The sequence below is a fragment of the Propithecus coquereli genome, unplaced genomic scaffold (genome assembly GCF_000956105.1).
Source record: "Propithecus coquereli isolate 6110/MARCELLA unplaced genomic scaffold, Pcoq_1.0 Scaffold13, whole genome shotgun sequence".
NCBI classification, from domain to species: Eukaryota; Metazoa; Chordata; class Mammalia; order Primates; family Indriidae; genus Propithecus; species Propithecus coquereli.
The window spans coordinates 5,637,702-5,763,402 of NW_012137191.1; the positions used below are offsets into that span (position 1 = coordinate 5,637,702).

General features: G+C 39.9%; 1 protein-coding gene across 3 annotated transcripts; it reads left to right on the forward strand.

Annotated features, from left to right (window-relative positions):
• The first annotated feature begins 13,209 nt into the window (after positions 1-13,209).
• On the forward strand, positions 13,210-119,129 carry PRICKLE1 (prickle homolog 1 (Drosophila)). Of its 3 annotated transcripts, none has more exons than XM_012638459.1 (8): positions 13,210-13,501; positions 107,224-107,409; positions 109,020-109,133; positions 109,804-109,941; positions 110,569-110,772; positions 112,021-112,207; positions 113,150-114,013; positions 116,797-118,191. In XM_012638459.1, the coding sequence occupies exons 2-8, from the start codon at positions 107,278-107,280 to the stop codon at positions 117,651-117,653; spliced, it is 2,496 nt and encodes an 831-aa protein (XP_012493913.1). In that variant the 5' UTR covers positions 13,210-13,501; positions 107,224-107,277; the 3' UTR covers positions 117,654-118,191. The 3 variants fall into 3 exon arrangements, with proteins under 3 accessions (XP_012493913.1, XP_012493915.1, XP_012493914.1); XM_012638461.1 differs by lacking the exon at positions 13,210-13,501 and adding an exon at positions 97,350-97,572 and having other exon boundaries at positions 116,797-119,129; XM_012638460.1 differs by lacking the exon at positions 13,210-13,501 and adding an exon at positions 97,350-97,572 and having other exon boundaries at positions 107,227-107,409; positions 116,797-119,129.
• Positions 119,130-125,701: the final 6,572 nt, after the last annotated feature.

A 125,701-nucleotide genomic window follows, 5' to 3' on the forward strand; every position in this document is an offset into this window, starting at 1 on the left:
GGCTGTGTGTGGTGGCAGTGGGAGGAACTGCAAATCACAAATCTCTGTCAACGTTTGCTGCTGCAGCTTTGGGACACCAGCTCTTGTTTTTCAGACTCCAGGATACTCCCTAAGAGATGTCTTAAACCAGAGAAAGACCCCCAGGAAAACTTGTCATTGGGGCTCTTTAACCTTTACTGTAATTAGCAGGCCCTGATTTTTGTAGAAATCTGTACCCACATTAACTGGATGGGCCCAAAGACTATTACAAATAAAAATAAGATATACCCAGCCTAACTTCAGCTTTCTCCTCAACAAATTGGAAGCCTCGGTCCCTAAGTCTATGGTGACCCCTGAAGAGCTGGCCGGTTTTAGGTTTAACTGCTCAACCATTGCTTTTATGTTTCGCTTAATGAAAAATTTAATTTTTCTGACAATATTGATCTGCTGTCAGTTCTTCATTCTACAGGCAATGATTTATGGCCAGATCTCATGATGTGCATTGATCCAAAGCTTTTAATGTTGCTCTACAGAGTTTATTTTTCTACCAGTCTGAGAATCGGAGCCAGTGGGATTTACTTTCTGACCAACAATAGCATCACTTTGAGTGGCATGTAAGGGAGTCAACCATAACCTCCCTCTGGTTTCAACTTGAACCTGGGCTGTTTGATACCAGCTGCAAATCCAAGGTGCCCACTTAGACCAACAGAAGATAAGGATCCTTTCTGTGCTGATTACATGGCACTGCTTTCGCATTGCAGGAGTGGCCTCTAAAAGCAGTTGAACCTGTTGACCAATTACTGCTTAGAAGAACAGCTAAATAGTAATTATGTCAAACCAAACTCCTTTGTCAGATCCATTGTCACATGTAAATGGACAACACTAAACAATGTTACCCAAAAGGTTTCCCCATTCAGTTATACAGGCTTTCATTTTGGGGCTGAATTATCTTGGAAGACAAATCAGGTTGTGGTCCTATTCAACATTAAACATGATTCAGGAGTTAAATTAATATTCTTTTAAAGCAGAATAAGTGGGGATTTGGGTAATGTCTTTCCTCAAAATATTTCAGGCCAAAGTCTGTTCTTTTCTGCTTTTTTAATGGGGCAGAATTTGGAGAATTCAGCTATGTCTTTAAATTCTTAAACAGATAAAGAGCTCAGAAATGAGAAAATCCCCTACATTGTCCATAGATACTACTGTGTTTATTGTTCATTATTTTACTCAAGATCCTTTGTAAAAGTATCCTTTTGACAAATTTCTTAAGTGCTTAAGATTCCTCCCCCTAAAAAATTTTTGAAAAAAATTTTTAAAAGCCTTTCTTTCGTGACAAACCTTGATCCTTGAGAACTTTGCAACTTGTCATATTTCCTACCTGATCTTGGCAGCTGGAAAGTATAGCACCCGAGGAGAAAGACTGGGCGGCTAGAAGGGGTAAGAGGGAGACTTTTCATTGTATTAATATATACATTTCACCTCCTGAATTTTGAAATTCATGCATGTATAATATTTATTATCTCTCTAGAAAACTAATAAATTTAAGTAAAAATTTTATGGCATGATGACAACTTAGAAGACTGTTCTTAATTCTGCCATTATTCCCTTCTCATTTTTTGGTGAGAATCACTAGGTTGTTTGGCTTTGCTTTGTTTATTTTTACAATATCCTTATTTGGAAAAATTAAGAGTTAGTAACCCTATGTCATCCCTCTCCACTCCACCACTTGACCTTGTCTTTATTTCTAGGTCTAAGGGTTCAACTCTTACTGTAACAGTGCCTTTTATTAGAAATTGCTTCATACTCTTTCTGGAATTAGGCTAGTAATAAATATGCAAATACATGCCCACACGAACCCATACCATACACATACACAAACACCCAACCCTGGTGCTCAAAGATCCGTGGAAAGCTCCTGTTGCCGACCCCTCCCATGATGAATGAGGAAAATGAGGCTGGAGGGGACTTCTACCCTGCTCTCTTAATGCTGACCCTGTGCTTAGAACCCAGGTCTCCATAATTCCCAGGCCATTGGTCTTTCCATTAATGTTGAAAGTACATTTAAAATCAATCAGAAATATGATTTGATTTATGAAAGTACTACAGCATACCACTTGGAAAAACCTAACAATTGCAAAAGCAAAAGGTCTCTCTAAGAACTAATTTTCATCTTTTTAGGAAAATGAAATGAGCCCAGATACATTTTTTTCTGTAGCAGCACTATTTATATTTAGCAACTCGTCATACTTTGAGGAAAAGGGCCTTAGTTTAGTCACTTTCTTCTCTGCTGATTCCTTCCTCCCCATCACCATAAGCTAAAATATAAATACCTTAGCACAGCATCCATTGTTCTTTAAATTTCTCCTTTCCCCTACTCTCTACCACACCAAACTGCTTCTGGATTCCTAAACATGCCATTTCCTTTCATGTCTTCATGAGTGTACACAAGCTGCCCACACCACCGAGGACAACCTTTCCCATTGAAATCACCCCTCTGGGCCGGGCGTGGTGGCTCATGCCTATAATCCTAGCACTTTGGGAGGTCAAGGTAGGAAGATTGCTTGAGGCCAAGAGTTGGAGACCAGCCTGAGCAACACAGCGAGACCCTGTCTCTACAAAAAAAAATTAGCTGGATATGATTTTGTACATCTGTAGTCCCAGCTATTTGGGAGGCTGAGGCAAGAGGATCACTTGAGCCCAGGAGTTTGAGGTTGCTGTGAGCTGTGATAATGCCACTGCACTCTAGCACTAGCGACAAAGTGAGACCCTGTCTCCAAAAAATAACAAAAAATCCATCACTTCTTCCCCAATAACTCTTCCATAAAGACTCAATGTCACTTCCTCCAAAAGATTTACCTGGTCTCATAGATGTGGTTAGTTACTACTTCCTTTGTGCTGCCATTAACACTTTAGAAATGCCTCTTTCAGCACTTATCTCACCGTTCGTTGAATACTTATGACGTTTGTCTCGCTAATATGACCATAAGCTCAAGAACAGGACAGCTATCTTTTTTACAATTGTCTCCCCATTGTCTGCCTAGCATTGGGCTCAGCATATAGCAGGTGATCAATAAATGTTCTTAGAAGGGAGACAGGGAGGGAGAAAGGAAGACCATCATTTGAGATGCAAACAGAAAAAAGCCTTCCTGCACTTTCCCTTTTGGATTGTTGTCAAAGAAAAAAATGTTTCCCTCATGGCTAATGTCCCAGAAATAGCTACTTTAAAAGAACCTTTACAGAAAACCATGCAGCCTGGGCCTTGGGTAAGAAAGTGAGCAGGCACTCTCTTTGCTGCCTTGTTCTCTCCTTTATATTTAGGCACCCGCCTTGGAGCTCCTGCTTAGTGGAACATTCTCTTTGCCTGCATAAAGGCTGAGAAGCCTGCCTATGAAGGCTTCAGTATTAAGTGACACATGGAACGATTGGGCTATGCCTACCTAATGGTTACTATACACAAAACTGAGAACGGTGACTTACCAGCTTACAACATATGCCGCTGATTCATTCTATCATCCAGTCCCTAGTTCCTTAAACTATACTTAACAGACCACAGTTTCGCCAACTGGGAAGGAACAAAAGGAAAAAGTAGAAGTCTGACGGCTGAGTCCTAATCCCCACTGTGCCTTGTAACTGTAAGCACATTTTATCTCTTTCAGAATTCTGCTTCCACTTTTACACAACGAGATGTTTGGACTAATGGTCTCCCACGTCTCTTCTAGATCTAAAAACTGTGATTTGGTGTAAGGGCACGTCAAGGATATGAAATTACACACTGAATAAATATAGCAGTAATCAACCAATATTTATTACAGCTAGTTTATGTGCAGGCAAGTACATAGCTATCCATAAGGGACATTAAAAAGCCTGGGAAATGACCCCTGCCTCAAAGGACCAACAGTCTAATCCGAGCTTTAAAACACACTGAAAACATGCCAAATATTATGAGCAGATATGCAAAGTGCCAGATGAGTAGAGATAATAAAAACTCAGATATCAGATAGCTGCTGTGTTCGCAAAGCTCACTCAGAATAAGGAGAATGAACCACTGAAATACAATAATATGGCTAGCTTCCCCAGCATTTTGATGCTCATAAATCAGAGAGGAAAATAATCTATGGTTTTCTGTTTGACATTTTAAATCAATTTCAGCCTCTATTTTAAAAAGAGAGAAGGAAAGAAAATGCAGTCTTTTATTATTAACCCTCGAGACCCTAATAAAAATTATGCTAATAATAATAACAAAAAACTTGCCAAGTGCTGGTCACCGAATCCATTGATGGACAGCTGTACCATGAAAAATTGTATGACTTAAATCTGCTTTCAACAATTTTGCTCCAAAGGAGCACACTCCCTGAAAGCCGCCTTCACCTCAATTCCGGGGAAAAAATAGTATCAAGCCCCACCTGTTGTGGTTGTGACAAGAGCTTCCTATGGCTGTGTTTTAACACTCCCTCCTTTCTCTTCCTTTCCCCCTAACACGTGTCACCCACACAGCTCTCCTGATTCTTGCAAAGCGAATTGATGAGCAAAGACATAAACATCCTACTATTCTCACATTTCTCGCAGGCCCTGCTGACAGAATTGCCTGCCTATTTTAACCTATATAACCAGATAGTAAGAATAAGAAAACTATAGCTGCTTACAGGCAAATGCCAGTTTCGGATTAGACGAGATTTCATACAACTTGCAAATGTAGAAGTTCAAGTGCCAGGCAGAAGTATGGGCTGGGATCTCACACCCTGAGTCATTCATTCGGGGGAAATTTATTCCTGATTCTTTGACTTCATTTTAGCTCCTTAACTCCATGGGCTTTTTTTTTTCCTGCTCTCATATTGAATTATTCTACTTTGGTGGCTGAAATAGTACTTTTCAGCAAGAGTGGGTTGGAACTCTGAAACTCTATAAAAAGGATTAAGTGTGTCGATTTGTGTATTTCTCTCCAAGCCTCCTTAAACTTCATTATTTTATGCTATAGAAAGTAAATTAAAAGAGAAATTCCCTGTCAGATAACTAATCCTGAAAATTAAAATATTGCCATTTCGTTATTGTTTTAGTCTCCTAGTTGCCTTTTAACCTAATGGATTTAGTAAACTAATTTCCTTTATACATTTTGCTCAATCGCATCAGGAGTGACTCATTATTTCGCTAATGCTTTAGGACAGTAATGTAGAGGAGAATGTGTTCTGGTCACATGGTTAGCATACTAACATGAAAGGCTAATTTCTAGGCCCATCAATGGCTCTCACTCACCAGAAAGCCACATCCTGGTTGGGGAGTGGGGGGTGCCAGCCTGGGAGCCGGTTCCCAGAAGCTCCAGAATGACAGCTGCTTCAGGCTGCTTCCAGCCCCTTCCTACCATTTCACTGCTATATCAGGATTTTCAGAATTGGTAAGCAAAGCCAACAGATTCCTCTTCACCCGCCGCCCGCCAGCCTCTTCCCCCAACTTCATGAAATGGCAAGTAGCCACCAATCCAGTTTCCCTGATCCCATCCTAAACCTCTGGAATAAAATGGAGTATAACTCCAGCAATCTCTATTTGGCAGTTGTTTCTTTTTTATACTTACAGTTCATAACCACTATTGAGCATGTAATTTTTTTTCTTATGCTTGCTCGAGTTTTTTTTTTTTATTTTAATGCCCCACAAACCCGGGGCTCAGGGTGGTCATTCTGGTGGGTGGCAGGACGTGATTAGAAGTGGTGGCATTTTTTAAACTCAGACCTCTGGGAACTTCTGCCCAGCAACAGCCCTCACGAGGGGAAAAGCTAATGCAGACATTTGCAGGTCATACTTGAAGATATTTATGGAAAGTCATGTGCTATCTATAGAAGATCTTCAAGCCTGGGGTCAAAGTAGCAGAATAAGCAACATTCTGAGGCAGGAATGGCTACCTTTTATAGAAAGGAGAGAATGTGCATGAAAACCTAAGATCTGGAGTTTCAGAGGTAGAGAATTGATTTTAGTGTTCCTTCTGTGACTCAACTATAAGTTCCAGAGTTCCTTTTAGATAAAAAAAAGAAAAAGAAGAAAAAAATACCATTTAACTCAGGATATTTCCAGAAAGGACATTAGAAACCATTGTGTAACTCTCTTAAGTTTTTGTAAGCTCCCAAAGTGAATAAATTAACCTTGAGTGTCTACATGGCACCAAGAAGATCTGAAATAAAATAGGGTTAGTAGCTATTATCAAAATGGACATTTATTTTTCCTTTTTCTCTCTCTCAAACTCACAGGAATGTGAAGTCAATAGTGTGGGGTTTTGAAGTATAAATAAGGAAGGCAGAATCAGAGAACACAAATAAACAAGACACCAATCTATTCTCCAGTCTTAGCCCCTCCACTGTGCCAGTAGATGTCTGCAATTAGTCTTGTTCCCCAAAGTTGGCTATCTGCTATGGGGCTCCTCTGAATAGTAGCTGTGCCCCATTATGTGTGGACACCACTGGATTTCACCTTGCTTCCTAATTTGGCCACTGGCATTCTGGTCCACACTTGAACCTTAACTCCTTTGGTTGAACGCTAACAACCTGATATTCCCTCTTCCTGGGAGGTTAGACTCTGCCCCTAAAGCCGAGCTGCTGCTGCACCTAGCTCACTGCCTCCCCACCTAAGGCTGCCTCTACTGCCCAAATAAATGCCTGCCCCTGAGCTCCTCCAGCTTATGGACCACACAGCCTTGGCTGGGTCACCTTAGGGGGTGGCTGGGCTAGCCCTACCTGCCCCCGACACGCACCCTACTCCCCACCAGCCCTCCAGTATGCCCCAGTATCCATTTCTCATTCAATATATGTTGAGCACCTACTGTGTTCCATTTGCCGTGCAAGGCCCTGGAGTCACAATGTTGAATCAGACAGCATTCTGTCCTCGAGGGTCAGACTAGTGGGAAAGGCAGCTACACAAAGATTGCTGTGACAAAGGAATGGAGCCTGACCCAATGTCCTCCCTCCACTCACCCTTGAGCAGAGGGGAAATGGCCTTCAATCTTGCATATGTTCTGGGTAGACTCAGTTTTCATAAGAGATTATCACTTAGGCTCAGTTGACTATTAAAACATATAATTCCTTTTTTAATACCGACATGGAATCATTGAGTATTGCCCAAGGATTATAATTTTAAGATCGTGGCTGGCCAAACTCCCAAAAGCCTGGTGAAAATTTGCTTGTGGAGGACTGCCTGAAGGATAAGCAGATTTGCTTGGTCCACTTTGCAGAACTACTATAAACTGCTGAACCCTCCTGAGGTCCCCAAGGCCCACCCATCAGACCCCATGGGGACCTCCATCAAGCCTCTTAGTTTAGGGGTTTCATGAAGCTGTAGGGGTGTGAGGAATAGTTTGCTCTGGGCAGTCTAAAAAGTGTAGCAGAAGAGGGTAGGTACTGCTCCCTTCTTGAAATGGCCTCTACTTTTGTATTCATTCATACTACTTTCTCCCTGACTTCTTCTTACCTGTTTGGTGTCTTCTTAGTTGATTTTGAAGGTTACTTTCTTTGGTCATCCAAAATGGAACTGCCCAACTTCCCCCACCAAACTTGTCCCTGCTTTTAAGCTCACTCATGCCCCAGCCTCTGCCAACCTCTCCAGGCTCATCCAAGCCTCCACCACCACCAGTCTCCCCTGTGCCCCATACTGTGGCCAGGCTGGACACATGTCAATTCCTTGGATTCCTCATATTTGCATTCACCTCCTCACTTTTACACGATGTTCCCTCTGCCCAAAATGCTTGGATACATGTGTGTGCACACACATACATGCACACATCTTTCCCTAGGCTAGCTCATTTTTTAGGTGCCTCTTCTTACAGGAAATCTTCCCTAACTCTATCTTTGTCACCTCTGACTATGTGGTTTGGCTCTGCTATGCAATACCAGAGCACTCCGAACTATTCACGTTATTGTCATACACTTTGTAAAGAATCTGTCACAAAGCGAAGTGATTAAATTGCTCCTTCTGAAAAAGTGAATTTCATTGAATTGAGGGATGCTTTGAGAAACAGCCCGAAGAAACACATTGTGAGCGCTCTGTGAGGATATTGTTGAGGATGTTGTTCATCATGTTTCTAGAGCCTTCTTCATGAGAAGCACTCCTGGGGTGGGAGTGCTTCTTTCCGCTCTTCTATTTATTATTTTAATAATACCAACAGTTACATTTTTCCTAAAAACAGGACTGTTTTACTTTAGATATCTCTCCAGTTGTGTAAAAATTATGTAACCATTGTCACATTGGCTGCTAGAAACCTGAAAACTAAATCATGTCTCTGTATGGGATGAATTTTATGAATTTGTCTCATTTCTGTTTCTTATCTTTCTTACCTACTTTCAAATTATGCTAACTTACTATATGTTATTGTTGCATAACAGTATGGGGACTTAAATATTTTTCAGAATGAAGGCAGATATAACTAATCAAATAAATGAAGTGGTAGAGAAATGGAGAGTTAAACAGAGAAAATTCACATTTAAATGGCAGAAGGGTGTATAAACTAGTACTCTTTAATTTGCAAATCACTTAAACCCCAAACTGGCTTAAATGACAACAAAATATTAGTTTAACCTGAAAAATTTGGTGGTCGTTTGTTTTCAGGTAGGGTTTGATACAGGGGTTTAAACCATACCATCAGTCCTGGTCTCTCGCCTTTTCGCACTTCTGTCCGCTTTCATGCTTGCTTCATGTTCGGGCTTCATGTGGTGACAAGATGAGTACTAGAGTCTAGCCTTTTGTATTCTCAGCTGTATGTTTAAAAGAGAAAAGAACAAGAGAATGTCTCCTGTCTCTAAGTATAGAATCCACAGGGGTAGACACTTTGCCTGTTGAGTATACTGTTGAATTCCCAGCAAAGAGATGGCTGGTATATAAATGGTCACTAAATACTTGTTGAATTTGTTGTTGTGGAATTCCTAAAGCTCTTGCACAAATCTCAGGACCTGGCCTGGCTCACATGCCCATCCCTGAACTAATCTTTTGATCAGGGGGATCCAGTGCTCTAATTTTCCAGATCTTGGGCACCCGATCCTAATACCAAAACCAGAGATGAGTCTCCATCTAAACCTCGTGCACTGTCAGTGGGGGAAGGCGGTTCACCAAAGGAAATCTGGGGCATTAGAAAGAAGAAAAAACATTCTAGGCATTCTAGGAACTTTCAAAGCACAGAGGTGTAAAAAAAAAAAGCTTGATGCTTTTGAAGAATTATAAATAGTTTAATATGGTGACAGCAGACAAGGTTGGAGAGTAGTAAAAAAAAAAAATGATAAGCTAAAGAGATAGGCAGAGTGCAAATACGAAGGACTTTTTACACTAATCCAAAGAGTGTGCACTCTGTCTTGAAAGCCCTGGGAAGCCTCTGTGAGATTTTCAGCACAGTAGCATGCCTTACAGCTAAGCCCTTGCCGATCATCACAGGGTCAAGACTGATTCACCCTGCAAATACTGAGTGGGGCTGAGTCTGCAGGTCAGAAAAAGGAGTCCCAGATTTGGAGGAACCGGAGACACAGGGAGCAGGAACCAAGCAAATCCTGGGAATCAAACAGACCTGGGATTCAAACCACGACTGCCAACACTATCAGGTTGTGGCCTGTTTAAATTTCAAGCTTGTAGCCTAAACTGTTGTGAATCCTTCATCTACACGCAAGTACTCTTCTGTGAGCCAAGATGCAGGCATGGCATGACTCCCTTGGGCATTGCATTAGTTTGCTGGGGCCGCCCTAATAAAGTATCACAAGCTGGGTGGATTAAACAATAGAAATTTATTGTCTCACAGTTGTGCCAGTGAGAAGTTTGAGATTAAGGTGTGGGTAGGGTTGGTTCCTTCTGAGGACTGTGAGGAAGAATCTGTTCCATGTCTCTTGCCAGGCTCCTGGTAATTTGCTGGCAATCATTGGGGTTCCTTGGCTTGCAGAAGCATCACCCGATCTCTGCCTTCATCTTCACATAGTGTTCTCCCTGTGTGTGTGTTTGTCTCCAAAGTTCCCCTTTTTATAAGAACAAAAGTCATATTAGATTAGGACTTACCTTAGTGATGTCATTTTAACCTGATTATCTCTGTAAAGACCCTATCTCCGAATAAGGATACATTCTGAGGTACTGGGGGTAAGAATTTCAACACAGGAACTTTTGGAAGACATAATTCAACAAACAGGGGTGTCATTTAAAAAAAAAAAGGTAAGGCCGGGCGCGGTGGCTCACGCCTGTAATCCTAGCTCTTTGGGAGACCGAGGCGGGCGGATTGTTTGAGCTCAGGAGTTCGAAACCAGCCTGAGCAAGAGCGAGACCCCGTCTCTACTAAAATTAGAAAGAAATTAATTGGACAACTAAAAATATATAGAAAAAAAATTAGCCGGGCATGGTGGCGCATGCCTGTGGTCCCAGCTACTCGGGAGGCTGAGGCAGGAGGATTGCTTGAGCCCAGGAGTTTGAGGTTGCTGTGAGCTAGGCTGTCGCCACGGCACTCTAGCCAGGGCAAAAAAAAAAAAAAAAAAAAAAGGTAAATGGGTACCAAGGCTTGAAAAGAAAAGTAGACATCCCCTAAGTGGATTGATTTCTTTATAAAAGGTATGATAACATGTTTGTTTGTAAAGACAAAGAAAATAGCACCATTACTAAAAGAGACCCAGAAAAAGAAAAAAAGACCTATATGCTACCCAAGAGCCCACAATGAAGAATGCTTTTTCAAATCAAATAAAAAATAGTTCTTTTCTAACTTGTGGGATTTTGCATGGAGGCTAGTGTAGAGAAGGGTGGTGGTGGGGAAATGCCTTGTAAGATGGCATTATGTAAACTTTCCACCCATGGAGTCTGTTCTGCAGCCCTAGCATTCAATCCTCCCAACAGTCCTCTGAGGTGAATATCCTCATTTACAAATGAGAAACTAAGCCTCTGTGAGGTTAAATACATTAATTCCTCTAGGCTACATTTGGTAAATAGTGGGGCTGAAATTTGAAATCAAACTACTCTGACCTCAGACCATCACGTGGACTGCCCAGAGTCATTTTATGAGCGTCCCAGTTGAAGACCAAGTGTTCACATTTGCATTGGATCTGAAAAATACTGCCCAGCACATTGCCCTAAGGGGCTATAAGCCTCTTGAGGAAACAACCGTGTATCATCTACAGTGCTCACGCTTGCTAGACATAATAGATGCTCAATAAATAAAACCTCTCTGAAGTCACCATAGAGCTATGAGCCTTCTGATATCAGACACATTTCTTACCATAAGGTAACATTTTCCCCAATTAAAAGGGAGATCCAAGTGCAGGCTCTATAAATATCCTTTTCTTGGACTTCTCCTACCCAACTACAAATGCCTACTAGCCCACTGAAGAGGACTTTCTCATGAAGTTGTGGCTGTAGGAGTTAAACGATGTGGTCCTCCACTACATCCTCCGTTGATTCTGTTCCATTGAATCGTTCAGTTTGTGGGGAAACTGGTATCATTTGAAGGTTTTGATTGAGACAAAAGACAGATAGGCACCCAAAGATGCTATCAAAGAGTGGACTAGTGGAGTCTTTGCCCTTAAAAGTTGTAATTTTCACTACCTCCATGGGTGAAATAAATCATTTTGTCAATTTTTGTGAGCAGTTGTGGACGTTAGATAGAAGTTAAAAGTTGATATCTTAATAAAAAGCCCTCTGGGCAACATAAACAGACAAAACGCAAAAGGCCAATTCCAACAGAAAGCTGGGGAGCAAGACAGCCAGCCAGGTTTGTTCTTCCCCAGATCCTCATCAGTTACAAACACCACTAGCAAATGAAGTTATTTCAAAAGCAACAGCCTTGTTTTCTGATGCACTCAGAAACTCTGCCTGGTTAATCTAGAGAGGAGAGAGTTTCTACAATGCGGGGAGATCTGAGTCAGAATCACAGAGCACAGCACTGAGGCCAGACATTTCCCTGGATTTGGACCATTTCCTCCTCTATTTGCCTTTAGTTATTTTCTTGCATCTTCTTTTTTGTCAGCTCCATTTTGCTGAGTATTCCCTTGCTCTATTCCCAGTGAAAATCGATGAGACTTGGTGCTCTGAAAAATTCTGAAACTGGCAGTTTCAGGTATAAAAATTGCATCCATCAATACCTCCCTCCCTGCCCCCCAACACACCCATCTTCATCTTCCTGGAAGATGATGCAGTATCCTACAGGGTGGTGGAAGGGGTGAAGAGGTCAACAAAGTCCCAGCTTTGCAGAGACACCTGTCAAGTCGGGGTTACCAGCTGCCGTCGGTGTCTGCCCTCTGCAGCCCGGGGAAATAGTACCCACACAATGCGAGACTCCACTGATCCAGAACTGGAGAGGTTGGGGGTTTCTAAGGTTCAAGGTGACACAAATGTCAGGGCAGAACTTTCAAACAGGCCGGGTCCCAGTCCAACGTGGGTGAAACGTGCCTGAGAGCCCCAGCTCTGGGAACTGGGCAGACTGAAAACATGGAGACAGTTTGGCCAATGAAAAATGATCATCAGGATCGAATACGCGCTTTGGGCACGGCTTTAGGCTCACCACGCTAACTTGGGTGGGGCTCGGGACGGTGGGGTGGGCTGAGGTTCTGGGGTGCACCGCCCCCCCGAGTTTGGCATTGAGACGACCAGGGCCGTCGAGGCAGGGAAGGGAACGGACTAGAGGCCGAATCTTTGGCTTCTTGCTCTGAAATATCACTCCTTTAGTTTCGAAGCAGAGGCTCCGACGAACCTGTAGGATCACACAAGATAGGACCGAGTCCAAACGGGTCCCCAGCGAGGCGGGGCGCGCCGGGCAGAATCTAAGCGTTTAATTAACTATCCCTCTGCATACCCACACCAAAGGAAAAGGAACTCAAATAGGCAACCCCCAAACCGTTTGATCAGAGGAAATTGGGTTTGTCTTTTCTCCCCCTTCACCCTTCCTGTCTTTCAATTCATCAGGATTGTTGGTTTTAAAAGGGGGGCGGGGGGGGATAAAATTGGAGGCGGAGCAGAGGTGACGACCGAGCCGTATTTGAGAGCCTGGCCCGCGCCTGGGTGAACTTCTCCTAGCGCATAACCCGCCTGCAGCCCAGCCCCGCCGCCTGCGCGCGGAGCCAGACTCTGCCCGGCTCGCCGCCCCGCGCCCGGGCGCCGGCCGGATCCGCGCGCCGACCTCGCCTCTCGGGCTGCGCGGGGGTGCGCGGGGACGCGCGCCCAGCGGCCTCGATCCCGCGGCGGCGTCCGCGCTCCGTGTTTTCGCTCGCGCCGGACCGGGCAGCAGAGGGCGGGGTGCGCGGCGGCGCCGCGGCGCGGGGCTCGTGAGAAGGAGCGCACTCGCCTGCAGCCTGCTGCCTGCTGCCTGCTGCCAGCGCCGCCTCCCGCGGCCGCCGCCGCCCGACAGCGCGCCCCGAACATGCCAGCGCCGCGCCGCCTGCGCTGACTGCGCCGAGACGCGCGGCCGCCCGCACGGCGACTGTCCGGGCTCTGGATGGTTCGCGTGCTGCCCACCCTCGCCCACCCCTGACGCCGCGGACCGCAGCTCCGCAGACCCGCCGCGGCGCGAGGACCGTCCAGCCGAGTTCTCTCTCCGTCGCGCGGGGTGAGTGGCAGCCCGGCTCCTGGCGGGGTCTGCCGAGGGGGCTGCGGCGCGGCGGTGGGGGGCGATCGCCGCAGGGCCAAGGCGGGGCACCTTCGCTGTCACCGCGGGGCGTCTGTGACACCCAGACTGGGTCGGTGTGGCAGAAAATAAGGGAGAAGGGCATAACCGGTTCGTTGGGCTGTGTGGGCAGTGAAAGCAGACACCGGGCTGCAGCACCAAGAGGGCTTCAGATAGGCAGCCCGCACGGCTCCTGCCTGCGGCATCACAGCCAGCTCTTCCCTTGATTCTCTCCTGCGTGGGAGCGACCAGGGGCCCGAGAGTCGCGGCGATGCGGGGCGCTGGGAGGCGAGGGTGCGCTGGTGTGTCTCCGCCGCTTAGGATCGCCTGTCACCTACTGGCGTCCGGAGGGAGGGTCCTGATTCTGTCCTGACGGCGCTGGGGAAAGGGCCAGTTGCTTTCTGCCAGCGGTGCATCAACTCCCACCGCTGCCCCCCGCCCCCCCTGTGTTGTTTTCTGTATGTAGCACGTATATAGAAAAGAATGAGAGCGTCTTCCTCTCTTTAGGCAGAAAAAGTTGAAGAAACTAGGCATGTTAATAATTAACAGGACTAGGACTCAGGATGCAGCAGAAAGCTGTTAAATTTTCATTGCCCTCTAAGAAAAACAAACGGCATCGCCATTGACTTTTGGCAGCACTGTGTTATTTTGGGAGACTTTGGGAAAATTGTCCACAGATTGTCTTCAGGAGGCTGAAGAACGAGGTGGGTGGGGGCGGGAGGGAGGAAGGCTGGCATCACACTGAGTTCCAGCTTGCCTAAGGAGGATTCAGGATCACAAGCCAAACGCGTTTGGTTGCTGATTTTAAAAAGCATATCAGGGCAGAGCTGCGGCCATGAGCAAGGTGAAGAACACACCGTGGGAACCGGCCTAAAGGAAAGGAACATGTCAAAATCGTGCCTCTGCTGGGGAGTGCAGATGCATTTGTGCTATAAAAAGGATGCATACCTATGTGCTTTTAGGATAGATTTTTATGAAGGACAAATTATACTTAATGAAATTGTATCTTGTATCTGTTCGCGCATACAGTTTTATCTACCGCCTCACTTTAATCCGTACTTCGGAAGGCTGTGTCTGCCGCTGATGTTATGTAATTGATGTAGTTCACCATCAGATATTTTTTTAATGTACTTTTGGAGTAAAGGGAACTTCCATCTGTCTTTCCAGACAGGCCCAAGGTGTAGACGGGTGAGGGTTGCTAATGTTTGCCCTAGTCTGGCTCCAGATGTGTGAGCTCAGCTGTTGCCTGTCACTTAGGTGACAACTGGCCTTTTCCCACTAAGCCTTTGCTGTCTCCGTTATCCTCAGTGAAGTGTCAATGTTCAGCCGCCTTCTATTATCAGGAGTGGACTCTAGCCCCTTGGGAGGCGGCAGCCTTGTTTGACCATCCCCAACAGTATGAATGTTTTCAGATTCTAGGAAGGAAAAAAAAATCCAGTGATAGCAAGATAGATACATTTTGAATTGAGCATCAACTTAATCCAAAGATTCTGCTTTAATCAAGACAGCTCTATAAGGATGACGCAATATCTGTCAAACCTTTTCTCTGGAACAATATTTACTCCCACCAGGGGATTTTAAACTTAAATAGCAGCCATTTATCTTGCTGTCTGGTGGAGCCTGGTTTAGTTTGCCTTCAATGTGGTCCTAGCCTTGGTGGCTGGATTTGGCCTCGGACAGGAATCTGTCATTGTAGCCCAGCTGGAGCCTGAAGAAAGCAAAATACAGCACCTGCTGGTACCAGAGGGTTTCTAAATGCCATCAACTGACGAGTCAGGAAACACAGAAGGAGATATTTCACAAGCTCTTCCAGAAATGTTTATACAAAGGATTTAAAGGTTAAAAATGCATGTGCTCTACATATTAAAACTGAAAGGTGCTACAAATAAATGGATGTTACCCACAGTTAAGGGTTTGCACACTTGCTGATGAACTCAAAAATCTGTAATTTTAATAAGTCATGGCTGACATAGTGACTCATTCTTATGAATAAGCCTCAAAAAGGAAAAACGGAAGGAAGGAAGGGAGGGGGGAGGGAGGAAGCCAAACTGGATGGTTCATAGAGATAGACATATTGATGTGAGTTAATAGATTTAGTAAATTAATTTTTCCATCCTTAATTTGGTACTAATTGGTGATTTATCACTGAGTGAGCCTATTGGTTGATAGGTTTTTAAAAGAAAAGTGATATATTTTACTAAAGTGACAGATTCAATCAGTTCTGCTAGTAATACCAATGAAGCTTAAAAAGCTTATTATGTTTTTATAATCAAGGTCTGTGGAACCACTCTTTGTCCCTGGAAGGGGTATGATGAGTCATTTTGGGTCACCCAAATAAAATCTAATATCAGCTGGGGAGAAAAAAAGAACCATTATAGGGTTAATAGATGAACTGTTAAGTTTAGCATCAGATATGGGTAAAAGTCTGTTGTTCCTAATATTCTCTCATATGATAACTATAAAAAGAACAAAAAAGTTAAATTTTGTAGTTTCTTTGATTAAGGATTTTTAAAAGTAAGCTGAAATATAAGTTTAAAAAGTGGCATTGTAAGATAATTTCTCTAAAGTCTCATATAATTATTTGAAAGCAAAATACAAAGAGTTCATTGAGTGTTTATAATACTCATGAGGTGAAACACGAGTCTTTAAAAATATTTTCCAGTAATTAAGTAACTCTTTTCATAGCCTATACCTATATGTTAGCTTGTCTAATTTTAACTATCTTCAGTAAAGATTATCATTACTTGTATTCTAGTTACTACAGTTAATTTCCTGGTTAAAGTAATTTATAAAGAGTAAATTTTTCCTTTTAAAGAAGGAAAGAAAATCCAGGTACTATGGGGCACACCTGTAGTCCCAGCTACTCCAGAGGCCGAGGTGGGAAAATCACTTGAGCCCAGGAGTTTGAATGCAAACCTGGGCAACATAGTGAGATCCCATCTCTGAAAAAAAAAAAAGTAATTTAAAAAGTCAAAGGGATCCTCATCTGTGCATAAAAATGTTAAAGATGTCATTTGACTGGTATAGACTCCTCCCCCTTAGAAAAATAGCTGTCTCTTTTTTCTCCATGTTATATAAAATAATATCAATTATTTCATGCTTATTAGTGAAAGAATATTAAAATTGCTTAGATCCATGTATAATTATTTCACAATAAAGAGAAGGAGTTAGAGAGGTAAACGAATTGTGTTTCTTGGTTGGTTGGTGGTTGGTTGGTGTTTTAAGGAACTATTACTTCTTTTTCTTCTGGTCACAGAATAAAAGATTACTGAATTGTCTTGAGAAGGTTGGTGTGAGCAAACGAATTGAGAGAGGGAAGGAAAAATCTCGGTGCCAAGTCCTGCACTGTTGAGTTCCTCAAAACCTCAGGCAGCATATGGAGCCAGCACTCCAGCACAGAGTGCCAAGGACCAGGATGGCATCTGGGCAATTGTAGCAGCCCGAGCTTCTGACCTCCCCACCTCTGGACACAGAAGTGTAGTGTCTCAGCTCCCCCAGGAACCAGGAACCACACCTACCTACTTGTTTATGGTCCTCCTGAAACAAAGGACCAAAGGAGGTAGACTACATGGGTGTTGGTAAATGAACATTTTGGAACAGTGAAAAAAGCTGAGCCTGCGATTACATGGGATGTCCGGGTAAGCCTCTGTTTCCCCCCTTCCCCACTCTCTGAAGGAGTCACAATGGGAAGAGACACGCTTTACAAGTTGGAACATGCTAATGTCATGATATTTCTGGCTCAGAGATACAATAGAATAATCAGATCACTTTTCTGTATGCCAGAATGACACAGTTTTTCCAAGAACCATTTCGGAGCTGCTGGTCCACAGGCACTATTTTCAGTTATAGGGGAAAGGGTGGGGGAATCAAACTTCTCAAAAAGAATGTAATAATTCTTCCTGTGTCTCTGTTTTGTGTACTTGTTTAGACTAAACTTTAAATGCATTTTGGTCATTTTCAAAGAGACCTCTCCAGGAACAAGAATGATTGCCCAGCCTAAACTGATTAGACCTTTCTAGGTTCATTCTTCAATAAAGAGAGATTTTACCTTAAAATAAAAATGAAAGTATCAGCCAGGCAGAAGCCAAGGTAAACATTTTAAAACTTAGAGCTGTAAAGAAGCAAGTAGCTGTCATTTACCTTTACTTAACTTTCTACTCGCCTGTCTGTAAGTTTGGTCCTAAGTGATCCTAAAAATCAACTGACCAATTCAACTGCAGTTGTATTTTTCTCCCTGGTAGATTTGGGGTAAACTCTTGGGAGAGATGCCTTTCATTTCTAGTGGATTACACTTCAGAAAAAAAGTTAGAGCTGTGTTATTTCAGTTGTTCTAGTACTGAAGTCATGGACTCCTTTCTAGGAGTTTTGTCCCAGCTGCTTGATTTATAGCACCCAACAGCTTTTGCTTTGCGTATGTTTCTCTCCTTTTCTCATCCATCTCTGGAAAGAAAGATTTGTCAATAATGCAGTGAAAATACTGCAGTTAGATGCAGACCCCATAGGTAGACTCCTACGTGCTGTATGCTCTCGCTCAGCTGCCCTTCTTTTATCAGAGGCACAGATCCCAGGGCTTGCAATTATGGTCTTTGACTTTGGTAACAATTTTGTTTGAAATGTTTCCAATTACACACAATATTGGCGGCATGTAGCAGCTGCATGCCAAAAAGCATTTCAAAGTGTGTTCCAAGAATCAGGCTGTGATTGCTTTTAATTTAAATAAGGCTATTTGGTTTCCTGTGATGTTTTTTATAACTACCTTTCCCCCCATTTTTGTCGCCTTAAAAAAAAAGTCTAATGTAAAGTAGCCACCACTTCATGTGATAAAATATTGACTCTGGTTTTCTAGGATAGCTATTTGCTTTTAGCAGCCACAACAGACATTTTAATAAAGGAATTTTAAAGAACCATTGCACAGCAGTTTGGATTTCCCCAAAGAAAAAAAAGGGGGAAAGGTTATCTCATAGCATATTGTAAGTAGCTAATGTTTTCAAATTTTCCCCTCCTCCTCTTTAGGGACCTATCATTATAATTATCTTTTTAGGTCAGTGGAGACCATTTGGTATACTGTCTTTTTTTTTCAGATTCCTCTACTTTTTGGTGGGTCCATGAAAAGGTGTTAAAAAAAAAACTTAAAAGGGTAGAGAGAGATCAATAAGAATATTCTTAAAACAGGGATGTGGGGTGAGGTGGGCCAGCAAATCATTTCACCATTTTACAGGAAGTAAACCCTCCAAATTGGCCTCCTCTGTGGGCTTGAAATCTCTGAACACTGAAACCCTTTTAAATGGTGGTCGTTTAAATCTTTCAGTAGCTACCAGATATACTGGACTTATTAAATCTGAAAATAAGAAAATATACACTCTTAGGACTTGGAGTGAATGGATTGGGAAGAGGACTGAGGAGTTTTGTTTCCAAGACAGTTTGTTGGCCTACCTGAAACATAACACCTAGAGCTAGAGGGTATCCAATAGGCGAGGTGCTAAGATGGTCCTAATTAAGGTGTTTTCACATAGGCTCTTTCAATCCTGGCAAAAACATCCTATAGAATATAGTGCTTCTTTGGGTTGAACAGTAGTTGACTTGCGTAAATGCCAACATCTCTTCTGGCATTTTTGGAAATCTTCCATCATGTAATAAATAGTGCTGTATAATCCAAATTTGTAAATGCCATGTTTCATGTAGCCCCTGTAGAGACAGCTGAAATTAACCCAGGCTGCTAGGGATCATTGAAATCCTGGAGGTTAGGTTACTGCCTAAATCCAAAGTACTACCAGTAACTAACGCTATTGGAGGCCTTTGATCAAACCTAGGAGAGGTGTGAGGTTAATCTTAGTATAGCAGTGTACTGTGAAGAAGTGCCCACCAACCGATGCTTAGTGTTTTCCTTTTAATCCCCTTTATCCTTGGAAACTGTCTTTCAGTTAGGCAAACCTACTTGGAGGAAATTTGCTCAACTAGAGGTAAAATGAGGTTTATGTTACTTTATCAGCCGAGCACCCCAGCCTGCCAGACATACCCACCCCACCCAAGCCCATTGCTATAGTGACAAAACCTACAGTAATTATGGTTGAAATAGAAAGTCTATTAAAACCTTTTTCTATATTGGGCAGCTCCTCTGCCCTAGTTAAAATGCTGCCTTCTGTGTACACACGCGCACACACACCACTCTTTCGGTCTAATAATAGTAAACTGATTTAAGCTATGTTATCGGTTCACCAAGGGCACTTCTACTTCTTTTGTTTCTTTTATTTCGCTGATAAGCAAATAATATGGTAATCTGCTGAAGAAACTCATAACTTGTTAACTGGAATTGATTTTCCAACGATGCTATTTACATGCTTGAATAATCCAAGTTCCTAATTTAGGATCTGAAAAAGGGCTAGATAGTGTGATATTTTTGTTTTGCTTTAAAATATCTCTTCCAAACCATTTAGGGAACTGTTAGATTTTATATAAGAAGACTGTTCAGTGCTCTAGTGTCGAAATACTTGTTATAATATGTATCAAAAAGATGACATTTTAAATTTTTCTGTGACTATGTAATTAATAAGTATGTTCAGAGCTAGAAGTATATGCACGTTACATAATTTTTAGAAAGATAAAGTTAGATCTGAAATGCATTAGAGAATCACAGATGTTTCTTGTAAGAAAATACATATGCTTCGTAGGAATTTTGAACTGCTTTCTGATGCTAAGCTTTGTTCACTGCAAGGATCATATGAATAATTTCATTGAGTTGCCCCAGTTCTTATTTACACAAGCCTTGAGAGAGGAGCTGAAGTGATAAATAACTTGCCCCCGTCACCTAGTTCTGAAATGCTTTAGCCTTTTATGTTTTCATGACTGTGAAGGGGAGGGAATAAAATATACAGAGAAGATGTTTTTGTTTAACTAACTTAATCATATAAGTTCCCTTTGTGGGGCTTCTATAAGCTTAAACAGCTTGGCAGGCTAATAGCCAAAAACGTGTCCTCAAGTACTGCCAAACGTGTTAAAAGCAGACCAGGCCTTCTCCATATTGAGGTACTGGAAACATATTTTTTTAACCTTCTGCATTTTTAGGAATAAACCAGAAAAATCGCTCTCCGTCTCCCCCTCTTCACCCATGGAAACTGAAATTATTATTCATTGCCATGTTGAAATGAAAAACTGATAGGAATAATGATATTTGTGTGGGAATGTTTTAAACTAGCTTGATGTGGCTGTTTAGGCAGGAAGCAACCAGGTTACTACAGTGTATGATGGGTCTTTTCTGTTATTTTTGTGTTTGGGTTGCCTGTAGAAACTGACTTTTTTACATTGGTTTAGTAACTTTTGACAAAGTGCTTTGTCCATTTATCCTGTTTCTTACAGTAGTGGAACAGTAGTGATGTGCTATAACAGTGCTGAAAAAGTTGACTTTTCTAAAGTCTTTTTCTCAAATTCAGAAAACTCAGACAATAGCTGTGTGATTTCAGGTCAGTCTCTCGGCCTTCATGGGCCTCAGTTTCTTCATACATAAAATGAGGGAATTAGGCTAGATCAGTGCATATAAATCAAAAAGTTAAATCCTACATACCTATGAAGGCTTTTCAAAATACAAATATACAGAAATTTTAAGGCAGCAGGTTTGGGTGGGGTCTTGCACATTTAGCTTGAGAAGGCTTCTCGGGTGATTTTGAAGCACAACTGCTGTTGAGCCACTAAATTAGATGATGTCTAAGATTTCCTTCCAGTTGAAAAACTCTGTCTTCCTAATCCTACTAGACTGAACTGCTTGCCTTCCTTTCTTTTTCTCCCTCCGCTCTCCTTCTTTCTCTCTTCTTCCCTCCCTTCCTCTCTCCTTCCATCCTCTCTTCTCGCCTTCTTCCTTCTTTCCTTTCTTCCTTTCTTTCTCTTTTGTTCATTCACTCATTCTTAGTAGCTACTTTTATTCTTAATGTTACTTTCAAAATATTATAGATGTCATTTTTTTCATTTTCCATTAGTGATATTTGATCATCAGTATTATAATCATATAAATCCTTTTGTTTTGATATATGGAAGGATTTTAACTGTAATAAGTTTAATTCAATGATTCAAATCAATATCGTAGATGAATACTGATTTTTCCCCACTGAGCCATATTGTTGTTAGTATAATAATAAAGATGAGAAGTATTATTTTTTTATCAGTTAGATGTCATTTTAACCCAGTTCTGGGAAGATCTATGTTCTGCGCCTGTGAGTACATGGTAATCACAAGCAACCGTGTATGTTCACCATGGCATACCCAACGCCTAACACAGTGCCTAGTGCATGGTAGACGCTTGACAAATACGCAGAGCCCAAAAGATCAAGAAACTTTTTGAAAATATAATGTTAATTATGTTTTCAAATAATATGCTTAGTGTGTTTTTATCAACTGCCAGACACTCGTCAGGTAAAGCACCTCCAAATTTAAAACAATGAGTTTAATTGTTTATCTGAAAAACAGCATAATAAATACATTATTTTTCTTATGCTTCTAGACTTTGGGCATACTCCATAGTGCATATATTGTGTTTTTTCCCCCTAGATTAACAATTGGTCTCATTGCTTTAAATTTGGAGGTACTTTACCTGAAAAGGTATCTGAAGGTTGACAAAAAAGATATTGAGCATATTATTCAAAAATGTAATTAACAAACTGTTGAAAAATAAGTTTATCCTATGTTTCCTTACTTTTTGATCTCTTGTATTTGTTGAATGAATGAATTTCAATTTTCTGTGGCCATACATATGTGTCAATTTAAGAAATATCACGTGTACCCATCCATATCACCATGAAGGTTTTAAAACTTATATGACAAATGTATAAATTTATTACAATTTTAAGTCGTATTTTTAAAGATTTTGAATTATAAAGATCAAAAATTTTAAATCTTTATTAATACAAATTTCTTTAATAAAGTGTTATGTAGATCTATCTATTTATCTATCTATGCCTTTAAGCCCTTTGTCTTTTTCAACAATGGAAATACCAATTTTCACTTTTTTGGATTAGTGAAGTAATTTTTAAACTAGCTAATTATAATTACTTTTTATAGCCAGCAATTACTTTGATCCTTTTATAGACATGATTCCATGCCATATCATGATTTCATAACACATGAAGTATAATATTTCAAAAGTGTCTATATCCATACAGAAATTCATATCCCAATATATATGTATTTTTTGTTCTAGATAAGATAAATCAGAGAAGCTCAATAAAACATGATAAACACTCTCAGTTTTTCTCATAATAACTGTAACACATCTGAAAGTTTGATTATCAATCAGGGGAAAATTCTTGGTTACATAGTTATGTGGAAATTGATTAAAACAGTTTGTTGCCCATTTTGTTTCTTTGCTTCTTCTTCTGTCTTTGAAATTATGAGTATTTCTTATCATTATCAATTATTGCCATTACTGTAGAACATAAACAGACTAAATAAAAAGAAATTAAACCAGTCGATATTACTGATGGCTGTGTCTACATAGTACAAATAAAAGGTGACATTTGATACTTACCTAGTTTACTTGATTTTTTGTTGCTGTTGTATGTTCCATTCTTGTGGGGGGGGGGGTTGTTTTGTTTTTGATTAAAAGAACTGTAAAACTGGCCATTATAGGCCAGGCACGTGGCTCATGCTTGTAATCCTAGCACTTTGAGAGGCGGAGGTTGAGGCCAGGAGTTTGAGACCAACCTGAGCAAGAGCGAGACCCCACCTCTACAAAACATAGAAAAATTAGCAGGGCATGGTGGCTTGCTCCTGTAGTCCTGGCTACTTGGGAGGCTGAGGCCGGAGGATCGCTTGAGCCAAGGCGTTTGAGGTTGTGGTGAGCTATGATGATGCCACTACACTCTAGCCTGGGTGACAAAGTGAGACCCTGTCTCAAACAACAACAACAACAACAACAAAAAAGGTCATTCTAAAACTTGGATAACTCTCCAATCTCCTTTGGACTTTTTCACTGTACACGCATTGCCAGTAGCAAAATCGGCTAGCTTCAGCACATTTTTTCCTAGTGTATGCCCTTTGCCAAATCAAATAATCAGGGCCTCAGAGTAGAAATTTCTACCTGAATTATCTACTTGGGTTGTTTACACAATGTAACAGGAAGACTCTCTCTTTTAGTCATGATGTGAACTGCGAGGCATTTTAATCAGGAAAAAGATTAAGCTGTAACTAAACAGTTTAAGGATCATTTGAAATAAGTTGAGAGCTGGTTCAGAGGATTGTATAAAGCCTTAATATTTGTAGGCTTGACTTTTCTGAAGTTTCACAGCTAATCTTGTTTGTGCTGGACTTCAAGCTAAAGGACAAGGTGGGATCATGGCTCATCCATCCTTTCATGTCTCTGCTCAAAAGTCATCTGATGTCAGAGATGCTTCCCTGATCACACTCTATAAAGTAGCAGCATCCCTGCCTTCTCCCAGCCACCACCCAGCACTCCCCAAGCCCCTTAACCTGTGCTTTTTTTCCGTAGCACTTAGCTAGATAGATATTTACTTTTTATACCTGACTGTTCCATGAAAATGCCTCTGTACTATATAGTATTCTGTCTACTGCTTTATCCTCAGCTCTTAGAGTAGTGCCTGGCACATAGTAGGTGCTTAATAAATATCTGAAGAATAAATAACTGCTCCCAATCTAATAATATTTAGTGCTGAGAAAGTTAGACAGTTCTAAGCTTATAATCTCATTCTTAAAATAGGGCAATAAAGTTGGCAAACAGCCTTTCATTTTTATAGGTTAGACACTTGCGGACCATTTTAATGTTATATATAAAATAAAAACAAATAATAGCCAGTATTCATTTTTATCTGAACAAAAATGTTTTAGAAAGGAGATAGAGATTTTTTCTTTTGAGGTTTTGATTTTTGCAGCCGAAGTGGAGTTTCGGAGCTGTTTGCCCCCTTGTCTGAATAAAGCCAGAGAAATGTGATAGAGTATGGGGAAAGAGGCTGGTCAAACATCCCTCCTTCCTTTTCCCCACCCCACAGTGATCAATGAAATGTAATCATATAGCAAAGGGATGTGGTATTAATAGAAAATCTAATATTTGCAACAAGGAAGCTATGTGACCTCCTTCTTCGTAATGCACCTATGCTACTCTAACCTTAAAAAGCATATAGGTAGCATCTTCAGATAGGCTTGTGGTGTTGCCATGTCTGTTAAAACGTGGATGACAGACTGTCTTTCACTCAAGAAATCTCCTGATTTAAATTCCAGGGGTGAAAAGCTAATCCTCTAAGTGATTCAAACAGCTTGCTGGGAAACCTCATTACTTGAAATTATTATTTTAATGTCTCAGTTTCCAGGGCTAAATTGGCAGTGAGTCAGTTTTCCTATTAAGAAGCTGAGCCAACTTATTTGTCCAGAAATTATCATGTTTTAACTTGGGAGTTCTTTACTATAACAAGGCTAATACCTCCGAAGTACACAAAGCACTTTCAGATTCATCTCATTTGTCTTCACTGCAGCTTTGTGTGCAGGTCTAACCAAGGTTATCCCAATTTACTGATGAGGAAGCTGCCTGTTATAGTTCAAGACGCTTCCCAAGGAGCTTTGGCTTGGCAGTTCCTAAATAAATGAATGCTTGTAGTTAAAATTTTAGAAAGAAAGAAAGAACAAGAGAAAGAGAAAGTAAGCAAGCACTTGTAGCTTACCCAAAATTGTTTGATGATGTTTTCTTGTTTCATAAATGTTGCCATGCTTATATTTGTTTTATATTACATGCTTTTAGATAATTATTGCCTCTCCGACTACTTACCTTCATACGACCTTGGATGAGTCACTTGATTTTCTGGACTTCTTACCCACTTTGTGCCTCAGTTTCCTCAATTGTAAAATGAGGAAGCTAATGATTTTTTAAGCTGAAAATTCACTTGATTCTAAAATGCTGGATTTGGAGGGTTTAACTTCAGGGGAATAGATAATAAATAACAAATGTGAGCTGTTATTTTTCTTCTTCTCATCATTATCAGTACCTGAATCCCTGACTAGAATTATGTAATAATCCATTCATAAGTATTCATATTAGCCAGGTGCATCTTATAGCTTTATTTATTATTCAGTATGGCCAATTCAAAATTCAAACAGTAGCTATATTTGAAAGACCCAGGAGAATATACACTTCCCCTGACCAGAAGTCTGATTTAATAGCTTACATTACAATTCAATATGACAGCTAAAAAATTGCAGTGATATTAAAAAGCAAATTATTAATCTCACTTAGTTACAACAATGGCATACTTTCACACTAAAAATTCCAAATGTGAGTACTGTGCTTATTATGCATGGGAAATGTGGAAAATTTAAAAAGTAAAACTCAAAGTAGTATGTTGACTTGTGTCATCACATAGTGATTAGAACTATGTTTAAAATGTGTGTGTCCATTGACCAAATTATAATTAATTTGAGGAGGTTTAGAGAGGGTTTGCTGAAAAATAAAAATAACCCCACATCCATTTTAGTTGCATTCCTAACATTTTCAAAAACCCTGATAACTTTATCTCTCACGCTCCCCAGATAAAAGCTGGTATGAATACACATTAAGTAGTGAAACTATTAATATATATTAATCTTAGATAATATATGTTGGCATACATCACCATACCTGCTGGCCTGAGTGTTCCTTTTCGTAGCATTGTGATTAATTAATCACTAACTTTTCAGCAAATTTTCAGGACCTGGAATCTTACTCGCATTCTAATTAGTCTGAGCCCAAAGTTAGAAGCGGCCCACTGGGAAGTATTATACCATCTGCATTGTATCTAAGATCGAGTTTGTGGATTGTTCAGATGAGCACAGCAATGAGCCGTGGCGTGTCTCCCAACAGATTCATAAGTGAGTATGAAGTGCTGTACCAATAGGAAGGACTATATAAATGTGACATTAATAATAACCAGTTTGAATCTGGGTCACTTCAGCCATGACTCAAAGATCAAAGACTATCAGATGGTAATGACTGTGTGAAGACACTGCAGGAAGGCATTCCATTCCTTAATGACACCTTTTCGGGCCTTCTCAGCAGACCGTCAGAGAGTGGGATGGAAATAAAGTCACAGTGCCCCTTGGTCTGGAGGCTAGCCCTCCAGGGTACAGTCGGCACACTTCTGCAGAGATGCTCTAAGAACAGTTCACGGTGGTTTCTGCTGTTCTGGCTCCTTCATTGGATACACAGAACCTTTCATCTTTTGCCTCTTTTCTTAACCACTTATTCACTTCAAAGTGATGGTAGCTGTTTTGCATATTCTCTGCCTTTTCTCTGAAAAGTAAAGAGAAATTGCACTTACAAATGCATGTTAACTATTTCATGTTAAACTTTCACATTTTTATTTCAACTTGGGGGCATCATTTTCCTTTCAACACACCTTTATTGAGTGCCTGTGGTTTGCCAGGCTTTATGGCAGGCTCCGAGAACACAAACATTAAATAAGAGTGGTTCAGTCTTTAAAAAGCTCAGTGTTTTGCAAGGAAGGAAGGCATTTAAGCACTTACTGGCAATATATTTTGATAAAGGCAGGAATACAGAAATGTGCTAGATGTAGCAGTAGCACAAAGGAAAAGGCAGTAGTCGTTTGTTCTGTGTGGATTGTTAAGGAAGGCTTCAGAGAGGGAGAGATGCTTGAGCTGGGTCTTAACAACTAAATAGGAGTTGGCCAAGCCATTAGAATTGCAGAAGGAAAAGTATATACAAAGGCAGGAAACATGAGACAAGCATGATGCTCAGTGAATTGCAATTATGCTCTTGGTTAGGGATTTTATTAATATAAAACCCAGTTTAAATCAGCAGTAAGATGAATTTTTATAACTTTCATTGTGATCCAATCTTTTCTTCTCTGTGGCTAGCTTTAAGTTTCTGAATAAGAGCTCTATGTTTTTGTCCTTAGATATTACATTTACCTGGTCAACCTACTAGGTGTTTATACTTGTGTCTTTTCATTGTTATGTTGTTACAATCTAAACTTGTTTGCTCTTAAGTTTCACCGCCAGGTTTGAGTTTCAGCCTCAAGTGTTTAGACAACATTGTATAATGAATGTTCTACTTTTATGACATTTGCTTTAGTACTGTAGGAGCTTTCCATGAAAGCTAATGGTGGGGGGGGGGGAAGAAGCCCGCATGTCACCAACTGGGCTCTAGATGTGTTTTATTGTGTTGGTATCTCTATTTTGTTCTCAGAAAACCTTTTTTTAATCTTAAAAAAACCTTACCCAAACAGGAATAGCAGACAATAAACTCATAGGAGATGAACTATTTTCTTCATTTCCTGATTGTTACTTCTTGAACTACTGCTTAAAAAAAAAAAAAACAAAAAACAAAAAACTCGCTATGATTCAGCTGAAAAAATCCATAACAATGTAAAGTACTGTACTTTTAAAAGCAAATCATGTTTATTTGTTTTTCAAAGGTAAACTCGATTCCTAGGTTGGAAGGTTCTGCTGTGTTTTAAGATGTGATTCTTCAATGTGGTAATATTAAAATTGTGATTTAACATCTTTTAGAATTTCTCCCGTCTAGTTGTTCACTGAGCAATCAGTATGTTTTCAGGCAGTCTGGCATGTGATAAATATTTTGTAGCATATGTGGCTGAACATGCCAATTTCAAAGAGCTTTACAAGCTTTAATTAATTTTCACAACAACCAGATGCACTTTGCTTTATTGATAGGAGTCCACAGACAGTAGGGTTCAGAATGTTGGCCATATTCATCTAGCCAAGCAGTTTTCAAACTTCTTTTGCTAGTTTAAGACTTTGCTCAAAAACAAAATTATCTGGAACCCTAGCATGTAAAGTAGGGTTGCTTTTGTTGGGAGATGTAAAAGGAGTTTGTTATAGGGCTACCATATTTACAAACACACACACACACACACACACACACACACACACAACATGCCCAGTTAAATTTGAATTTCAGATAAACAATGAATCAATTTTTGGTATAAATGTGTCCCAAATATTGCTTGTCCCTAAGAAATTATTGGTTGTCTAACTGAAATTCAAGTTTAATTGGGCATCCTGTATTCTACCTAGCAACACTAAGCTTGTGATGGTAGCCCCATCTTCTCAATTCCCTTGTCTCCTTGCAGCCAGGTAAGGTTCCTGGTTCCTTGAACACAGTTTGAAAACCACAGATAGGAGAAATCTATACAAATATCGAGAAAGAAATAATAATACATTTTTCTCCTTGGTCCTAAATTTAGGAATATTATCACTTCCTTGGCTATGTTAGAGAACCTTCATGATTATGCATCCATCACTACACATAATAATTTTAAAGAATTATTGCCTGTGCTTCACCTTTCTTTTTTCTTAAGATAAAATACTTTAGGCTCCCAATTTTGGGGAACAATGTTGAAGTCACCTATTTGTAGAAGCTAACAACTTAACTCTTATGAGTTAAGGAAAACGGATGGTACAATCACAATTACAGTTGGCCAGATAGAGTCAATACAGAGAAAAGTGAAGAGGAACCTGTGGAATGTGATTCTAAAGAAACCCAGGGGAGAATTGTCTCCCCTGAACTTACGCTTGTCATTTGGGCTAGTTGGCAAGCACATCTTTTATTGGTCCTGGCTTGATGACAATGCCCATTGAGGTAATTCTGTTACTTTGCTCCAATATTTTAAAGCAGCCCTCAGATATTACTCTCATTTCTCCAGTCAGCTACTCCACAGAGTATTTTTATTTAATCAGCCATTACATTTCTCAGTGTGAGTACAGTCTGATTAGCAATCAGAAGCCACTAAGTTTATTTAGGGTGAAACAATCCTCCAATGCTCAAGGGAATCCCTGGATTAACTGATAAAAAAATCCTTTTTTAAACATGTAAGAAACTGACAACCCTAACCTGGATCTAAGGAAACTCAGGTGATTTGGGTTTGATGCTCTGCATGGGTGGCCTGCTAACTCTGTAAGATTTTGTATTTGGTAAATGTTAGTCGTGGTTTATTTCTTGGTGCTTAGAATAGGAATGGGGATGATTTTATTCTTTGTGCCCTTCTCAAATTTTTCCAAAATTTAGGCTATAAGCATGTTAATTTTAAAATAAGAAAAACAAGTATTAAAGATGTATTTTCTTAAACAACATTTCTTGTTAATTTATTTATGTATTTTCATTTATTTATTTATTTATTTATTTTTGAGACAGCGTCTCACTTTGTTGCCAGGGCTAGAGTGCTGTGGGGTCAGCCTAGCTCACAGCAACCTCAAACTCCTGGGCTCAAGCGATCCTTCTGCCTCAGCCTCCCGAGTAGCTGGGACTACAGGCATGCGCCACCATGCCCAGCTAATTTTTTTCTGTGTTTTTAGTAGAGACGGGGGTCTCGCTCTTGCTCAGGCTGGTCTCGAACTCCTGAGCTCAAACGATCTGCCCTCGGCCTCCCAGAGTGTTAGGATTACAGGCGTGAGCCACCGCACCTGGCCTTAAACAACGTTTCTATGTTTAAATGTTCCAAAGTGTAGATGAAGACCATCTGGGATATTAATAATAACTTTTTAAACTTGCAAATGTTTATGTATCTTTTAAGGTTAATTGTAATGTGAAATCTGCCCAAATTGTTTTCACTTAAAATTTCTCTCTCATGGCTTTATTCATTCAACAACTACTTATTGAAGAAACATGATGTAGACATAGTCCTTTATGTCATAGGAAAAAGAATGGCGGGGTGGAGGGAAAAGAAAAAGAGAGATCAATGATAAAACCTGTGATCTGCATCCTTCAGAACTTTACTGTGTAGTGGGCAGGGCTGGGAATGTGCTCCTACACGTACACCTGAAATGGGGAGGAAAGGTGATTGACCTCAATTAGCAAATAAGCCTTTGATGCGCAGTGATGGTAAATGACTTTCGTGAGGCTGTGTGTTACCATCAGTACCTGAACACCCAGGACACCTGAGTTCCTGTTAGGGGTTTATACTTTTGCACCATAAAACTAAGTGCAAGCTTCCATCTCACCAGGTGGATCTGAAAAGCCATCAGGATCCCTGCTTTTTTTTCCAAGCCCAAGGCCTGGGACCAGGGAGTTCATCTACTTCTTCAGACAAGGCCAGCCCCAGGACTGGCTGCAGGTTGCGGCCGGATCCCTACCAGCTTTAGATAAAGCCTGAGTTTGTGCTGGGTGGTTTCACCTGCCTGTAGGCTGGTTTGAAGGATTTTGTTTTAATCAACTCTACAATATAAGCTACGTGGGCATTTTCTTTTTTTCTATTAGTTTCTTTTTGTATTCTCTTGGTGGAGAAAATAGCCTGTAAGTAATTTTATTCCTGTAATATCTCTTCATAAAATCCCTTTTGCTGGTCTTTTTTTGACTCTGAAACTCATACCAGATCCATAATAGGGAGAAGCACAAATTATTTGCACTTTTTTCTTTTATAATATTAACACGTGAGAAAAATTACCTATTCATTATGTTTACCGCCTTTCACAGTTCAAACAGGCTACACTTTACTCTGTATTTCTCAGTGGCTAGATGAAGGTGGAATTTGACAGGCAATTTAAGCGGATTTCTGTAATAAAGCCTAGGAAATTAAAGGTTTTATATTTGCTAAGACAACCTTTGGAATCAAAGTTAAAGTCACACAAACTATTGCACATTCAATTAAACTGAATTATTGTTGACATTAATATGAATACTTGTGAAAATAATCTTCCAGATATACAAAATATGTGCTTTAAGCCTAAATATTTTCTCCTTTATTTTGATTAGATATGGTAAAGATTATATAATAATTTTTAAGAACTTACTGAATATGAAACTTTTTACTTAAGATGCACATTTGGATTTGGAAATCCACTGAAATAAATATGAAAGAAATTTCTTAAAGGATTTCTTTTACTTGTGAATAAGCTAGAAAATATGAGCACCATTCAAATTTGCCTAATCATAATTCTGTGAGCTGTTGAAATCAAATAAATGTCTTGATCAGTTGAGCTGCCAGATGGAATTTTATCTAAAACCAGTACAACTTCTTTCATACTTTAGGACTCCTGTGAATTTTATCAAAAAATCACTCCATACCCCATTTGGAAGGCAGTTACTTAAGCATGGAATATGAAAATTGTTTAATAGTGCATAGTAAAAATTTATGATTCAAGGCAGGGAGCTGTATCTCATTGAAACATCCAAGGTAGTTCAGGTAGGTGGACATAACCACTCAGGTGTCTGGGCACCATTCCAATTTGGACTGACTAATGTGCTTATAAGACTGAGGCCTCTCTGCTTTGCCTTCCTTGAATATTTACTTGTCTATTAGCACATTGCCACCTAACACCATACTGGGACATTGATTTTGCATTGATTCACAAAGGAATGCCCTGGGTCAGTCAATGACTAGTCAATAGCAGGTGTTGTCTGCGGATCTCTAATTTCAGAATCTGTGCTATTTAGCTGATGACATAATCTTTCAGCTATACCATTCCAAGCAGAATTTCCAAATGCCACATTGGTCATCTTAAACATGAAGCTTGCTGGAGTGATATGTTCCCATTATTGATCCATCTGTTCCAGCGATTATGTCACCACAAAGGAGTTAATTTGTCTTGTTTTGAGGGTCATGTTTAATTGCATAGGTCAGCAAAGGATGATAAATGACTGCTTCTTCCTTTAAGTCTGTGCCTCACTTTTTCTCTAAAACTGCTGAGCAGTACCATTGATTTCCTTAATTGGTGCAGCTGGTACCATAAGAATGACATACAAGCCGGAAAAGGTTACTGGTATCTAAAACCTGAGTTAATGAGTCCAGATAGTTAAATATAGAATATCCTTCTTAAACTGACTTGTTCACAGAAATCTTCCCACATCCAACAGGAAGAAAGGAGGCACTAGATGGCAGTCTTAACAAACTTGAAATGACCTTTCTTTTCTTAAAATAAATGCATTACCTCTGTTCCAAATAAAGTTAGATTTGAACTCTGCTTCATAAAAATTGCGAATCTAAAGACATTATGTAGTTTAATGTCACAGTATAGAATTTTGTCTTTGAAATTAAAAATGATTCCGTATATACTTTAAAGGTTTATTGCTGAACTGATTTAATTACTAAGTTGCCTGTTTTAACTTTACATTTTAAAATGCTGTCAGAGAGCTTTTTTTAGACTTTAAAAACCAGGGAAAAAATGATGGTATAACCATGAAGTGGAAAATTATGCAGCTGTTAAAAATAAAAAGATGTAGAAGTAAAGTAGTATGAAAAAATATTCAGGACATATTTGTGTGGAAAAGGCAGATTATAAAATAGTCTGTAGGGTGTGATCATTCTTTTATGGAGAAGAGTATGTACTCACTGTGTTTGGGTTTGTATGTCTATGTTGGTCTCTAAAAGATGGAATTATGGATTATGGATTTTTTTTCCCTTCTGTTTATTTTTTTTCAAAAAGTATATTTCTTCTGCATTATAATAGAGTTTTTTAAATGCACACAATAGAGTACAATTGCTTTGCTGATCTAAGATGAACTTCTTAAAAATACTACTTACTGTCATTTCATTTTTTTCCATCAAGTGTATTTGCCACCTTGCACCTTGCCTGTGTGCTTTCTCAATATTTATGCTGTGGGACTTTTGTCATTTAAAATAATGTAAAAAGTGTTCCCAATTTTTCAAAGCATATTGAAAATGATTCTATGCATATTAGTAAATTCTAGGTAGATCTCAAGGATGACTTATATGTTCAATTTATTTTCTTTAGTTTCATCTCCATGTAGGTGCTTATTGGACCAGATTCTATCCACAATGAACATTTATGAAACACCAAAGATGTGCAAATCACACATTATCAGGAATTATAAATATTGGATTGTAAAGTTGGAGATGAAGGTTTGCAAGGGTTATAATGTTTCTCAATGAGCTATTCATCTGTGTATGTGTGTTTAAAGAAGAATGCATATCCCGCCTAAAGATAATAACCTTGACACTTTTTACCTTCTGTCCTAGACATTGATGTCATTTGGGAATTAGTGTTCCTATACTATAAGTAGAGAAGAATGTGATTTGGGAAAAAAATGAAGTATTTTTAAAAATTAATAACACCACACCAAAAGTTTAATTCCATTTGAGAAATACTCCAGAAATAATCTTGCAATACTGCAAATCTCCATACCAGGCTGTACTCTAGTAGCTTTTATAAAGGAAGTTCACGAGTGCAGTTCCATTCAGAAGGAGTCAGTGTAGACTTTTGGGGGATTTTGGGGATTATTAAAGAGTGAATCTTGCCCTTAATAGAATGCCTGGCACAGAATGCATATTCAGTATTTGTTCAATAATCAATTATATCCATCAAGGAGCATTGACCCATCAACAGATCACTTGGATTGACAATCTCTGTATACTTGATATGAAAAGCTTTAAAGAAGGGTGCAAGGGCTAAATCTGCTGGACATTTTGTTAAGGTATGTTGATCTCCCATGAGGCCAGTTTAGTTCCAGTGGGAATAATTATTTAAAATAGAAGAAATGATTTATTTTCCCCTCATATACAAAAATCAGAATAGTAAGGAGATTAGCTAGCCCTTTTGTAAGGATAGCATGCACATCCATCCAATGCATTCAGACTCACACCTCCGTTACAGTGCTCAACACATATTATCGTTCATCTCTTTATATTTTATTTTCTGCACCCTGAACTTTGAGGACCTTGAAGAAACAATGATCTTATTTGAGTTTCTGCTTTAGAACCATGCATCTCATAGTGGTTCAAAAATGTTTTACTTAATGAGCAAATAAATGTTTCTGAAGTGAAGAGCCAAATTAGGGACACCGGACCTGGATGGCTGTATCAACCGCAGTGAGAGTCACTGTCTGCTTGTTTATCTTTGGTTCCTGGCTCAAATTAGCACAAAATGTTTGATGAATTGGGCGGGGGGGGCAGGGAGAGGTCCTTTCATTCAATTAAAGATTCAGAGTTGAAGAATACTTTTATGCACATTTAAGCCTGATAACAAACCTGTGGGTCAACTGTCTCATTTTGTAAATGGAGAAGCAGGTTCCAGATGGTTGAGAGAATCACTGTGGGTCACACAGCTACTAAATATTAGCAGCCAGACTAGAATCCAGGTCTCCTTATACAGGTCCAGTCCACTCTACCAGTGTGCTCTGGCCCAGCACCTAGAGTACTGCCTGTCACACAGCTCCCTTCACGGGCTGCTGCAGCCATCTCCAGCCTCAAACCTTCTCTACCGTCATATATCCTTCTAGGTTAGTAGCTTCAGAAGCCACCTAGTTATCCAAACTAGAATGCTGGATGCTATCCTCAGCCCCTCTTCTCTTTTTCACATTCATTCAACCACAAGTCCCATCTAAGTGACCTCCTGGACATTTCTGGAACCAGCCATCCCTTCTATCCATTCTGTCTTTTATCCCAGTTCACTAATCCACATGGATCCAGGTTTCTGGCCTCCAGTCTTGCCTCCTCCACAACACAGAGTGTTCTGTCTAGAATGGAGGTCTCACGATGCCCGCCTTTGTTCCAACTGTGCTTCCCCTATGGGCGCCCCCCGCCTGCTCTGCCCCTCTCTCCCCAGTTTCCCGCTAGTCTCTCCCTCGCCTTTGACCATCTCCCCACACAGGCCACATTTCGTTGTCCCACGTATCCTGCAGGATACAGCCACGTTTTTCCTGCCCCTTTCCTCCATCCCTGTTCTAGCTGAAAATAGTAGTCACTGAATCACACTTCACAGCCAGAGGCTGGGAGCAGCCGCTGCAGCCCCCGAGGGCAGCCTGGCTCTTCCTTCAGTCCATAGCCCTGTCCTCCCTCAGCAGCCTGCTCTCAGCAGCCTGTGGCATCCTGGCTGAGGTCAGCAGTGGTCTAAAAAGAGAAAAAGAAGGTAGGGAACCTGGGTATGGATGAAAAGCAATTAGCAAAAGAACAAAGCAGATGTAAACAAATACAGTAACAAATGGGTAAAACCACAGGACTGGCCAGGCTGTACCTCTGAGAAGGACTTGTAGCTTTGGTGTCGGGGGCATGAACCCATAAAAAGGCTCCCTTTTTGTTTACCTTTTCCCTGTCCCTGTGTCCCCTAAATTTCATGCTGCTTTATTTAATGCCAGCTCATCATCGTCTGTGTGACCTTTGAAAAAGTACCAATTTGGGACAAGGATGTCAGGGTGGGACAGTTGCTTCCCATGTCCCTGCTCTACTTCCCTTTTCCCCAAAACACATCCCTCTTGAGAGAGAAGTACTTCTTAAGTCTCTTGGTTCTTTATGTGACCCCGGACCTTTCCTTCCTTCTAGCCGCCGCTCTCCCCATCTCTCTAACGTGCCTGGGCTAGAGTTTGAAGAACCCCGTGTTTCAAAACTTCCAGAGCTGACGGCCCCCGCTTCCTCAGGCATCCCCACAGACTGGCTGTGCTGACCAGTTGTTCCCTGGGCCCAGGGAGAGCGGCTGCTCCCACAACACTGGGGATTTCCACAGGCAGCTTAGATTTCTGTGAATCTGGGAACCCAATTAAGTTATTAGTATTGGTATTCGTCTCTGACTATGCTGACTCAGATACTTATGAATGATATTTTTAAAAGCGTGGGTATCTAGGTTAACTGTTTTTAGGAATCTTTGTTTATTTGCAGTTTGCTAGTGCTAGGGTTCCTGCCCCAATATTTAAATAAATGCAGATTAAATGTAAGTTAATCCCCTTTGCAGTAATCGAATTATTGTTCTTTATGGCCAGTGGTGTTGAGCTCCACATCTGGATGCATGCCAGTAAACATATCCTTTTGCTTTTGTTTACATTCCACTAGGACTTCGGAATCCAAATAATTCTGAGATTGACTGGAAAAAAAAAAGTTAATTAAATCCTTTTAGAACTAAGTCTTCCAAAGATATTTCTTTGAATCCTTTAGTGAAATTTGGGAAATGGTGGTATTCCTAGATTTTAAAATGTGACCTCAAGAAAGATTTCGATAGTGTTTTTGGAAAGAGATGTTTTTCATAGTGGTAGAAGGAAGGCCTGATAAGTCAAATTGGCTTGATGTTATTTCACTTTAGAAATTGCTCCATACTTAGGGTGACTATACATCCTGGTTTATGCCCACAGTCCCAACATAATTATTAATTGCACCCATTGTACTCTAAAAGAATCTCGATTTGCAAATAGATTATATATTCTCCCTGTCTATAGTCTTTTTAAATGTCAAACAGTTGATCAGTTTTTTTCTTTGTCCATAATTAGATCTTGCAGATAAATGCAAAAAAAAAAAATGATTGGGCTTTTAAAAATATTCCAGTATTTATGTGGTTTGTGAAAAAAGAAGTCAAAATTCTTCTTCCTCATCCTGCTTGAACTTGGCTTGCCAGAGGCAAGGTTTTATTTGTGACAGTAAGTCAGCTCTTTATCTTCCAGAACCATGAAATTGTCCTGATCACAATTTTAATTTTTTAGTTAAATCTGCTAAAACTTAAATGTAAGCTGTGTCTTTGTTGGTGATCCAATGTTTCTGGACAGGAATCTACATCAAACTATCTTAGCAGTAAAGTTTCTTCCACCTTCATATAATTTATTCTTTCTCTTTTCCTTTTGTGATTTAGGGTTACTGAAACCACTGTTCAGATAACGAGAATGTTAACATCTCTTCTCCACATTACAAAGTTGATATTTACATTTTATCTTTGTATATCTACCTGCAGTTGTTCTGCCTTGCTTTGGTTCTTCCTTGTCTATTTGTAATTGAATCATCACATCTTTTTTTCTTATAGTCATTCATTCGTTTATTCGTCTCATTTCTGTCATTTGTTCTAATTTTTTCTTGCTTATTTTTAAGATATCTTCCAGGGATGCTTTATTTCAGAATTCATTGTAGTTAGTACTTTACTAGCTGCTTTGAAGTACCTTTGCAATTTTTCTTACCTTCCTTTAGTCTTGATATGTAAATAACATTTTGAGTCTTTTTAAACATGGCATTAATATCTTTTACATCATCAAATTGAATTTCAGTGTCTTTTACACAATTTCTAGTGAAGTTTCTCTCCCTGTCCCAATCTTTCCCTTTGTAATATTACCATGTTAGCATATATACTTTTAATATTCTACTATAAAAAATAAGGTATCTTTGCCTTTTGATTGATTTGAAAATGGGTGGGACATTATGCTTTACCTGTTTTCCTTAGAGTAGCCATAAGATGGTAGTTCAATGGCTATAACAAACTCTCAGTGCGACATTTAATTAGAAATATAGCTTGGCTAGCCTTAGACGTGACATTTCATAGTTACTGTACATAAGCATTGAGTCATTATCATTAAAAATGGGCATATAAAATGGAAAATAAGATAAATTTCATTTTACACTCGGACAGAGTCTCTAGGGAGGATTTGTGTTAATAACATGCATATTAGCTTGTTAAAAACTATTTTGGCCTTCTAAAAATATGACCTCTAAATTTAAGCCAAATTAGTTAATTAGTTCTTAGGCAGAATAGAGTTAACCTTCTACAGTAAATAGCACATTTGAAAACACATATCCACAGAAGATAAATTCCATCGGTGAACTATTCTATGACTATTACAAAAATTCATAAGTTAACTGGAGTAGAAATAAATAGCATTCGGAAGAAAACCTTGGGTGGAGTAACAGGAAAGTTTGGTGGAAGAATGAAGGTCAGAGAAGGGACTGGGAGTGGTTAGAAAGGTCCATTCTTAATGAAAAATGCCTTTGTCTACTTGCCACCTTCCTATTGTGTTATTTTTTCTCACAACACACACAACAAAGGAAAAGAGAATAAAGGTTATTACTAAATATATAGCCCATTGTTGGCTCAGTTTCCACCGTCTTGCTGCAGCAGATGACAATTTATTGTTAGTGGTAGGCATTTGAAGGATGTCGGTTTGATAATGTCTAACCTTCAAGCCACTTCCCTAACATGATGTTTCTAGTATCCTCAAAAATTTCTGAGGCTTATCTCATTCTAATCTTGTCTGGAATTGTGACAAATGCCTCAGGGAAGTGGGAAGAATATAACCTGTCCTCAGAGATTTATAGCATTTCAGGCATCACAAATCCTGTAAGACATTTTTGTTCTATTTAAGCATAGATAGGACTCTATTAATATTTTTTATATTATTAACCAAAGTTAGCAATATTCTTGATAGGTATCAGAACTCCCAATAGTGCATCTGTTTTTTGCATTAAGATGAGGATTTTGACCTGACAAGATTAAGGGGTGTTTTTTCTAGAATCAGACGCACATCCATTCTTGCCTAACCTTCTTTGTGAGTAGCGGTAGCCACATGTGAGGTGATGCCCAAGGTTTGGAGATACTGACTTCAGCCATGGCAAAGCACAGAAGTAACTAAATAACTGCATAGTCCAGAGTAAAATATAGAAATAATAAATGCTAGCCTTTTATGGAGAATTGGATCACATATCCTCTTTCTCTCTATCCACCCTATCCAACAAATAGTCACAGACAATAGAAATGGTATAAGTTTGCACACTGACTTCAAAGAATACAAATACCTAAATATTGAAAGGAGATTTCCCAGTTATCTGCAGTATCTAAAAATTTAATTCTCCACCTTGAGTTTTCCAGTGTGTGGAAAACTATTGGATGGCACGTTAATTTCATGAAATAACATTTAGGATGCATGGATAGAATTATTTTATTTGCCTACAGTTTATGTATCATATAAAACCCTTCAGCAGAGACCCCAAACTTCACACCTGTAATGTGACCTCTCCCTGCTGTAGAAACTTGATAAAGACCTATCTAATCAATCAAATCAGGTAGAATCAATACCAGAGACAAGGGATAGGTCAGTTGCCTATATTTAAGGAAAGAAAGACCAGGACACTCACCTTAGCATGGAAAGTCTTGGGTGGGTTTTATTTTGGTCCATGTTAGTTAGGAGGGTTCAGTTAAGCACCTTGACATCAAAATAACTCTTCTGAATTCAAGATATCTGACAGCTCAAATGGCTTATATAGGTTAATGCTATTTTCTAAAAGCCACAAGGAAACAGTTTGAAATGAGATATGATGGTAGTGACAAGGAAGAAAAAGTGACTTCTTTGTAGGAATTTTGATGTATGTCTAGCCCTTCACAGGGGTCTGAGCTCATTGTTCTTTGATTTTTTTGGAAGTAAAAGTACTCCTTTTTCAAACTTCTTAGTGCTCCAACCTCTTAATTTTCTATAAGAATCTACACTCTATATGGCAGACCTAAAAGCTAGGACTTCTTGCAAACGAAAACTTTATATAATCATGCAATTCGGTATTAAATGTCAGTTTGGATTTATGTTTTTTTTCCTGCCGGTTTGCTAGCTATTTGACTGACTAAGGAAATTAACTAATTCACTGTATTTGCCCTTTCAACAGTGTCCTTTGCTTTCTCAGTGTAGCGCCTTTTGGCCAAGGTTCATACTGTATCATCCACATTTATATCAGCTCTAGCTTCTCTATAGGAAAATGAAGTTCTTTAAAAGAAAATAAGTTCATACAAGCCAAGAAATAGCCCTGTATTACTTTCTGTAAGACTTTTAAAAGAGAGTGTTACTTTGTAGTTCAGTGACCCAAAGGCAGCAGCAAGGCTCGTCCCTGGGCTGGGGGTGCAGCGCACGCTCACAGCTGGCATCTGCTGGCCCAGGCTAAAGCTGGCTGGGGGACCCAGGCAAGCAGCGTCCTGTTGGAGACCTTCACTGCATTTTCCACAACAGCATCGGAATTTTCCTAAGGCAATTTCACATCTGGAATTTTAAAGAAAGTTTGCCCTTCAATAAAATGGTAGTAAATCTTAGGAAACATTGTGCCTTTTTTCTGTTGTTGTTTTAATTAACCTGGCATTTCTCTACTAAACCATTAACAAATTATTGGTTGTTCCCTCCCCTTTTCACCTTTAATGGTAATAATGGACAAAGAGAAGAATTATGAAGTGGTTTTTTTGTTTGTTAGTTTTGAATTAAGATGGCATAAATATTTCAAAGAATGTCATTTGCATTTCTTACATAAGAATATGTATTCATTAATCTAAGGTGCAAATATTACATTTAGTGCATGCAAAATAGCATCATCTTATTATGAAAATACATGGTTTGTGTGGTTAAACAATATTGAAACACATTTCTAATAGGTGGCTTGTGTGCGACATACATTTATCCAGTCTTAAGGACACTGGGTAAAGACCATCTTACTTGGAAGCCTTCAGAGGCTGTCATCACTCCAACGTGCCAGTTCCTAAGCATGTGAAGTGTCTCTGTAGAAGCCAATTTTAATGACTCTAGCCTGCTATTAGAATAGTCTAATCAAATTCTGAAAGCGACAGTTTCTTATTTTAAAATGTCAAAGCTGTTCACTTTTTGATTGAAAAAATTGGGATGATTTTGGAATGAGTATCTTAGCGTGTGTTTGAGGAGCCTTTTTTCATATATAGAAAAACTTTGTGTGGTTACATAAAACAGTCATGAAACCTAAAATTTCGATTTGCCAGTTTTATAAAAACAAGATGACTCCGACATAAACCTCAGAATTGTAATAACTCAAGGGTTCCATGAATTGTACATGACAGATAACATAAGGCTAGATCCAGTCCTTCTCACTGCTAAAGTAACTTTTAAATGGACAAACATGGACATCTGTAAAAACAGGCATTTTCACATTTTCGGAAAGGAAGAGAGAGAGGATGGTGTGTGAATGGGTGACATAAAATCTGGAGTTCTCTTTGCTATTTTGATTGTTAATTTCCCCCCAGTTTTTAAGGGGCACGTATATTGTAGGGAAGGATGCAAACTAGAGATGATCTGCTGCTCTAGTATATAGAGAGACCTGAACTACTTGATCCTGCAAGTTATTTAGAATTGGAAATACATTTTCCCAAACAATGTGACCAGTTGCAGTTAGCTGGCTTCCTTCATTCAGCCCTTCTTTCATCTGTTTAACAGGGACTTACTGAGTTGCTCCTCAGTCTAGTCACTGTCCCCAGGCCAGGCTCCAAAAAGTTTGAAGTATAATGCATATGTGTTGAATAAACTGACTTTATTTTATAAGTATTCAAACATTGTCTCGAATCCACCCACCCCGCAAGGCTTTGCTTGGTGCATGGCTTCCTGTGGCCGAGTAGCACCACCAGTCACCACCCTGGTAGAAATTTAAAAGCCTGTTCCTTGGTCTGGATCCTATACAAAACCATAAGGTCTCTGCAGGCAGGGCAGTGTCTCTTTCTAGCCTGGGTGCCTGGCACATTGTTAAGTGCTCAGAAATATTTGTTAAGCAAAGGTATTCGTAAAGTACATTCAAGTTTGCAAAACCCAAATTTCTGCATTAACTGTTTTAATCCTTCTTTGCAGGCTGTAATGCAGTTACATAGCTTAGCAAATTAAGAAGTTGGGGATTGACTGTATAGACGTCTTGACTAATTATAGAACTCATTTGTTCAATCGTTTAATAAAAACTTATTGAGGCCCAACTTTGTACTGAATCCTATTTCTGAATAAAGATAAAGACCAAGACCCAAGAGTACAGACCGGGAACCAGACAGCCTGTGTTTGAACCCTGGCCACGGCACCTAGACACTTACTGGCTAAGTGGATGATCTCCAGTGGATCACTGAACCTCCTTTGTAAAGTGAGGATAATAATAGTCCCACCCTTTACAGGGCAATTCTGAGGATTACATGAACTGCTTTATATAAAATGCTTAGGCTCTATGCAGGCATTAGTTATTATTGTTGTGGCTGTGGTGGTATTGTTATTAGAAAGAGCAAAGATGACAATGTATTGCCATGAAACAGGACAGATGGCAGGAGCCAGGTCTCCTAGGGTCTTATTGGCCTCATAAGCATTGAGGGCTTTATCCTGGGACCTGGGAAGCATTGAAACCCTTAAAGCGGGGGAGGGTTGTGATGAAGTCTGTAGCTTTTGGCCTCTGCCAAGCCCAGAGAAGCTCATTCAGTGAATTCAACAAGCAGTTGCTTAAGGCAACCTTATAAGTGGCCACTTGCCATAATCAATAGGGCTTTATGCCTGAATCACAGAAAGAATAGGGATTGTATTCAGCAACTGAACAAGGTGGTAAATGTTCACTTACCTTCAAAGTGGAATTAAGAGATACATAATATTACAGGCCTAACCTCAGGCTATTTGTAAAGAAAATCAAATTTGGTGATTAAATAGTGAAAGGTATAATTCTTTTTACTCCCAAGCCCTTAGAATAATGAAGGTTTCTATTCACTGGGGTTAGGAGTGAAGTTATTGTTAATTCTGAGCAACCAAGTAGCATTTAAAGAAAATGCTGTACTGGCTGGGCTCTGTGGCTCATGGCTATAATCCTAGCCAAGGCAGAAAGATTACTTGAGGCCAGGAGTTCAAGACCCTGTCTATACACAAAATGAAAAAATTAGCCAGGCCATGGTAGCATGCACCTGTAGTCCCAGCTACTCAGAAGGCTGAGGCAGGAGGATCACTTGAGCCCAGGAGTTTGAGGTTGCAGTGAGCTGTGATGATGCCACTATACTCTAGCCCAGGCAACAGAGTGAGACCCCGTCTCAAAAACAAAAACAAAAACAAAAAAAACAAAAAAACCACAAACAAAATAGAAAAAAAATGGTCATTCTAGAAGGATTCTTGGGATGATTTTTAAAAGCTGTTCTTTAATGTTACCTTATGGGGTCTTGCTCTGTCACCCAGGCTTGAGTGCAGTGGCATGATCATACCTCACTGTAGCCTGGAACTCCTGGGCTCAGGCAATCCTCCTGCTTCAGCCTCCCAAGTAGTTGGGACTACAGGTGTGCACCACCATGGCCCAGCTAACTTTTCTATTTTTTGTAGAGATAGGGTCTCACTGTGTTGCCCAGGCTGGTCTCCAACTCCTGGCCTCAAACAATTCTTCCACCTCGGCCTCCCAGAGTGCTGGGATTACAGGTGGTGAGCTTGCCTGACCCCTTTATCTCTTTTTGTTAAAATATTTAGAATGTATTATGCCTTACAAATGTCCACTTGTTATATTTCACAATTTTGTGTTAAGCTATAAAAAGCCATAATGAGAACGGTTTTCAACTCTGAGCTCTTGTGTCATTTGAAACTTGGCAAAACATTGGAATAATGATCTTTGTGTTCCCTTATGAGAAAAAAATTAATTATGTTTGTGTAGTACTCAGGTAAATATATGTTGTGAAAGGCTTTAAATTTTAAAGGTAGGAATGTGAAAAGCGATGAAAAAAACATTGCTGAACTGATTTTATATTCCCACATAAAGATTATTGTTTTTCACATATATAAACACAATAATACTATTTAATTTTAAACAATAGTTGGGCTAAGTCCATTCCATTTTTCTCTGTATTCTAACAGAATTTGTGTGCTCTAGAAGGGGTTTAAAGTTCTTTTTTTAGAGCTACTCACCCAAAGCAACACTTTAAAATGGACCATCCCATCCAAGTGTCTGTACCTAGTAAGGTATGCATATAAGATGAAAAGAAAAAAAGTTCTAGGTCCATTTTGTTTTATTTAAACTAAGGGAATGTTTACTTAATTGCCAAGTGCCTTAGGGGAAGAGTTGGTGGAGGGAACTGGAGCCCAAGTCTTAGTGGGAGAGTTCTGTGTCTTACAGCCTCCACCATGAATAGAACTTGGCTTTGTTGGCATTAACAAATTCTCCCACTTTATTCTCTTGGGTTTGGCTAAAAGTCTCCTTTAAACTTGAAACTTCCTTTTTTCTAATAGAAATTTGCCCTACCTCATGTGATGCTTTCCTTTCTCATAGGTTTCTAGTTCCTCCTTTGAATAACTTGTGAACTGCTAACGAGTCTAAAAGGGCAATACAGAAGTCTTCTCCCATCTTTGGAACACATCAGTGGCCCATTCTGGTCTTTTGAAAAAAAGATAATTAGGGAAATAAATTTCCATAGTTTTCTTGGAAATAGAATCTCTCTCCGACTACCATTTTGGTCATTTTTATAGTGCTTCACCTAATTTGAAAAGTTTTCACTTTGAAAGTCTGGGTTATTTTACTTTTTCCTTTTTTTGCTCATCTGTGTTTTCTAATTCCTTTACACTAGGAGTGATGGGTACTGTGTAATGAGCACTCAATACACTCAAGGCTTATGTGCATCATCTCTTTTAATCTTCACAACAGTAGGCAAAAGGAATTCAGTTCTAAGACCCTTTATAGTATCGGTTTACTTAACGCTCACCACAGCTTGATGGGTGTTTTTATTGTCTCCATTTTTCAAAGGAGGAAACTGAGGCAGAAGTTCAGTGATTTGTCCAGGTCACCTGGGGTAACTGGCAGAACCAGGCTTGACCCCAGGCAGTCTGACGCTGCAAGCCACGGTCTTAACTGCTGTGCTAGGGCACGCCTCACCCGTCACATTCAGATTGCTTGAGATAGCTGTATTTCACAGACGAGGAAACTGAGGCTGAGAGAGGTTAAGTAACTTGCCCAAGGTGGGATAGCTGGTAAATGATGGAGCTAGGGAGACCCCCAGATCCCTCTGATTCTAGAGCCCATCTGCCTTTCAGTAACACAACACAATGGACTTATTTTTTAAAAAAAGAACCTAGGAGTGACATCTAAATATTCATATTCTAATAGACCACTTCCCTGTTTACCAGAAATATTATTGCATTTACTCAAATTTAAAACAGGGTCTTTGTGTACATTCCTGATACAAGCGCTGCTTGCTATTCCTGCTCGTGGCTGCCTGTGACCAACTCTTCAGTTCCTCCCACGAGTTCCTTTCAAAAGAAGAGAGAAGATGCCTTCTTCCTGGTGGTAGGACCCTGTTGGTGGCTCCTGAGATTTTCTTGCTACTTTGTACTGTGACTTTGGCCATAATGATAATAAGAATAAAAATAACAAATGCAACCCCCCTCCGTGGAGCACTTCCTCTGTTCCAGGCTCCAGATGAAGCACTTTCCATATATTATCTTACTTAGTTCCCACGACCCTCTCTGGTACATAGTGTTATCTCCCCCATTTTACAGAAATAGAAAATAAGGTAGAGTGACAGTAAGTAACTTTCTTGAATGTGTACTGGTAGTGAATGGCTAATGAAGATTTCATTAATGTCGACCATACTTTACAAAATCCATCTTCTTAACCCCCATGCCATACCATAGGTTAAGGACTGTGGTGGTGACTAGTTAAACATGACAGAGATGCAGCGGGGCTTTTTGTTTTTTTGTTTTCTGTGGGCTGGGGTGGTGTGAGTCAGCTGCTTCTTACCAACTGGCTTTAAAAATTCAAAATCCTTCATTAAGTTGGTCAATGACTTTATGGTCTCTGTTTATGAAAGTAACTGGGCTCTAGCACTGGACAAATTCAAAAGCAGAGACAGTAGACCTTTTGGGAAGGGAGGATGTCCAAATAAACATCTCCTCCTCCCGTGGGCCACACGCAGAGAAGAAACCAGCTTCCAGCCCTAACGTGTGTATGTATTTCTCTTGCCTCTGCACGCCCCCTTCTTTATTCATTTGCCATCATACGGAGATGGCACCCTTATTCTTTACAGGTGGATCAATATTTACAGCCATTCAGAGGAGACTTGTTGGCTCTTCCTGTTCTGCAGGTTGCTGTGTCACAAAAGCTGCCTGTTTTTCTGGGAACGTCCACATCTGCTTGCAGAACTGCAGTTAGTATTACCAAGAGCTTTGAGAGATGACGGGTTCAAAGGCGGTTTGTTTGGAGGGCTTACAACCATCTTCCTGTTTGCTAGGAAAAGAAAATAACTCTGCAACACATAGGTATCAGACCCAGAAGTCAGACATGGGGTTCACAGTAGACATTTCTTTCTCCGTCTTTATTTTTTCTCATGATCATCTCAACATTCTGATGTGTGATCACAACCATCTGTACGATTATAGTTATTTAACCTACTGTAAGTTTAAAATTGAAGGTTGCATAGGTGCATATTAACAAGGGTGGTGTTGATAAATAAAAAGTAGAGGCAGCTGATCACAACAGCCTTTTTAAATTAATGAATGCGATTGGCTTTAATTATAACAAGAAACACTATGTCTAGCAGGCTTCCTCAATAAGGCTTTTTTATGCTGACTGTGGCACATTTTTCCTCAAATAATTGCAGAGCTCAGCTTTATCATTAAGCAGATGGTTTCTATTAATCCCCAAAGTAAGTAAATGATTGCAATTAACCCAACACTCAAAACTTGAGGATTTTAGAGTTCAGTCCTACTACTCCAGGCATGAATATGGGTGTCACCGTTCTAATCAAGGGTTGCCAGAAAAGAGAGGCCCTCTTGACAATTTCATCATGTCTCCCACTTTATAGACAGGGTTTGAAAGTCATCTGGAGAGTTCTCAAAGCTAAGTTAGTGGTAAATCCCTGTTGCCTTGGTGGTTCTAAGTTTTTGTGGTGTTTTTTTTGTTTGTTGTTTTGGTAGTGGAGAGGGGATTGGAAATATTCTAGATAAATCTGACTATCAGTTGAAAAAAGTTAAAAATCATCTTTAAATTCAGGTATTAACAGTACTACTATAGGGGTTATTTCTTTTAAACAAATACCGCTTTGCTTCTTTGCTCTGTGCTACAATATTTGTAAGACTGAATATTTCGTTGGCAGTTTCAAAGAAAGGATAAATTGACAGAGAATATCCCTATGCAAGTCATTCCTTTTCCCCCATTAAATAATGCTTCCAGTGGATTTTTTCAAAGTTGTTGGTTCTAAACAAATGATACTGCTTCCTCATTTTAAAGTTTAGTTATTTACTCAACACATTTTTGTTTGAGAGGGCTACTGTGTGCCAGGCTGGAAGGCAAGAGAAGAAAGGATTTTGTCCCTGGTCCCTGGTTTCAAGGAGCTTACAAAGTGGGTGCAAAGTCAAACATTGTCAATAGTCATGATACTGTGAGTTCCATGGACAGGGAGCATCTTAGCACATGTGACGGTGTCAAGAAAGAATCAGAGCAGAGCTACTACTCGAGCTTAGGCTAGAGGATGAGGTGAAGCTTTCCAAGTTGTCGGCATGGCGAGAAGGGAAGAGTGTGTGCAAGGCAGAGAGGCCCCAGAGCAGGTTAGGTTCAAGGGCCTCTCAGGTAATTACATGTTGCTGGAATGCAAGTTTCAAGGGAAGAATGTAGGAAGCTCGGGTCAGACTGGTAGGCTGGGGCCAGATAATGATGGCCCTGTGAAGCTGTGTTAAGGAGTTCAGATTTTATCCTGTTGGTGATACTCTTTGTGGCAGCAGTCTGGAGAATGGATCGATTAGAGGAGGTGGGACCAGACTAGGGAGATAAGTGAGCAGTCTATTATTACAGAGCTGGGGAAGAAAGGGAAGAGTCTATGGGGACTTGCAGGTTTGGGGTTGAGGCAACTGCTGGGAGGATGCTCATGCATGCTAGAGAGAGGGAATGTGGAGGGAGGAGCAAAGTAGGGCCTTTGAGTCATCCAGGTGGAGATGTCAATGCGCATTTGGGTTAAAGGTGGTTACTTGGTCCTGCAGCCTAAAGGACAGATTTGGTTTTGGGTCACAATAAGCCCAAACCTGCAAGCTCAGCATATGATTCATGAAACTATGTCAAGATAAGCTTAACTACAGCAAATATTTTAACCTTTGTTTCCACCTTGTGTTTCTTTAACTTTTTATTTTGTGTTCCCACAAACCCCTATGGGTGTGGATTCTGCTGTAGCTGGTTTGATGCCTGTTCTGACCACTGACCAAGCCTCAGCAGCTTGATACATGCCTGGGAAATGAGGAACGCTGGGATGGGTGCAAATTGTTCATTAATATTACCCCTAATGTTCTTATTCTAGCTGTCTAGGGGAAGAGATGACCTTTATCTAGAAAGCTAAAAGCCACACAAGTTCTCACCCTTCTTCTAAAACTAAATCATAGGATCTTCTTTGTCGTAAGTTTCAATTGGAAGCGGAGGTTGGACAGAGCGGCACATTCTTTCCACTGGAAATAATGACCCCTGTGTGGCTCACCTCCTCTCCGAATCCTGACACTTACGGCCCAACTCAAATCCCACCTCCTGCCTCTGTGACCACACCTGAAAGTGAGCCAGTCCTGCTCCTCAGAACTCCCGTAGCCTTTATTATTTTGTACCCTGTATTTGCCACTTAGTGTTTCGTACCTTGTATAGTTATTCTGGTGTGTGTGGATGTCTTGTACTCCTTCTAGATGAATATCTTCTCATGGGACTACCTTGTATTATCCTTTTTGGGTCCCCTAAGCTTTGTCTTCTATACTGCTCTAGGCTTAGGAAGTTGATAATAAATATTTTTGTGTTTAATATATTAGAGGTATTTAAAGATATAGGATATCCTACACTGTATACAGAGCCTTGCTAAATAATTTTTTTAAATAAGGATATAGGATATTTTTTTCTATTACATATGTAGGTTGAGCATCCCTAATTTAAAAATCCAAAATCTGAAACTTTTTGAGCATCAATGTGACACCGTAAGTGGAAAATTTCACACCTGAGCTAATGTGACTGGTCACAGTCAAAATGCAGCCAAAACTTTGATTCATGCACAAAATTATTGAAAATATTATATAAAATTACCTACCTTCAGGCTATGTGTATAAGGTGTATATGAAACATAAGTTAATTCCATGTTTAGACTTATGTCCCATCTTCAAGATATCTCATTATATATATGCAAATATTCCACAATTGGTAAATATTTGAAATCCAAAACATTTCTGGACCCAATACTTTGGATAAGGGATACTGAACATGTACTGTGAATGCATAACCTTGATTTTCCTCTTTTATAAATTAACATTATCAGTTATAATCATAGCTGCCTTTATTAGGTATATAATATTGTTAATCTCAGAACCTTGGAAATGAGTTTATCCAGTTCCTAGCTTTTAGTCTGAATTGGCCTAATGATTATAGCTCATATTATCTGAGTACAATGTATGTTATCCCATTCAGTCTTTAAAAATAACGTCATGAATTAGGTGTATTATTTTCTGCATCTTACAGATAGTAAAACTGAGCCTTAGAGAAGATAAGTAACCTGTTCAGAGACACATAGCCGTTAAGAGACAGAGCTGGGACACAGCCTAGCTGGGTTCAGCTCCAACTCCACATCCTGGGGGTTTATCCATTGCATTGTGCTGCTGGCTCTTGTACATCTGTTATATCATATAATCGTCCAAGGACCTTATGGATATCTGTTGTTCGCCTTGTTTACAGATGAATCGACTGAAATTCAGAATCTTTCGGTAACATACCAAGGTTATTAGATTTATCTGGTTCCCAAATGTTTGCTGTTGCCATCATACACCACTTCCTCTTACTAGCAATTGTTAGAAAGACGCCTCAGGTGAAGATTAGAAATAGCTCATCTCCAAGAGCCCTCCCATTATAAGATTCTACGTTATAGGAGTTAGATTTACCAGGGAAATAATATTACAGGAATAGAAGTTATTGTAGCTACAGAGAGTAGCTTTGCCTCTCCTCCAGATTGTTCCTATATTAGTGAGAATGCATGAATACTTGGAACTTGAAACTAATTCAGAACAAAAAAACCAAATAAAACCTTTCTATATTTTGTACAAACTAGTAAGTAATCAAAATGGCTGGTTCAAATTTCTTTCTTTTCCTTTCTTGCAAAATAGTTGAAATGCAATGAAAATGAAAGGTGCAAAAACAGACAACAAAACAGAAATAAAGTTCCCAAAAAATCCACCTAACTACAGAATTCAGCCAGTAAATTTAAGAGTTTTTTGGCCATTGAAGTCAGCTTGAGAAGTTCTTGAGTACTAAAGGGAAGATTCACCACTTTAAAAGATTCCAAATAAAGAAGAATACTTAATTCTTTCATCAATTTGCCTCAAATACCCCCTAAAACCAGATAGTATAGAGAGTCAACATCAAGTCAGGTGGAAACTTCCTTCCATTGTATGAATCTTTTTTCATTTAACTTTTATTTATATCCACTACTCTCATTTTGTCTCTATATAACATGATTTTGGCTGTGATTGATTCCCAGTTCATTTCAAATTTCTGTATACTGTGATTTAATTAACTTTACCCTTAAGCAATGTCTTTTGAGCCATATTAATGAGGTGGGAGTCTTTTCAGAGTATTCATAATTTATACATCCTTTTTTTCTTTTTTTTTTTTTTGGCTTGGCATCAAACTTTGAGATCCTACATGGCAAAGGGCTGAATTCTGAGCTTATGTGGCTCCAGGAAAGGTCTCCAGGCATGTTTGCTCATCAGTGTTTATAAAAGATTACTTTTTTTTACATCTATATTCTTCTTTTGTCTATTGCTGATTAAGAAATTACCTGGGGAAAACAATCTTTTGCTGCAGAAAGTTTTTTTTTTTCTTTTACTAAGTCATTTAAATTAGTTTCAAGACAGTCTTCCTTTAAAAAAATCTTAATGAGTTTTAATGTTTTCCAAGAACATACTAAAACAAGATACAAATAGCCAATTTAATGCATGTGACTTAGGGAGATTATGTATTTCTCCTACATTCCACTCAGTGCTTACTAACTGTGAGAAACTGCAGAACGCAGCCTGGCGTTGTGCATTTGGATATCTGTGTCATTCATCCAATGACATTCAACAAGTACTTTTTAAGGGCCTGCTAACTATGTGCTGGTTGCTGTCAGAATGCAGTATTGTAGCCAGGGGAGCTCTTTTCCACTTTTCCTCCAAAGCGAGAAAAAAGGAAAAGGGGCGAATCTTTATCTTAAATATCAGGAAGTCAGACATAATAACTCAAATTTTAAAATCAAGTGTAGTAGTCTTTATATAATATTTAGAAATATGGAGGTAAATATAAGAAGAAATAGCTACAAGATATAAAAATGGTTGCCTCTCAGCCAGATGACTACTGTTTCTGTTGCAAGCCTTTTAGCACTCACTGTTTTGCTCTTAAAAATATATACATATGTGTTATTTGATAAAATAAAAATAAAATTTTTTGCCTTGGGCTGCCATGGTGCATTAACCTTAAACCTGAACATATCCACTGTTCTATCTTCAGAGAAAGATCAGCCTCCTGTAGGGAAAACGGGCACGTCTGAGCCTTTCCCACCTGACTGTGCAGACACACAGGCCCCTGGGCTGATGACGGGCACCCAGCCAGCCTTTGAGGTTGTTACTGGGACCACTGTCTCTTGACCCCATGAGGAAAACGATTCTTGCTCTATACAGATCTGTGCTCAATAAGAGAAGGGTGGATTTGGTGGATTCTTGCATAGGCAACAACCAAACTGGATAATTCAGGACAAAAACAGTCCTCTTTGTGACCTGAATAATTTTTTCTTTGTACAATATAAATTATACATATCATCGCCAACTTCTGTTTTGTTCTGAGCTATCTGGGCCTCACTTCAGCAACCAATGCCTGAAAGTTTTCTTCTAGAAGAGTGCATCTTGCGTTACTAACTGTATTTGTAGATTAATATATTTCTTGAAATTGTACTTCAGTTCTTTGAATTATTTTATCTCTGAATGGGGGCTATAGAGCAATCCCAGATGAGCAGCTAACATACTTATTTAAAAAAAAAACCCTAAAAACCAAATACCTCTCTTACTCCTCTCTTAAATAGATATTTTATATATCTTAAAGGAAAATTTCTAAAGACAGACACAAAGTAGGGGATCTTAAGTGGACTTGATGGGGGTGGAGGAAAATATTTCATGGCCACAGAGCTGTGATATATTAATATTTCTTCCAGATGTAATAAAAATAATTAGCATTCATTTAAAGCCTACTGTACTAAATGTTTGCTTAATGTGTTAAGTGCCATACAGTCAGTATTGCATTTAAAGCTCCCAACATGCCTACTCTTACTCCCATTGCACAGATGGAGAAACTGAGTCTTAAAGAGATAGTGAATTTTCCTAAGGCCAATATGATGAGGAGACCAAGTGGAGAATTTGTATTCAGGTAGCAATGCCAGACCCAAGCTCTTAACTATTATACTGCTGCCATCTATCTGTCACAGTAGCTTTCTCTCCTCTGGGGGAAAAATGCTATCATTTAGTTACCCTCCCCAAAGTGAAGTGGGAGTTTGAGAAATCTTAGCACAAACTTTTATTGGCTTAGGTTATGCGGCATGAATAAAACTATTGATTTAACTCCCGAAACATCTCCCTCTTTTAATGTGTCACAGTCTTCAAACCAGAGAGGTTCATGATGTACACACAGTATAATCCCTGATTAACTTGACCAGGTGGACTGATTTTATGTTGTACTAATCACGGTTAATTTTCTTCTCACAGTGACTGGAATGCCCACTGGGAGAGATACCAAGTGTTCTCCGGGACATTGGATTATAATTAAAGGGCTCTGTTCCACTGCTTCTTTAACTTTCTCTGAAGTCCAAAATCAAAACCAGAACTCTAACATACTTGACATTTCTTTCAGTCTTGTGCATTAATAAAATGTTGTTTCTTGTTACTTTGTAAGGAATACATTTAAGAAGGCACAAAGGACTCTTTTTTAAAAAAAAAAAAACTTAATGCATAAATATGTGACTTTTTAAAATGCAAAAATGACTGACCTTTTAAACTTAACTGCAAAGTTCCAAAATAACTGATTACAAATAGTAATCACTGAGATTTCTAGAAAAATGGGAAATTACTGATGGAAGTCTATGTTAAGAATTGCAGAAGTGGCTGCTCCTACCAAGACAGCTGCCAGTTGTCCCATTCCAAAAAGTTGCTGTCTATTTTCAGGGTAGGATGTAAGCTCTCAGTAGTACAGGGACACAGATGAAGTTTCTAATTGCATTATTTTTATAAATATTTTAATCATATTCTAACTTCAAGACAGAATTTTAATGTTCAGTCATTTGACTTTCAGGAAACTATTTAGCATTCCTTCAGCTGTCAATTATATATTATGTATTTTTTTCTCAGCTATTTGTTAAATTAACTGAAGTATCTGTACTATAGTAAAATTTATAATTCATTTTAAAGCCATCAAGTAGAATTGTTTCCCATGTTTTTTTCTTGAAGTTGAGATATGTAGCTACCAGTATCTCACTTTGGGAATATCTAAGGCGATAAAGGGTTGGGTTAAAGACCTAGTGTCTTTAAAAAAGGAAAAGAAACTGTATTTATGTGTAACACTGCAGCAAGCTGCAGCAAATTGTACCACATATAATGAACTTAAGGACAGGAAAACGTGTTCCCGTGTGTCCCACACTGTGCAGTCCAGGGCACAGCGAAGGGCAATAAGATGTACTGCTCTGTCTTAAGGAGCGTAAAATCTAATTGGGAAGGCAAAAAAATACATATTAAACTATTAGGGCACTAAACCTTGCAATATTAACTCTGGTGAGAGTTCAGAGAAGGGAAAAAGAAGGATGAGCTAGAAGCTTGATACTCATACTCCAGAAGTGGTCCTCAGACCAGGCGCAGTTCTATTGACTGGCGCTGATTAGGGTCCTATTGTAGAATCTCAGACCCCTGTCCCTGCCCTGCTATATCAGAGTCAGCATTTTAACGGCATCCCCAGGTGAATACTATGCATGTTAAAGTGTGAGAAACTCTGAGTCAGAACAATGTAAGCACTGTGTCTTCGACCCCATACCACTGTCCAACAGAACTTTCTGCAGCTTCTCAATATGACAGCCACGAGTTTATGTGGCTATTGAGCACTTGACATGTGTGTAGTGCAGCTGAGGAAATGAATTTTTATTTTAAATCTAAATCTCAATCTAAATGGCTGCATGGGTCTAGTGGCTATCATGTTAAGACAGTGCAAGAGAAGAGCAAGCACTGGATTAAGAGTCAAGAGATTTAACACTTGTCCCAACACAGGCACTGTTTGGATGACCTTGAGAAAGTGTTTTTAACTTCCCTTTGCCTCAGTTTTATCATCTGTAGATGAAGGGTTGAATTAGATTATCTTGTAGCTTTATTTCAGTATTAATGTTACATGATTGGCTCTTTGAGATGGACATGCCATTTGAAGAGTATACCCTGGGCAGAGTCATCAGAGCAGGAAGGGATAACAGTTGAGTTTACGAAGTGGAGGTTCCACAAAGGAGGTCAGCATAGTTTGCTAATCAGCACATAGGAGATATTCAGAAAATGCCTTGTTTCCTCCTGTATTTCCAAGGCCTCAATCACTATCTGGTACACAATAAACACTCATTAAATATTTGTTGAATGAATGAATCAAAGTGATGTTTAAATGCATACTCAATCAAACAGAGTTCACATTCAAGTCCATTTGATTTGGTCAGCATTACTGGATTTTGTTTCTGTTTGGTTTGGTTTTTTTGCTTGAATAGATTTGTTTAAGAATAGTTTCAGCATTGGCCCCAGGTAGGGTAAAACTGAGATAATTGATTAGGCATATTTGTGTTGACTGAAGTGTTTTAATTTAGCACCACCTAAATAGGATCTTTATGTTGACATTTTTGCAAATGTAAGAATTGACAAGAACCAAAACAACTCTATAGGTGAATTACATACAGTTTTGCCAAACAGTTAATTTAAGAGCATTGCTAATTATAATATGTATATTTACCAGTAGCCATTCCCCCCCAAAGATGGATAAAGTTTTTCATCATATGGACAAGATACTTAATGAGTCATCAAGGTAAATAGGGCAAAACCCCACACATCTGCACACCATGTAAGGAAAAGTCCTTTGAGATGAAAGGGTGGGCAAGAGAGGTGGAAAGAGGTAGAAGAGAGTGATAAGTAGGGTTGCTTCAGGCAAACTCAACATCAAGAGGCCCAAAGAAGGTGGCAGCATCTCAGCCAGACGAGCAGAGTTTAGGAATCAGAAATGAGAACCTCCTGCACACACGTCCAGGGATTCAGGTGAGAGAAGCTGTGAGAACTAAGCTGTGTAGCAGCAGCCAAAGAAAAATTCCCAGTTCTGAAGACTGGGACACATAAGAATGTAGGAAACCATAGCCCAGGAGCCCCTGGTTAGTTTCAGGGCGCTGGATCCTGAGTTTGGGAAGGCAGGTAACTCCACTGAGGAGGGAGCTGGATTGGAGGACTGATCTGAGGAAACAGGAACTGGTCAGGGGGAGAGATCCACTGGAGGACCTAGGTGTGGTAAAGACCGGGCAAAGTTCCCAGGGCTGACGTTATTTTGTAGCAGCTAGAGGTATTTTTAATTTGGGCCCTCTTTGTTCTTCTTTGCATTCTATCCCCAGCTTTCTGGATTGATTTCTTTATTTAGCAACTTCATTTCTGGAAATAGACAAAAGTCCACTTCGATTCCCTCAGTTCCAGTTTCTAAGTCTTTCTGCCCATAATTACTGCTGCTACTAAAGCTGATCTTTCATTTTTCAGTTCTCTTTATCCTGTGGCCTCTGCACCTGTGGCCTTTTCATTACATTGTTGAGAGGAAGATATTTCTGTCTAGACCAGAGAAGGAAGACTTTTTTTTTAATCAGGTGCTGCTTTTAATGTACTGTGTTCAGTGTGTAGGTAAATCATGACGTAGGTATAAACCGTGCTTCCCTCCTTTGCCCTGTGGAGTAGCTGATGAACTCCAAGGGGGAAAGGGACTCTGCCTTGTTCATCATCAGACTGCCGCACCTAGCAGGGTCTGGCGCACGTTAAGTGGCCAATAACTCTTTATTGACTCCTGGCTGTTTGCGCCTGTGTTTCAAAGCTGTGCTTTCCACTTGGTTGGAAGCATTCTCACTCTAACCACGTGAATTCTCAGTTTTCTCAATGGTCATAAAATTTAGGATCTTTCTGACCACCTTTCTGCTATTTTGGCTAATACTGGCCTTACTTTGACCCTTATGTCTCTCCAGGTTGCTCACTCTAATCCATACCAGGTCTTTTCTGGTTGAAAAATCCAACTCAGAATAGCTTCTTTGAGAAAAGGAAATTTGTTAGTTCATTCAACTGAAAAGTCCAGGAGTAAATCTTGCTTCTAGCATGGTTGAGTCCATGTGTTCAGTGATTCATAAGGACTCCATGTCTTCATCTTCCGGCATGTCTTTCTCCTGGACTGGCCTCATTCTCAGGCAGTACAGTCCATCGTGGAGGAAAGCGCACACCAGCAGCTCTAAGTTTACATCTTCCTCAACAGGTCAGGAAAGCTCCAGAATTGAGCTCGTATGCAATCACTCATACAAGCTCTAAACCAGTTCCTGGCAGAGTGTATGGAATGTTCCAGTTGCCTAGGTAGAAAGGATTATGTGCCCAGCGCTAAAGCCAGGGGTGGGGTCCGCCTCACCAAAACTGCCATGGACTGAGAGTAGATGAGGGATAGCATCCCAAAGAAAAATTGTTTTTATCAGAAAAAAGGAAAATAAATGTTGGGAAGACAAAAACCGTAGCTATCTATTGCAGCATGCTATATATATTTCTTTGTCCTTACGCTATGATTTTAGACATGAGTGGTTTCGTGTTTAGTGTTCATAAGGTTGGTTTATCTTTCTAGGAACATAAATGTCAGTTTCTTTGGTTTTTCCCAGTATCCCCTTTCAAAAAACGGTTCCTTTCTGAACTCTGAGGGGCAATGAACATCTTGGTGTAAGATATGGAAGGAGAGGCAGTCTACCAAGGAGGGTAAGAGTTCTGATTCCAGGGTCAGCAGAAAGCTGCTCCACCCTTTTCCTAGACAAGCTATTAACCTTTCAGGTGGTTAATATCAAAAGGGATTCTTTAGGCAATTAATCCATTCTTATGTGTAGAGCTCTTAGCGTGCATTTTATCTGTTGCCATTGTTAATAATAATAATAATAACAGCCATGGCTCACGCACTGTTGCTGGCCCCTCTGCTGGACTCCGGTAGGCTGAAATGGCTCTGGCCTTCTTCCCTCCCTTACCACAGTCCAGCCAACACTGGCCTGCCCCTCCTGAATTCACCCAAGCCCCCATCCACCTATACCAGTACATGCACCTCTGCGGGAAGGTACTTCTTCCCACTCTAACTACTTCTCATCTGTCAACTGAAGAATCATGAGGTTCATAAGTTTGGAAAGGAGAGCTTTATTTCTCATAAACGGTTGCATCCTGCAGGCTGGCCATCTTGCAGGCTGGGGAGCACAGCCTTGGGCAGAAGCTGAGAGCACTTCCAGGGAGGGGTGAAGGGAAAAAGAATTTATGCTAAATAGGGTGACTAAATATACACATTTAATAAACTATAGGAGGACTCATGAATATTTATGAAAAAAGAAACACATGCACACACAATTGAGCTTCTTGCCTTTTTGCGGGTCACATGTTAAAAAATGGCAGCTGTTAGCATGATCTGAGGGTGGAGTTTTTAGCCCTCTGACCTCAAAAGGTGAAGCAGCGGATGTGAAGACCCACTGTGCACAGCCTCTGTACACTGGCCAGAACCACTCCATGGTCAGTGTTCTCTTATCAGAAAGGAATGAGGTCAGTTGTGTCGAAACCTCAAAAAGAAGGGGCAGCTTCAGGTGGTTGGTTGAAATCAGTGGTGGAAAGAGTCTTTTGAATTGCTGGTTTCTGGCCAGGCATGGTGGCTTATATATGTAATCCCAGCACTTTGGGAGGCTGAGGCAGGAGGATTGCTTGAAGCCAGGAGTTCGAGACCAGCCTGGGCAATGTAGTGAGACCCTGTCTCTAACCCCCCCCACCTCCAAAAAAATAATTAAAAAATATCCAGGTGTGATGGTGTGCAGCTGTAGTCCTAGCCTCTTGGGACTAAAGGAGGATTTCTGGAGCCCAAGAGTTCAAGGTTACAGTGAGTTATGATGATGCCACTGCACTCCAGCCTAGGTGACAGAGGGAGATCCTGTCTCAAAAAAAAAAGAAGGAAAAGAAAAGAAAAAGAAAAGGGAGAAAAGAAAAGTAATGCTGGCTTCTGCTTAACCCTTAAGAAAGTCTAATGGGGGTTAGTGAGGGAGACAGTATAATGAGGTGTGTCCAACTTTCCATCCTGTCATGGCTAGGAGCTCAGTTTTCAAGGTTTCTCTGGTGTCCCCTTGGCCAAAATGGGGTCCGTTCAGTCAGTTGGGGGACTTAGGATTTTATTTTTATTCTCACATTCATCAGTTCTCATTGTCTATGGAGAAGACTTCCTTGACCCCCACCCTGGATGTGTTGTTTTCTTTCCTTGCACCCTCTTCTTTTCCTTTATTGTCTTTACTACCATCTGTAATTATCTGTTTGTCTTTGTGTGCTTCTCTTACTGAGTGTAAGCCCCACTTTATGCGGTAAGAAGGAGTTCGGTAAATATTTCTCAATAAAATAAATCAATGTCATATACTTTCGGACCTACTTAAGGGTGGTGTGGGAACTTTGCTGAGGATACAATGAGGAATGTCAGAATAGCTAGACAGTGCGGAGCTGGTGATAGAGGAACATCGAGAGAGAATATTGAAGAGGAAAGGTGGCCTCGTTTTGTCCTAAGGGCCTTTTTGTGGGTAGGGGGTTATGTGGGCACAACAAGATGAAGAGAGCAGAATAAGACCTCTGTTATGTGAGGCAGATGCTATGCATGTGACATCCATTTCAGTTTAGTCTCACTTTTTCAAAGTGGATTTTGCCTATATTTAGCATCTTTGCTAATTTTATGTATTTTCTCTCTTTCTCTCTCTCTTTTTTTTTTTGTGGGGCATGGGAGTACAAGGAGGTGTTGGTCACATTGCCTATTTATTATACAATTCCCCCAAGTACTTTGAATGGCAACTTTATAAATAATGGCTATTTATGATTGTTGTCTAGACTTAACAAATGGTTATTTAACAAGCAACGAAATAATTTACCCACAGTTCTTATACTATAATTACACACACCACTTTTAAGGGGCAAATGTTAGGGCTTATGCTCAAAATATAAGTCTTGTTCACAGTGGTGAATTATTCTCTGTGGACAATGAAATTAGTTATTCACCAGTATGAAATACAGAACAAAGACAAGTACAGTCATTTTTCAGGGATCGGGTTCTTAGAAAGAGTTGAATGTCTAAGTCATCATAAATCTAATCAATGCTGATTAGAAAATATTAAATAACATAGCCATTCATTACCTTCAGAGTAGTACAGGCTTATTTGCAAACACTTAGAAAATACAGAAAAGAAAATAGAAAAGAAGAAAAGCAATCCGCAGAGTAGCACAGTAAACATTTTGGTATATTCCCTTCTAGGTTTTTTTCTCCTATTCATGAATTTTTAAAGCATACAGTTAGAATCATACTGTACATATGTCATATCTGTTTTTAAATTTTAATATATCATTAATGATTTTCTAGGTCTGAACATTGTCTGTAGTTACATTGTTTAATACTGTAACCACTAGCAACTGGACTATTGAGTACTAGAATTGGGGCTATTCCGAACTGAGATATGCTCAATTATAAAAAACATACCAGATTCCAAGACAATACAAAAATGTAAATATCTCATTATTAATTTTTATGTTGATTACATGTTGAACTATTTCAAATATGTTGGGTTAAATATAATGATAATTTCACTTGTTTCTTTTTACTTTTAAAAATACACCTGCTAGAAAACTTAAAGTTACAAATGTCAGTCACATTCTTTTTCTGTTGGATATGCTGATCTATAGTGTCCTTTTATAGCTGCATAATTTTTATTATATGAATAAAATTATTTAGCCAACTGTTAACCAATTCCATCTTGTTGAATCTTCAAAGTACTTATTTTTCAGTATCAAAAATTACTCTCTGAACACCTGTACATATCTCTGTTCCCTTAAGATTTACTGTTAGAAGTAAAATTTCTAGGGGAATAGAATATTTATATAAGCAATAATGTTATAAATAAATGAATAAATAAAAAATAATGTTTTTGCTTTTCATTATTCATTTATCTTTCTCCTTCCAGAGAAAGATATCATTCCGATCATTAGCAATTGCTCATTTTGCGTTGAATCAAAAATGCCATGTCAACTATCTTCAAATAAATTAAAATTAGCTGCCACTAAATTGTTTTGAAGTCAGGTCTGAGGTTTCATGTTTTATGTGAATTGCAAAGTGTTGAGTTGGATCTCAGCGTTGTCATTCTTTTTGAATTGAAATGCATACACTTTAGGCTGTTGATTGTAGATAATCATGAAATGGAAAAGATTAACAACGTATAAATTTTCAAACCTTTCTGGTTTATCTTTGTAATACTACGTGATAAGGGGGAAAGGGACCAAGGAGTTGTGAGCTTAAAAGATCATTTATTAGAGGTCCAGAGTATTTGACCTATTATTTGTATGAAGGCATAATCTAACACTATTTTAACACTATTATTGTACAATAAAAACAAACCTTCAGGATATTTAGCAATAGTATGTATACCAGATAAACAAAATTGTATTTTTCTTGTAATATTAATTAGATAAAATATACTGAATTTTGCATCAAATGGCGAATAGAGCCTCTGTAATACCTTCCTTCCTGGCTTACTTAGAAGTTTTGTGTTTTGTGTTTTTCTCTAATATCTCCAGGATTCTTTGGGAAAATGTCAGGAACCTTTAGGAGCTGCTGAACTCTCTTCCCTATCCCCGAGGTAGTATTAAAGAAAATGTTGATTCAAGAAACAGAGCTTGTGTTTGACTAGGCAATATAGTACTATCGAGGACTTATTGGACTAAACAGTGACTTGAATATAATGTAGGGGAAATGACTTATGGCATTTCTAAAGTATTAATACAAAATAAAGAGTTTCTGGTTTGCCATCAGTGTTTCATTTGAAATAACGAATTACATTGTCTACCAGTGGAAAAAGAAGGAATAAAGATCCATAATTTAAACCAACTTGGCAAATGCTTCCTTTTTCCTAACTTTCCATCTAAAGAATTTAAAGAATCAACACTGCCCCGACTAAGCAGAAACACCAAGCTAGATTTTTGTCCTTATACATAAAGGTTGAAGAGATTGAATAATTTTCAGTAGAATAGTATTCAGAACTTCAAAAAATAATTTTTTTGCTTGAGCCCAGGAGTTTAAGATTACAGTGAGCTATGATGGTACTACTGTACTCCAGCCTAGGTGACAGAGAAAGATCCTGTCTCTTTAAAAAAAAAAAAAAAAAAAATTTTTAGGCTGGGCGCAATGGCTCATGCTTGTAATCCTAGCACTTTGGGAGGCTGAGGTGGAAGGATCACTTGAGGCCAGGAGTTGAAGACCAACCTGGGCAACATAGTGAGACCTCATCTCCACAGAAAAAAAAATTAGCCAGGCATGGTGGTACATGCCTGTAGTCCCAGCTACTCAAGAGGCTAAGGCAAGAGGATCACATGAACCCAGGAGTTTGAGGTTGGAGTGAGCTATGATCACGCCACTGCACTCTAGCCCAGGCAACAGACCAAGAGCCTGTCTCAAAAAACAAACAAACAAAAAAAAAGTAGAATTTTTACTTGGCTTGATCCTAAGATAATGTTACGTAAGACTGCCATTTGTATGTTTGGATTATTATTTCGTTGGTTTCCTTTATCTTCCTTCCATCATAGCTAATCATCCAAAATAAAGATATTTACACAGATCTTTTGTTTCTAATTTGCTGCAAATTTTCCCCATCTTTGCCATCTGATTACAAAAGAGATTTTCTTCATTGATTAATTTCAAAAAGTGTATCTTCAATAAACGCCATCTTTTATACACTGCATAGTCTACCTTTTAGATAATGTACATGAAAGTGTAACATGTCATGCTCGTTTGATATTTTTTAATTTTAGATCAGATATAATAGCAGTAGAGCTGAAATAAACTAACTTTTTTTTTTTTTTTTTTGAGACAGAATCTCACTCTGTTGCCCAGGCTGGAGTACAGTGGTGCAGTCATAGCTCACTACAGCCTCAAACTCCTGGGCTCAAGTGATCCTCCTGCTTCAGTCTCCCAAGTAGCTGAGACTACAGGTACACACCACCATGCCCTGAGAATCCTACTTTTTGTTGAGTTAGAGTCTTGCTATATTGCTGAGGCTGGTTTGAACTCCTGGCCTCAAGCGATCCTCCTGCCTCAGTCTCCCTAAGTGCTAGGATTACAGGGCATGAGCCACCACACCTAGCTGAACTAACTTCTGTAAGAATCACATTTCTGTCTTTTGGTGGCATTTTAAACAAGGGAACATTAGTTTGCTAATATTTTATTTTGTGTAAACATGTAGCAAAGTACAAGCAGTTCATCCCTACTGTTGATCTAGCTTGACTCTTGTATCTCCCAAGTAGATAAGTAGCAGCCACTTTGCCAGTTGAAAGTATGAAAAAATATTTTAAAGGTATTCATTTTATTTCTTTTAACTTGTCTATATAATTAATAGGTTAGTTTAATTCCATATTAAACCTTCACCATCTACAGAATTGCCATACAGTGGGGACATAAAGTCCCATAGGAACATGTTTAAACTGAGTAATTAAGACTACAGAAAAGGCTTCCAGAATAACATTTTGATTATAAATAAAATTCAAAGTAAAATATCTAGTTTTGAAGGACTAGATATTTTTCCTAATTAAAAAAAAAAACACAACTAAAATCATGCCATTTATTTCAGTATAGCTTTCAAAGTGTTTGCATGTGTAATGCTACAGAGCAAGATAGGTCTGATACATCCATTCATAAAAAAAATAAAAAAAGTTGCAGAGAGGGGAAGTTTTCAAGGGAGACTTCCCTTAGGGGTGGTACTCTAGAAGCCAAGAGTCATCTCAAGAAAAATAATTAATTGAGGTGGCTCCAAGGATTGTTTTTAACTATTACAATAGACAAGAAGCTGTGCAGTTCTTTTTAAGTAGCACAGCTAATTCACGCGTTCATTGGATAGCTTACACATCGAGGTAGGTATGTGATCATTTTTCCTCAATTTCATTGTCATGTTCTATGGATGTTTTCTGAGCATTGTCTATGAGGATTTCAACTGGAGTCTCACTGACTGGCATATTCCAAACATTTCCAATTATATCAAATTCTGCCTGATTGACAGAATATGAAAATTTCTAATGGTTCAAATGTTGAATACAAACATTTGACTTTTTTATAACTTATTTAACTTAGCTATTTAATCAGCTAAGATTTTTTGAACAAGAATGTTGTATTATGAACTGACATTTAAAGGCAGATGTAAAACCAGGCTTTAAATATTTTGTTCTTTTTTTTCCTAATATGGAACGCTTCACAAATTTGCATGTCATCCTTTCACAAGGGCCATGCTAACCTCTACATGGTTCCAATTTTAGTATATGTGCTGCTGAAGCCAGCGCTTTTTTTTTGAGAAGACTTCTTGCAAATGTTCAGTTTTTCTCAAAATTGAGAGCCCTCCCTACATAGATTTTTTTTCCCACAGTAAGACTTCCATACAAATTTAGCGTTCCCATGTAAATTTCAGAATGCTTTCATTTCATTTGTTTAATTGCTTTATGGCAAAAAAAAAAAAAGGTAGAAGATAAAACCTTAGTTAGATATAAAATAATATAAAGAATATATATTAATATAAAATCTATTAATAGTTGGCAGCTTCTGTTTAATAGATTACTTGTCAGTAGATACAGATCTCAGCTGCTCAATCTTCCTAGTATCAATACTTCTTGGTCATGTCTTACTTATTTTAAGGACTTTTTCCCTTTAATTCCTAACATCTTCACCTCTATTTTCTAAATGAAGAAATCAAGGCACAGAGGGGTTTAGAAGATTCATGTAATTCTAAGACCCAGCCCACTGCTTTATGTGCTTTCTGCTTAACAAATTCCATGGGCAAAGCGTTTGCTAAGTGCCCTCCGCATGCCAGGCCTATGTGGGTCTTTTTGGGCTCCCTGTAAAGTTGTCCTTGTCATGAGATGGGGCTCTAGCAGTGCTTCATTCTTTGGCCTGCTCGGTGGCTCTTGAGTTGCATCTTGGCTTCCACTGTGGGAGGAGCAGAGGAGGAAGCAGTTTTCCTGTGGGAAATACACCCTTAGGTTCTACCCTTTCCCACTGGCCCCATCTGACTGCTTCACTTCTCCTTTATTACCAGTTGTGGTCATCTGACTGTGTAGAGATGGTGCTGGTCCACAGCATGGCATTGGGCACATCATCTTTGACAAGGCCCTCTCACTGTGGCCACTGTGTCATTCAAGCACCATAGACTATTGATTCTACCTCAAAACTCTCCCTCCGATCTAAGCCCTGTCTCATCTTATTGCCCTGCTTAAGGCACCTTGTCATTATTTAACAGCTTCCTAACTGATCTTTCTGCCTCAGCCTCTCTCCACATGCCTCTAAACCATTGTTTACACTGTGGCCATGGTTGGTCACTATTCTAAAAGGCAATTCTGATCATGGCCTGACCCTACTAAAACATGTACCACTTCTCACCAGAGTTCACTTGCAAGGCCCTCTGCAAACTGGGCCCAGGGGTTTCTTCCAGGCCTCTCTAGCCACAGTGTCCCGCTTGCACTCTGCTTCTCAGCTACAGGGAAGCTCCTGGGTATGTCCTTCCCACTCCTAAATGACATTTCCATCACTTCTTAGCATATATATTACACATTTTCCAGTCCCAGTTCAAATGTCCTCTGTGAAGCTTCTGCTAATTCACCTGAACACAGTCAGTCTTGCCCCGCTTCCAGCCCAGCCACCCCTGCTCCTCAGCACTTTCCTCAGACTTCATTCATACCTCCACTGTAGAACTGACTGCATCAGCACATAATTGTGCCTCTCCCTTCCCAGACTGTAAAGCTGTTCAAATACAGAATGTTTTAAAAATTATTTCTGTTGGTCCAAGGTCTAGACAAATGCGAAGAAATATGCACGAATGCATTGCTGGCCTAAGTTTTTGCCTACGTACTCCACTGGCTGAGCTCAATCCCAGTCAGAGGTTTCGTTGAGGTATGGCCATCTGAGCTTCACAATGAATACATTGGCATCTTGTATTCCTAGAGAACTCTGCTCTATGTTTCCACTTAACATCCCATAATTCTGTTTTGAACAGAGGACAGCTCAAGATGCCCTGTGTTACCCTCTTGGGAAGAGGCATGCACCCCATCCTTGGCTTTTGTAAAGGATATTGATGATAATGGCATTTGACATCTGTTAAACACTTACTATGTGGCAAGTGTGGGGCTTTGTATGTATTAATATCACCATTTTCACTGCTCACATCAATCACATTATGATACAGATGCTATTATTGCTTCCATTTTAGAGAACAGGAAACGGAAGTACAGGGAGGTGACATAACTAGTCTGAGGATATAGGGAAAAAACTAAACCAAGGTGCTTTTCCTATTCTTTCACTCATAGCAATCAACACAGAAAACTTCTGTGACCTCTGGTCACCAGGAATGATGCAGTGAGTGCAGAGCAAACAAAAGTGTGGCACAAACGCTTCAAAGATGGTCGAGGATCCGTTGAAAGTGATCCACATTCTGGAAGGCTGCAATAAACAGAGCACCTGAGAATGTTGAATATATACAGGTTAGGTTAAGAGAAACTGGGAGAACTGTGTGAGGTCCCAAGGTGCCCACTTTAAAGGGGACTGAGACATCATTGTCCTGTGTACAATGTTCCTTGTATCTTCTGTAGTCTTCAATAAATGTCTCTATTTTTCCTATTACATGGCTGGATACTTTCCAGACAGACCCCATAAACTGGGGTTCCCACAACCTACTCCTGGGTTTGATTAATTTGATAAACCCAGGGAGACAGTACATTTGCTGGATTATTATAAAGGAAGTTATAAAGGATACAGACAAAGAGATGCCTAGGCTAAGGCATGTAGGAAGGGGCGCAGAGCTTCCATGCCCTGTCTGGGGGCACACCACCTGCTAAGAACCTCCACGTGTTCAGCTATCCAGAAGCTCATCCAAACTCTGTCCTTTGGGGCTTTTATGGAGACTTCATTACATAGTCATGATCGATTAAGTCACTGGCTGTTGGTGATCAGCTTAACCTTCAGCCCCTCTCCTCCCTGGAGGTTGGGGTGTGGGTCTGAAATGTCCCAGCCCTGTAATCACAGCTTGGTCTTCCCTGTGAGTACTGCCCATCCTGAAGCTACCTAGGGGCTGCCTGCCACCAGCCATCTCATTAGCATTCAAAAAGACACATCACTTTGGAGATTCCAAAAATTTTAGGAGTTGTCTATTAGGACACCCAGGACTAAGACCAAATACAGATTTCACAACATCACAACTAGTGACTGCCAAAGTTGGCACGTGAACCAAGGCTGAATGACTCCAGAACTCATGTCATTAACCACTCTGCCTCACTATCTTCCAAAAAAACCATCTATTCTAAAAACTACCATAACTGATATAGGATTTTAAGATAAATATAAAAATTTAAACAATGATTATTACCAATAATTTTTACTCTATAGTTTAATTTTGGTCCTTTTATTATTTCAGGAAAATTATGAATCTATTGGATTAGTAGGAAAAAATTCTAAAAAAACAAGTCAAGATTACATAGCTGAAATTCAGGTGCTTGGACTTACTGTCCTTCTGTTTTTCCATAATATGTACTTCAAAATAACCTTGATTTTTATAATCAAATATTCTATACAAAACGACATTTTGTAGATCTGTTGTATTATACATGTCCTTGCTATTTCAAATTACCAGTGTTGTACAGGCCATTTTAGTGGAAATAAAATTAGTTTAAAGATAGGAAGTGCCTTGATTAGCTCAATGAAGCCATGGTCAATTCAATTACAGTGTTAAAATGTATTTCAGAGGAAAGAATGTTTAGGGTCATAAATTAATTCAACACAGTTGTTCCTGAGCACTTATACTATTTACCTGGGAATGTGTACTGTGCTTGGTGCTTTGAAGATAAATGTTATTTACAAAATGGCTAGTTAATAAAAACTTGCTTCAGAATGCTGTGTTTGACACCAAAGATCTTTATCCTGAACTTTGTGATTAACAGGGTTTCATTTCATTTAAGTATGGCATAGGAGAGTCTTACTGGGTAAGTTTACATATAGATAAAAGTCGCAGGTATCCAAATCACCTGTTCTGACTGTGTTTATAAATGTGTTTCCACCTGTACTACATAATGTGACCCCAGATTTTTACCCTTTACTACATCATAGGGCTCCTATTTGTAACTGGACATCTGTTGAGCCACCCGAAACACTGAGTGCACCTACGTGTGAAAATTCATTGCCTCCACCAGCCTCCCTTCTCTCCCTTCTTGGTTGTTTGAAGACTCAAGGGAAGTAGTTAATATCAACCTATTGTTTCAAATGACAAGGTTGGGGAAAGATGTATTAATGTGAAAAAGAGTTTGTTGAAATATTTACCAGATGGCTTCTTTGTAAAGTAGCCAGAAAAGATCTAGTTCCCCATGTCTTTTTTAATTTTTTTTTTTCTGAGACAGGGTCTTGTTCTCTTGCCAGGCTAAACTGCAGTGGTGTCATCATAGCTCACTGCAACCTCAAAATCCTGGGCTCAAGCAATCCTCCTGCCTCAGCCTCCCAAGTAGCAGTGACTATAGGCTTGTACCACCTCGCCTGACTATTTTTTCTATTTTTTGTAGAGACAAGATCTCATGTTGCTCAGGCTGGTCTTGGACTCCTGGCCTCAAGTAATCCTCCTGCCTCAGCCTCCCAAAGTGCTAGGATTATAGGCATGAGCCACCATGCCTGGCCTTTTTAAAATTTTTATAAATTATTTTTAGACACAGGGTTTTGCTCTGTTGTCCAGGCTGGCCTTAAACTCCTGGGCTCAAGTGATCCTCCTGCCTCAGCCTCCCCAGTAGCTGAGACTACAGGAATGCACCATAGTGCCTGGCTAGTTCCCTATGTCTTGTACAAAATAAATGAGTTGCCCCTGTTTAAACTGGGCTACAGGGAAATTCAGAAATTGAGCATCTTGGTTAACCTTTAAATGCTATTCAAAGTATAAAGGGGATTAAAAAAACTCTTAGACTCACCTTTCAACTAACATGAACTGCTTTGGGATATGGGTAGTCTTTATAATTAAAATGACTAAGGATAAAATGGGGTAGCACATGCTTTCTTCATAAAAGTTTACTAAAAGTTCCTAGATCCCCTAAGCTCAAATTTATGTAACATACCCATTTGAAAAATAACTGTCAATTTCTTGATTTAAAGAAAGATTCTATTTGCCAATGGAAAAAGCAAAATTTTGTCCAGCTACTAAAGTAATAAAACTTATTTGATGCAGTGGTGCATTTCCAATAGCAAAATGCAACATGGGATGCTAAGGAAAGGAGCATTAGTATAACCAAGGGCCACTCATAGCTAAGGTACATAGATCTCATTTTCCGATTTTTAGAGTATTTTTGGAATGTGTTATATTTATTAAAATAAGATGCGTTTCAGATAAATACATCTTCTCTTGGTACATTAGGTGATAATTCTGTTGGCTGTGTTTTGATATAATTTAGAAACCAGATTTACAATACCAAACTTGCAAAGTTTGAGGCTAAGATGTAGCCTGAATTATCAGAGGGAAAAAAAAAATCAATAAAACATGCTTGATCTGCTTCTATTGCAAATGGACTATAGTCGTTTACTTCTGCATTATTCAAGTTGTACAAGCAAAGTAAAAACTGGCATCCCTAAAAACCCTGATTTCACTTGAAATATTTAGGTAACTAAAACCGAATTTAGTTGTTCTGAGTGCAATGGTCTCACTCTTCGTTGCTGGTTTATATTGGCATGGTCTTCGCATGAGACATTCTTTTTTTTTTTTTTTGAGACAGAGTCTCACTCTGTTGCCCGGGCTAGAGTGCCGTGACATCATCCTAGCTCACAGCAACCTCAAACTCCTGGGCTCAAGCAATCCTACTACCTTAGCCTCCTGAGTAGCTAGGACTACAGGCATGTGCCACCATGCCCGGCTAATTTTTTTTATATACATATGTTTAGTTTTCCAGCTAATTTCTTTCTATTTTTTTTTTTAGTAGAGACGGGGTCTCGCTCTCGCTCTGGCTGGTCTTGAACTCCTGAGCTCAAACGATCCACCCGCCTCGGCCTCCCAAAGTGCTAGGATTATAGGCATGAGCCACCATGCCCGGCCGTGACATTCTTAATGCTGGAAGAACTGGGACAGTTTAGAAGATGGCTTGTTCTAGGTTTTCACTGATTGGTTAATTTCTACTGATATGGCTTTCAGCTGTATTCTGTTCATAACCATTTTGAATTTGAGTTAAATTTAATTTTAAAGATATTTCCCTTTATAATTAGTAAAGAAATGTAATGTTTCTCAAAGTAATGGCTTAAAGATTTTGCCATCATTCTTTGGATTTTCAATTATGTAGTCAATATTTGTATTAGTATGATATAAATTGCCTAGAGTCACTTTAAGGTTTGTCTTTGACTCATTTATCCCTATGTTAATAGAAGTGAACATACAGTACCACATCGTGATCTTCTATCTGATTCAAATTGTACACATCTTGAAATTTCTTCAAAGCTTGCATTCAGATTGTAGCTTTTCTAATACCTCACTGTACTGTTAACCAACCAAATTCAATCAACAGTTTGATGCTCTGCCTAAATTAGAGAACTTTTTGAAAGTTAAAACCTTTCGAAGTGAAAGTGTATTTTGAGTTTAATGTAGATAACACACAAATTAAAATGAAGCTTCAGCAAATTATAACAATATAATTATTTGGCATTGACCTTGCTTACAGTAGCCCCCTACTATGCAAAGCACTTTCCATGTATCATCTCATTTAATCCCCATCACAGCTCGGGGCAGTAAATTTTATATTTCCTTTACATAATTGAGGAAAATAAGGCTAAGGACGAGTGAGATAACTTGCCCCAAATCACAAAGTTAGTAATGGGAGAGTCATGTTCTAATTCAGGGCTGTCTCACTCCAGTCCACTACCTGTTAATATTCTTCTCTTATGTATTGACCACCAAGGTCCTACAGTTTTCTTTTTCACATTTTAGGTTATGTTGGAAAAGAACAGAGAGAAATTCAGTTGCAGTGTGTATTGGAGAACTAATCTGCTCTCCAGTGGGTATCACATATAACTCTCTGACTACAGATCCACCGTGGATCTGATGACCCAAGGACACAGGGTGACTTTATAATTTATCATCCAGACCCAGACACTAGGGAGGGTGAAAGAGGTTACTGTCAATAACTTTACCTGGAAAAGAGGTACAAACTAGGGTTTTCCATACTAGAATGTAACATAAATTACTCCAAATAAAGCCGTGGTCTCAGGGAAGGCACGTCATATCAGACTTAGGTGGAGGGGATTGTATGTTGAGATATACTGGGCTGCTGTTAAAACACTCAAAGCCATAGGTCAGAGCTCTGCTTTGTTTTCAAACTGCCCAACTTCATCCCACCCCTTTTAGCCACTCCTTCTACAGGTGTTTCCTTACCCCATCACTGGTCTAGAATTATGGAGCGCAGTCTTGCATGAAGTTTAAGCCAGCTGCAGATTAATCAAAAGAACAGGCCATTTTACTAACTGTTGATTAATATTCACTCTCCAAGATCAGAGGAGGGGTCGGAGTTGATCAAATATATTGAGCCACAAAGGTCTGAAGTATCTCCTATATTTGGTAAAAGCCTAAAGCTGGTGCTGAAAATTCAGTAAATGTCTATTAGCAGCACTGGGGTGAAGGCAACAGTTAGTTCCCTGAATAATGCTAAGAATTCTTCATGTTGAAGACATTTTTCAATATTAAAGATGGTAATGGTTACTGCTTGAGGGTTATATACCAAACGAGAGAAGTAATGTAACCCTTTTTTGCAACATTTCAGGTCTGACTTTGCTACATGAAGTAGAGAATTATCAATTCTCAAGCCATGGTGCATTTCATTTTTACTTCCTCCAATACATTGGAAAACTTACCTGATACTGGCAGTATAACTATGTTACAATATTTATACTTTTAAATTATTTAGTAAGTGCAATTTACAGTTTATCAGAAGGCTATAGGGATATTATTGCTAGTATTTCAAGAAATATAAGGTACATTACTCCTGCATCAATCGATCAGTAGATAGTGTCACATTTCAAGGTCATATACTGAATGTTAATATTGAATATGGATTAGTTCTAAATACAAATGGGATTAAAATTCATCTTATAACTTCTATATAGGTAAATTCAACAATGTTTTAGTTTAAGATGAAAAGACAGATGCACGGGACAAATAAAGGAAAATTCAGGACCACTGAGCTATTTTTAACACTTTCAAATTAACTTGGCAGCTGTTGTTCATGTCAGGACTTAAATAACTTTGCTTTGTTAAAAAATAAATCCACAACATATGGGTTTCAGTATGTTGTATATTTTTTATTTGTACTTATTAGAGAAAGGAACTTCAGTTGAAAAAAATAAGAAATTCTCCAGGGTATAAAAATTCATTCTTGTTAGCAGGCAAGTGATCGTAGTGTCATAAAGATATCTGTCCTCAAAAAGTTCTGATCCTTTTAATTTAGGCAATTTTTGCAGTAAAACCAGTCGTCTTGCTAATGGAATGAAGGCATTGCATTAGACCAGGTCTTAAATTCTGTTATTTTTGGAATTAAAAACCCAGGCCTAGAAGAGACATTCTGAGACCTTGTAATTCCTCCTTCAAACTCCAGAAATGTGTGCTTATCTGGAGTACAGAAAGAAACCCACCTATTATATAGGAAAAAACATCCTTTAGACTACCCAAGAAAATACCTCACTCTTCTTGTTAAGTACCTAGTTAAGTGTTTAATAACACATTTGCCTTTTACCAACTGAGATTCTTCTCTTCTCCCTTCAAACCAGGACCTCAAGGGCTACAGAGTGTCCTTAAGCCAGGAAGAGGCAGTAAGGCTGGTACAGTGTATGAGGATAGCCTTAAAAACCAGCCTCTAGAAAAAATGAAATAGGGACCTCTGATTAAAGATGGCAGATCACACATTTAGTTCTGACCTCTTTCAAAATGTCATTAAAATGACAGCAAATAAAGTATTTTCTAAAAAAGTGATAACCCACAAATATGAAAAGAATAGAAAAGAAGAAAATAACAAAGTTTGGAGTCTGGAAACAGGATAATTAGTAACTTATTTTAGAAAACCCAAGGAGGCAGATCCTAATCTGCAAGTAGTAGAGAAAGTTGAAAAACAATCTGAGTTATACCATACAATTCCCAAAAGGCTCAAAAAGGTTTACCCTTTGGCGAGGGTGGAACAGAGGTTCTCTAAACTATGAGACACAGACACAGTTGACCATGGGGTACCTTACCCAAACCAGAAAAATCAAAATCAGGTAACACACCTCAACTTGGCTTCTACATCATTCAACCAGTATCATCCTCTAGGCAGAAGATGGGAAGAGTATTCTCTGGAGAATGTGTCTAGCCAAAGGCTGGGGTGTGGGGTGTGGGGTGGGGGAGTGTGGAGTGGGAACAAAACTAAAGAGACTGACACTTGGGGTTTCCCAAGAAAACAGCCCAACCTAGATCATCTTAGGTCTAAAGTGAAGACAGAGTCAACAAGTTCCCCTTCCCTGCCCCCATCTTCCCAAACATAGATAGCTTCCCATCAATCACTTTTTTAGTATGTCACTCTTAAATGGGAACAGATCACCAAGGATCACCAGAGATTGGAGGAAATAGCTAATATGAAAAGAACATCTCATAAGATGATAATGGAGAGAAAAAAAAATAGCAGAGAGACACAGTAAGAGCAGATAGAACAGATACTATCCAGGGAGAACACTTAAAAAAATATGTGTATCATTAATATTGCCTGAGAAAGAAGATATACCCAGTAAGCAAGAACAGGATGCTACAAAAAAGGAACCTTCATGGACAAACAGAGGAGCTCTTGGAAATTAAAAATATTTGAGAAGAAATGGAAAACCATTCACTAGAAGGTTTAGAAACTACAATATAGGGAATCTCCTAGGAAGTAAATTAAAAACACAAAGAAATGCAAAATAGGAGAGAAAAGATGAGAAAATAGGAAGTTCAGTTCAGGGATCCAACATCTAAATAGTAGGAGAAAATGGATGGAAGAGCTCATTATCAAATAAATAATTCTAGAAAATTTCCTGAATGGAAGGACATAAATTCTGGGATTGAAATACTTACCGAACAACCTGTATGGTATTTGAAAATAGACTCATACCAACATACATCATCAGGTAATTTTAGAATACTCGGAACATAAAAGGTCCTACAACCTTTCAGAGATGAGAAAAACAGATTTCATGGGAAGGATGAAAAATCACTATGGCAACACTGGAAGCTAGAAGACAACAGAGTAGCACTCTCAATGTTATAAGGAGAAATCAGTCTAGGGTTAGAATTCAGTACTCCACCAAAGTATCATTTGAGATTAAGGGTAGATAAAGGTATTTTCAGACATGTAAGGTTTCAACAATTTTACATTCCATGAAAGAGTACATGGGATGGAATGAAAGTAGAAGTTAACAGATAATGCCTTTAAAAAAAAGGTAAAGAAAAAAGTAGTAACATCAGTATGTTGTCTTGAGAAATGGAGGTCAATAATAAAAGAATCAGCTAAAAATGGTGAATATGGTTGCATTTGGGAAGCAGAAAAGGGGAGAAACTGAAAACTGCTGTTTTCCAAAACAAACCTTTTAGAACTGTTTAATTTTTAAACTATGTGGTTGTATAATTTTAATACATTTTAAAAAGAAATAAAAAAATGGAATAGGCCAGAAGGGCAAACAAACTTTCTTTTCATTTTTGTTTGGTAATGTGGGTTTTCAATTTGACAAGTCCTTTGACAGCATATTGTAGATAAATTGTTCAGATTTAATTTTAGCTCATCAGCCCTTGAGTTTCCCAAGGTGTTTCTGTTGGTCTGCGTGCATTAGTGAAATCATTCTTTTGTAACAATAATTGAGTTATATTTAGATAAATGTTTCCTATGGGAACACTAACAAGAGATTCATGAAAAAAAAAAAAGATGATGATCTTTCTTCTACCAAAGAATCATGAGATAAGATAACTAACTGGTGGGGGATTTTAATAGTTTTTCAACACACAAGCACACACAGGGGAAAATATGAAATGCAGAAAACAAAAGGTTTTTAAATCCCAGAATAGAAGACATGGCTCCAGTTGCTGCAACCTGAAACTAATTGTTTTTATTAGATCATTAATGTTTCATGCTGTGGGATATATTTGTATACCATACTATTGGACTGTTTTATTGCAGTGACAATGCCTCAAAGGATTTTGAAAAGCACCAAATGAATTTTGGAATGGCTATCGTCTTGGGGCTACTGCATATACTAAACTGAACAGCTTCCTAATATACAATGAGATTGTATCCATGTTTTATTGTATAATAATTTTTACAAGGAGACACTAAAGCTTTAAAAAGGGAGAGACATAAAAAAGAGGACAGCATTGAAGATATGTAATAGAGGGCATAGATAGAGAATTACTTAAGGGCAAAGAGCAGCTCTTATTCATTTTTTTTTTTTTTAACAGACAGAGTTCTGCTGTGTTGCCCAGGCTGGAGTGCAATGGCCATGCACAGATGCAATCATGGGTTCGAGGGATCTCCCGAGTAGCTGGGACTGCAGGCCCATGCCAACCATGCTCAGCTCTATTCATTTAACAAATATTAATTGAATACCTACTATGCACCAAGTACTGGAGCTACATCAGTGAACAAAAAATGGGTAGAAATCCTTGCCTTCATGGAGCTTACAGTCTAGTGGGGTGGGGGGTGAGGGCAGGGGCCAAATGTATTTGTGATTGCATAAAATACATAGTATGTCAGATGGGAACAGGTGCTATGACGGTAACTTAGGGATGAAGAGTGTGGGGAGGGAGAGAGCAGGGAGGCAATTTTGAATAGGGTATAACACACACACCAGAATGCTTGCTAAAATTATTTTTTGACAAAGAAACAAATCTGTCCATCTCTGGGAACTTTGAACTCTTTCTTTATTTGGTTTAGTAATAGGAGCAATATTTTGGGCATTCAGGCACATCATTGGAACTAAAGCAAAGATAGGAACCTGGAAAGAACTAGGGCAAGGTTGATGGAATATTGAATAGCACAACCCCAGTGGGGGTGGAGTGAGGGTCTAAGGAGAATCAGATAAAGATCTCACCTCAAAGACCTTGCAGTCTTATTGGTCTTTAGCAAGGCCAAGCACTTTGCAAAGTACAAAGGATTCCCTACAATAATGAGAGAGGAGATCATTTGCTTGTTTTTAAAACATTCTTTGCATCCTAGGATGTATAAAGCACAATCTCTAACTTTGAGAAATAAAGAAGACATTTTAAGTAAACCTTTGATCCAGAAGACATCAAGCCGTTCCCTATTCACCTGCCCTGCTTCTAGCAGCTAGGCGCCTGCATGTCTTTGAAATAATACTATTTATATGTGTCTCTAATACACATCTCCAAGAACCACTAGGGTAAGCCTTCAGTCATTTTCACAGACATTGGATTTCCATATCCCTTCTCCTGTGGAACCTGATTTGGGAAAACAGGTTTTTGTTTTTGATTTTCAGGGAAGTTAAACAAGGCCAACAGATCAGAGCTCCCACCACCACTACAAGGCCAGAGACCTTCTGAGGAAATTCAATAAATCCTGCTTTCTGTTCATCTCATACCTGTAGGCTCTCTCTTTGCACTCTGCAAACCAGTATAGTCTTTTATTCTTACTTTTATCCACATCTCCAAAATTCATGTGGACACCTGCAGATTATATCTGCAGACATACTTCTTCCTCTCTTCCTCTCTCCCTCTTTCTCTCTCTCTGTAATTATGTGCCAAGGATGCAGCCCCTGAAGCTCAACTTCCGTTCCTGCAGCAGCTTCCTCACCCTAGTAGAATAATGAGACCCTGTTTTTTGAGAATACAGTGTTTAGAGTAAATGGTGTTTAAAGTGAAGTTTCCCCCTGGCTTTATTGGTAAAGACAGCAAGTCCTTGACTACTCTGCAGGCGCAATGCCCTTGACTGTCCTGCCTGGCCTTTGTTGTGGGATGAGCTGTTGGAACTTGTGTGTAAACATCACAGTGAGGGGCAAACTCACTGCATCTTCTTTGCTGTGCCTGCTTCTTTTGAAGTGTTTGGTGATTGTACTATTGTCATGCCAGTTGGAGGAATCCTTTGTTTTACAATGGCAAGACTCAGAAGAGCCAGCTGATAAGACTTGGGACCCTGGTGTGAAACTGACCCTTTGAACTAGGAAGAATCTTTTCAGATAAGCAAGCCTTGGCATTTTTATCACACAACTTTTTATTAGTGCTCTTAACAGAGCAGGTTAGTGTCTTCACAAGGCATGTAAATAAAAGTTTTTCAAGCTCTTCTATAATAACACAGACATAGGACATGGGCTCCTCTTTTTACAAAGATGCAAACTTTCCAGTTGCCCATCTCAGTAAAGATCTTTGGGAAAACAGCATCAACTTGGGGATATTTATAGTTACTCATAAAAAAAGATTAATTATATCAGGAATAAAACACAAACGAAACCCAACTAAAGACCTTTTCAAGAAAATGTTATGCTTCCTGCCTTAAAAATGATCTCCATTATCTTTCAGACCAAATGGCATGAGTTATTTCTTAGTAAAGGTCATCGGTAGAACAGGAAGTAGAAAAACAGAATAAGCAGTAGTCTTTTTCTAATTGTCATTTTATGTTAAAGTCCTGAGTGTTTCATATCTTGGATATGCTCAGAAAGTTGTACCTTCATCATGCAGCCATTGGGTCACTCAAGAAACATTTGTCCAGTTCCTGCTATGTGATGGCCTAGAGCCCAGCACTGAGTGTGGTGCTCTAATTTTCCCTCCTCCCAAGTCTTCCAGCCCAACAGAGACCACAGATACCCAACAAACAACGAAAACAAAGGGTAAGCAGAATACTATAGGGAAGTGACTGGTGCTGTTGGAACATTCTTTTTGATACTGAAAGTCTTCTGAAACTTTATTCTGGAGCAGCCTTTTAAATGAAGAATTTCATTTTCATTTTTCAATGGTTCTTTGAGAGTTTCCATGTTTTATGTTCAAGTTTTCTTTTTAACTTTTTCTTCATATTAGCCTAAATGCATCTCTAGACAGTTCCCCAAAATAGAATTTTCCATTTCAGACTAAGGGGCTGCAGGGGAGGTGGAGAATTTAGGATACATGCCTTAGAATTTTCATTTGAAGTTTAATACTGTCTAAACCCCAAAGGGACAAAAAGGCCTTGTTGTGGCTGCTCAGACTTTAAGGCTCTTCGCTGGCTGTGGTCTTGGTGACAGCAGGGCTGGGCAGACTGTGTGGGCTGTCATTCTTAAAGGGAAGACACGCTATTGTTTCTACTTCACTCTGCGTATAGCAGCGGGTTCTAAAACAGCATTTGACTTAAACTGGTCTCTGTTCCTAGATTTTCTAGACTGAAGAAATCGGAAATTATAGGATTTCACAGCCAAAAGGCCTTAGAGGTCATCTGGCATTTAGTGGATGAGAAACTGAGCTATGTATGGTATAGAACGTCCAGCCAGTTGTTGGTGGAAGGAGAACTCCAATGACACGCCCTGCTCTCCCTCTCCATCCCAGAATCAGAGTAGAGCACCACACCCTGCAAGGACCCCAAAAGTGCACCCCCCTCTGTATCAGTCCTCCTCTTCCTTTCCACTGCTTCTCGTACCTCTCTGCCCATCTATATTTGAAGCCAGGTGATTTTGAGATGTTTTCTATGTGTTCAAACTAAAACAAATTTGTCTCCATATTTTTTTTTAACCTCTAAAGCATAAAGCTATTTATGAACCAGCTCCTTTTCAATGAGTTCTGTTGGTGAATTTTACATTTCTAATTTGGTGTATGTTATATACCAATATATAAAATGGTTGAGCCCAGATCCATAAAGGTTGAGAACTGCAGTAGGGATTTACAGATTTATGACCACTTGCCTTTTCTTTTTCCCCCAAACAGTAGCTGATTTGTGGGAATTACGTTAAACATAATGTTCAGGCATACTTGAATTTTAAGCCAAAAAAGTTCGAGGTAATGGTACAGGATATTCTAATAGGAAAGTATGTTGCGCTCAGATTATTCCCATATAATAAAGTTCATAGTGCCCTTAAGCAGTATGAGCATGGAGGATCCTTTATAAAAAAGTATTTAGTCTAGGGCCAACATTGCACCCCCTTCTTCTTTTCCTGTTCCCTCCCTCCTTCTCAGAGCCACATTCTCCAAACTTTTCATTTTCTATTAAGACCATTATAAAAGAAGGATTATTATCTTTTCATGAGGTTTTTAAAAATGTAAAAGCTATATCTCAATCACGATTAAAATATATTTTCACTGTGGCTTGTTTTGGTTGTAAAACCCCAAAATGACAAATTGATGGATTCCTTCAAATGAGATTGACATCCTTGCATTTTATATCCTGATAAAATCACACAGGAACAGGAGTTGTAATCTTACCCAACTTTGTATCCTCAGCCAGGTATTTACCTTGTTCTCTGGCTAATGAGGAAAAATTAATACTGTCCATACTACGATGGAAGCTGGTGATAAGCTCATGTCTAGTCTGTCACATGACTGGCCATAGTCATCTTCTGTTTCTCTGCTTTAAATCAACACAGATGCTTTGGCTTCTGTGTACGTGTCAGTTAACGTCTTAGGCTCTGCAGCCTGCTCAGCGCAACGTAACCGTCGTTGTTGGTGTGATGGGGACTGGAGATTGGTTCCTCTGGAAGAATTCTTCCTCACCGTAATATGATAATAATAGCTCAAGAAAAATTGTTCCATGCAATAAAACAAATCCAAAGACTGAGCAAGAGAAAAGCTATAGAACCGGTGCAAGAAGACAGGAAAAATACTATAACAGAAAAAGAAAAAGAGATACAATTGTAAACAGAGCGAATCGTTTGTCAGTGGCCACTTTGGGGCAAATAGCAAGTTGTGGGACAGCAGAAACCTTTTCTGTCCTCTGTCAAGTCAGTAGTGTCCCAGTGAATTAGAGTATGTTTAGTTCAAAAGGGTTCAAACCCCTTCCCAGCTTTTGTCTGTAAGGGTCCTGTGTTTTCTTGTGTTTCTGCTTTGTCGACACAACTTGATCTGCTTAGTATTTTCAGTAAATATCCCCTATCCTCTGAATGACGTGATCTGCCTGCTATGTGTCCATGTGCTGGGACACTAATGAACACTCAGAACTCAGGGTGACAGCAGCTGCCCAGCAGCCTTCAAGTTTCAACAGCCCTACCCAGCAGGAAGGCAGTTAATTTACATCCATGGGAGCAGTATTCATCTCCAAAGCTTCGTGAAAGTGGAGCTTATGCATAAGAAATGTGTTGAAATTGCAGAAACTATGCATAATTAAAATTAAGCATTGCATGTCCCCAAAATAATGGATTTAGATATTACATAATGAAATGGCTTTGATTTTTTAATCCCACCCTGCAAACATTTTTGAGAAACTATAGTTCTCAAAGGTTTTGTGGATAAAAACCAGTACCACACGCCATGCCAAAAGAACAGTTTTGGCTCAAATGATTAGAGAAGTTAACTTTCACTTGAAAAAGATATCTTAACTAAGTAAGGTGGGTCAAATCCCTAAAATCACACTTATCCTTTCAGAACTTTTCATGGAAGAGTTCTGAGATTCACTTATCAACGTGGATGTTTCATAAGCAATATTAAAGACCTTGCAGTGTTCAGATAAAATTTTGCATTAACCAACTACTGAATGAAAACTTAAAGTAACTCTTTGTTCTTATTCCACAAATTTACCACTTTTTTAGGAAAGCTGATAACTAAAGTGAATGGTGTCTGAAGAACAGTGGTTCCTAAACCCAGTTACAGATTGCAGTTATCTATGGAGACTATGTGAAAGACAAATTTCTGAGTCCTAACTCAGACTTACTGAATCAAAATCTATAAGGATATGGTCAAGCCTTCTGCATATTTTAAGAGGCTTTCCAAGTGATTCTTACATTGCCAGCCAGCCCAGCATCCATTGGTGTTTGAGCACCACTAATAGATACAACCTAACTCCCATGCAAATATAAGCACTTTTCCCCCATTCTACAAATAGAATTTTTTAATCCATTTAATAGATATTTTTGGAATATCTGTGCAGGACAAAACAATTCCACCTTCGCTGAATTACTGGCCTCCAGCCCATAAAACACACACACAAATCCAAACCCATCTATCCACATGGCTATATCATCAAGGGGTGGGCCCTTTGCAGTCATACTGGATTCTAACCCCTGAAACTGTGAAGTGGCCATTTTTTAACCTCACAGACTGAGGAGCTATAATGTCCTGTCTGCAAGAAGAGAAAAATGAAGTGTTAACCAGAAATAAGCAGAGGCAGGAATGGAGAGAGAATGCTGTCTTGATTTCCAAGGGTTTTCCATTTCTGAGTTGCAGTCATTTTCTGAAGCTCAGCTGCGGTCCTGCCCTTGCGTGAGTCTGAGACACTTCTGTATCCTTCCATTAAATTATTGCTCCTCACCCTTTTCCTGCTTAAATTAGTTTGGTTTCTGTTACTTACAACCACAGAGTCCTAACTAATACAAATCTCATTCAGCATTTTCAGCGAAGCTCAATTTACATCAACAGTCGCTCTGTAATGTACCTGCCACGCTTGGGTGCCACAGCGGGGGAAGCAACCCCATCACTAGAGCGAACTCCGGAACAACCCAGTTCCATGCAGATTTTCAGTCTACTTAAATGTGTTTTTTTGGAGGCAGGTACCCTTTGATTCCCAGTTGGAATATTTCTCCTTAAAGTCACTTGAATTACAACGAAGCACTTTCCCTGTTTTCTGCCCACCAAATTTCCCTGAACAAGAAGTTTCCTTTCCTGGCACCATGCCCAGGACTCTTGTCCAGCAGTGGCGCCTCTGAGCTTTCTGTGGCTCTGTTTTCAGAAATGTGCACTCAACTTTTAACATCTCCTGCTTGCTAAGTGTCCTCATGTTTTATCATATAGACTTCTCTTCAGAACCCGCTTTTCTTCACATCTCATTTCCCCACTTTTTTAAAAACCATCCACACAGTTGATATTCCGGGGTCATTCATTATTTATTATTTAGAACTTCTAAAATTCACCTATGATTTTTGTGAGGAAGTGGGGTTTTTATTCTGTTGTTTGCCACAGACCTAGAATTTAAACTAGAAATTTGTCTCAAACCTCTTTTCCCCAAGAATTCCCTTTGTTACATAATTAAATAACCAGAACCCCCCTTTTGAATTATAGGAGGATTCACCATGGGAGGACCACTGGGAGGAATTTCTGGAGGTTGTAGGATCCATCCCTTTATTCAGGGAACTGAAAGGGCGTAAAGAAGGTGGAGGTTCATTGGGGATTCCCACAGCCGAGAACTACCCCAGTGTCTAGGAATACTCTCATGTGAATTGAATGTGGAGAACTACCCCAGTGGCTGGGAATACTCTCATGTGAATTGATTTCACACTTCACATTTCTATGACTAGAAGATCCCAGAAGAAAAATCAACTTTTGTAATCTCTGTTACTTTAGTGCTTTCCTTGGAGCAGATAGTGAAGTCAATGGCTTTCACTTAATTGTTTGTTTTGTGTGCCTGCGTGACCCGAAGAACTCAAACAGACCATCTCTCGTGTGATGGTTCTGTAAGGTCTGTGCTCTTTTCTCAGTGGTTACTTTAGTTAAGATCTGTATTGTGATAGTCTATTTGGGGAAAATTCCAGGGATTTTAGTGTGTCTTAATTTCTTTATTACCCGGCCCTCCAAAGAATCTATCCCCTTGTGTAAAATGAGTGTGAGGGAAGTCTGGACATGCTCATCCCAGGTGGAAGTAACTAAGCCCAGGACTTTACTAGATAAGTAACAGGTGTGAAGTGTTGTCAAAAGGCTCTTCTCTTTGACAGCTGAATTGAGCCATAAAATTTTTGAATAATTTATGCAAGTCTGTGGGAGCTCAGATATAGATTGTTAATCCAGGGCTCAGAATGTACTAGTGTTGATTTCACCATGAAATGCTTAAAGTTAATTTCTTGTTGTGTCTCTTAGCTTTGGCCTAGGTGAAAATATTCAGATTGCCCCACAAGTCAAAATTAATTTAGTAAACTATTATCCATGGGTTTAAACATCTTCTGTTTGCTTTTATGTAGAATCAGAGTTTATCATAATCATATGTTCCCATTTATATTTTAAAATATTACAAGATGGCCAAGACTGGGGTTAAGAAACCTTTAAAACATCTTTAATTTCAGTTTAACTGCTAAGTTTGCATACTCTTCTTATAAACTAGATTTTTCCTCCTCAAAAAAAGAAAAGCAAAGCAACATGTGGTTTGTTACATTCATTGCTCTTCTTAGCCTGTTTTGCATTAGGAGGTTATGGAAACCTAAAACTGAAAGCTCTATAAAGAAAAACCTTACAGGGAAGGAAAGAAATAGAGAAAAAAGACATCTGAGACTCAGCTCTTTTTCCCCATTTGCCCTAAAAATACATTCCAGGGTAAAATGTGGGTCCTTGGTAGTTGGAAGTAGAAAGGAGCAGAGAAGCAAATAATTTTTTAAAAATCACATCTACCAAGTACCCCAATGAAGTAGACCCCTATATTTCTCCTTTAAGAACTATCTAAAACATAAAACCATCTAAAAAAAAAAAAAAACAAAACAGAAAACTGTAAATGTCCATTCATCCCCAGGCCATTTTGCAAATTAACTGTCAGTCTCTTCCTATTCCAAACAAAAACTGCTACCAGGAATTCAGCCAATGAGGGTCATAGCTGCCATACCTGTTAGCAGGCTTCGAGGGGTATCATGGCAGAGGCCCCAGCTCACTTTCTTCTAATTGCTTCTAGCAATGTTAATGGTGACAGTGAATATTTTCCTCATAATGCACAGAAAATTCGCAGTCCAGATAATGCATTAGTAGTCATCTCGAATTCTTTTCTCACTTGTAATTCCACTATAAATTAAATTTGTTATCATACAGCATCTGCATCATAATTTCTAGATGTTCCTATTATAGGCTTTCAAGTATCCCAGATATTTATGTATGTGATCATCATATTTATTCTCCTGAAGAACTCTCTTAATTAGGCACAAAAGACAGAATGACAAGCGTTTTTCTGTAGTAGATTTTAATTTGCCTGACTCTGTTGAAAGAAAAAAACTACACTTCGTGAAAGATATTCTTAGGAATCAGTTGCATGTTGGAGGAAGTCATTTTAAAGGTATTTGGAAATGCAAGAAGATGATCATAAGTGTTGCTTGTGTAGGAATTTGCCATGCTCTTTTATTTTTTCAGTGGTGGCTCCATTTGAAGAGCTTGTCTAACCGTATCATCGGATTCTTTCAAACAATCTTTTGACTCTTCGGATCTGAAAAATATGATGTCATATTATTACTTCCTATACAATACTTTTAGTCTTCACTAAATTGCTCCCACTTCCCAAACATACTTTTTTTTTTTGAGACAGAGTCTCACTATGTTGCCCAGGCTAGACTGCCGTGGCATCAGCCTAGCTCACAGCAACCTCAAACTCCTGGGCTCAAGTGATCCTTCTGCCTCAGCCTCCTGAGTAGTTGGAACTACAGGCATGCGCCACCATGCCCAGCTAATTTTTTCTATATATTTTTAGTTGTCCGATTAATTTCTTTCTATTTTTAGTAGAGACGAGGTCTCACTCTTGCTCAGGCTGGTTTCGAACTCCTGAGCTCAAACAGTCCGCCCGCCTCGGCCTCCCAGAGAGCTAGGATTACAGGCGTGAGCCACCGCGCCCGGCCCCCAAACATACTTTTCCAATAGGTAGAAAGCAGCATTTCAGAGACTCCTGGAATCTTGTTAGAATTTATCGAAAGAGAAGCTAAAAACTTCAGAAGTGGTTGATAATGGAAACATGGTGCGGTCTATCATGTAAGCAGCAATGTAGCCAGCAATCTTAAAACTGGAATTAGAGGTTGTGTTAAGTAAAAATGCTTGGACTTCAGTAGGAAGTAGATTGTCTTTGTAAGCCCAGATATGATTTCTAATAGTCTTCTATTATTTGAGCTCTTCTGCAATAAATTTTTGTTTGGGACACCTCAGTAGAGTTGCCGAGAAATGCTGCCAGACAGATTATTAATTCTATTGCCTTTTTTTTCCATTTGTTGCAACTGAAATGAAAGACCTTAGTAAAAATAAATAAACAAAAAGTGTATTATGGTCCTGTGAGTTGAGCTGTAATCAGTTTAGTCTGACACGTGTATTAATGGCTGCATGATGTCACATGAGATATATTCAGTAGAATGGGTTACACACAAACTCACAAATTATAAGCTGAACCATTCTTATGGTCTGCCCTTTGTTCAGCATAATCCGCCTTAAATTGAAGAGGTGATGGCTGAGCTGCTGAACCCATCCGAGAGTAATATCCTTTGAGTAGGAGCTTAGTACGTACTGATACTGGTTATGACTAACAGGCAACAGAGCAGCTATTATAGGAAGATCTTCAAATACAGGCCAGTTCTGTTGTATTTGGACAATAAAATGATTTTGTATCTATAGAAATTAAAACAGTACAATGAACTGCTTCAAAAAGCTCAGGGTCTCCTTTGTCCAAGGATCCCCAGGGTTGTTGGTGTGGTTCCCCTATGTTTCTGCCTTTGAGCTGCACAACTCTTTGGTCCTAAAGGCCAGCAAAGCAAAAATACTGTTATTGAGGTCACGTGAGACTGACAATCATTGCTTCATTTCTGGCTGAAATAGTATGGTATTAAAAAGTTTTAGACTTATTCTTCCTACACACTGGTGATGCTGCTAAGGGAAAAGTTGGGGAGAGCAAAGCATTGTATTTTGCCATTTATAAGAAGCTCTCCTTTAAAAACAAATAATACAGTAGTTTAAGAGCATAGGCTTTAGTGTCACACTGGTGTTTGAATCCAGGTTCCCCCACTAATTAGCTGGTGGCTTTGAACAATTTATCTTACTTTTTTCGTTTATAAAATGAGGACAGTAAGATCCACATTATCATGTTGTTATAAGGATTTTTTAAAATATGTACAGGATTTAGCACAATGCCCAGCATACAAGTACTCCATAAATCATAGCTGCTGTAATAATAAGGGAGGTTCATTTGGCACTATTGTGTTCTTACTCCATCTATCAGCAAAGATAAAATAGTGACATTCCACTATATGTCAAAAATGATTCACAGTTCTATTGCATACTTGATTCCACATTCTACACTGACTCCACCACAGAGTCGCTAAATATTCATTGAAAGGAAGGCCCCATACCAGGTACTCAAAGGAATGCTGTAAGGAAATGCTCCTTTTCCCTAAAGGGTGTTAATGATGTTCATGACCTTCAGATCCACTTAGACCCCCTTTTATCCCCAAAAAGCAGCTTCTTCACTGTGGTCATCTGCAGAGAAAGCATACCCAGCTTTTCCTTTGAAAGTCCTGACTCCCTGCTTTTTCTACACCAGCCACTTCCACCCTTAGCCTGGGGACTGTGTTTTGTCTCAGACTAGCCTAACTTTTTTTTCTTGTTTTTTTTTTGAGACAGGGTCTCATTCTGTTATCCAGGATAAAGCGCAGTGACGTCATCATAGCTCACTGCAACCTCAAACTCCCGGACTCAAGCCATCCTCCTGCCTCAGCCTCCTGAGTAGCTGGGAGGACAGGCATGCACCACCACGCCCATCTAATTTTTCTATTTTTGTAGAGACAAGGTCTCACTCTTGCTCAAGACTAGCCTAATTTTCAATTTCAGTATTTCACACACTCTAAGGCTGATCTTACCAATCTCCTGTCACATTGAGTTTTATTTCTGTGTCTTAAAAATTATCCTTTAGTATGGTCTACAACTGGTTGTTAATGGCCTGGTTGTGTTGGATTTGGAGCAGAGGAAGTAGGTGTTGGATAAGACAGTTTAGCATATGGAATCATATAACATGCCACGTCAGGATTTGGTGCTTGTGCAACTGACTGGAGAAAAGTCCACTCCTGTAGTTCTGGCTTCTGCACCTTATCTAAATTAACCAGAGTCTACTCTGTCAGGCCGTCTGCATTATGCTCAGCACTGTGAAATAACAGACAGGGGCAGGTATTGCTCTCAAGAAGCATCTAGTCTAGATTGAAACAAGATTAACATACCCCAAATTATGAGCTGATAGCTCTGGAGGGGGTGTCACGTGTGTTGTGGTCTGTGTTAATCCAGCAATTTAACATGACCATTTTCACCGGGAACGGCTGGATACTGAACTATTTGGCGTGGGGTTGCGGAGCGAGAAGGGAAGCATTTGGGAAAGTTCTCTCTAAAGGAACTGGAAACACTAGAAGGTCTATTTCTCAAAAACGTATCTCTTCCATACATTAATATTAATCAAAATAATGGTCATAGTCCAACCTGATTGGTAAAGATGCTGAGGGGAAGGTTGAGCCTCTGGGTTATCCCACAGGTGTGCGCACACAGGAAGAGAATCACACCACTGCAGCTAATAGAACGTCTGATAGAAAAAAGAAAATAAGCAGTAATTTTGGTGGCGTGTCTGGCCTGAATGGAACGGCAGTCTTGGGACTAATGAGAGTCCTGGAGCAGCGGGAGTGCAGCATAGAAGCCCTTGGTCTCCTGGGGCCTCAGGGAACGTTTCCTGGGCCCATCCTGAACTAAGTCTTGAAGTAAGAGTTAGCCAGGCTAAGAAAAGTGAGTGGTTGGATGGCTCCAAGTAGAAGAAATAGCAGGAACAGGCAAAGGGCCATGAAACAGCATGGTGTGGTTGGAAACTACCACTTCTAGCACCAAAAGTGAGCTCTAACCAGTGATGGAGACACCAGAGACATCAGTGGGGGCTGGAAATGGAGGACTTGTATCTCATGGAGGTGTTGGGAAAACTTTGAAGAGGAAATTTTAAGAAAGCGAATGACATGGTCAGATTTCTCCAGTGAAGGAGAATGAATATAGGGATGGGAAAACCTCCCTGGAAATGAGCCAGGTTGTGGATGCAAAGGACAAGTTCTTGAAGGAAATTAAAAGTGCTACTCCAGTGAACACATGAGTGATAACAAAGCAAAACAGCCTTATTGCTCACATGGGGAAAGTTTTAGTGATCTGAAGAGAAGATCAAACCAGCCACAACATTACTTTAAGCCAAAGCCTAATCCAGAGAAAGGCCCTAACTCTCTTCAATTCTGTGAAGGCCAAGAGAGGTGAGGATGCTGCAGAAGAAAAGTTTGAAAGCTAGCAGAGGTTGGTTCATGAGGTTTAAGGAAAGAAGCCATAACATAACATAAAAGTGCAAGGTGAAGCACCAGGTGCTGATGTAGAAGCTGCAGCAAGTTATCCAGAGGATCAAGCTAAGATCATTGATGAAGGTGGCTACACTAAACAGTAGATGTTCCATGTAGATGAAACAGCCCTCTGTTGGAAGAAGATGCCATCTAGGACTTTCATATCTACAGAGGAGAAGTCAATGCCCCTGTAGACAGGGTGACACTCTCATTAGGAGTTAATGCAGCTGGTGACTTAAGTTGAAGCCAGTGCTCATTTACCATTCTTAAAATTCTAAGGCCCTTAAGCATTATGCTCAATTTACTCTGCCTGTGCTCTATAAACGGAACAACAAAGCCTGGATGACAGCACATCTGTTTACAGAATGGTTTACTGACTATTTTTAGCCCACCATTGAGACCTCCTGCTCAGAAAAAAAGATTTCTTTCAAAATACTACTGCTCATTGACAATGTACCTGGTCACCCAAGAGCTCTGATGGAGATGTACAAGGAGATGAATGTTGTGCCTGCTAACACAACATCTATTCTGCAGCCCATGGATCAAATAGTAATTTCTACTTTCAAGTCTTATTTAAGAAATACTTTTTGGGGTGGGAGCGGGGTAAGGGATAAAAAATTACCTGCTGAGTACAATGTACACTATAGGTGATGGGAACACTAAAAGCCTAGACTTCACTACTACCCAAAATACCTATGTAACAAAACTGCACTTGCACCCCCTACATTGATAAAAATTTTAAAAATTTTTAAAAAGAAATATATTTTGTAAGGCTATCGCTGCCATAGATAGTGATTCCTCTGATGGATCTGGGCAAAGTCAATTGAAAATCTTCTAGAAAGGATTCACCATTCTAGATGCCATTAAGAACATTTATGATTCATGGGAAGAGGTCAAAATATCAACATTTTGAAGAAGTCGATTCCAACCCTCATGAATGACTTTGAGGGGTTCAAGACATCAGTAGAGGAAGTAATTACAGATGTGGAGGAAATAGCAAGAGAACTAGAATTAGAGGTGGAGCCCGAAGATGTGACTGAATTGCTGCAATCTCATGATCAAACTTGAACAGATGAGGAGTTGCTTCTTATGGATAAGCTACGAAAGTGGTTCTTGAGGTACAGTCTACTCCTGGTGAGGATGCTGTGATCGTTCTTGAAATGACAGCAGAGGATTTAGAAGATTACATAAATTTAGTTAATAAAGCAGCGTCAATCTTGAGAAGATTGACTTCAATTTTGAAAGAAGTTCTACTGCAGGTAAAATGCTATCAAACAGCGTCTCAGGCTACAGAGAAATCTTTCATGAAAAGAAAAAAATCAGTGAAATTGCCACAGCCACCCCAACCTTCAGCAACCACCACCCTGATCAGTCAGCAGCCCCCAACATTGAGTCGGGACCCTCCACCAGCAAAAAGATTACGACTTGTCAAAGGCTCAGATGATCATTAGCATTTTTTAGCAATAAAATATTTTTAAATTAAGGTATGTACAAAGTTTTTTGACATCTTGCTATTGTGCAATTAATAGACTACAGTATAGTATAAAAATAACTTCTGTATGCACTGGAAAACCAAAAACTTCATGTGACTCACTTCGTTGTGGTTGTCTGGAACTGCACCTGCGCCATCTCTGAGGTATGCCTGTACAGAGTCAACAGAGACAGCTTAAAAGACACAGAGGTCTGATAAGTAACTGAATGGGGGTAGGCAAGAAGGAGGGATTCTAGAGTAAAGGAGGCATCTGTGATGACCGGGTTTCTAGCTTACTCAGAGTATTCATGGGCCGATAAACAGAACAGGAATAGAAGAGGAAGAGGATATTGGTTTGGAGGTAGTTGGAGTATATGATTTAGAAATTCAAGCTTTCTAAAGAGATTTCAAGTTAATCTATTAATTAGTAAGAGTTCATAGAAGATTTTTTCTTTTTCTTTTTCTAGTTAACTGTTGTCCTGTCAGATCTTATAAGCCAAAACTAACAAATGACCTAAACAATAAATTTGAGGAGACCTCTTTAAATATTAAAACCGGGCTGGGCACAGTGGCTCACACCTATAATCCCAACTACTCGGGAGGATCGCTTGATGCCAGGAGTTCAAGACCAGCCTGGGCAACACAGTGAGACCCTATCTGTAAAAATTTTTTTTAATTAAAAAAATAAATATTAAAACTAGAATATTGAACCTCAAATTAGTCGACTTTTTTAAAATCCAAATAAAAAAATTTAAAAACCAGAATTAGTGGACTGATAATTAAGACATAAATAAGACCACTTAGTATGTACAAGGTCCTAAGTCAGGTTCTGTGGAAGATCAAATATGAAGAAGACAGTCATCCACCACTTAACAAATATTTATTGAGAACCCACTATGTACAAGGCAAAGTGTCTAATATATCTAATGTACCAGACCAGGGTATTTAAGCACTTGGGACATATCACTAAACAAAACAGACAAGATCCCTGTCCATAGGCCCTCTATAATTCAGTATAAACTCAATGTTGAAGAGGTTATAAGCTCAAAACATAAAGGAGAAAAGAAATATTTAGGCATGGCGAGGTGGCTTACGCCTGTAATCCTAGCACTCTGGAAGGCTAAGGCAGAAGGATCACTTGAGGTCAGGAGTTCAAGACCAGCCTGAGCAAGAGTGAGACCCTGTCTCTACAAAAAATAGAAAAATTAGCTGGGCGTGGTGGCACATGCCTGTAATCCCAGCTACTCGGGAGGCTGAGGCAGGAGGATTGCTTGAGCCCAAGAGTTTGAGGTTTCAATGAGTTATGATCACGCTACTACACTTCAGCCTAGACGATGTAGCAAAACCTTGACTCAAAAATATATATATATGTGTGTATATATATATGTATATGTGTATATATATATATTTAAATGGATTAAAAGACAGTAACTTATCTAGAACTATGTGTGATTCAAGACCCATAGAGCAATTTGAATTCCAAGTCCTGGCCGTGGTACAATCTAATTAAAGCTTGTAAACCAGACTCCACTACAGAATCACCTCCTTTAAACTCCCACATTGCAGAAAGGGTCTGGGATCTCAGATAAGATAAAGAAATGTCATGGAAAGCTTTGCTGACCTTTTCCTTTTTCACAAGAGGCATCTGGCTTTCTGAAATCATTCTTCGCTGACACCTCTATAAGAGCACCTTGGTTAGTTATAGCACATGGTAACGGTGTTAAAAAGCTAGCATGCCCACATTTTCCCTTGAGGAAAACCAACCATCCTAGTTGGTAGAGAGTTTAAATATCAAAGGAAAATACATAGCAAGCAAAGGAGTTTTGAGCATGTAGCTCGTAAAGTAAAGCAGCAAACATTCTATAATTTGAAAATTTAAGATGGAGCAATACAGGTTGCCTAAGGATAGGTGAACCAGCCCCAGTCAGAAACAGAGCAGGTCAAAGCTGATCAGTAATGAGGTCGCGCCTGTGAACGGCCACTGCACTGCACAGGAAGATCCTGTCTCTATTTTAAAAAAAATTTTAAGCAAAAAAAAAAAAAGATGGAGCTATATCTATTATTTAGATGTTTTAAATAAAACACTAACTACAAGATTGCAGACCCCTGCTTAATGCACGCTAACTTTCCAATGCCATTTTGATCTCTGCAGTAGGAGTTAGTTGGGTAGTTTTTCTGCATAGATTATATTCCAACCTGAAAATCATGTATCTATTTCTTTCATAATGATGGACCCCGAGCTCCTTAACACTGGAGTATGTAAACACTATTTTAAAGGTGAATATCAACAGGAAGATAAAGTTTGAGCTTAGAAATGTAAATCCTTCAGGTTACCTTGAGTTCATCTCCCATGGGCAGTGAAAACAATTCGCAGTTCCAAGTTACAGCTCACGTCAGCGCTAAACTGTAGGTTACCTTTCAAGCAAACCATGGGAATGCTGACTCATTTAGAAATGTCTGGGCCCCATCTGCCACCCCTCCTTCCCCACCCCCACCATACACACTAGGCAGCCACAAGTCTAGCTTATCCGCCCTTGGAAATCACACCCTCAGACACACTGTCTTAGTCTCTCTGCCCTTGACCACTGGGGCAGCTTCTAATCTAGGCTCTTCCCATCTGGTCTCCCTGCACTGCTCTCTACACCCTCCCTCTAATTAGGGCATAAATATGATCATGTCACTCTTCTCTCCTTAAGCTTCTGTGGCTCCCCACTGCCTCCAGAACAACTTGGTGTCCTTATGATGGCTCATGCAGCCATTCACAGCCTGGGCCTGCCTGTCTTGGGGCACAGGCTTCAGCCCCTCCCTCCTGTGTGCCAGCCTTTTTGGCCCTCAAACTTTGATGGTCTCAGCATGTTCCCTACCTCAGCCCCACTCCATTCATTACCCTGATCAACTACTTTTAATCTTCACAAACCCAGGTCAGATGTCACCTCACCTTCACAATTCCTTGATCCTCACCTTCTAACCAGAGCTGATTTATCAACATTTCCTCTTATTCCCGTATTAGAATTTAACCACACCTCAACTATAGTGTAGTCACCATGTATCATGGTTCATTATGTAGTTCAGAACAATAGACCAATCGTTTCTTTTCCTCACTTATTTTGTGTATTTTTCTCTGCCTTCTTTTTGGACTAAATCAAGATATAAATAGAATACAAAGTTTAGAATGTGAAGTCCTTAAGTCAAGGGGAAGGTCTAGGTCGAACAGTGGTGCCCTGCAACAGATCATGCCCTTGAACTCAACCGAAGAATCTGGCAGTGAGTCTGCTGACGGACACATGAGGCATCAGTTGGGCCAGCCCCTGCCCCAGTATGTCTGGCTCCATGGAAATGTGGGACTGTTGACACCCTCCTTCTCAAAGTATTGTAAATAAAGGCAGCAGAGATTCCACTCTTCAAGTCTGTGGCTGGAAGGAAGAGAGCAGGGAGAGGAATTATTTATTCATGCATCTTCTCATACCAATTAATATTTAAATTGGGAATGTTAATTTCTGCTTTCAAACTTTTCTTCCTTATATTAATATTGTAATATCTTTTCTTTATTTCTTAAACTGTTTACAAAAGTTTTGTATGAGTATTATTATAAAGAGAAAAGTTTTATAAATGATGTGAAGATATGAAAATGCATTTATAAGTATAATTTTTAAATGATAGTTTCCTATAATCTGTTCTCTTTTAGAAATATAATGGTTTGTTATTTATAGTCTCTAAATAATTTGGCAATGTATATACTAGTTTATAAATTATTAGTTATAACCATGTGATCATACTATATATAGGATTTTGCAACTTAATATATCTTGGATATCTTTCCATGGTACAACTCTTTCAATATTTATTGCAAGATTTAATTTTCTTTTTTTGAAGACAGGGTCTCACTCTGTTGCCCAGGCTGGAGTGTAGTGGCATCATCATAGCTCACAACAACCTCAAACTCCTGTGCTCAAGCGATCCTTCTGCCTCAGCCTCCTGAGTAGCTGGAACTACAGACACACCACCAAACCCAGCTAATTTTTCTATTTTTTGTAGAGATGGGGTCTTACTCTTGTGTAGGCTGGAAGATTTCATCTTAATTACTTACCATTTTTGGCAGTTTTTCAGTAGTGAAATTTAAGAATGTTTGTATTAAACCATAGATCTACAGGAGTTGAAAGGGTTGCAGTACCTAAGGTAACTTATTCAATTAAGCTGAATACTAGTTTAATTATCTGTTCATGAAAAGTAACAAACATTTCCAGGGGTGGGGAAAGGGGTATTTCACTTGGGAGTAACGAGTAAGGTAGGCAAAGATGGCTGCAGGTTTACAACCCTAAACAGGGTCAAATGAATGAAACTGATCCTATATTCTCCCACTCAACTTGGACTGTAGCCTTAAGACAGCACAGCTGTAAACAACTATGTGGTATTAGCATCATAACCAGCTGTGGAGTTTCTAGAGACTCAGAAAATCTTTAATACTAAAACTGGTGGAGCTTCTGGGAGCATCTAGTTTGAGATGGAGGCTGCCTTGGGAGGAACAGGAGTCAGGGGAGTTGTGGGAAGGGGTTGGGAGGAAGCCAATCCAGAGCTTCAACATAGCAGCATCACTTTGATCTGTTTCTATATGGAGATTTTTTTTCTTGGTTGATAAATGGATTGTGTTCCCTCTTCAAAAGTTCAAAACATTGACCCAACCCAAACTCTAGCAAATTTAGAGATGAAAAGAAACTAACCTTAGAGCAGTGATTTATCCCAATGTCACAGAGATAGTAATTGACAGAGAATAGACATTTAAGTCTCCTAACTCCAAACCCAGTGCATCAGGGTACTTTGAAGGGAGGATTTACCTCACTCACAAAGGAGGTAGGGTGGGGGGAGGGGATGGATAGCTGGGAGGATTGGTGTAGTAAATTTAAAGAAAGATTCAGTGTAGAAAACGTTAAAGAACCAGTGCTCTCTAATCACATTGCTTTAAATATACTCAAAGGGGAAAGAAAGTAATTGGAGACCTAGGGAAACTGCAACCTATTATAAAACTCTATAATGCCCATTAACCCTAGGAAGAGCTTGGTATCTGCCTTGAGGCCCTTCCCTTGAAGATGCTACAGACCCAGCTAATAGTAACTAGAATGTGCAAATGTTCAGTGACCCAATAGGGTATATTGATTAATCAGAGCTACAACAGAAATGTTTGAAATTGACAAGAAAGTAGGACATTTTGCATAAACTTTCAGTGGTAATAAATTTGGAAACAAACATGAGGAATGATTACAATTATTCCTCTGGCTATCAGTTTCTTCATCTGGACAAGATGTAGGATCCCAAAGGTTTGTTATCAACTCTACAACTGTGTGATTTTTTTTAAGTTACCTATCTCTCCATAGTCAGAACAACCCACTGTCAGAACGATCAAACTGCTGTGCTGGAATATGCTCTCACTGAAGACTAAAACTGTCACTCTACTTAATATTACATTTGCCAACCGCCCTTCCAATTTAGCTGAGATGTCATTTTATAACAAAGTTCGATCTTTCAGATAACAAATCGTGAATATTAGAGCCCTTGATCTCTCTTTTCTATTAAGTAACTTAAAGACATCTAATCACTCAAATATGCTCTTCCCAGATTGCTGGCGTTTACAGTAGTTACAAATCCTTCCAAATGTCTTGAGACCAAGAACAACTCTTACCCTTAAAACTAAGAAGGAGGTCTGTTTTACAAGTGAAAAAATGGAGGCAAGGAGCAAAAAAAACCTCAAGGTCACTATATACAAACTCGGAAGAACCGAAGATTGGCATCAAAGTTGGTTTTATATTATGTACTTTATCTCTTTCTACCAGACCCAATATAGCTGGCTGGCATTTGACAAACAAAATGCTACCTCTGTATTTCTCTGCCCTTGGCATATTTCTGATTTTCTATTATAGACGCTTTCATTAGGATGTTGTAGTTCAGCCTGGCTTTAGATTAGAAATGGAATTAACTTGTACAGGTATGGTATACTTGTGAAGGCCTGAGAAGAATAATAGCTGAGAATCATTTATTCACTTAACCTCTGTTTATGGAACTTGTCTGCTACATGCCAGGCATCATTCTAGGTGCAAACCCCCAAAATCCCCAACTTCTACAGGAGAAGAAAGACCACAAACTGTTCAACAAATAGGCATACATGTCAGGTAACGCTAAGTGCTATGCAGATGAATATTACAAGTGGAGGGAGGGGTGATATTTTAGGTTAGAGGGGTTGAAGGCCTCTCTGTGGAGGTGACAGTAGAGCAGAGACCAGGATAGAGCCAGGGAACCAAGCCCTGTGAAATTTTGGGCTTCCTTTCTCAGCTGCCCTGCTAGTGTGATATTCAAGCATTGAATATTCCACCTGGCTGAAACAAAAGGATGCTGGTTGGGGGCCTCGCACTCCATACTGCATAAATTCACCCTTGACAATAACAATGCCTTTCAGACCAGACTAAAGTCTGTTTCATTCAGGTTGAACTTTAGTAGGAAGCTTTTAACTGTCTCCAAACTGCTTCATCACTTAAAACAGTTACAGTAGGCAATAAAGCTGACAGTACCTGTCGAAAATGTTAAAAAACTGTATTTACAAGGTAACTGCCTTAGAGGAAGCACACTTACAATGGCTGACATTTAATAATGATAGTGTTGCTATGGTTTTGTAGTTGGGAATATTTGGTGGCCTTAACTAATGTGTAGCTCTCACATAAAAGCTACTCTAAAAAGGGTCTTCCTGGTTTAATGCATTCACCTGCTGATGCTTCCTTTAGCATAATGATATGATAGTTTAGGGTTTGATTTAAATCAATAATTGATTGCACATGTCTCCTGTAGATACTGTTAGTTGAAGTCTTCCCTAAGGAAGCCCAACAGAATGAAGTAGGAAATGTGACCTAGGTATTCATGCTTAATTTTACAGATCCACAGAGGAAAGTGGTAACCTTTGAAGTCTTCCCACAAATTCCTAAGTCCTAAGGCCAGAAGAGTTTTATATTAGAACTTTTTGGGAATCATCTTCAAAACTGGAATCCATTTGGCCAATAGAAAGTCTATTTGAATTACAAATCGTGTTGTCTGAATCACTGTTGCCAAACTAGTCTACCAGCAGAGCCACAGCTTTTTTGTCTCTGCCACTTTAAAAAAGTAACTTAAAAAACCCACTTTTTCTCAGCTGCCTTGTCTTGCAGCAGAGACAACAGAATCTGGCCAGAGTTATTTACTTGACTGATCTATTTATGGCAACTTGTTTGTATATTTTAAAGCCACAGTTACAATGAATGAGCTATTGTTCAGTTGTAAACTGTAGAAACATATAGGTTGCAAATCGCTCCCAAGGAATCCTGATGGCACAGGATTATTTTCTAGCTTGAAAAAAAGGGGGGGTAGGACGCCAAAGGAACTGAAAAACACCTAAAATTGCTTTTACTGACATTTTATAGACTGAGGAAGCTCTTAAATATTGTATTTTTCCTCCCTTGGCATTCTATTAATATCACCTTGTGATAAGGAAGCTACTGTAGAAACTAAAATCTGTAGTTCAGACCTCTACTGATTATTACTAATCTATCGTTTCTTTGTGGGCTTGTTTTGAGGTCCTGTTTTTGCTTGTCTTGGTCCTTTCTGTAGACAACTGAAACCAAGCTGCACTTTCTCTCAGTGTACCTACAAATAGCTTAGAAACAAGATTAGCCTTCAGTATAGGGCACCTTCTTGTGTTTGAATAATGCTATTCACTTAACCTATTTGTAAAAAAAAAAAAAAAAAAAAAACTCTTCCTAGTGTACTTGAGTTAAGTACATCGCGTGACCTGGCTCCTTTTCTTTTGCTGTTATTTGCTGATAAAAATAAATCTCCTGCTCTATGCTGTAGGAATCACTCCGAAAAGCAAGGAAAGTCCTAAGAGAAGAATTCATATGTTAATGAGCCCTTCCAAGTGAGAACTCGGTTAAATGTGCCATTTGCTGACATCATTGTTATGGGCAGAGTACAGATGATTTCTGTAAGAGGTGGGCTTTCAAATTCTCCCAGCGCTTTGTGGCCCGCGCGTGCACCTGCTGGAGGGGAAGTTTACATAAGCGTCCTAGGGCACTTGCATCTTAGCGGCCTCACACGCTGGGCTCCTGGGAATGCAACGGGCGGACGCAGGTGGGTGCTCCATCCGCGAGGCCGGCCAAGTGGGTGGGTAACTTTTCGAGGAACAGTGCTCGCGGGACCTCGTGGAGCCCTGCCAGCGCCACGGTCAGCAGTGACAGTTCCTGGAAAGCGGGCGGCGGCGGGATCCGGCTGGGCAGGCGCCTCCGGCGGACGCGAGCGGAGATCGGAGCCGGGCTGGGATCACGGTCCGGGCGGCCGGCCCGCCGCGCTCGGCGGAGGGTGGGCTCGACAGGAAGCGAAATGGTTGCTTTTTTTACTGCGGGCTCTGATTACTTTTGAAGATCGCCGGCCCCAGGCGGGCTCCGAGCGCGGAGCAGAGACGGGTTTTTCTCGCCGCAGAGGAGGATCCTGGAGAGACGCAGAGCAGGGGCGTGGGGAATGCGGCGGCCTGGACGAGGCGCCTCAAACCCGGGGGAGCGGAGTCGCCACGCCGGCGAGGACAGGGGGTCTCTGCGGAGCTGGGCCCCCCACGGCGGGTTAGGGAGCTGCCGCGGGTGAGAATCGCGGCGTTGCCCCGAAAGGGGGCAGACCCGGCCCGGCCCTGGGGAAAGTGCGTCACGGCGGGGCGGGGCGGGGGCGACTCGGGGGCACGGCGCGCCGCGATTTAGAGGGGGCTCCGCGCCCGCTGCCTCGCCCCTCGGCCCCCACCCTGCCGAGGTCTCGCCAGGAAATGGGTGGGCGAGGGTGACCCGGAGGGCACCAGCCCCGTCTTCCTTGGGGAACCAGCCTACGCCCGCGCGGGCCGCCAGCCTCGGGCAGCCGCAGAGCGGGGGCGGCGAGCGCGTGCCCTGGGCTCCGCGGCGGGAGGACTGCAGGCCGCGCTCGGCCCCGCAACCCGCGGCCGCGGGTGCAGAGCCGCCGTCTGGGTCCCGGGGCTTGACGGCAGCCGGCGGCAGGGACGGAACCCTGGAGGGCTGCGGGCGTCCGCGTCGGTGCGCGTCTGCGGGAGGAACTTCTCGGAAGCCGTGGGATAGACGTGGGGACCCGCGGGCACTCGGTGCCGCCGGCCAGCGCAGGGCTAGCGCTCTGCCGTGCAGGGGACGCTGCGCTGAGAGGCTTTCTTCTGGAGGTGGGTAAGGGGAATTTGAAGGCGGCTTTCCTGTTCTCGGGGACAAGGGGGACTGCTCTCCGGAGGCTTCGCGGCGGCGCCGAGGAGGGGTTCGTTCTCTGCAGCTGGGTCTTGAGTTGGCCTCTGGCTCCCCGAAGCCGGGAGGCGGACGAGGGGCAGGGACCGAGTGCGGCCTGGGGCGCCCCCTCGCGGCCCTAGCCGCCGCCGCACGGAGGCAGGGCTTGCGGGCGCAGGGGGCGCTGACGCCCTCTCTGGGGCGTCCCTCCAGCTGCTGCGGGACGGGCTGACCCAGAGGAGCCCCAACAGCCTTGAGTCGCGGCCCTATCGAGAATGCGCCCGCTGAACGTCCCCGAAGTAGGGTGACATTCTTTCCCTCCTGCTGTCCTCCGGCCCCATTGTTAAAAGCTCGGGCTTTCACATTAATCTGTATAAACCAGGCTATGTGTGGAATTTGTTTTTACATCTCGAGTCTTGTGACTTCTCAAACACTTTCTTGAAGTGTTTTCTCTGGAAACTTGTTTCAAATGAGTGCTGTAAGTTTCACAAAGAGGAGTGTTGTTCAGGAGCCAACAGGTGACGGGGTGAAACCTGAGTCTGTGTGTACATTGGAGTCAAGTCTGGCTGCCGTTTCCTTGGGCCACCGTTGAAAATAGAAATTCAAAAAATCAATAGGAGACTGACGGGAACACGATTTTGAGAAAATATCTGCCCCCCCCCCCGCCCCCGTTGTTGAAAATAATGACCTCATTAGAACAGCGCCCTGTGTGGCGCACCTCATACCAAAAGTGTGCATCGTCGCCCTGGTAAAGGACCGTGCTTTGTCATCATGTTTCCTCCTTTTGTTAAACAGTCTGCCTTACTGCCGTGGACTGTATTTGTGCATGAAATTAGAATGCTTTGAAAGAGTTCCACGTTTCCTCTTGGAAAAGTGTATAGTTTCTTGGCCATTGGGTGGTACATGGTAGCCCACTCAGCTGTCTGAAAACGTACAAGTGGGATGGAGGTTTACCTGGAAAATGCCAAAGGGCATATGGCGCAATGCCACTGATTGCTGGTACGAAGTACCTTTAGTAAAGGAATGTTTCATAAGCAATGTCTTCTGATAGATAACTTCATTATACTCTTATTTTTCAAATAAGTGAAATTGAATTGGGCTCTGTTGGCAATGAGTTTATCTTTAGCAGACAATAGGCACATTGAATGCTCTTTAGGTATGTGAAAACCTTAATGAGATCACAGTTCAGTGTCTGTTTACTATGAAATTCAGATCTTGATTGTAATAGTTTTGATACCTCTGGTTTTATTTAAGGACATCATAAATTAGGAAATGTGTATATCCATAGGGTTGTATCTTTTTCTTTTGAAAAGAATGGAGGTGTTGCATGTTTCTGTGCTCCAAATTAGCCTGTAGTTAAATTCACCTGGGTATTTAGCCTGGAAGACATGGAGTAGCTTCTGAATGGGGAACCTGTGATCTGCATCTTCTATGCACTAAGTAAGGCCTTATTAACAAGCAGCTTAACAAAGAAGTTGTTAAACAGATTGTGGCCAACAGGATGGCACTTAACAGCAGGGGACACCTAGGAAATGTTAATCCAGCTGACTTCGCAAATCAGTATCTGTTCTGGTTTTTGGTGATCAAAGGATTTCTTTTTTTTTTTTTTATTTCAGCAAATTATGGGTGTACATACGTTTAGGTACGTGTGATCAAAGGATTTCTAACTGCCCTGGGCATGTTCACACAAGAAATACTTTTTCATAGGGAGGATCCTACAATGCCATGGTAGTCTTCGCATAGGAACTAGAGTAGAATTTCATTGGGAAAAGTATTTGTAATTAGGGATATGACCTTAGACTTCATACTCATTGGCAGACACTGAAAATTATTCTGTTTTCTATTTGCACAATTTTGATTCGATTTGGTGACTTGGTCTGAGAAAATTATGAATAATAGAAATCATACCAGAACTGATATACGGTTATAACCTCAATATGTGTCGGATTGAACTCATTCTCCTGAACTCCTTCAAATTCTCACTCCCTTCTGAGTTGCCTGATGGTATGTATGTATTGGTATGTCATCTTTCAATCACCTTTGACAGTTTCCCCCTTTCCTATTAGTTCCTTTTACTTTCCTCCCCAAGCCACCATGTTTAGGCTTTCATAGGGACTAATTGGCCCCTCCCAGGCTCCTGTTCTCTTTCCTGAACATCACTGTCATATTAATCATCTTTAAGACCAGAACTATCTCGTGGTATTCTCCACTCACGTGCCTTTTGTGGTTTCCCATTGCCTATAGTGTTAAGTCCAAAGTCTTCTGCCTGCCATGTATAATTCTTGAAAATATGATTCGGATACCATTGCCATCTACTCTTGCTTCTTTGGAAGAATGTGTCTTCTAGCAAAAATGTCCACTCTTCACTGTCTCTGGACCTTCATATACTGTGCTGACTCATTAAGCTCTTTAAATAGTAATGGCCCATTTATGTATATGTCAAGATCAACCAAAATAATAATCCCTAGCTATCCTGGATGTGGCATACAGCCCAGTAGGAAATAAAATTATCTCAAATAATCAAAATAGCATAACAAAATAATAAAGCTGCTTTTTAGTTTAAATAACACCTCCACATACTGTATGCTATGTTATTTTACCAGCGATTACTGTGCTTATAGGAGGAATGCTTAAACCCTCATCTATGGTGTAATTATTCTATATACTTTTAGACTAATTTTTTCAAAGGGTAGTTGCCTAATTTACAGAATATTGGAAGCAACAAATTTAAAAAGGTTTGGAGGTTGGTGGTTGTGGGCACAAAGGAAAGATAATAAGAGAAGTAGCAGGAATCAAACATCATGAGAGCAGGGAGAAAAAACCTACAAAAAGTTTGCCAGTTATCATAAATGTATAGGTCAGGGGCCATCCAGTTCAGCAGTGGTATCCGAATCATATTTTCAAGAAATTATACATGGCAGGCAGAAGGCTTTGGACGTAACGCTATAGGCAAGCAGAAACCACAAAAGACACATGAGTGGGGGGTGCCACGAGATACAAGGTGGCCCTAAACCACCCTCATATTCCAGTTGAGGAACTAGGTTCCCAACTCTCACACAGCTGGATGGCAGGATTAAAACTTCTGTTTCTGGAATCCTGAAGCCAGTGTTTGTTCTACTGTGCTCCAAATGAAAACAAACGATCAGCCAAAGGTTAAATCACATATAACTTAAACACATACCACCATTAAAGAAAGCAAGGAGATATATGGTGGAATTTGAAAACATTCTTATCAAAGTGACTACATTTTTTTTTTTAAAGTTCTGGCTTTTAATGGAATAAATGTCAGTTGTCTTCTTTTCGATATGCTCCAGAATCATTCAGTAATGACCTTTAAATACAAGAATGAATCAATGAATGAATGAATCTAGGAAGTGAATTTCATGAGGAACCCCTCATTATATCACTGTGTTGGATGAATGAAGCTGTACTGTAATTTGGGGAACAAAGCATATACTAAGTGTTCATAACTGTCGCTCTACCTAAGGCAACTGGAAAGACCCTGCCATGGACCATTACACGTGCTGTGTGTGTGCCATGTGTGCAGTGTTGGAGGTTTTATGTGGGGACTGGTTAGAAGATGCCTCCAAGGCAGCTGTAAATGATGGTCAATAATTTGGCAAAATTGTTTGCCCTTCAGGAAGCTAGAGCCCTCCTGAATTCAAAATGATGATGAAATCCAGGTATCAACATCCAGTCTTCATTTGTTATTAACATGTTGTTCTGATTCCATATATCTCTGGTCAGCTTGAAGCGAATTTGTCTAGTCAGAGTGGAAGTAACAATGCCAATTGGTATATTGCAATCGTAACTTTGTATTTTTATAATTCTTCTCTGATTTAAAACTCTTTTGCATCCTTAGACCATCATTGGAAGGAAAATAGTTGCTGTTTTTAAAGAATCAGATCCCAGGATGTTTTGTGAGGTGTCAAAAGTATGAAGTCAGCACTGAGTTTACTGAATGCTGGGAGCACCAGATTCCATTCCCTAAGTATTGCTCCTATCGCTGGGGTCAGATGTCCTCTTGACAATTATACGATGATTGAGAAGTCATACATCTGCTAGCTGTTTGTCTTTGAGTCTTTTTAAATGATGTAGCTATTTAGCTATTTTAAAGGAAGAGGGGAGAGAAGGACAAAGGAAGGAAATGGAACTGTTCCATTTTCTAATGCATGGAATGCCCCCATGACAATGCTTCTAAGAAAAAGGTCGCCCAGCTCTCTCTACCCAACCTTGGGCTTCTTTCTCACCTCCCTTGTGTCTATGCCCTTTTTTTCTGTTTGTCATTTATTTCTCTACTTGACTCTGATAGTTGGCTTTTAGTCTTCAAAATAGTGTCTGCAAAGAACTCATAGCCTGCTTGAATTAAATTCAAATACTTGTTCTCTGTACTTGACCTCAGTGCCATCTTTGAAGATGTTGTTAGCTATAAAAAGATTTTGCTTCCTCTGCACATTTCCTTAATGCTCAGACTCTACTTCGAACCTGAACAAACCCATCCCTGAAAACTATTTTACTTTCTTTTCTTCTGCATTATTAGACTTATTTACCTTGAGAATTGTAAAGAGACATTGGAGAAGTGGGACTCCTACTGATTCATTTCCAGACCTAGTCCAGGATTGGTTAATACATAATTGTCATTCATTATTATTAAGTTTATGACAGCATTTCAAGACCAAGACAATAAACCTGCCTTAGAATAATCACAGAATACTGATGATTTGAACTATTTTGACTTTTTATTCTATTTATCTCCAGCATCTAACATAATGCCTTGCATGTTGTTTTTAAATAAATGGTTTTTTTTTAAAAGGATACCAAGTTTAATTTAACTATGGTTAGGTAAGAGAATGTAAAAAATACACACTGTCAAGATGGATCCCACAAAAGAGAACAAATATGTATGTGTGTGTGTGTGAGAGAGAGAAGGATGATGACGATAGAGCAAATGGAGCAAAATGTAAACAATTGATGAATCTGGGTAAAGGATATATGAGTTCCTTTTACTATTCTTGCAACTTTTCTAAAGCTTAAAATTACATCGAAATAAAAAATATACCAAAAAAAAAATGTGCAGGGCACAGGACAGAGCAACTGTTCATCTAAGGGTGGTTCTGTAAAAGGAAAAAAGGCATAACAAAATCTTAGTCTCTATCACAACCCCAGCTTTGAATAATACTTCTATTTCCATTATAATTCAGCCTATTTTGTAAACCTGATTTCTGCCCCGTTTCACATGATCAACCTTAAAAAGAAAACACCTGAAAATGAAGCTTTAATAGCATTTTTCTATTAAATCTGATTCATCTATGCTCATATGCTTGGCCTAAAAGATGGTATTTTAGCAGACCACATACAACCACATTTAGATGTCATCAGGAAGATCCTCCATCATGACTCCGCATAAGCAATGCCCAGCCTCCCTCTCGGTTTTGGGCTGTCAAAGTAAATACCATATAGTAATGCAAATGCCTAAGGAAGGGTATTTGTGAGATTGCACTTTTACTTACAATTTTCATTGTAATGTTTTACAAGCACAAGAACCATGTTCAGCAGCCACTGCTTTCATCTGACTGATGACTTAAGAACAGACTCTCAGGATCTGCTGGCAGATCTTAAAACACACACAAAAAAAATCCAAATTCAAGTTTTCCTGTTAACAGGTAACGAAAAAGCATTAATAGCTAGTGGTGATGTAATGACTCTTACCACAGCCTGGTCCAAGTGGAAGTCATGATATATTACTTGTTTCTTGGATATGTGTTTTTTTGGTCAGCTCTGAGAACTTGCTAATAAATGTAATGTTTTGTCTTTTTTTTTTTTTTTAATCTCCTAGATGTTCTCCAGGATCTCCTAAATGTTCTCCAGGAGTGTTTTGTCATTTTTTTTTTTTTTTTTTTTGAGACAGAGGCTCACTTTGTTGCCAGGGTGAGACTGCAGTGGTTTTGAAATCCTTGTCTGTTAGCTCCAGCGTCTGGTCCTGCCTCAGCCTCCCAAGTAGCTGGGACTACAGGCATGCACCACCATGCCCGGCTAATTTTTTTTCTATATATTTTTTAGTTGTCCGATTAATTTCTTTCCATTTTTAGTAGCGACGGGGTCTCGCTCTTGCTCAGGCTGGTTTCGAACTCCTGAGCTCAAACAATCTGCCAGCCTTGGCCTCCCAGAGTGCTAGGATTACAGGCGTGAGCCACCGCGCCCGCCCTGTGTTTTGTCATTTTTAAGTAATTATTCTGTGCTATAAAGGAAAAAGAAAGGCTTTCTGCAGCAAATAAACTGTGAACCCGCAGCTCATGGGGCCAGTGAATTTTTGCAATCCTTTCTGACTGTACGTTCTCCCTAAAATCCCTTCTGTGGGTAAAGTGTCTGTCTTCTATCCAGTTGTGTCATTTTGTGTGTCTGTAGTGCTGCATGGCTGGTTCACCAAAGACAAGGGAATACGCTCAGTTAGTTCCCACCCCCACAAGGCAGTGGGGGTTGTAAGTTTATGATCACAGATAGTCTTGAGGCCACTGCTTGTTAACTTATTGACCTTGGACAACTGACCTGGAGGCAAATGGCTCAGAGGCTCAGTTGCCTTATCTGTTAAGTCAGGTACCACCTACACTGGGTTGCTGCATATGGTGATTAAATGCCATTGAGTAATGGTACCAGGCTAGGCACAAAGGAGTTAGCTGTCTGCTGACAAATGAAACAGAAAGCCATGCCTGTGATGAAAATGATTTTGTCACGTTCCTTCAGTTGCCCTCTTTACATCATCCACGAATGACAGTGAGTCCTCAGTGTAGGTTGTTGAAAAGCCGGAATGAAAACTGTGAGAGCCGTAGATTTGAAGTGTGGCCAGCACCTCCAGCTGATTGGGAGGGATGGTGGCATTTAGTGCTAACGTTGATTTACCTTGATTAGGATAGTCATTTACTGTACATTTTTCACAACAGTTAATCAAGGAGTATGGCTGTAAAAGTAATTCATATCTTTGGCAATCAATCTTTGTGCAAACTTGGAAAATCCATGTGTTGTCTTAATTTGTAGTGTTTTCTCTTGTTTGATAATACAGTGACATTTAATTTTTAGGTTCTGTTTATTAAATAATATTTACATTCTCTGTAAGTCTGCAGAGCAGATACCTTAAGTGTCTCTCTCCTCAGACAGATGTGGCCAGGGACAAATGCTCATGTTTCATGATTCAGGTGGAATTGCATTGAAGGCAGCTGTTCTCCTGGTGGGGTTTTTTTGAGTTACTTATTAAATTCTTAGCCTCTAGTTCTCTTCCTTTGACATGTGGGAGTTGCTTCTTCAAAACAAAAGGGAAAGACTAGATCCAAGAAATTTTCCGACTTTCATTAACACATCCTTTTTATTGAGGAGTAAGAGGAATTCGCCTCTGTTTAGAAGGCCTTTCCTAAGACATGAATGAATTGCACCTGTGTGAAATGATGACTTGTTTAAAAGGTCATAACCTCCCAATGGTAGTGTAGGAAATGAGGTCATCTTTACTTTTTGTTCAGGGTGAACGAAAGTTAAATTTATTAGTTGGAATAATATCTACTGTGTGGCATTGCTCCTACTGCTAGTAAAGACTGCAGCCATGGGGTGCTTGGCCTTCATTTGTGAGCTGTCACAACTTTAATTTTTTTAATGTCCTTTGATTTAGAAAAGAAAAACCATATGTTTTAATAGGTAACATTTTCTAACGCTGTAAGTACTGAGAGTTGCATTGAAATAGTTGCTGAAAAATAACTTAGTTTCAGGCTGAAAGTGTTTAGGTTTTCACTGCCTTTCTCACTTGTTTATGCAAATGAGAACTTTTTTTTTTTTTTTTTTTGGCGCATCCTTCCTGAGATGGAAGAACATGTATTAAGGCAGAAGAATTTTTGGAAGCCTGACGCATCAGTGTGTAACTAGACTCTGGCTTTTAGACCTTGGGCAAGTCACTTAACTTCCCTGAGCCTTGTTTTCTCAAAAATGATTGGGTTACGATAATTCCAATTTTAGAAAGAGGCAGAAAAAACTCCATCTGGTTTTGAAGTTCTGTTATCTTCCCCCCCTCCCCTTAGTTTCTTGATAAGGGATGATTTTTAAGAACAGTAAGATACTTACCAAGTACATAGATGGTGATAACAAAGTTCCTGGGTTGTAGGGCAAGGTATGCTGTCCTTACACCTTTGTAGTCCTTCATTCGAGGAGGCTTTTCTTTCAGAGAAGGATGTATTTACATCTTACTTTGCATTTCACACATGGTAGGTACTGCATAACTTTTCAGTGAATGCCAGTTTATAACACAATTAAACATCAGTAGTCAGCAAGCTGAATTTTATTTTAACCTAGTGCTGTGTTCAGTTATGGTTTGTTGAAGGAACTTATTGATGAATGTCTGGCTGACTTTAGCCCTCAGTAAGGGCTTGAGGATTTAAAGTGCTGTATAAGGATTTAACTGTGTTATTTCTATTCACCGTGTGAACTAAGTTTAGTGTCTTACAAAGCGTGATTAGAAACCTGAAACCTAAGCAGTTCGGCTCAGTGGGCCTACTCTCAGCAGGGAGCACTGCCTCCGTTGGAAAAATTGCTTAGGAAATGTGGGGACCCGAGTGGGGTCTCCAGCCATTTTTCATGGGGCATAGTAGTGAGCAAGGCAGGTGGCCCACTCCCTAACACTTCTTTCTGCAACTCACAGGACTTCACAGGAATTTCATTTGTGGGCAAGTCAGAAAGTCAACAAAGCAACTTTCTTGAGAACTTTTCTAATGAATTGTGTGTAAAGAGGCACCTTTTAAAGGTGACTAGAAATAAATTAGCTTTGGTGGCATTTTCTGAACTACTGAGCCGGTCTATTTCTGAATTGTATCGCCCTAGATTTTAGGTTTCAGTGGCTTGTGGGGCAGGGGGTGCGACACTGGTAATTTGATTGCTTTCTCTGGGCCCAGCTATGTGTAAACAGTATTCAGTAAACGTTCTTGGGGGGGGTAACAGAAATGCATTCAGGTTTTTAATTTCTTCATTTTTTTTGTACAGTGTCCACAGCAGCCATTGTTTGATGCCCTGTGACTGAAAAGCAAAGCTTTCAACTTTATTATTATGCCTTTGGAGATGGAGCCCAAAATGAGCAAATTGGCCTTTGGGTGTCAGAGAAGTTCCACGTCAGACGACGACTCTGGCTGTGCCTTGGAGGAGTACGCCTGGGTGCCCCCAGGCCTCAGGCCGGAGCAGGTGGGAGCCTGATCCTCCTAGGTTTTCTATTTGTGTGTTTTAAATGTGTGAAACGTCGCTGCGGTGCTGGCACACTGCCCTCCTTAGTCCTCACTTCCCTTTGTATAGCTCTGAATATTTGCTCTTCAAGGGCATATTTAGTTTCTCAATGAACATTTCCAATCTCTTAGTACTCATAGATGAAGAAGCCCCATAATGATGGCATTTTTGCTCTAATGAATGAAACCCAGAGTACTACATACACGTGCACTGCCTGTGCGGATTTCCGATGAGTCCCCCTAGAGTGAGAGGAATTACCTTTTAAAAACTTCATTGACAACAGAAAGGTAATGAAAGGAAAGAGGAAAGCTTCCATTCTAGTTCTCAACAATGCTTTTGCTTTGAAAGAGAGACACAGAACTCTCAGAAACCATTTGAAGTGTTATTGCTTTGATAAGTTTGTATGTAAGAGTCTGTCACCACACAGTGAGGATTGGAAAAAAAGAGTTAATTTTGTGTTTTGTTTATGTTGTTATTTTAAGGAAGATGAGAACATTCTGTGTGCCTATTTTTATTTTTCCAATATCCTTATAATGATGAACTTGTTGAAGATATTATTATAAGGGCAAAGGCTTCATTTGAAATAAAAGATGACTGCTGGGTGTATGGTTGCTTCTCAGTTACGGCTCTGTCTCCTGTAGGGTGGGAACTCCTTTGAGAACAGGGTACCTTTATTCATCCACAGCCTAGCACCGTACTTAGCGCACGGACAGCTGGTATTCAGTAAGCGTTTCTGAACTGTAAAATGCTTCTAGAATTGATACAATAGAGAGAGGGTGGAGTGCCATCCAGAGCTAGGAAAGCAATATTTTGACAAACTACTTACTAGATAGAACCCCTTCCTACATCTTAGGGCAGTTAGGTTTTGTAATTTACTAAGCTATTGAAGTAGGCCCCAAATTCCTAATGCCTGTCTTTTTTTCTTGAATCACTTTCATTCCTTCTTAGCACTGCATTATCCTTTCCAGTACTCGTTAAGGAATGTTCCTTTAAATACAACATAGAAACAAAAATTAAGTTCTAACAAGGTGAATAAAATACAGCTCAATATGGCTCCTCTGTTTTCCTTGGGGAAACAGGCTCCAGGTATTCTGAAAATTGTACCCAGAGAAGCAAAGAAAGCTGATGTTTGAGAGGAACTGATAAGGGAGAGCTTACAAAGTTTAATGACAAAACTTGTGTCTTTGTAATATGTAAAATTCAGAGAGCAAATGAAATGTATTTGTGGAGTAGCTGGTTCTTGGACAGTGTCACCCAGCCCGTGTGGTCATTTGCAGGACTCTGATCTCTTGGCTGACCCTCGGAAGATTGGTGAAGAATAGTAACGTTAAATGTGCATATTTTATGGTGCATAATTTATGATGCCCCTAATGGTCACTGCAAATTACATTCCTGAAGAGCATTTTAGCAGCTGGATGCTAGTTGTCTGAAGGTGCTGCAGTTCTGCAAGTTGGCTCAGCTGGTCTTCTCATTAGCTACAAGAAGCCAAACCCTGTACCTAGGGAAAAGTAACTGTTAAAGATCGAGTAAGCTAAGATGCTCTGTGTGCTGATGCCATTCTCTCTCTTCAGATCCAGCTCTATTTTGCTTGCTTACCGGAGGAAAAGGTTCCTTATGTTAACAGCCCTGGAGAGAAACATCGGATTAAACAGCTTTTGTACCAGTTGCCACCGCATGATAATGAGGTAAAATATCAGGAAAAAGGCTTAATTAGAAAAAAGAAAATATACAGGATAAGCATGGAGATGCCTCTCATAAACCCCAGCTCCTCACTAGCTAGGGCTCTCTTTTGCCTTTCTTCAGTTAAAATTTGGCCAGAGAATACAGCTTTCCATTCTTTAGGAGAAAAGAGAAAAGGGTGTCAGTGCAATAAACTTAACACAAGTTGGTTTTTATAGTGTTTGCAGCCACCCACCAATTTCCAGCAGCCCATAGATTCCTGAGATTTCCCTGCCCCTGCACCCAGAGTGAGTGCTTTATGGTAGTCGAGGCCTGGAGTTGAGTTGAGTTGAGTGCCTCTAGAATGGAGAGTGAAAGTGGCCATTAACAAGTTTAAACCTTTTGTAGAAAGGTTAATGGCATACTTGTTTTAAATGTCTCTGCTGATAAGGGTTTACATTAAACATTTCATGTTAAAGAAATAAAATAGAATAAGGCTATTTTTTCAAACTGCATTTCTGTTTTTCTAGAGAGGCCGCAAGATTTAGGTATGGTACCATTTTAAAATTGGGGATGCATGAGGCAGGCTAGCTAAACTTGCTGTTTTGTTTCCTGAAACTCTAACTCTGGAAGTAAAAAATTGGTGAGGAATATTGTGCACTCAAGTGTAGAGCTTCTGTTGTCTCTTCTGTGAAGGTGCGGTATTGCCAGTCTTTGAGTGAAGAGGAGAAAAAAGAATTACAAGTGTTCAGTGCTCAACGGAAGAAAGAAGCACTTGGAAGAGGAACAATTAAACTTTTGTCCAGAGCAGTAATGCATGCCGTGTGTGAGCAGGTAGCCCTGTCTAGGATGTGGAGCTTGCGGGTGTGATACAGGTCGAGTGGGGAGGAGGGACAGGTGACAGGGATAGCACAGGTGTAGGCCCTGAAAGCCTCCAAAGAATAAGAGAAAGAAAGACAGCCTAGCTTTTTCTTAAACAGCAATTCATATCTATAACTGGCTACACTGCCGTGTATGGCAGCAGGAGTCAGTCTGCCCCTGTGCAAACTCCGGGTGAAATCCTGCCTTTCATAGGATCCTGGCATTGGAGGAAGTTGCCAGGATATACCTCACATTCAAAAGATGCAGAAACATAATGAGGACATTCAGCTCCTTACCGGCTTTTCTCAGAGTAGGAAATGTATCCAGCAGGAGGCTGGCTCAGGAAAACCAGTCTTCCTGTGAATGCGATCACACTGTCCTTAGAAGGAGGCTAAGGCAGGCTAGTGTCACAGTATATTTGAGGCATGTGCGTTTACAGTGGCGAGTCACCGGTAATACAGTATTAAGGAGCTGTTTAATCAGAGGAGACAAAAATAAAAGCTTTCCTGATTAAATCTGGGGTTTATCTTAAGGTGGGAAAAGCCGAGAATCCTATCATCAAGAAAGGACCCTTTCCCATTCAAACTCGTTTCTCTGTAGTGCGGGCTGAAGATAAACGGAGGTGAAGTTGCGGTGTTCGCCTCCCGCGCGGGCCCTGGCGTGTGCTGGCACCCATCCTGTTTTGTCTGCTTCACGTGCAACGAGCTGCTGGTCGACCTCATCTATTTTTATCAGGATGGAAAAATTCACTGTGGCAGGCACCATGCGGAACTGCTCAAACCACGGTGCTCGGCATGTGACGAGGTAAAAAAAAAATTCATTCCTGCACACTGGAAAAAATAAGCGTAGAGTAAGCCAATGTTCCACTGTCCACATCTAAGCAAAATATAAATATCTCCTGGATTTTGTTCTGTATGCATATTTTTACATTGATTCAATAGAATAATATGTAGCTAAGAAAGAGAGGGCAACAGATATCTGTGATGGGTTGTGAGAAAAAAACATTGCAGAAGAGTATGTACCAGATGATCTTATTTTTGTTAAATAAAGGGGGAAAAACCCAATATAACTTACTTATTTGTTTATCCTCAGAAAAGTGTGCAAAGACAAATACTAAGTTAATAGTGGTTGCCCTGGGGACATGGGGAGAGGGATGGTGGTGTGAAAGGAAATTTTTTTCCTTAAGCTTTTTATTTTAAAGTAATTTTAGATTTACAAGGCGTTGCAGTGCTATTATAGAGAGATCCTCTATATCCTTCTCTCAGCTTCCCCTGATGCTAACATCTTACATTACCGTGGTATATGTACCAAAACTAAGAAATTAACATTGGTATAATACCATTAATTTAACTATAGATTTTATTTAGATTTTCCCAGTTCTACTAAATTCCAAGACCTAATCCAAGGTACCTTTTGTATTTACTTGTTGTATCTTCTTAGTCTCCTTCAGTCTGTGACACTAAACTTTTAGTTTTTACTTTTATACATTTACTTATTTTATAAGTTTTTTCAATGATTTGTTATTTGAACATTATTTTGAAACCAAAAAAATAAAAATTTTAAAAGTCCTTCATATGGAGATGGCCATCAGGTCAAACGAAGCATTATCTATCACAAGTGCTATTCACACTATTTCAGCATCTGTATAGCTGTCACTATGTTGACCCCACAGACCTAAATTTTTGAGTTTTCTATTAAAACACTAAATTATTTCAGTGTTAATATGTTCTTTGCCAGATTATGCCAACAAAGTGTTATTGGGGAGCAAAAATAAGACCAAATGAATTACCTCCAATGTAGAAGTTTGTTTTGTTCTTTAAAGTTTAAGCAAGTGTTGTCTCATTTCTCTTTTTCAACACTGTCAATTTATGCTCTTGTTTTATGGCTAAATTGACTTAGATTTAAGCTTGTGGCTATAAGAAACAAGGTAGCTATCTGAATTTTTAAGGAGCCAGTGTGTGTGCATTGCCCAGAAAACATGCAGTTACTTGGCCTTTAAAGTAGTTTGCAGTGATCTTCGTTCCTTCTATGGTTTCGTGTTTCTTTTTAAAGATAATTTTTGCTGATGAGTGCACAGAAGCCGAGGGTCGCCACTGGCACATGAAACACTTCTGCTGCCTTGAGTGTGAAACGGTCCTAGGAGGACAGAGGTATATCATGAAGGATGGTCGCCCATTCTGCTGTGGCTGTTTTGAGTCTCTCTATGCAGAGTACTGTGAAACCTGTGGGGAACACATTGGTAAGTCCACAGACAGCCTGTCTGCCCTGTCACATAGCCGTTAGTCAGGCTGTGATTATCCAGTCTTCTTTTTTCTTATTTTTTTAAATTGAGGTATAATTTACATACAGTGAAATGTACAGATCTTAAATGTTTCAGTTGATGAGTTTTAACAAGCGAATTATGTCTATTCTTGTTATTTGCAGTAGCTGTGTTCTGTAAAGTTGCTGTGAACACTGAATACTGGATTAGCGAATACTGAACATTGCTCCTAGGGGACATACAGGGTTAGGTTCCTGTGAGCCGCTGGTCACAACATTTTCATCAACCCATTGATACATAACCTTGTCTTGTGTGTTTCGGTTTAAAGCCACCTTATTGCATATATATTGTAGATGTATTAACATTGAAGTCATGGCCAAATCATAACTCAAGATTAGGAGCTTATGTGATACATGTATTTTCTCCATAAGGTATATCACAACCTACTTCAGGAACACTAGATAGCACTTTGGCATTACATTTGGGGGCCATTTTAAGCAGCAAAATCACCTACAAAAAGCACAAAAATGCAAAAAACATGGCACTGAACATACTAGGAATAGGACACTTGTTTGCAGTCTGAGAACTGAAACAAAAGGCAGAGCATTGCTCTGACCTCAGCTGGGAAGGTACAAGTTGGTCAATTCAAATTTTCACCACTCTGCATATCTGCAAAAGTGAAAGTGTTGCAAGTATCGCTTTTGACATTACAAATTTTAGTGAGTAGCAAATTCACAAATACAGAATCCACGAATAAGGAGAATTAAATGTACCTGCATAACCCATACCCCTCTCAAGATACAGACATTTCCGTCACCCCTGAGAGTTCCCTCATGCCCACAGACTTTATTTTTTTCCCCATTTCTTCCTTCGTTTTAGACATTAAGCTATAAGCTGTTATTCTGTCCTTTTTCAAAACAGGTGTTGACCATGCACAGATGACCTATGATGGGCAGCACTGGCATGCCACGGAGGCATGCTTTTCTTGTGCCCAGTGTAAAGCCTCTTTGTTGGGATGCCCATTCCTTCCCAAACAAGGTCAGATTTATTGCTCAAAAACGTGCAGCCTCGGTGAAGATGTCCATGCCTCTGATTCTTCCGACTCTGCATTTCAGTCAGCTCGATCAAGAGACTCCAGGAGGAGTGTCCGAATGGGCAAAAGCAGTCGGTCAGCGGATCAGTGTAGACAGTCTCTCCTCTTGTCCCCTGCTCTGAACTACAAGTTTCCTGGCCTTTCAGGCAATGCTGATGACACCCTTTCTCGAAAATTGGATGATCTGAGTCTCACCAGGCAAGGAGCAGGTTTTGTCAATGAAGAATTTTGGAAAGGCAGAGTAGAGCATGAAACCCCAGAAGACCCTGAAGAATGGGCCGAGCATGAAGATTATATGACACAGCTCCTCCTCAAGTTTGGTGATAAAAGCCTCTTTCAGCAGCAGCCCAGCGAGATGGATATCCGAGCCAATGAGCATTGGATATCCAATAACATGGTTAAAAATAAGACCGAGTTAAAGCAAAATAACCAGAGCCTTGCAAGTAAAAAATACCAATCTGATATGTATTGGGCACAGTCGCAAGATGGACTGGGCGATTCTGCTTATGGCAGCCACCCAGGCCCTGCAAGCAGTAGAAGGCTCCAGGAATTGGATCTGGACCATGGGGCTTCGGGATATAATCATGATCAGACACAGTGGTATGAAGATTCCCTGGAGTGTTTGTCAGACTTGAAACCAGAGCAAAGTGTTCGGGATTCTATGGATTCTTTGGCTTTGTCTAATATCACAGGTACGTAATTTAGGGATTATGGGGTATTTGAAAAAGGAGCCACTGAAAAATTCATTCAAAATATTACAATTCACCAATAGGGTTTATGTTAATTAAAACTGTGGACTACCAGGCACAGTGGCTCAAGCCTGTAAACCCAGTACTTTGGAAAGTCGAGGCGGGAGGATTGCTTGAGGCCAGGAATTTGAGACCAGCCTGAGCAGTATGGCAAGACCCCATCTCTACAGAAAAATAAATTAGCTGGGCATGGTGGCATGCACCTGTGATCCCAGCTATTTGGGAAGCTGAGAATCCATTGAGCCCAGGAGTTCGAGGCTGCAGTGAGCTGTGATCACACCACTGCACTCCAGCCTGGGTGACAAAGCGAGACCCTATCTCTAAAAAAAATAAATAAATAAAACCATGGACTAAGGGAATGAAGGCATCATTTAAATGCCAAATGCTATAGCAAAACAAACGTGTATATACAGGTGAGTGCATATGTGTAAAATGTATTTTCAATACAGTCTTTTAAGATACATATTATAGCTGTTCTAAAGAGGAGGAAATTGATTTAATTGGATAAGAGAGTTTGCAACTGGATTGTGGCCAAAAGATATTGTACTCTTTGGATTGTGCTATATGAATTTTAAGATATTAAAATTGGCCTGCACACTTTATAGGCTCATAACATATTTTTAAGTTTTTCTAAATTGCCCTGTGGCAATAAATAGCTCAAGAATAGTTGAACATTTTTTTACTCAGATTACAAAATATAACTTTGTTTTCAAAGCACATTCATATCAATTATCCGTAATTTATCCTTAAAGTGGCCCTGAGCTATATAGAGTGGATGATACTGTTGCATTTTACAAATGAGAAAACTTGAATTACCAAGAGGCCAAATGATTGGGCCTAGAACCCAGCACATTATGGAACTCGTATCTGTGACAAGTCTTTGGATACAGAGATGTTGCTGTTGCATGACTAGTTTTGTAGTCAAACTAATGGCATCCAATCCTTTCATAAAGGTTATGTTTCTGTAACATAGGTAGGAATGGCTTTAGTGGCTGCCCACTGACAGGAATGACCTTTGCCAGGCACTGCAGTGACGAGGATAAGACAAGAGCTACCCTCCTGGCTTCTGCAGACTTGTCCCAGATAAGGCCTACCGTAAAGGGGAGTTGAGGAAGAATGGGGGGGGGGTGGTGAGACTAAGTAAGCACCTGTCTGCCAGGCTCTTGCTAGGTGTTTTTTTTTTTTTTTTTTGAGACAGAGTCTCACTTTGTTGGCCGGGCTAGAGTGCCGTGGTGTCAGCCTAGCTCACAGCAACCTCAAACTCCTGGGCTCAAGCAATCCTACTGCCTCAGCCTCCCGAGTAGCTGGGACTACAGGCATGTGCCACCATGCCCGGCTAATTTTTTCTATGTATTTTTAGCTATCCAATTAATTTCTTCCTATTTTTGGTAGAGACGGGGTCTGGCTCTTGCTCAGAGCTGGTCTCGAACTCCTGAGCTCAAACAATCCGCCCGCCTGGGCCTCCCAGAGAGCTAGGATTACAGACGTGAGCCACCGCGCCCGGCCCTGGGTGTTTTTAATTTAATATCAAAAATAGACATAATTTTACAAATTTAAGTATCAATAGGGCTGACATTTTTTGACAATAATGGGCTGAAAAACAGGCTCCCTATAAAAAGTAGGAAGTTACCCTATTGTCACAGTCTGTTGGGCTATATTTATGTATCTAACTTACCTGGGCCCTATTATAACAAGGGAGATCAATATCAACTTTGAGAAAAGTTTTAATAGAAAATTAATCTTGAAGGCAGAGAAGACTGGATGAACATCTAAGTCAGGGGATGGGCAAACCTCTTCTATACGGGGCTACATAGCATTTTTTAGGCCATACAGTCTCTGCGGCAACTACTCAGCTCTGCAATTGTAGAAAGTAACCACAGACAATAAGTAAACAAATAGGTGTGGCTGTGTTACAATAAAACTTTATACATAAACAGGCTGTTAGACTAGTGGTCAGCAAACCATAGCCTCAGTAAAAGATGAGGAAGATGGGTACGGCGTGGTGGCTCACACACAAAATCTCAGCACTTTGGGAGGCTGAGGCAGAAGGATCAGTTGAGGCCAGGAATTCGAGACCAGCCTGGGCAATATAGCAAGATGCCATCTCTACAAAAAAATAAATTAGCCAGGCATGATGGCATGCACCTATCTACTAGGGAGGCTGAGGCAGGAGGATCCCTTGAACAGAGAAGTTAGGTTTGAGACTGCAGTGAGCTATGATCACACCACTGCACTCCAGCCTGGGTGACAGAGTATGACCCTGTCTCTCAAAAAAAAGAAAAAAAAAATGCCCATGATGGTGGCCATGTGGGTGCCAAAGGGATTGATTTGAGAGATGTTCATTTGAAGCAATTTGGCTTTAATGGCTTGAGAAGCAGAAGCTTCTAGATCTTATGTTAATAAACTAAGGAAGAGGCTTCTATGAAGAGCTATTACATTTTTGCTGCTCATGCCATGTGCTGTAATTAATCTTTGACTCCAAAATAGGTGGGCTCATAAGAAAGGCTGTGCCCCTTGTTATCAATTAACAAAACTTATACCTCTTCTCAATTGATATATATACATATACATACATACGTACATACATGTTGGTTTTCCCTAGGGGGTTTTAATCAAATATTGAAATTGGAAATTTTCTTAGAAATGTTTCCTTTCAGTAGCTTGTTTGTAATAATTGTCAAAATATTAGGATTATTGAGATGCATATCTTGTGGCTTCTCTCCTAGGGGCTTCAGTGGATGGAGAAAGCAAGCCGAGGCCATCATTATATTCTCTGCAAAACTTTGAGGAGATGGAGGCAGAAGATTGTGAGAAAATGAGCAATATGGGAACCTTGAACTCTTCCATGCTGCACAGGAGTGCAGAGTCCTTAAAGAGTCTGAGTTCAGAGTTGTGTCCAGAAAAAATCATGCCTGAAGAGAAACCAGTACATCTGCCAGTGCTCAGAAGGTCCAAGTCTCAATCCAGACCACAGCAGGTCAAGTTTTCAGATGACGTCATTGACAATGGGAACTACGACATCGAAATCCGGCAGCCTCCAATGAGTGAAAGGACTCGGAGACGGGTCTACCATTTTGAGGAGAGAGGATCCAGGTCTCATCACCATCGCCGCAGGAGAAGTAGAAAGTCCCGCTCTGACAATGCCCTGAATCTAGTTACAGAAAGAAAGTACTCTCCCAAGGACAGACTGCGACTTTACACCCCCGATAACTATGAGAAATTTATACAGAATAAAAGTGCCCGGGAGATCCAAGCATACATCCAAAATGCTGATCTCTACGGACAGTACGCCCATGCCACTTCCGACTACGCGCTGCAGAACCTGGGCATGAATAGGTATCTGGGGCTCTATGGTGAGGATGATGACTCCTGGTGTTCCTCCTCCTCCTCCTCTTCCGACTCAGAAGAAGAAGGGTATTTTCTTGGACAACCAATCCCTCAACCCCGGCCACAGAGATACACCTACTATACGGATGACCTTTCTAGTCCAACTTCTGCACTCTCCGCCCCTCAGTTTGGTCAGAGGACAACTAAATCCAAGAAGAAAAAGGGACACAAGGGCAAAAACTGTATTATTTCTTAACCAAGTAGCTACGGAGATCATTTGTTTAAAACTTAGCCATTAACCATCTGAAGCATATCTTTTTTCTTCCATAGAAAAGTTGCTAAAATAGTTTAAAGTGCTTTCCTTGCCCATGTAAATGAGAACCCAACTGCTGTTTACAGTGTCGGATGAACATTTGAAAGGTGTGATTTCTCCAGTTGACCTCCTCGGATGGTACAGGTGGACGTGACATCTTGTGCCTGTTGGGTGCATTACAGTTTTATGTAGCTGCTTTGGTCTCCAGTCCTCAAGGGAATACTCAAGATACTGTCTCAAGGTGATTGGATGGGGGTGTTGATTTTACAAGATGGAGAACTCCAGCCGCCTTCGTAAAGCAATAGTGTTAGTCATTTATTTAAGTCAGGTTGGCTCAGGTCCTGATTGGTCTGTCTTGGTGTGAGGCACGCACATCATGGTGACCTAGCTAACACTGTGCATCTTAGTGTACAAGGCCAACTTGTCCCGTTTCAACCCTCCTTAGCCAGGTAAACATCGTATTTTATTAACTCCAGCTACAGATTGAAAAAAAACATTGCTATTTATAATGTAGTATTTCATAGACTTAAGTGTATTCCTAATTTAACGGTGCAAATATTAATGTATATACTGTACAGTTCAGATTTTAAAGCTGATATTTTTATATCCCTGAATTGTAAGACGTTTGTTACACTGCAGTGCTAGATTTGTTAGGGAACCAGAAACAGCATTTATGAATGAAATGATTGCTTGTATTTTAGTCAGGGTTAATAAGTTTAGACGGTCAAATTTATATTGCCTAGTGATGGAAAGTTCGATTTTTTTGATTTTTCAATATTAAAAAGGCTCTGTATGCATGGTGGGGCTATGTAAATACTCTTTAAAACTATGGCCCTATTAATCTTACGAGTGTTATTTATGGGTCAAGCAATGTAACCTGTATAAATGTAAAAACAAACAAAAAACCCCATACATACCCCTGGAATATACGGTAAAAACAAGTAGAAGCTGTTTGGGTGAATGTTTTTCCCCCCCCTCTGGGGGGAGGGGTGCCTTTCTCATTCTTAGCAAAGGTGATGATTGTCTCATGGGAAGAGACCATAACTACAAGGATCTGCTTTTTGTGGCAGAGGACTTTGTAGATTTATTGTTTAAAGAAAGGTTATTCCTTTTTATCCCTCCCTTCCAGCTAATCTGTTGGCTTTTAACAGCAATTTTGAAAACTGGGTCTTCTGGTTATGTTTTTCTTTTAAAATCTTTAAATGAGAGGATGCTGTGCCACCGAGTACTTCAAGTTAATAGGAGGTTCTAGTTCAAGGGGAAATTATGTTGGATTTAAACTATTGAGCAGATATTCTGATATGTGCCATTCTTGCATATGCATCTCAGTCGTCACTAAAGGTCCTAGTGGCTTCTGGGACCTTTAGAGAGGTATTTAATAAACGCTTAATAAATAACAGCAAACTTCCTTTCTGAATACAAATCTTTGCAAACATCCAAATAACTTCCATTTTGCACCTCTGTTCAGGCATGACTTGTTTTGCAGTCCTTCTGAGAGGTTAGGAGACCTCCACTTGACTCCTGCGTGTCCACATGCCCCCACTAGTGGTGGGAAATAGGACTCTAGGCACAGAGGCATATTTTTCTGTACCTCCTGGAGGCCTTGGGGAAGACAGACATGAATCCCATAGGTACGAGTGAGTGGGCTGAAGCGCCTCCCATGCCCACCCCTGGATAGGGCAAGGCTTTGTACCTGGGTGAGGCAGACTCCCTTTAGAAGAGCACTAATGGTGGGAGAGCTCTTTACTCAGTAACTGTGTCTTCATTCCCTGTTCTGGTGCATTTGAAGAACGGATCAGCAATGAAAAGTAAGTGCATGCACACGGGTAAAGAAATTCACCCAGTGCTCGCTTCGGCAGCACATATACTAAAATTGGAACGATACAGAGAAGATTAGCATGGCCCCTGCGCAAGGATGACACGCAAATTCGTGAAGCGTTCCATATTTTTTGGCAAGAAAGCATAAGAGATTATTATAAAAGTAATAAAGGTTCTTTTTGACGTGTTGAAAAAAAAAAAAAAAAAAAAAAGAAATTCACCCAGGGCAAGACAGTGAAGCGTCTCCTTTCCATTCTTCATCCCCAGGCCCCCTTCCCAGAAGTAATCAGATGTTCCAAGCACATTCATACAAATGTCTCTTTTAAAAGTGGTAGTGAACTATACACACAGTGACTTACTGTACTTTACATGTAGACACTCCATGAGTGCATACAGGTCTACCTCATTCTTCCAATGGCTGCTTCATATCCCACTTTATCTATTTAGCCAGTCCCTTAATGATCGATTTGACTTTCCTCATACATACCTGATCCTACACTGTCACATGTGCACATGAATTGGGAGCAGTGTAATTAGTGGGACAAACGTTATATATTTAAGACTTTGATGGATATTGCCAATTTTCCTCTCAGAAATTCTGCATGATTGACATTTACATAATGTATGAGTAGCTTGTTCCATCACAACCTCTCAATACATGAGCAGGTATCTTGATTTTGAAGAAATGCTCTGGGCATCCTTTTAGAAAAGACTTGCAATATGCTGTTTATAAAGAATGGATAACAAATAATACACTGGTGATACTTACCCCGGAGAAATGCAGGTTTAAGCCGAAGGCACTGCTCCTCCGTAGTTTTCAAGTATGTTTTCAAGGTTAAATGTATTGCCAAAGGCTTAAGGAAATGCAGAACTATTTAGTCACAATAATAACATAACTTTCAAGCTTAAAAGTTAATCCCAATTAGTGGCAATTAACAGAAGTCTATCAATAAAGGGAGAAAGGGAAGCACTGCCTTGCAGTTCTATAAAAAATTAGGCAAGAAAATAAAGCTTTACTTGCTAAAAGGTCTTAAAAGATCTAGTTAATAAGAGTGCAAAGTATCTGGTCAGTTACTAAACTCCAAAATTTCGTTCCCAAATAAGCATCAAATGTTAGAACACTGCATCTGATCTCAACATGGGTGAAGCAGAACCTTAACGGTTATATTTTCCTCACTTCAGAGTAGTCACTGGAGAACATTTGGCAGAAGGCCCATGGAAGGACACTGGCAAAAAGTTGACAGGAACTCCTTTCAGCTGTCAAAGAAAATGATTCATTTTGTATGTACATTGGCTGCTCTCCACACTCTTTCTAGTTCCTGAGTTATCAAAAGTACCAAAAGAGAAAGATACCATTTGCTGTCTAACCCTCTCACTTTAGATACAAGTCATGGCCTTATAAAAAGGACTGTAAAATTGAAATGGGTACCCAAGACGGCTAGATCTGCACGTACGGCATGTGTTCCTGCCCAGCTTGGTCTTCGGGAGATGGGACCCAGAACTTTAAATCATGCTGGATATTGGTGTGGACCTATTTCAGGAGTGCCTGGAAGACTTTAGAACAATTATTATAAACAACACAGCGTAGGCACGCTTTGGTTTCTTGAGCTGCTCTTTTCTAACAGACTCAACTACTGCCATGGAAAGAACCAGTGTTGCTAGACCACTGGATTTTTCAAGATAGGACAGGAATCTGAACTTTTGTTGAAATTGCCCCAGCTTTTAAATGCTAGCAATTCAAACATTTCTGAAAAAGTATTGAATAACAAACATGAGCCAGCCATCAGCCAGTCTCCAACCCCTGGGTTATATAGTTTCAAAAGTCTGAAGCTGATTCCCCTATCTTTTAGAGTTACCTAGGGGATGCACAGCTAATTACTGTTTATAGAAATAGAAGTGACCTTTTTCGGATGCACAAAGAGGAAAAATTATTGGTATAAAAAAGTTCCACTAAAAGCCTCATTATCAATTCAATGCTAATAATACAATTATGATAAAATCCATTTTAATTAGTCAAATGAGAAAATTGCTAATTGCCTGGTTAGATTCTGTAATCATTCACTGGAATGGTCTAAAAACACAAGGTATGTTCCTGTACAGTCACATGGGTTTTCTGTAAAACTCTCAAATATATTAGAAAAATTTCCAGGTAAACTGGGCCAAAGAGAAGTGAACAGGAAGAACTGAATGTTCACCTCCAAGCTCACATTTTACCAAGGTCATAGAATCATCAACTTTACTGGGGGAATAAAGTTTAACATACTGACTGCCACACTAGAAAATTTTTTCCTTGGAGCCATGTTGTTTTATTATGAAAATAGAATAAAAGCTTTGAAAACAAAATGATCCTTTCTAATTTAATGAAAAATTTATTGTTTTGTGTGTGTGAGTTATATGCAACTTGAAAAATAGCTCTCCTGGCTCCCAAGATGAAGAGACATGTGAGTTACATATGCTTCAGGAGGCCCTGGGCTCAAAACTAGCATCAGTTAAATACAACTCACATGGCAGTTAATGTGTTAAGGGTGACTCAAAATGGTTTGGGAAGGGAATATGGAGGAAAGTAAACATTGGGTGCATATATAGACTTGGTCACAGGATTAAAGCCAATTTATTCTGTTTGAACAGATCCACCTAGCTGGTCAAGTATTCCCATTTTAGGGATCAAGTTTAGCCTCAACTTTTCGTTTGCGAAGGAAATTTCACATCTCTACTGCTGTCTGTGCACAAGGTGCTGTTATGCCGACTTCAGTAACTTACAACCTACTCTCTGCAATCATTTGATTCCAGACAATGTTAACAGCAGCATTAAGAATATGCATCTTAAATGCTAATGATGTTTTAAAATTTTTAGGTAACTGAACCAAGCAAGCAATGTTGGACAAGACATTACTAGTCTGATACAAGCCTACCACAGAGTTGATCTTGCAGTGTGGTGCAGAGCACACTGGACTCCAGGATTCAGGAGATCTGGGTTAGGAGACTCACTTCTCTCATTATGACGCAGGTTAAGTGCTCTGACCCAATTTCCACTTCTGTAAAATCAGAGTGCTAAACCATCTCAAAGGTTTCCTTCCAGCTTCAGTATTCTGTGGAGACTAAACTGAATTTATTAGGTCAGTTAACAGAAGAGTCTTCCCACTCAGCATAAAGTGTTGTTTCCCTTTTCTCTATCACCAACATATTTATCTGGCAAGGATTCCCTCCCCCAAAGACCATGGCCAATGGGAGTTGGGAACTTTAAAGGGTGTTGGTGTTTTTTAATAATGCTTGGGATTCTCAATGGGCAAGAGGTTTAATTAAATAATCAAAAGGAAATTTGGGGTTGGGTATCTCCCTATCAATGTGTATGCTTCAAACTGACTTTATCTCCATTAAGTAGACTGTTTAGAGACTATCTAGAATATGTGGAGGGCACGATATTTTCTTCCCTTCATGTTATTTCTCCCCAGTTACCAAGAGGAAAAGATTTTTTTCCCCTATATCTCAGAGGGCTGCTATTGGCAATCTCTGAACATATTGTAAGCAAAGCTGAAAAGGTACTATGTTTATTTAATCTTGGTTCCTAGAATAGGCGAGTTGAATTACCAGGTTCATTCCACTTACGTGGTGTTCTCAAACTCTATCACAAGTCCTGGTGCAGCAGCCACAGAGATTCTGCGTCCTGGGACTGCGCTGATGCTTTGGGAGCTGAAGGCCTACATACTGCTCACCCCAACAGCTACTCCTTATGAATCTCAATGGTGTCTTCTAAAATAGCTCCAAGGCAGGCCGGGTGCAGTGCTCACACCTGTAATCCCAGCACTTTGCGACTGAGGCAGCAGATCTCTTGAGCCCAGGAGTTCAAGACCAGCTTGGGCAATGTATTAAGACCCTGTCTCTACATAAGAAAAAAAAAAAAAAAAGGAAAAATCAGCCAGCGCACAGATGTGTGCACAGTGGTGCATATCTATAGTCCCAGCTACTCAGGAGGCTGAGGCAGGAGAATCGCTTGAACCCAGGAGTTTGAGGTTGCAGTAAACTTATGATCCCACCACTGCACTCTAGGTTGGGAAACAGAGCAAGACTTCATCTTTAATATATATTTTGGCAGCATAGCACAGTCCTTCCTTAAAGACTAGGCTACTACTGACTTTCTGATGATATGTCATCCTCTTCAAGAGGTTCTAGATCTGTGAACTGGCTCAGCTAGGAAGTGGCTGAGACCTCTGAGAAATTTGGCAAGAATACTACATAAGTAATGTTTCCAAATTTCCTTCTTAAGTAGGGGGAAAAGCTAATGCTACAAGCATTCAACATCCTTCACACTCTGCTCTTAATTTTTCCCGCCTTCATCCCCTATCATCCTCCCCGACCAGTTTCAGTACACAGGCCTCTGCTTTTCCCGCCATTTTCTCCTGGATGTCTAATACTTCCCCCTTCTCTGCCTGAACAAATTCTATTCCTCTAAGACCCAGGGGTCAAATGTAACTTCCTTATGAAGACAACTTTAAGTTGACAAATATGAGTACCTACCACATTCCAAACTATGCTAAGAACTGGGGTCACAAAGACAATAACGTTCCTGCCCTCCAGGAGTTACTACAAAGATGTAGGATTTTAATCCTACAATTCCTTGAAATTCAGATTCATAATTACACAAGTATTGAGTACTACTGTGTGTCAGGCACCATCTTTTCTTATTTAACTGGTTCTCAGACATCAAGACTCCCTAAGTCATAAAGTTAACACAGTAGCTCCCTCTTATCCCCAGGGGATATGTTCCAAGACACCTCCCCCCACAGTGGATGCCTGAAATGGGACAGTACTGAACCCTATATGTTTTTCCTATACATACATAGCCATGGTAAAGTTTAATTTATAAATTAGACACAGTATGAGATTAACAACTAATAATAGAACAATTATACTGTAATAAAAGTTATGGGAATGTGGTCTCTCTCAAAATATCTAATTGTACTGTACTCACCCTCTTCTTGTGATGACGTGAGATGATAAAAGGCCTATGTGGTAAGATGAAGTGAGGGGAATGACCTAAGCATTATGACATAGTGTTAGGCTACTACTGACTTTCTGATGATACATCGGAAGGAGGATCATCTGCTGTGGGGGATCCTGGAATCATTAAGCCATGACCGTGTTGATGGTTGGACGTCAGTGGCAGACGATGTAGACAACAGGTGGGTAGCGTGTGCAGTATGGGTCTGCTGGACAAAGACATGATTCACATCCCACGTGGGACGGAGCAGGATGGCGCAAGACTTCATCACTACTCAGAACAGTGTGCAATTTAAAACTTATGAATTGTTTATTTCTGGAATTTTCCATTTAATATTTTCAGACCACAGTTGACTCCAGGTAACTGAAACCATGGAAAGCAAAACCATGGATGAGGGGGACTACTGTAGTTTCTCAATTCTCAAATGTCCTCTATCCTGCTGCTGAGTAGGTGAACTGAATACTAAGGAGTAATCTTGTAGTAGAGAATAATAAAGCCTACATTTTAGCAAAACACTTTAAGCCTGTTAAAATAAGAGAAAAGAATCTAATTATTTAGACATGGTTGCTTTATTTTGCATTTTAAAATTCACAAAAAGCTTTATAATATCTGCATTCTCCTTGTTGATCATCAAGGCTTTATGGTATGACAGTGAAAATTTTATCACATCAATTGGGCATACTTAAAAAACAATGGAAAATTTACAAACAAATCTCTTTAATCAAGAACATTTTGGAAAATACACACTCTGGTACACATCTGAATTCATCTATTCTAAAATTAGACTTTAAAGGGCTTAAAAAAAAATCCCTAAACAAACAGTTTTAACACTGACAAGCCTACCAGAATAATGCTGATGGCAAGCTATAAACAGCTTTAAAGCTGAATGTAATTTGGGGGAAGGGGAGAAGAAGAAATTATCTGTTGAACCTACATTTAAATGCATCTGTTAGTAAGACTTCTCTAACTCAATGAATTTCAACAAAGTGAACAACTCCTTCGCCTTTGGTAGTTTCCTAAGTTTTATTTTTAAATTTGTGACATCTTGACTAAACAAAATGAATCCTGGGGCTAGAATATTTAAGGAAAAGAAAAACATTGGTGGTAATCCCAAAACAGTATTAGTGATAAAAAACAAATATAAAATAAAAATAAAAAATAACCAAAAAAAAAA

Bases quoted from the DNA above. Each gene is read 5' to 3' on its own strand.
- PRICKLE1 (XM_012638459.1), top strand. From the start codon at position 107,278: ATGCCTTTGGAGATGGAGCCCAAAATGAGCAAATTGGCCTTTGGGTGT. The intron at 107,410-109,019 runs GTGGGAGCCTGA...CTCTCTCTTCAG, and splicing joins CAGGCCTCAGGCCGGAGCAG to ATCCAGCTCTATTTTGCTTG. The intron at 110,773-112,020 runs GTAAAAAAAAAA...TTCTTTTTAAAG, and splicing joins GGTGCTCGGCATGTGACGAG to ATAATTTTTGCTGATGAGTG.